The sequence below is a fragment of the Oncorhynchus masou genome, unplaced genomic scaffold (genome assembly GCF_036934945.1).
Source record: "Oncorhynchus masou masou isolate Uvic2021 unplaced genomic scaffold, UVic_Omas_1.1 unplaced_scaffold_908, whole genome shotgun sequence".
Lineage (NCBI taxonomy): Eukaryota > Metazoa > Chordata > Actinopteri > Salmoniformes > Salmonidae > Oncorhynchus > Oncorhynchus masou.
Genome location: NW_027015556.1, coordinates 85690 through 229868, shown reverse-complemented (window position 1 = coordinate 229868; position 144179 = coordinate 85690). Strand labels below are relative to the sequence as shown.

Here is a 144179-nt window from a genome sequence, read left to right as displayed (position 1 = left end):
ACAGTACTACATAGAGCCATGACTACATGGAACTCTATTCCACAGTACTACATAGAGCCATGACTACATGGAACTCTATTCCACATCAGGTAACTGACACAAGCAGTAAAATTAGATAGAAAAGAGCAGATAAAATGCACCTTATGGAACAGCGGGGACTGTGAAGCAACACAAACATAGGCACAGACACACACACACACACATAGATTTAGTACTGTAGATAAGTGGTAGCTGTAGAGTAGGGGCCACAGTGAGGGCACACAGTGTGTTGTGAAATCTGTGAATGTATTGTAATGTCTTTAAAATTGTATAAATTGGACCCCAGGAAGAGTAGCTGCGGCCTTGGCAGGAACTAATGGGGATCCGTAATGAATACAAATGCTTGGAGGCTCTGGGGCAGGGATGGGACCATAATAGACTGATAATAGAATTCTCTGGAGCCGGACGGGATGGCAGTTCTTAAGTGAAGGAAGGAGCCTTTTAGTCCAGTCCGAGTGCAGCAGAGTAGCAGCCCCTTCAGCACAGAGATGGACAGAGAAAGGAAAATCTTTCTCTCTCTCCAAACTAAGGCCGACCACCACAAAGGGTTATGAAAGAACAAACTGAAAGCACGTTCCCACAGGAACAAACTGAAAGCACCTTCACACAGGAACAAACCAACTGAAAGCACCTTCCCACAGGAACAAACCAACTGAAAGCACCTTCCCACAGGAACAAACTGAAAGCACCTTCCCACAGGAACAAACTGAAAGCACCTGAACAGGAACAAACTGAAAGCACCTTCACACAGGAACAAACAAACTGAAAGCACCTTCACACAGGAACAAACCAACTGAAAGCACCTTCACACAGGAACAAACAAACTGAAAGCACCTTCACAGGAACAAACTGAAAGCACCTTCAAAGGAACAAACAAACTGAAAGCACCTTCCCACAGGAACAAACTGAAAGCACCTTCACACAGGAACAAACAAACAGATGTCTTCTGGCAGCGAATTGACTACATTTTTAATGCAGTTAGTTTCATATGCGCTGAGTGATCTTTATTTTGTTTGACTGGGGTTCTCTTCAAGGGACAAAGCGTGCATTAAAGGGATATTTAAAAATAATTCCGCTTTATATTAATCTGCTCCAGCACCACCCCAACATCAACATATGTGAAAATGCCTAGTTTCTATGTTTTGTAGTAAAACAACCAATTAGTAGGAAATGGCTACTCCAAATTGGTTAAAATCACATGATGCACACTGATGATGTCATTGGAAACACTCCTCTTTCTCCATAGTTTTTAATACTAAAAGGCTCCTTCCTTCACTTAAGAACTGCGGATGATATGAAGTTTTAAAAAATGTGAATTGTCCCTTTAATGAATAAGCTAGCAGAGTGCTGGGAATAGGCAACGCGAGGGCCATTAGACGTGATGTGTGTGTCTGTGTGTGTGTGTGTCTGTGTCTGTGCGTGCGCGTGCCTGTGTGTCTGTGTGTGTGTGTGTGCGTGTGTCTGTGTGTGCGTGCGTGCGTGCGTGCCTGTGTGTGTGTGTGTGTGTGTGCGTGTGTGTCTGTGCGTGTCTGTGTCTGTGTGTGTGTCTGTGCGTGTGCCTGTGTGTGTGTGTGTGTGTGTCTTACGTCCTCTGCAGCTGCAGACAGTAATCTACCATGACAGGCACCATGTCCTACGGACAGAGAGAAAGAGAGGGATGGAGGGATGAAGGGAGGATGGAGAGAGAGAGAAAAGAGAGCGATTAGCGACTCAACCCAGGCAGCCGAAGCACAAGGACAAGCCTTAAAGGAGAATGAAAGACAGGTTTCAAGGTCCCGAGCGTTGTCAAACTGAACCGTGGGACGGATTAACGTGTTTATCGTGGGGGTGGTGTGTGTGTGTGTGTGTGTGAGTGTGTCGGGGGGGTGGGGGTGTGAGTGTAACATGGGGGTGTGAGTGTGAGTGTGTCGGGTGTCGGGGGGTGCGGGGTGTCTGTATCGGGGTTGTGTGTGTGTGTGTGTATGTGTGTGTGTGTGTGTGTGTGTCGTCTGTATCGGGGTTGTGTGTGTGTGTGTGTATATATCATGGGGTGTGTGTGTATCGTGGGGTGTGTGCGTGTGTATGTGTGTGTGTGTGTGTGTGTGGCGTCTGTATCGGGGGTTTGTGTGTGTGTGTGTATATCATGTGTGTGTGTATCGTGGGGTGTGTGGGGTGTGTGTGTGTGCGGTGTGTGTGGGGTGTGTGTGTGTGTGTACCTGGAAATGTTGTTCCATGAGCTGTATCTTGCCGTGTTCTGGACATTTCTTCACTGAGCGCTCCACATACTGGAACAGAATCTCAATCATCTGGAGAGGCAGTACAATCAATCAATCAATCAATCAAATTAGATAGATTTCTTTGTGGAAGGGGGGTGGAGGAGGGAAGGTATGAAAGGAAGGGAGGGAGGAGGGAAGGATGAAGGGTGGAAGAGGGATTCACCTTGTCTGCCACTACACCTTTCCTCTTTGCTGGGTCCCCAAACAGCCCTGGAAAAATAACAGACATACACAGTACATCAACACAATGACTCAAAGGGTTGTGTGTTTTCACTTTTACTCTGGTATTAAATGTATAATGGCCTCTGTGCCATCAGTGAAAAGGCCTCCGACAGGAAGCGCTCAGAATGTAAAGTACAGCAGAGTATAAAATATTCAAGGACAAAACAGTGAAAACACCTGTCCTTTATAGTACAGACGAGGCCAGGTGTTCCACACAGTAGATCTCAGGCCTTCTGGAGCTGGTTTTCAGTTGGTATGACAACTGTAGCAGTGACATCATAGTGACATTCTATTGGATGACCGATATCAAACTTGTCGTTGTGAAAAAGTACAAAAACGACAGGCTGCCTGCCTCCAATATAGCATAAAAGCTGTATTTTTAAACACCAATAAACCCATCCGTTTAATTTAGTAGATGTCAATCCAGAAAACCAGGAACTAAAAACAAATTTCTTAACAATGTTTTTGATTGGTTTCTAGATTGTTAGCTATCTTAGCTGGCTAGCCTGTTCAAATAATGACCATGTCATAGCTGACAAGCTAACTTATATTAATTAATACAGCAAAATAAACTCACAACAAGACCATTATTTAAACGTTAATGGCGAGCTAATTACAGAAAATAGTTTACGGTTGTTGAGTGTGTCGTTGCGGTCTCAGTCAGGTAACCATGACAACGGACGAGCGACGGGCTACAGACATTCCACCGGAGTATAAATTAAATGTTGTTCTGACCAGAGACACTCGCATTCTAATTGTCTATAGACATGTCAATAGACAAAGTATAATCCAGCCCTAAGAGAGGAGGGGGAGAGGAGAGGAGGGGATGGGGAGGGGAGAGGGAGAGGAGGGGGAAGGGAGGAAGGAGAGGGAGGGGAAAGGGAGAAGGAGAGGAGGGGGAAGGGAGAAGGAGAGGGAGGGGAAAGGGAGGGAGAGGAGAGGAGAGGAGGGGAAAGGGAGAAGGAGAGGGAGGGGAAAGGAGAAGAGGGAAAGGGAGAAGGAGAGGGAGGGGAAAGGGAGGGGGGAGAGGGAGGAGGGGAAAGGGAGAAGGAGAGGGAGGGGAAAGGAGAGGAGGGGAAAGGGAGAAGGGAGAGGGAGGGGGAAAGGGAGGGGAGAGGAGAGGAGGGGAAAGGGAGAAGGAGAGGGAGGGGAAAGGGGGAGGAGGGAGGAAGGGAGAAGGGAGAGGGAGAGGGAGGGGAAAGGGGAGGGAGAGAGGAGAGGAGGGGAAAGGGAGAAGGAGAGGGAGGAAAGGGAGGGGAGAGGAGAGGAGGGGAAAGGGAGAAGGAGAGGGAGGGGAAAGGGGGAGGAGGGAGGGGAAAGGGGGAGGAGGGAGGAAGGGAGAAGGAGAGGGAGGGGGAAAGGGGGGGAGGAGGGAGGAAGGGAGAAGGAGAGGGAGGGGAAAGGGGGGGGAGAGGGGAGAGGAAGGGAGAAGGAGAGGAGGGGAAAGGGAGGGGAAAGGGGGAGAGGGGGGAGGGAGAGGGGGAGGGGAGAGGAAGGGAGAAGGAGAGGGAGGGGGAAAGGGAGGGGAGAGGGGAGAGGAAGGGAGAAGGAGAGGAGGGGAAAGGGAGGGGAAAGGGGAGAGGAGGGAGGGGGAGGGAGGGGGAGGGAGGGGGAGGAGAGGGAGGGGAAAGGGAGAGGGAGGGAGAGGGAGGGGAAAGGGGGAGGAGGGAGGGAAAGGGGGGGAGGAGGGGGGGGAGGAGAGGAGGGGAAAGGGGGGAGGAAAGGAGGGAAAGGGGGAGGAGAGGAGGGGGAAGGGAGAGGGCGGGGAGAGGAAGGGAGAAGGAGAGGGAGGGGAAAGGGGGAGGAGGGAGGGGAAAGGGGGAGGAGGGAGGGGTGAGGAGAGGAGGGGAAAGGGAGAGGAGAGGAAGGGGAAGAGGAGGGGAAGAGGAGAAGAAGAGGGAGAGGAGGGGAGGGGGAGAGGAAGAGGAGGGGAAAGGGAGAAGAAGAGGGAGTAGAAGGGAGAGGAAGAGGGAGAGGAAGAGGAGACTATTCACCCAGTATAGCCTTGGCGGTGCCCTCATGGAAGGACCAGGCCAAGGACAGAGCCTCAACAAAACGTTCCTGTTTCAACAGACAGTCCACCCGCTGTGTGAGAGAGAGAAAGAGTTAGAGCACTGAATGTCTCCAGCAGCACAGGGCCATTAAACCCCCCTCAGAGAGAGACAGGTCCATTAAACCCCCCTCAGAGAGACAGGGCCATTAAATCCCCCTCAGAGAGAGACAGGTCCATTAAACCCCCCTCAGAGAGAGACAGGTCCATTAAACCCCCCTCAGAGAGACAGGTCCATTAAACCCCCCTCAGAGAGAGACAGGTCCATTAAATCCCCCTCAGAGAGACAGGGCCATTAAACCCCCTCAGAGAGAGACAGGGCCATTAAACCCCCTCAGAGAGACACAGGTCCATTAAATCCCCCTCAAGAGAGACAGGTCCATTAAATCCCCCTCAGAGAGAGACAGGTCCATTAAATCCCCTCAGAGAGACACAGGTCCATTAAATCCCCCTCAGAGAGACAGGTCCATTAAATCCCCTCAGAGAGAGACAGGTCCATTAAATCCCCCTCAGAGAGACAGGTCCATTAAATCCCCCTCAGAGAGAGACAGGTCCATTAAACCCCCTCAGAGACACAGGTCCATTAAACCCCCTCAGAGAGAGACAGGTCCATTAAATCCCCTCAGAGAGACAGGCCCATTAAACCCCCTCAGAGAGAGACAGGTCCATTAAATCCCCCTCAGAGACAGGTCCATTAAATCCCCCTCAGAGAGACAGGTCCATTAAACCCCCTCAGAGACACAGGTCCATTAAACCCCCTCAGAGAGAGACAGGTCCATTAAACCCCCTCAGAGAGACAGGTCCATTAAACCCCCTCAGAGAGAGACAGGTCCATTAAATCCCCCTCAGAGAGACAGGTCCATTAAACCCCCTCAGAGAGAGACAGGTCCATTAAATCCCCCTCAGAGAGACAGGTCCATTAAACCCCCCTCAGAGAGACACAGGGCCATTAAATCCCCCTCAGAGAGAGACAGGTCCATTAAATCCCCTCAGAGAGACACAGGTCCATTAAACCCCCTCAGAGAGAGACAGGTCCATTAAATCCCCCTCAGAGACACAGGTCCATTAAATCCCCCTCAGAGAGACACAGGTCCATTAAATCCCCCTCAGAGAGACAGGTCCATTAAATCCCCCTCAGAGAGACAGGTCCATTAAATCTCCCTCAGAGAGACAGGAACCATTAAATCCCCCTCAGAGAGACAGGAACCATTAAATCCCCTCAGAGAGAGACAGGTCCATTAAATCCCCCTCAGAGAGACAGGTCCATTAAGAGAGAGAGACAGGTCCATTAAATCCCCCTCAGAGAGACAGGTCCATTAAATCCCCCTCAGAGAGAGACAGGTCCATTAAATCCCCTCAGAGAGAGACAGGTCCATTAAACCCCCCTCAGAGAGACAGGTCCATTAAATCGCCCCTCAGAGACACAGGTCCATTAAATCCCCCTCAGAGAGAGACAGGTCCATTAAATCCCCCTCAGAGAGAGACAGGTCCATTAAATCCCCCTCAGAGAGACAGGTCCATTAAATCCCCCTCAGAGACACCCAGGTAAAATGATATAATAGATAACCTTTAGTTTTAGACTGGTATGGTGGCAAGTCAGAGACACACTTACCTCCCTCCAGTTCCTCAGAGTCAGGATGTGGGCTGACTGGAAGAGAGAAGAAGGACTGAATTAAGCTTGTGTTTCTACTTCAACTGTACACACAGACACACAGAGACACACCTACCTTGGTCCCCAGTAACACCATCTGTCCTGCGTAGCTGCAGATAGACTGATAGCAGGCCTTCTCTCCTACTAGGGCCTAAAACACAACACTGTTAGTCTGGAGAGCAGAGGTCAAAGGTCAGGACACTGTTATTCAGAGTGAAAATCAACCCGAGATCAACCATGACTGCTATTTCTCAATAATACTTTTAGATACAAATGTGGCAAATATATGCCAAGAATCCTGACGAAGACCTTCGGGACGGATTCAATGATTATTTCAGGAAGATCCAAAACATCATGGTTATGATTGGTTCATGTTGACTCTGAATGACTCCATGTAGAGGTATGGGAGACAGGTGGGAGGGAATCACTGGTGAACCCCCTGCTCCTTGATTGAACAGCTTCAGTCCCCCTGAAGAGACGCTCTCCTCTCTGGCTGCTTCTGCTCCAGTGACGGGACGTTGGTCCTGTGTGATTGGACAGAGCCAGCGGCTCTACAACAGGTTAGAACAGGTTAAAGGTTTCATTCCAGGTAATGGTTTGTAACCTTCCTGGCTGGTTTCAACAGTTTGGTGTTTAGTAGTTAAGGTAGCGGAGACTGATTCTTCAGGGGGAGAAATTATCTTGTGCAACCTTTTCCCACGAGCCAGCCTAGTCCTGTACTGTCTGACCCTGCTCCATAACCCTTAACCTTTGACCCATAAAACTTACCCGACACCCTCTACTACCACTGACCTCTAACCCCTCACCTGTGACCTTTGCCAGTGCCAGGTGATGCCTTCCCCTCTACAGCTACTGACCTATGACCCCTTTTCCATGCCCTTTCACCCCTACCACTTCCCTACCATTACTTCTCAACCCTCACTATCTATCCTACCCACCGCAACTTCTCTACCGTCACCTCTGACATCTGACCCTGACCCCTCACCCCTGACCCTCACCAGTGCCTGGCTGACGTTTCCCCCCGTTGCCAGCGATTTAAAATGGCTGCTGTTGTAGACCAGCTGCACCTCAGCCACGTCCAAGCTCTCCAGCTCCTCCTGGCTGGGTCGGTCCACTACACGCAGCTTCTCCCCACTGTCCATCACCACCAGGGTACGACTGTTGATCCACTGTGGAAGGGGAGGGGAAACACAATAGGTGAGTGGGTGTGAAAGAGCAAGAGAGACACAGAGAGAGACAAAGGGAGGCAGGGGGTGAAGGAGAGGATAATAACAGAGAGGCAGGGGGTGAAGGAGATGGATAATAACAGAGAGGCAGGGGGTGAAGGAGAGGGATAATAACAGAGAGGCAGGGGGTGAAGGAGAGGGATAATAACAGAGAGGCAGGGGGTGAAGGAGAGGGATAATAACAGAGAGGCAGGGGGTGAAGGAGAGGGATAATAACAGAGAGGCAGGGGGGTGAAGGGAGAGGGATAATAACAGAGAGGCAGGGGGTGAAGGAGAGGGATAATAACAGAGAGGCAGGGGGTGAAGGAGGGGAATAATAACAGAGAGGCAGGGGGTGAAGGGAGGGATAATAACAGAGGCAGTTGGTGAAGGAGAGGGATAATAACAGAGAGGCAGGGGGTGAAGGAGGGGAATAATAACAGAGAGGCAGGGGGTGAAGGAGGGGATAATAACAGAGAGGCAGGGGGTGAAGGAGGGGATAATAACAGAGAGGCAGGGGTGAAGGAGAGGATAATAACAGAGAGGCAGGGGGTGAAGGAGGGGATAATAACAGAGAGGCAGGGGGTGAAGGAGAGGGATAATAACAGAGAGGCAGGGGGTGAAGGAGGGGATAATAACAGAGAGGCAGGGGGTGAAGGAGAGGGATAATAACAGAGGCAGGGGGTGAAGGAGAGGGATAATAACAGAGAGGCAGGGGGTGAAGGAGGGGATAATAACAGAGAGGCAGGGGGTGAAGGAGAGGGATAATAACAGAGGCAGGGGTGAAGGAGGGGGATAATAACAGAGAGGCAGGGGGTGAAGGAGAGGGATAATAACAGAGAGGCAGGGGGGTGAAGGAGAGGGATAATAACAGAGAGGCAGGGGGTGAAGGAGAGGGATAATAACAGAGAGGCAGGGGTGAAGGAGGGGATAATAACAGAGAGGCAGGGGGTGAAGGAGGGGATAACAACAGAGAGGCAGGGGGTGAAGGAGAGGGATAATAACAGAGGCAGGAGGTGAAGGAGGGGATAATAACAGAGAGGCAGAGCCAGAACCAGAAAGCGCGACAGAACAATGGCGACAGAGAGACCTTGAGTAAATTGTGACTGTCTGACTGATCGACAAATAATATTGAGTAGTTATTTATAATGCAAGGTGCTTTGTAGATCAGTCAGTCTTGACTAAGAATGTCAAATCAGCTGCGACGTCAAACACGCCCATTCAGTGAGGATAAGAGGAGGGGACGGAGAAGGGCAGAGGGCTAAACAAGAAGAGATGTGGCCTGGAAAGATAGACAGATCCTGAAGTGACATCATGCGGAACTTACATTCAGACTGATGATGTCACAGGTCAGCTGCAGATGTCTTTGCTTGATGACATGGATGGTTCCGGTCTCATCCTTCTTCACCTGGACACAAACAGTCAGTCAGTCAACAGGACAGTCGATTTACAACAACAACAAAAAAATCTATTGTTATTGTTTGCTAAACAAGGAATAATGGTAACCAGGAAGTAAACCGGAAGTGAGGTGTTACCAGCAGGAAGTGTACGGTGTCTCCTCTGCAGAATGCCAGGACGGGGTTGACCACCTTCTGAACGGGGACAAACTGCCAGGCCAGCTGGGGAACACTGGTCGGGTCCGTCTGCAACAACAATAGACAGGTCTTAGTCATCAGTGTCCCAAATGGCACCCTATTCCCTTTATAGTGCACTACTTTAGACCAGGGCAAACCACACCCTATTCCCTATATAGTGCACTACTTTAGACCAGGGCAAATGACACCCTATTCCCTTTATAGTGCACTACTTTAGACCAGGGCAAATGACACCTATTCCCTATATAGTGCACTACTTTAGACCAGGGCAAATGGCACCCTATTCCCTATATAGTGCACTACTTTAGACCAGGGCAAATGGCACCCTATTCCCTATAGTGCACTACTTTAGACCAGGGCAAATGACACCCTATTCCCTTTATAGTGCACTACTTTAGACCAGGGCAAATGGCACCCTATTCCCTATATAGTGCACTACTTTAGACCAGGGCAAATGACACCCTATTCCCTATATAGTGCACTACTTTAGACCAGGGCAAATGGCACCCTATTCCCTATATAGTGCACTACTTTAGACCAGGGCAAATGACACCCTATTCCCTATATAGTGCACTACTTTAGACCAAGGCAAATGGCACCCTATTCCCTATATAGTGCACTACTTTAGACCAGGGCAAATGGCACCCTATTCCCTATATAGTGCACTACTTTAGACCAGGGCAAATGACACCCTATTCCCTTTATAGTGCACTACTTTAGACCAGGGCAAATGACACCCTATTCCCTTTATAGTGCATTACTTTAGACCAGGTTAAATGGCACCCTATTCCCTTTATAGTGCACTACGTTAGACCAGGTTAAATGACACCCTATTCCCTATATAGTGCACTACTGTAGACCAGGTTAAATGACACCCTACTCCCTTTATAGTGCACTACTTTAGACCAGGGCAAATGACACCCTATTCCCTTTATAGTGCACAGGTCTTAGTCATCAGTGTCCCAAATGGCACCCTATTCCCTATATAGTGCACTACTTTAGACCAGGGCAAATGGCACCCTATTCCCTATATAGTGCACTACTTTAGACCAGGTTAAATGTCACCCTATTCCCTTTATAGTGCGCAACTTTAGACCAGGGCAAATGGCACCCTATTCCCTTTATAGTGCACTACTTTAGACCAGGTTAAATGACACCCTATTCCCTTTATAGTGCACTACGTTAGACCAGGTTAAATGACACCCTATTCCCTATATAGTGCACTACTGTAGACCAGGTTAAATGACACCCTACTCCCTTTATAGTGCACTACTTTAGACCAGGGTGCCATTTCTAGCCGTTCCAATAGGACAGCCAATGCACGGTGAGCACTGTGGTGTATGAAACGGTTGCCAGGGTGTAGTGTGTATCAGCGAGGTGGGTGCTACAAACTGGTGGAGGATGAGGTAAATAACCCTCATACGAAGAACCTAAACCGAGGCCCAGGGGCACTGGGGCGACGGCTTAGGACCAAGGGTTTGTTGGAACAAAAGGATTCTCCAACAATGTCCTCCAGCCTTTACAAAATCAACGTCCTTTATATTCTGTCTGCCTGCTGTATGTGAACCAAACCTTATTACTGGCACAAGCACAGAGTATGATGAAGACTGATGGACTTTAATCAGTTCAGCAAATAGCTGAATCTTTATACAATGAATAGAAATTACAGGGCCTTTCTCCTGTCCTGTTCCTAGCCAGGCAGCGTCTATAGTTCCCCCCCCACCTCCAATCTCCTGTTCTGTTCCTAGCCAGGCAGCGTCTATAGTTCCCCCCCCAAGCCTCCAACCTCCTGTCCTGTCCCTAGCCAGGCAGCGTCTATAGTGCCCCCCACCTCCAATCTCCTGTCCTGTTCCTAGCCAGGCAGCGTCTATAGTGCCCCCCCCCCACCTCCAACCTCCTGTCCTGTCCCTAGCCAGGCAGCGTCTATAGTAACCCCCCACCTCCAACCTCCTGTCCTGTCCCTAGCCAGGCAGTGTCTATAGTAACCCCCCACCTCCAATAACCTGTCCTGTTCCTAGCCAGGCAGCGTCTATAGTGCCCCCCCCACCTCCAATCTCCTGTTCTGTTCCTAGCCAGGCAGCGTCTATAGTGCCCCCCCCACCTCCAATCTCCTGTCCTGTTCCTAGCCAGGCAGCGTCTATAGTGCCCCCCCCCACCTCCAATCTCCTGTCCTGTTCCTAGCCAGGCAGCGTCTATAGTTCCCCCCACCTCCAATCTCCTGTCCTGTTCCTAGCCAGGCAGCGTCTATAGTGCCCCCCACCTCCAATCTCCTGTCCTGTTCCTAGCCAGGCAGCGTCTAGTGCCCCCCACCTCCAATCTCCTGTTCTGTTCCTAGCCAGGCAGCGTCTATAGTAACCCCCACCTCCAATCTCCTGTCCTGTTCCTAGCCAGGCAGCGTCTAGTGCCCCCCACCTCCAATCTCCTGTTCTGTTCCTAGCCAGGCAGCGTCTATAGTGCCCCCCACCTCCAATCTCCTGTCCTGTTCCTAGCCAGGTAGCGTCTATAGTAACCCCCACCTCCAATCTCCTGTCCTGTTCCTAGCCAAGCAGCGTCTATAGTAACCCCCCCACCTCCAATCTCCTGTCCTGTTCCTAGCCAGGCAGCGTCTTTAGTGCCCCCCCCACCTCCAATCTCCTGTCCTGTTCCTAGCCAGGCAGTGTATATTGTGCCCCCCCCACCACCTCCAATCTCCTGTCCTGTTCCTAGCCAGGCAGTGTATATTGTGCCCCCCACCACCTCCAATCTCCTGTCCTGTTCCTAGCCAGGCAGCGTCTATAGTGCCCCCCCACCTCCAATCTCCTGTCCTGTTCCTAGCCAGGCAGCGTCTATAGTGCCCCCCCCCACCTCCAATCTCCTGTTCTGTTCCTTGCAGCAGGTAGACATGTTATGATTGTGACATCCAATAAAGGGTGAGAGATGAGTATAAAAACATGATGGGTCTTTAGCGGCGTTCTACAGTGAGGCAAGAGACCATTAGAGCAAGCAACAGGGAAGAGGTCACAGAGAGGGTGGGAAGGAGAGCGGGAGAGGGGAAGGGTTGTGAGGGAGAGGAGAGGTCAGAGAAGGATAACGAGAGAGGAAGGGTTGAGGGGGAAGAGAGGTCAGAGAAGGACAACGAGAGAGAGGAAGGGTTGTGAGGGAGAAGAGAGGTCAGAGAAGGACAACGAGAGAGAGGAAGGGTTGGGAGGGAGAAGAGAGGTCAGAGAAGGACAACGAGAGAGAGGAAGGGTTGTGAGGGAGAAGAGAGGTCAGAGAAGGACAACGAGAGAGAGGAAGGGTTGTGAGGGAGAGGAGAGGTCAGAGAAGGATAACGAGAGAGAGGAAGGGTTGAGGGAGAAGAGAGGTCAGAGAAGGATAATCGAGAGAGAGAGAGGAAGGGTTGAGGGAGAAGAGAGGTCAGAGAAGGACAACGAGAGAGAGGAAGGGTTGTGAGGGAGAAGAGAGGTCAGAGAAGGATAACGAGAGAGAGGAAGGGTTGAGGGAGAAGAGGGGTCAGAGAAGGACAACGAGAGAGAGGAAGGGTTGAGGGAGAAGAGAGGTCAGAGAAGGACAACGAGAGAGGAAGGGTTGAGGGAGAAGAGAGGTCAGAGAAGGACAACGAGAGAGAGGAAGGGTTGAGGGAGAAGAGAGGTCAGAGAAGGACAACGAGAGAGAGGAAGGGTTGTGAGGGAGAAAGAGGTCAGAGAAGGATAACGAGAGAGAGGAAGGGTTGTGGGGGAGAGGAGAGGTCAGAGAAGGATAACGAGAGAGAGGAAGGGTTGAGGGAGAAGAGAGGTCAGAGAAGGACAACGAGAGAGGAAGGGTTGTGAGGGAGAAGAGAGGTCAGAGAAGGACAACGAGAGAGAGGAAGGGTTGAGGGAGAAGAGAGGTCAGAGAAGGACAACGAGAGAGAGGAAGGGTTGTGAGGGAGAAGAGAGGTCAGAGAAGGACAACGAGAGAGAGGAAGGGTTGTGAGGGAGAAGACCTAGATGAGAGAAGAGGTACCTTGCCATAGGGAAATGTCATCCACACTTTGAGAGAAGGCTTCAGTCCGATCACTAGAATCTGAAAGGAACAAGTTCGTGTTGGATTGAAAACAGACAAATATTCTCAGTGGAATTGAAGAGCAAGACAAAAATAACAATGACATAGTTTACTGTTAACTGTAGGGTGTCAATGTCATGTGTCCCCTAGTATAGAACAGACTGTATGGTGTCAATGTCATGTGTCCTCTAGTATAGAACAGACTGTAGGGTGTCAATGTCATGTGTCCACTAGTATAGAACAGACTGTAGGGTGTCAATGTCATGTGTCCCCTAGTATAGAACAGACTGTAGGGTGTCAATGTCATGTGTCAATGTCATGTGTCCCCTAGTATAGAACAGACTGTAGGGTGTCAATGTCATGTGTCCACTAGTATAGAACAGACTGTATGGTGTCAATGTCATGTGTCCTCTAGTATAGAACAGACTGTAGGGTGTCAATGTCATATGTCCCCTAGTATAGAACAGACTGTGGGTGTCAATGTCATGTGTCCCCTAGTATAGAACAGACTGTAGGGTGTCAATGTCATGTGTCCCCTAGTATAGAACAGACTGTAGGGTGTCAATGTCATGTGTCCCCTAGTATAGAACAGACTGTATGGTGTCAATGTCATGTGTCCCCTAGCATAGAACAGACTGTAGGGTGTCAATGTCATGTGTCCCCTAGCATAGAACAGACTGTAGGGTGAACTGTAGGTTGTGAAAGACACAACACAAACTGTAGTCTTGTAGAACACACTGAAGATGGAGTGTGTGGTGTTTGGTGAGGGATGTCATAGACAGTAGGGAGCACTGTGTGACAGGGTGTAGTGTGTAGGGTATAGTGTATAGTGTATAATGTGTAGGGTATAGTGTGTAGTGTATAGTGTATAATGTAGAGTATAGTGTGTAGTGTATAATGTGTAGTGTGTAGGGTATAGTGTGTAGTGTATAGTGTTTAGGGTATAGTGTATAATGTGTAGTGTGTAGGGTATAGTGTGTAGGGTATAGTGTGTAGGGTATAGTGTGTAGGGTATAGTGTGTAGGGTATAGTGTGTAGGGTGTAGTGTGTAGGGTGTAGTGTGTAGGGTGTAGTGGGTAGGGTGTAGTGTGTAGGTTTTGTGTGTAGGGTGTAGTGTATAGTGTGTAGTGTATAGGGTAGTGTGTAGGGTGTAGTGTATAGGGTATAGTGTGTGTTGCGTATAGGGTATAGTGTGTAGCGTATAGGGTGTAGTGTGTAGTGTATAGGGTGTAGTGTGTAGGGTGTAGTGTGTAGGGTGTAGTGTGTAGTGTGTAGGGTGTAGTGTATAGTGTGTAGTGTATAGGGTGTAGTGTGTAGTGTATAGGGTGTAGTGTGTAGTGTATAGGGTATAGGGTGTAGTGTGTAGTGTATAGGGTGTAGTGTGTAGTGTGTAGGACAGGGTCATCAACCAGATTCAGCTGCGGGGCTGTTTATTCTTTAGCAGATGGTCAGGGGTCCAGAACATAATGACAAATCATTTGTAGACTGCGAATTGCCCTAAGAAGCCCAAACAGATGTAACATCTGACTTAAACATAAACATTTCAAACCTTGCTTACATTTTGTATACGATCACGTCCACTCTGTGGCCAGTTGATTAGGTAACCCATCTAGTACTGGGTCAGACCCCCCTTTGCCACCAGAACACCCTGAATTTTCCAGGACATGGAAACGTTGCTCAATTGGTATCAAGGGACGATAACGCATGGCAGGAACGGGACCCTTACGCGCGGCAGGGACCCTTACGCGGCAGGGACCCTTACGCGCGGCAGGGACCCTTACGCGCGGCAGGGACCCTAACGCGCGGCAGGGACCCTAACGCGCGGCAGGGACCCTAACGCGGCAGGGACCCTAACGCGCGGCAGGAACAGGGACCCTAACGCGCGGCAGGAACAGGGACCCTAACGCGCGGCAGGAACAGGGACCCTAACGCGCGGCAGGAACAGGGACCCTAACGCGCGGCAGGAACAGGGACCCTAACGCGCGGCAGGAACAGGGACCCTAACGCGCGGCAGGAACAGGGACCCTAACGCGCGGCAGGAACAGGGACCCTAACGCGCGGCAGGAACAGGGACCCTAACGCGCGGCAGGAACAGGGACCCTAACGCGCGGCAGGAACAGGGACCCTAACGCGGCAGGAACAGGGACCCTAACGCGCGGCAGGAACAGGGACCCTAACGCGCGGCAGGAACAGGGACCCTAACGCGCGGCAGGAACAGGGACCCTAACGCGCGGCAGGAACAGGGACCCTAACGCGTGGCAGGAACAGGGACCCTAACGCGCGGCAGGAACAGGGACTCTAACGCGTGGCAGGAACATGGACCCTAACGCGTGGCAGGGACCCTAACGCGTGGCAGGAACAGGGACCCTAACGCGTGGCAGGAATACACCACCAGCCTTTACCTTTGACCCCAGGCAGAGGTCATGACTGCTTACACCACATCCTGACTGCCATCGCCATGACGAAACATTCATCAGACCAGGCAGTGTTTTTCCTCTCCTTAGCTGTCCAGTGTTGGTGATGGCCTGCCCACTGCAGCCGTTTCTCCTTGTTTGTAGCTGATAGGAAGTCGGTGTGGCCGTCTGCTGGGATCCGTGGAGCGATGAGTTGTGTGTTCTGAGAGGCCGTTCAGATGCCATTATTTGCTTGTTTGTGGCCAGCCTAGTGGGTAGCCTAGTGGTTAGAGTGTAGAGGCGACAGGTAGCCTAGTGGTTAGAGTGTAGAGGCGACAGGGTAGCCTAGTGGTTAGAGTGTAGAGGCGACAGGGTAGCCTAGTGGTTAGAGTGTAGAGGCAACAGGGTAGCCTAGTGGTTAGAGTGTAGAGGCGGCAGGGTAGCCTAGTGGTTAGAGTGTAGAGGCGGCAGGGTAGCCTAGTGGTTAGAGTGTAGAGGCGGCAGGGTAGCCTAGTGGTTAGAGTGTGAGGCGGCAGGGTAGCCTAGTGGTTAGAGTGTAGAGGCGACAGGGTAGCCTAGTGGTTAGAGTGTAGAGGCGACAGGGTAGCCTAGTGGTTAGAGTGTAGAGGCGACAGGGTAGCCTAGTGGTTAGAGTGTAGAGGCGACAGGGTAGCCTAGTGGTTAGAGTGTAGAGGCGACAGGGTAGCCTAGTGGTTAGAGTGTAGAGGCGACAGGGTAGCCTAGTGGTTAGAGTGTAGAGGCGACAGGGTAGCCTAGTGGTTAGAGTGTAGAGGCGACAGGGTAGCCTAGTGGTTAGAGTGTAGAGGCGACAGGGTAGCCTAATGGTTAGAGTGTAGAGGCGACAGGGTAGCCTAGTGGTTAGAGTGTAGAGGCGACAGGGTAGCCTAGTGGTTAGAGTGTAGAGGCGACAGGGTAGCCTAGTGGTTAGAGTGTAGAGGCGACAGGGTAGCCTAGTGGTTAGAGTGTAGAGGCGACAGGGTAGCCTAGTGGTTAGAGTGTAGAGGCGACAGGGTAGCCTAGTGGTTAGAGTGTAGAGGCGACAGGGTAGCCTAGTGGTTAGAGTGTAGAGGCGACAGGGTAGCCTAGTGGTTAGAGTGTAGAGGCGACAGGGTAGCCTAGTGGTTAGAGTGTAGAGGCGACAGGGTAGCCTAGTGGTTAGAGTGTAGAGGCGGCAGGGTAGCCAAGTGGTTAGAGTGTAGAGGCGACAGGGTAGCCTAGTGGTTAGAGTGTAGAGGCGACAGGGTAGCCTAGTGGTTAGAGTGTTGTACTAGTAACCGAAAGGTTGTAAATTCAAATCCCCGAGCTGACAAGGTACAAATCCGTCGTTCTGCCCCTGAACAGGCAGTTAACCCACTGTTCCCGAGGCCGTCATTGAAAATAAGAATTTGTTCTTAACTGACTTGCCTAGTTAAATAAAGGTAAAATAAAAACACTAGAGATGATCGTGCGTGAAAAGCCAAGGAGGCTGTCAGTTTCTGAGACCCTGGAACCGATGATCTTACCACGTCGCTTAGGTCGTTCTAACGTTCAATCAAGTAACTGAACGCCTTGATGCCTGCTTTATATAGCAAGTCACATGACTCACTGTCTGTAGGAGCAAACCATTTTGGTGAACAGGGAGGGGGGTGTACCTAATAAACTGGCCACTCAGTGTATCCCTCTCTCTATTATGGGAATACTAGGGAACATATTTCCAGAATGAAAAGTCATTTGGAGCTGATTTGCTGGTGATTTTACAGTTTTTTTTGTCCAACAATAAAATATTTTAATAAAAATAAGTTGTATTTTTTGGCTCAGAAAACAAGGGGGGTCAAATAATTGTCGCCAGTTGGGGAAACCTGGTACAGGGTTTACCTTAGTAAGAGAGGCCATGGCCAGGAGAGAGTACTGTGTGATGGGGTGATCCTTCAGGTCCGGGCGGTAAGGAGAGGCTCCACATTACACACCTCTCCCTTAGAGCCACTGAACAGACAACGAGACTCACATGTACGCATCCCCATCAACCTCCTACACGCAGAGAGAGAGAGACAGAGACAGAGACAGAGAGAGAGAGAGAGAGAGAGAGAGAGAGAGAGAGAGAGAGAGAGAGAGAGAGAGAGAGAGGGAGAAGAGAGGAGGAGGGGGAGAAGAGGGAGGAGAGAGAGAAGAGGGAGGAGGGAAAGGAGAGTGAGAGAGAACAAAACAACTAAAGATATTTTTTTTAAAACAAGCTCCTCACAGACTAACAAAATAAACATAACTCCAGTCCCAAAGTGGGACTGTGGTTCATTAGAACAATATTGAATATCCTATTTCCCCTAAAGCCCTCACATTCTGACATACACACACGCAGTACAGAACAGAGTGCATGAGTCCCAAATGGAACCCTATGGGCCCTGGTCAGATGTAGTGCACTTTATAGGGAGCCATTTGGGACACAGAGAAGCCAGAAAACCAAAACAGTACTTCTCCCCCCATTTCCATTAATCTGACCTGAATAAGAGAGACAGCTTTGTATAATAATGTCAAACAGAGCAGGGGTCATTCTGTCTCACTGTAATTCCTCATTACACACACACACACACACACACCCTCCCTGTCTCACCTCATTACACTCCCTCCCTCCCTGTCTCGCTGTAATACCTCATTAAAATAATGTACTGTTAGACTGTGGCTACAGACAGTGACAGGGGTGCTTGAATGTGTAGGAAGACCATGTGAGGGTCCAAAACAAACCAACTCCAGGACCTTCGGGAAGTATTCACACCCCTCGACATCCTCCACATTCTGTTGTGTTACAGCCTGAATTTAAAATGGATTACATTTAGATGTTTTTGTCACAATATACCCCATAATGTCAAAGTGGATTATTATGTTTTATTATTATTTTTACTAATTAAATTTAACATGAAAAGCTGAAATGTTTTGAGTCAATAAGTAATCAACCCCTTTGTTGTTGCAAGCCGAAATAAGTACTGGAGTAAAAATGTGCTTAACAAGTTGCAATAGTAGTGTGTACCTCATCTCTGTACCCAACTCATACAATTATCTGTAAGGTCCCTTCAGTAGAGCAAAGAATTTCAAACACAGATTCAACCACAAAGACCAGGGAGGTTTTCCAATGCCTCACTAAGAAGGGCACCTATTGGTAGATGGGTAAAACAAATAAGACATTAAATATTCCTTTCAGCATGGTGAAGTTATTTATTACAATATGGATGGTGTCACTACAAAGATACAGGCGTCCTTCCTAACTCAGTTGCTGGAGAGGAAGGAAACTGCTCAGGGATTTCACCATGAGGCCAATGGTTACTTTAAAAAACAGTTACAGAGTTTAATGGCCGTGTTAGGAGAAAACTGAGGATGGGTCAACAACATCGTAGTTACTCCACAATAATAACCTAATTGAGTGAAAAGGAAGCCTGTACAGAATACAAATATTACAAAACATACATCCCGTTTGCAACAAGGCACTAAAGTAATACTGCTAAAGAAAGACACATTACTGAGGACCACTCTCCATATTTTAAAGCATAGTGGTGGCTGCATCATGTCATGAGTATGCTTGTCATCTTTCAGGATAAACCCATAAATGTAATATAACTAAGCACAGGCAAAATCCAAGAGGAAAACCTGGTTCAGTCTGCTTTCCACCAGACACTGGGAGATGAATTCCGTCCACAACCGCCCACACCAGACGTTAACCATAACCTCACCCGACCCTAACCTGACCCTAAACCTAACCACAACCCACCCGACCCTAACCTAATTAAAAAATGTTATTTTCTGGATTTTTTTCTCATTTTGTCTGTCATAGTTGAAGTGTACCTATGATGAAAATTACAGGCCTCTCATCTTTTTAAGTGGGAGAACTTGCACAATTGGTGGCTGACTAAATACTTTTTGCCCCACTGTATACCGGGCCTGTTATATACCAGGCCTGTTATAGACCGTTATAGTCTGGGCCTGTTATGGTCTGGGCCTGTTATGGTCTGGGCCTGTTATAGTCTGGGCCTGTTATGGTCTGTTATAGTCTGAGCCTGTTATAGTCTGTAATAGACTGGGCCTGTTATATTCCGGGCCTGTTACAGACCGGGCCTGTTAAAATGTTATAGTCTGGGCCTGTTATAGTCTGTTATAGACTGTTATAGTCTGGGCCTGTTATAGTCTGTTATAGACTGTTATAGTCTGGGCCTGTTATAGTCTGTTATAGACTGTTATAGTCTGGGCCTGTTATAGTCTGTTATAGTCTGGGCCTGTTATAGTCTTGATGTGTTTGTATTTGGTAGACTTTTGGTTGCTACTGCCTACTATTGTTCTTTATTTTGATGTTTTGTCCTGTTTGTGGACGGAAACAGGCTACAGAATGTCCTGTTTGTGTGCTGCAACAGGCTACAGAACGTCCTGTTTGTCTTTTGTGGGCTGCAACAGGCTACAGAACGTCCTGTTTGTCTTTTGTGTGCTGCAACAGGCTACAGAACGTCCTGTTTGTCTTTTGTGGGCTGCAACAGGCTACAGAACGTCCTGTTTGTCTTTTGTGGGCTGCAACAGGCTACAGAACGTCCTGTTTGTCTTTTGTGGGCTGCAACAGGCTACAGAACGTCCTGTCTGCCTCTGTTTCCACCCATTGGTTTAAATATCCACCTACACTATGTTCACCAGAGTGCAGCTGTCAATAAAACCTTCATGTTGTTGTACTGTATTTGGCCCTAAAAGTGATGCTTACACACTAATGCCAGATAAACACAAGGAGAGATAAAACTCAATGTAGCCGATAGATATGCAAACTAATTATACATTTATGGATTTTTTTGATGCATCGTTTTCCCTTTATTCAACCCGCACACGCCACCCACCCGCCCTTCATCCACACAGTATTACATGGCCCTAAACCCACCCGCCCACAGTGTCCGCGGGGACTGCATGTTGAGTCAACCAGCACATCAATCCTAGTGTCTGCAGAGCAATACTGCCCCCTGTCAGTCACTGCAGGTAACTTCACACACACACACAATCTGAGGGGACAAATGAGTATTACCTGAAAGCCAGCTCAAACACAGAGCCACCGCTGTCGTTGCACACTGCCAGCGTAGGGTCATCGGTGAACTGAGAGAGAGGGACAACCGAGGAGTTCAACAGAGACGATCTGAGCAGAAGACACGTTTCAATTCAACTTGACTTGTACAGACAGACAGACTACCTTCACATGTAAGATGGCGGTGCCGGGTGGGTGGGCGTCGGTAATGGTTCGCAGAAGCTTCCCATTGGCCAGATCCCACATGGTGATATGTCCCTTGGCGAAGCCACAGAGCAGCCGGGTGCAGTCGTGGTTGATGCTGAGGGCGGAGACGGCTCCGAACTCCGCCCCTGTCGCCGTGCTTCCCAAGCACAAACGGAGAGCCTGGTTCAGATCTGAAGAAAGAAAAAAAAACATTACCCATCAGGCAACGCTGTGGAGCCAAGCACTCTGGGAAAGGCCGCTCTTAACTCTTATACTGTCGTAGAACAACAACAGACACGGGGACAGTCCGTCTTTATAAACATATGGAGATCAGTCAAAACACATGTTCTGCTGACAGCATCAACCAAAAACATGCTGCAACACAGTAGTGAATGACAACCACACGACATACAACAACACATGTCTGGACCAGCCGGATGAACAACATAGACAAACGACCTTATTCAAAAACCACCCGGAGGAATGAAATAGCACGTGCAGACAATATGATAACATGCCGATGTTGAGCCCAATGTCTACAATATGACTGTACTGAGAGACAGAGACAGAGAGACAGAAGTCGAGACAGAAAGAGAGAGACAGAGAGCTACTGGAGGCATGTACCTTTTCCTGTCCATTCAGAGTTTGCCCAGACAGACAGAGAGAAAACAACCAACTAAATATATAACAATCTTCAGTTGAATTCAGAGTTCACACAACCTCAACTTAGTTAGTTAGTTACTACCTTGTCCTTAACCATGCATTGCACTGGCTCATGTCAATGATTATATGACTGCAGTACTAATCACTGATATGTTAAGGACTTACCAAACACTAGAGCCAGGCCATGAGACGTTCCCACTACGATCACACCAGACACAGTCTAGAAACAGAAGACTTTTAACTAGAGGAGTACCAGTCTAGAAACAGAGAGAAGAGGACCAGTCTAGAAACAGAGAGAAGAGGACCAGTCTAGAAACAGAGAGAAGAGGACCAGTCTAGAAACAGAGAGAAGAGGACCAGTCTAGAAACAGAGAAGAGGACCAGTCTAGAAACAGAGAGAAGAGGACCAGTCTAGAAACAGAGAGAAGAGGACCAGTCTAGAAACAGAGAGAAGAGGACCAGTCTAGAAACAGAGAAGAGGACCAGTCAAGAAACAGAGAGAAGACATTTAACTAGAGAAGACAACCAGTCTAGAAACAGAGAGAAGACATTTAACTAGAGAAGACAACCCGTCTAGAAACAGAGAGAAGGGGACCCGTCTAGAAACAGAGAGAAGGGGACCAGTCTAGAAACAGAGAGAAGACATTTAACAAGAGAAGAAGACCAATGTAGAAACGAAGAGAAGACCGTGTAGAAACAGAGAGAAGGGGACCAGTCTAGAAACAGAGAGAAGAGGACCAGTCTAGAAACAGAGAAGAGGACCAGTCTAGAAACAGAGAGAAGAGGACCAGTCTAGAAACAGAGAGAAGACATTTAACTAGAGAAGAAGACCAATGTAGAAACGAAGAGAAGGGACCAGTCTAGAAACAGAGAAGGGGACCAGTCTAGAAACAGAGAGAAGGGGACCAGTCTAGAAACAGAGAGAAGGGGACCAGTCAAGAAACAGAGAAGACATTTAACTAGAGAAGAAGACCAATGTAGAACGAAGAGAAGACCGTGTAGAAACAGAGAGAAGGGGACCAGTCTAGAAACAGAGAGAAGGGGACCAGTCTAGAAACAGAGAGAAGGGGACCAGTCTAGAAACAGAGAGAAGACATTTAACTAGAGAAGAAGACCAATGTAGAAACAGAAGAGAAGACCGTGTAGAAACAGAGAGAAGGGGACCAGTGTAGAAACAGAGAGAAGAGGACCAGTCTAGAAACAGAGAGAAGAGGACCAGTCTAGAAACAGAAAGAAGAGGACCAGTCTAGAAACAGAGAGAAGAGGACCAGTCTAGGAACAGAGAGAAGAGGACCAGTCAAGAAACAGAGAGAAGAGGACCAGTCAAGAAACCGAGAGAAGACATTTAACTAGAGAAGACGACCAGTCTAGAAACAGAGAGAAGACATTTAACTAGAGAAGAGGACCAGTCTAGAAAAAGAGAGAAGAGATTTAACTAGAGAAGAGGACCAGTCAAGAAACAGAGAGAAGAGGACCAGTCTAGAAACAGAGAGAAGAGGACCAGTCTAGAAACAGAGAGAAGTGGACCCGTCTAGAAACAGAGAAGGGGACCCGTCTAGAAACAGAGAAGGGGACCAGTCTAGAAACAGAGAGAAGGGGACCAGTCTAGAAACAGAGAGAAGACATTTAACTAGAGAAGAAGACCAATGTAGAAACGAAGAAGACAGTCTAGAAACAGAGAGAAGGGAACCAGTCTCGAAACAGAGAGAAGGGGACCAGTCTAGAAACAGAGAGAAGACATTTAACTAGAAGAAGACCAATGTAGAAACGAAGAAGACCGTCTAGAAACAGAGAGAAGGAACCAGTCTCGAAACAGAGAGAAGAGGACCAGTCTAGAAACAGAGAGAAGAGGACCAGTCTAGAAACAGAGAGAAGGGGACCAGTCTAGAAACAGAGAGAAGGGGACCCGTCTAGAAACAGAGAGAAGGGGACCAGTCTAGAAACAGAGAGAAGGGGACCAGTCTAGAAACAGAGAGAAGACATTTAACTAGAGAAGAAGACCAATGTAGAAACGAAGAGAAGACCGTCTAGAAACAGAGAGAAGGGAACCAGTCTCGAAACAGAGAGAAGGGGACCAGTCTAGAAACAGAGAGAAGACATTTAACTAGAGAAGAAGACCAATGTAGAAACGAAGAGAAGACCGTCTAGAAACAGAAAGAAGGGGACCAGTCTAGAAACAGAGAAGAGGACCAGTCTAGAAACAGAGAGAAGAGGACCAGTCAAGAAACAGAGAGAAGAGGACCAGTCAAGAAACAGAGAGAAGACATTTAACTAGAGAAGACGACCAGTCTAGAAACAGAGAGAAGACATTTAACTAGAGAAGAGGACCAGTCTAGAAAAAGAGAGAAGAGATTTAACTAGAGAAGAGGACCAGTCAAGAAACAGAGAGAAGAGGACCAGTCTAGAAACAGAGAAGAGGACCAGTCTAGAAACAGAGAGAAGAGGACCAGTCTAGAAACAGAGAGAAGGGGACCAGTCTAGAAACAGAGAGAAGACATTTAACTAGAGAAGAAGACCAATGTAGAAACGAAGAGGACCAGTCTAGAAACAGAGAGAAAGAGGACCAGTCTAGAAACAGAGAGAAAGAGGACCAGTCTAGAAACAGAGAGAAAGAGGACCAGTCTAGAAACAGAGAGAAAGAGGACCAGTCTAGAAACAGAGAGAAAGAGGACCAGTCTAGAAACAGAGAGAAAGAGGACCAGTCTAGAAACAGAGAGAAAGAGGACCAGTCTAGAAACAGAGAGAAAGAGGACCAGTCTAGAAACAGAGAGAAAGAGGACCAGTCTAGAAACAGAGAGAAAGAGGACCAGTCTAGAAACAGAGAGAAAGAGGACCAGTCTAGAAACAGAGAGAAAGAGGACCAGTCTAGAAACAGAGAGAAAGAGGACCAGTCTAGAAACAGAGAGAAAGAGGACCAGTCTAGAAACAGAGAGAAAGAGGACCAGTCTAGAAACAGAGAGAAAGAGGACCAGTCTAGAAACAGAGAGAAAGAGGACCAGTCTAGAAACAGAGAGAAAGAGGACCAGTCTAGAAACAGAGAAAGAGGACCAGTCTAGAAACAGAGAGAAGGGGACCAGTCTAGAAACAGAGAGAAGGGGACCAGTCTAGAAACAGAGAGAAGGGGACCAGTCTAGAAACAGAGAGAAGGGGACCAGTCTAGAAACAGAGAGAAGGGGACCAGTCTAGAAACAGAGAGAAGGGGACCAGTCTAGAAACAGAGAGAAGGGGACCAGTCTAGAAACAGAGAGAAGGGGACCAGTCTAGAAACAGAGAGAAGAGGACCAGTCTAGAAACAGAGAGAAGACATTAAACTAGAGAAGAGGACCAGTCTAGAAACAGTAAGAAAGGACCATTTCTAGAAACAGAGAGAAGGCGACCAATCTAGAAACAGAGAGAAGGGCACCAATCTAGAAACACAGAGAAGGGGACCAGTATAGAAACAGAGAGAAGACATTTAACTAGAGAAGAGGACCAGTCTAGAAACAGAGAGAAGGGCACCAGTCTAGAAACAGAGAGAAGGGCACCAATCTAGAAACAGAGAGAAGGGGATCAGTCTAGAAACAGAGAGAAGACAGTGTCGAAACAGAGAGAAGACAGTGTCGAAACAGAGAGAAGAGTGTAGAAACAGAGAAGACAGTGTAGAAAGGGTGAAAGCAGCACTACACTATAGTATGTGATGACTGTACTTACTACTGCAGTTGGCAGTCCAGCATCTACTTTGTCCTGAAGAACAAGGAAGGAAAAAGTACATTTCAGTGATGCATGACAAATGTACAAATTGAAAGCTGTGTGTGTGGTGTTGGTGGTGTGTGTGTGTGGTGTTGGTGGTGTTGGTGGTGTGTGTGTGTGGTGGTGTTGGTGGTGTGTGTGTGTGGTGGTGTTGGTGGTGTGTGTGTGTGGTGGTGTTGGTGGTGTTGGTGGTGTGTGTGTGTGGTGGTGTTGGTGGTGTGTGTGTGTGGTGGTGTTGGTGGTGTGTGTGTGTGGTGGTGTTGGTGGTGTGTGTGTGTGGTGTTGTGGTGGTGGTGTGTGGTGTTGGTGGTGGTGTGTGGTGTTGGTGGTGTGTGTGTGGTGTTGGTGGTGTGTGTGTGTGGTGTTGTGGTGTGTGTGTGGTGGTGGTGGTGTGTGTGTGTGGTGTTGTGGTGTGTGTGTGGTGGTGGTGGGTGTGTGTGGTGGTGGTGGTGTGTGTGGTGTTGGTGTGTGTGGTGTTGGTGGTGTGTGTGGTGGTGTGTGTGGTGTTGTGTGTGTGGTGTTGGTGTGTGTGTGTGTGTGTGTGGTGTTGGTGTGTGTGGTGTTGGTGTGTGTGGTGTTGGTGTGTGTGGTGGTGGTGGTGGGTGTGGTGTGTGGTGGGTGTGTGGTGTGTGTGGTGGGTGTGGTGTGTGTGGTGGTGGTGGTGGGTGTGGTGTGTGGTGGGTGTGTGGTGTGTGTGGTGGGTGTGTGCCTCACAGCGGCTGAGACTATCTGAGCAGAGATGCCTTTCAGGATGCTGTGTCGGAGCACAGAGCCATGGACTGTAGTGCTGAGCTCCACTGTCTTCCTCTTCCTACACACACACACCACACGGATAGACTGTTAAAAACCTGCCCATGAGGAGGTTAAGGGTTTAGGTTACATTTAGTGTTCGGGAAAATAGGATGTTGGATTGGGAATCAATTCTTTGGTCCCCACAAGGATAGCGATACAAAACTGTGTGTGTACACATTTTACCATACTTGCGAGTACCAGAAGTCCTCACTAGAATAGCAAACCAACTAAAATTCAGGGAAGTGAGGATATTTTGCCAGTCCTCACTTGTAAAAAGGTTATTTTAGACTTAGGGGTATAAGGTTAGGATTAGAATTAAGGGTTCGGTTTAGGGAAAACATCATTTTCAATGGGAATCAATTGATGGTCCCCATAAAGCTCTCACAAGTATAGTAAGACATAGCTGAGAGTGTGTGTGTGTGTGTGTGTGTGTGTGTGTGTGTGTTACCGTTTGAGGTGGGTGCGGTCTCCGCTGTCAGAGCTGGCCAGTGAGGAGGTCTCACAGGAGTGGGCGTCGATGTTCTCTGTGTTCAGCAGACACGTGTCCTCCAGGATGAAGGGCTCCTCCTCATCCTCAGGCTAAAACAGGAGACGGAAGTATCACAACTGTTAGCCCAGATGTGGATGTAGGGCTGGTTACCAGAATGTGTTGACTTCCTTACACAACATTGTATTGTTCTGTAAGAAGTCCGGGAGCTAGAAGATGTCAGATTCCTGCAGCATTTGAAATGGAATATGTAGAGTTATTGAAAGATGAGAGCCAGTTACCTCATTCAGGATGCTCTCCAGGGTAGGCGGGGTGTCAACTTGGGGAATGTCAAACTCTTTATCGTCGATCTGAGGAGAATAGATAAGGTATGCAATATGTGTTCAGCACAATGAAGTCTATCGATCTCCGTGGTCGCTCTAGTCAGACATCTCATTATATTACTATTCTACCTAATTATATGGATCTAGCGATCTTTAATCGGATTTTAGCAGAGTATAGCAGAGACATGGCTGTGCTAAGCCAAAGAAAAGACAACAAAGTAGCCCACTAGCAAGCTACACAGTTGACAACCAGCAAAATAAGACTAATGCTAGCTACAGCTTTAATTGCACAAACAAACTCTCATATTTAGCGAATCTATCCCCCCAAAAATGCTAGGTTTAGCTATCTATCAAGAAAACCAAAAACTGTTGAGAAGCATCCATATGCGCGACAGTCCCACTCACCGTATCTATTTCCATTAAATTGAGCTGGGATGACGCAGAAACCAAACTGCGTGTATCTGGCGATTCTGACATTGTAAAAGGCCAAATATATTAATATAGATACACAACGAAACAATAGCTACATTATTAGCAAGTTAGCGGTATCACATCTCTCCGATTCCACTCTTCCTTGTTGTACCGGAAGAATTGTGTGTCACGTGATACGTCACGGCTCGAGGGGTGTGTTCAGTGTTCGGAACGTTGGGAAAGGTTCTGAAACATTTTGTCTTGAGCGAATAATACCAACAAAAAAGTGTGGATTTTGTAAAATACTTCACACTTTTTTTATAGTGAAATGAATTAGTTCAGTATTGCCAGCTCGCTTCCCATCTCTATTTCCCAGATATGTTATACTCTCTCTGGTATTCCAGGAGTCCTCGGCCCGTATTTATAATCTCAAATCTAGGATTAGGTCAAAACTGATCCTCGATCAGCACTCCGAATCTGAAACCATTTAGGAATATGGGCTCTTTGGAAGAGGTTTATGTGCGGTGGAGGGATGAAGAATCTGTGAAATGCAATTGCAGCTTTTAACCAGCAGGGGGAGTCCGAAACACAGCCTACATTGGCCTATTAACTACAACATGGTGTTGAAATGATCAAGAGTAGCTAAATGCTGCCTCGTTGTGTCCTATTTCAGTAATACAGGCGAAAGTGATGAGTGTGACCAATCTTTTGAGTGTGATCCCAAATAAAAGTCTGTGGTTTGAATAAGATTTTCTTTGACAAAAAAAAATATCTTATCATCTTCAAATGTTTTAGAAGTAGACAGCAAAATAATGACATTCTCATTGTTGTTGACAGAGTTGGGGAGTAACTGATTACAAAAAACTGCAACTGTCATCAGTTCCGTAACCAGATAAAATATTGTAATGAGATTACAGATACTTTAGATACAGCTTTCTGTTTTCTCAAGGTCATTCAATTCAGCATCGAAAAAAGGAGCAAGTTTAAGTTCGTTCCACCTGAGTGAGTCTGATGACAAGTCAGAGACCACTATGATGACACACCAAATGATGACCACCAATCAGAGACTACTATGATGACACACCAAATGACCACCAATCAGAGACCACTATGATGATACACCAAATGATGACCTCCAATCAGAGACCACTATGATGACCACCAATCAGAGACCACTATGATGACACACCAAATGATGACCACCAATCAGAGACCACTATGATGACACACCAAATGATGACCACCAATCAGAGACCACTCTGATGACACACCAAATGCGTTTGATGGCTCTTTTTAGTCTTCTTCTAATGGGGAAATTAATCCAAAAGTATCTGAAAGTAATCAGATTACATGACTGAGTTTTGGTAATCCAAAAGTTGCATTACTAATTACAGTGTTGGACAGGTGACTAGTAACTGTGATAGATTACGTTTAGAAAGTAACCTACACAACCCTGGTTGTTGATGCCTGTGTCTTGTGCACTGATGAAGGTCTGACGACCCGAATGCTCAGCCTAAATAAATAGAAAGTTGTGCATTGATCCTGAGTGTGCAGAGACTCCTTTTCATTTAAATGTGTCTTTTGCACAAATCAATGACAGGCCCCTGCAAATAATGTCATGTTTGACTCTAAATGTCTACAACAACTACATATAAGCCTAACCTTACGTGTTTCCAAAACACTGAAGCAAAAATACAAGCAAGCGTTTCATTGGACAGTGTATACCATGTGTATCCTGCACAGATGACTAATACAACTTGAAATTGAAAGGCTTTACTTGAAACATCTAATGAGGCTGTCACAGAGGTCCGTCAGACACATAGGTAGAAAAGCAGATTTGGTCTGGTAGCCCGAAGCTATACTGGTACATCTCTGTTCCTCACAATCCTGGATGCAGGTTGGATTTTACTCTTTACTTTCACAGATCCAGCTTTAAACTTCTTGTTCTTGCTGCTTTTCTCAGTCTTTTGCACATCGGGCACAGACTTAGGATTCCAAACAGACTCTATGGGATGCTTTGGATCCATCACAGACCTCGAGGTGTATATCTGTCTGGACAGGCTCTGTTTCAATAAACTGGGTGTCTGTGGCTGCATAGACTTCTGTCTGGACAGGCTCTGTTTCGATAAACTGGGTGTCTGTGGCTGCATAGACTTCTGTCTGGACAGGCTCTGTTTCGATAAACTGGGTGTCTGTGGCTGCATAGACTTCTGTCTGGACAGGCTCTGTTTCGATAAACTGGGTGTCTGTGGCTGCATAGACTTCTGTCTGGACAGGCTCTGTTTCGATAAACTGGGTGTCTGTGGTTGCATAGACTTCTGTCTGGACAGGCTCTGTTTCGATAAACTGGGTGCCTGTGTCTGCATAGACTTCTGTCTGGACAGTTCTGGTGGCGAGAGCAGCACGCTGATCTTGCTGGACCCCAGGATCGGCTGTTCGAAGCACCAGCCACAGCACCAGCTGAATATGACAGCTAGAGTCAGGGTGATGACGATGGTGCAGAAAATGAATACGACGAGGAAGCCACCAATGCTCCACATGTCGTGGAAGCCCTCATCGGACAGCTTGGAGAAGAGCCTCTCATAGAGGTAGGTCCAGTCCTTGGAGATGTTTCTTGCCATGGCTGCCATCTTGGCTCTGGCTCCAGTGTCTTCATTCACCTGTACGGTCATTGAGGTCAATGTCAATTCTCTAATAACCATAGCAATGTGGAAGATACCATTCTGTAAAACATAAATGACACTTACCTCTTGATCACCAGCTATTCCTCTGATAGAGAAGAACACAGTTCTATACTATGTGTGAAGCTTCTGGACGACTACATCATTGATGTCCATTGCAGATCCACTTTATCTGTATTCATTCAGAAATAAGAAGAAGATATTGTTGCACGGACATGTAATCTTCGAATGAACAGTAATTCTTTATCATTTCCATCCAGAAAACGAATAATAGCTTCCATCATAACGAAGTCAAGTGCCACTGTCAGTACCAATGAACAAACTGGACAGAGGACCTCAGCTAGCTTTAGCTAGCTTGTTAGCTACTACTGTCAAGTTGCAATAATTGAGCCATGACGAAGTGTGTTAACTTAGGCAACTTTCATTATCATAAAATTCCTTCGTGAGAGCGTTACTTCAACTTACCAAAATTGTTAGTAGGACGTTGGCAAACTATATGGCTTTTATTTGAACCCGAGGATCAGCGGTCACATCGGAAATTCTTGGTAACCATGGTAACGTCGTCATCAACGTTCGCCACGTGTTACATTAAATTGCTCCAAGCCAAGCGCCTAGGAATTCTATGTAGAGAGCATGTATCTTCTTCCTAATGTTAGCTAGCCTACTTTATAACTATTCGTTGAGTTACTTTTAAATATGCATGAGGAAATTCGAGATGGTAGACCTACAGGCTTGTGGTAGAAATGTTGTGTTGAGCAAGTGAAATATATATTTTTTTTAACTAACTGAAAAGTTATCCAATATTTAATTGCTCTAGCCTAAGCTCATACTCAGTTGCCCCAAGGAAAAGGAATACAGGAAAAGTTAGTACTGTAATTATGGTTACTACATAAACAATTATAATGCTTTTCACAAGTAAAGAGGCCTGATCACTGTATCATTCATGTGCTCTTTTTATACCAGCACTGGTCATTAGGCTCTGGCTGCAAGCTAGTGTTTCATGCTTGACTCTACGATACCAGCAACACTAATTGGCAGAGATGGAATTCCTCAGGGGCCTGCTTCATCTCCTAGTTCCCAGTACAGAGAGGGGCTTATGTAGGGGTCATACCGACGGCTGCTGTGTGCACACACGCACAGAGGCAGGCACACAGACACGCACTCACACACACACAGGCAAAATGCTACTGTACTACTGTTGTCTTATACTGCATCAATTTTCTTTGCATAGGCCTCTAAGTACAGTACAGTACAGTACAATATAGTATAGTACAGTACAGTATAGTACAGTATAGTACAGTATAGTTTGGGTAATCTAGGATATTGTGCCTGCCAGCCTGTCACTTCTCTAGACTTAAGCCCCACTGTAAGACAAGACATCAGACAGAAAACAGTAGTCCCTCTAGCAGTGTAAGCTTTACTGAGAGGATGTACCGTGTGTGTGTGTGTGTGTGTGTGTTTTAGCAGAGGATCTGTGTGGATCTGCAGGAAATATGGGGTAATCCCCTTTTTAAGATAACTTTCCTTGAGAATAATGTGTTTCTTTCTCTAAAGCCCCAATTGTTACCACAGAATCCTCGGAAATATATACATAAACCACGCATCAGTGGGGAGAGAGAGATTCAGCATTCAGCACCACAGACAGCTCAGAGAGAAAAGGAGATGGCACATTAGTCTGACATTGATTGAAATTACATTGTTTACAAACAATGGAGTAAAACAAGCTTGTATTTTGGGTTCTGATGGGGTACGACAGTTGAACTAAGCTCAATTAAAAGTTAAATTCTTCAAGAATCAATGGGTATATAATATGTCATTAATTTAGAAGTCTAAAAATATATGTAGGAATCACAGATTTCCCCTTTAAAAGTCCTTGTTTTTGTTATCAGAAAGATAGAGATACTGACAGGCTACATTACAGTAGGTGAGGGACACTCATATTCCATCACAGAGCAGGAAGTCACACTGACAGTAGCCTACACCCCGAGGTCAGATTGTGTGATGTAACAATGACTTATGTCATATGACAGATAGGATGACCCTCACACTGCACTGGCCATTGCAAGCAGTGTCAAACATACAGTATTGATAAAGAATCATAATTGTTCTGCATTGTCGAGAGAGAGAGAGAGAGAGAGAGAGAGAGAGAGAGAGAGAGAGAGAGAGAGAGACAGAGAGAGAGAGAGACAGAGAGAGAGACAGAGAGAGAGAGAGACTGAGACAGAGAGAGAGACAGAGAGAGAGAGAGAGAGAGACAGAGACAGAGAGAGAACACGGGCGATTAAGAGAAGTTTCTTGAACAGTGTAAATTGTTTGGGGTTAATGCTAGTGGTGGTGGGAAGTCCTACAACAGTGTGACATATTTCCCTGGTCCTGGGGGAAACTGCAGCAGCGAGTGGGCCACTCCTCTGATTGCATCCCAAATGGCACCTTTTCCTTGTATAGCTCATAGGGCTCTGGTCAAAAGTAGTGCACTATGTAGGGAATAGAGTGTCATTTGGGCCACGCTCACTCAGACTTGCTCACTTGTCTCTTCGGACACATGTTGAAGAGAAAGGAGATGGAGAGAATTCAACTCTACTGGTGTGTGTGTGTGTGTGTGTGTGTGTGTGTGTGTGTGTGTGTGTGTGTGTGTGTGTGTGTGTGTGTGTGTGTGTGTGTGTGTGTACTGTCGCTTACTGCCAGGGTTCAGCAGGTTCAGGGAAGGCTGTAGTGTGGCACTAAGCACACTAGGCAGACCAGAATATATAAATACCTAGTGTATAGGGGATAGCCTGCTGTGCATTATTCAACAGCCACAGCCCATATAGCATGATAAGACACCTCCAATTGAGACCTATACATAAATATGTTGTATTTGTTTAAGCAACTTGTTTGCTAAATGTGAACAGCCTACCTTCCCCAATAGATTTATGTTTTGTTTTTTTGATATATCATTTTCGTTGTTGGACATAAAAGACTGTAAAATCACCAGAAAATCATCAATAAAATAAAGTATTTATTAAATCTGTTCCCATGTCTTCCCACACTGGGATGTGTGATCTTATCCCAATGTAATCAAGGTTTGACATTATTCTGTTATTGTCAAATACTATATCTGTTTGGGATTCTTGTTTAATCTATTATTTCATCTCATTCATCCCAAATGTTATATTGTTGCTATCCGAGATGAGACGAGCCAGCCCATGCTCGCCCCCTTTCTTGCATCACGCTGGTGTTCCAGACGGGCCCGCGCCTGGGAGCTGTCCCATCCTTAATGGTGCTGAACCCGCGGCGAGAAAAGAACCATCGAGTCGAATGGATTTCAAAAGCAGAGAGACAACGGCCACATCAAACACTTCTCTCCGGTTTCGCTGCTCCTGTCGACCCAAAGGCATGACAACAACCGTTCTGGGGTGAATTAAAGCACTGTTATGTTGTTAAAATATGTGGATTACCCGCTTGTAAAGAGGATGCTCCGTGTGAGAGAAAATGACGGTAGGAGGCTAGGCTCTGTGGAAGCGAAGCCCAGGGCATGTTCGTGACATCCCTAAATGATCTTGTAGGCTTTTGTTGTGGGAATAGCCTCAACCTCCTCAGACAGACCGTTGAATTGACAGGCGACGAACGCAAACTACCGTGGAAACTATATTAGACTGCAGCCGAGGACATAACCGTTAAAGCATCCATCAGGATAGAGTATAGAGAAAGGATGATTTAAACAGGGCTCGACTGGTCAACGGGGTGGCGGTTATATCAAGCACCACTGGCCACATAGCGACTGTTATTATTACAACATGTAATGGGACATTGTTGGTAGAAGGGCCGTAAAGAAACAAAGCTGTTGGATTCATGGAACCAGATTGATAAAGGGCAACGGGAGAGTAGGCTAGATAATAAGAATGAAAAGATCGCAATAGTATAGTCTTGTTCCCAAGATTCGGTTTGTGATGCCATTGGAATGAAATGGGAAGATGCTCAGCTATGTGCCTGCCCGTTTTCTCTAAGGTATATGAGACATGTAAGTCTATTTGTTTGATATGTAGTCAGGGTTTTCCTGTAACCTGAGCAATTACTTAGTTACAGGCATAAGCGAGCTCCAAGGCTAGTGCACGATAGGGTTATCTGACAAGGCTGAGAAATGATGTGTGGTGGTGCGCGCACACCAACTCATTCGATTTTTTCCGGCTGATTCGAGTTTAGAATTCAGAGCTAAATTGAAAATAGCTGTTGAGAGAAAGAATGTCATTCAACCCAACTGGAAAATACACAACAGAGGAGACTCCTCTTTCCGATCATCCTCAACGAAATAACAGTAAGCTTTTCCTTTTCTCTTCGTGTGCTCTGCACGTTTCTGAATAGAAATCTACACCTGTATCCTCCTATAGAAACAGACACATGTTGTTGTCTCTCGGGGTGGTTGTATGGTGCTGGGGATTGTTGAGCCGGAGACCGATGCTGCTCCGCCGCCAGGGCATGTCCAAAGGCCGCTGTTGCGTTTTGTTCAGTGACCTGAAGGTTTTCTTACTCAGACCGCCGGTCCCGGCTCCGCCACCGGTGATCATCCCCATGAACGGACAATACACGGACAGCAATGGGTCCGGCATCGGCATTGATGTTGCCATCGACAACAGCAACTCTGCAGCGAGTGCACCTTCACCAGAGGCGGAAGGTTATGCTACACCTGGCCAGCCGACAGGAGAGCCTCCTTCTGCCGGGACAAACGAGCCTAAAGCGACAGAGGAATGGCAGCATGCTACGGGACAGACTGGACCCCTGGACTATGGCAGCTCCGAGGAGGACTGCTCCAAAGAGAAGTGTGAGGAGAGATTCTCCCAGAACAGTCGCACAGACAGTGGTGTTAGGACTCCCCAGTGCAGGATATGTTTCCAAGGTCCAGAACAGGTGAGTGGCCTTACAGGTAGACAATAGACGATAGACATATAGGTAGACCTATGGTCAGACATTGACTGTATATGACTAATTGTTGCTAACAAGGATGTTTTTCAAAGTGTTAAAAAAACAATGGAGCTGTCCATGGAGCTGAAGGGCTGAAACATTATCTCTCTCTGTCTCTCGCTCTCTCTTTCTTTCTCCTTCCCTCTCAACACTGTGCATGTTGTCTCAGTCTCTCTCTCTCTGTCTCTCGCTCTCTCTTTCTTTCTCCTTCCCTCTCAACACTGTGCATGTTGTCTCAGTCTCTCTCTCTGTCTCTCGCTCTCTCTTTCTTTCTCCTTCCCTTTCAACACTGTGCATGTTGTCTCAGTCTCTCTCTCTCTGTCTCTCGCTCTCTCTTTCTTTCTCCTTCCCTCTCAACACTGTGCATGTTGTCTCAGTCTCTCTCTCTGTCTCTCGCTCTCTCTTTCTTTCTCCTTCCCTCTCAACACTGTGCATGTTGTCTCAGTCTCTCTCTCTCTGTCTCTCGCTCTCTCTTTCTTTCTCCTTCCCTCTCAACACTGTGCATGTTGTCTCAGTCTCTCTCTCTGTCTCTCGCTCTCTCTTTCTTTCTCCTTCCCTCTCAACACTGTGCATGTTGTCTCAGTCTCTCTCTCTCTGTCTCTCGCTCTCTCTTTCTTTCTCCTTCCCTCTCAACACTGTGCATGTTGTCTCAGTCTCTCTCTCTGTCTCTCGCTCTCTCTTTCTTTCTCCTTCCCTCTCAACACTGTGCATGTTGTCTCAGTCTCTCTCTCTGTCTCTCGCTCTCTCTTTCTTTCTCCTTCCCTCTCAACACTGTGCATGTTGTCTCAGTCTCTCTCTCTCTGTCTCTCGCTCTCTCTTTCTTTCTCCTTCCCTCTCAACACTGTGCATGTTGTCTCAGTCTCTCTCTCTGTCTCTCGCTCTCTCTTTCTTTCTCCTTCCCTCTCAACACTGTGCATGTTGTCTCAGTCTCTCTCTCTCTGTCTCTCGCTCTCTCTTTCTTTCTCCTTCCCTCTCAACACTGTGCATGTTGTCTCAGTCTCTCTCTCTGTCTCTCGCTCTCTCTTTCTTTCTCCTTCCCTCTCAACACTGTGCATGTTGTCTCAGTCTCTCTCTCTGTCTCTCGCTCTCTCTTTCTTTCTCCTTCCCTCTCAACACTGTGCATGTTGTCTCAGTCTCTCTCTCTGTCTCTCGCTCTCTCTCTCTGCATGTTGTCTTTCTCCTTCCCTCTCAACACTGTGCATGTTGTCTCAGTCTCTCTCTCTGTCTCTCGCTCTCTCTTTCTTTCTCCTTCCCTCTCAACACTGTGCATGTTGTCTCAGTCTCTCTCTCTGTCTCTCGCTCTCTCTTTCTTTCTCCTTCCCTCTCAACACTGTGCATGTTGTCTCAGTCTCTCTCTCTCTGTCTCTCGCTCTCTCTTTCTTTCTCCTTCCCTCTCAACACTGTGCATGTTGTCTCAGTCTCTCTCTCTGTCTCTCGCTCTCTCTTTCTTTCTCCTTCCCTCTCAACACTGTGCATGTTGTCTCATGTCTTGCTCTCTCTTTTCTTTCTCCTTCCCTCTCTCATGTTGTCTCTCTCTCTCTGTCTCTCGCTCTCTCTTTCTTTCTCCTTCCCTCTCAACACTGTGCATGTTGTCTCAGTCTCTCTCTCTGTCTCTCGCTCTCTCTTTCTTTCTCCTTCCCTCTCAACACTGTGCATGTTGTCTCAGTCTCTCTCTCTGTCTCTCGCTCTCTCTTTCTTTCTCCTTCCCTCTCAACACTGTGCATGTTGTCTCAGTCTCTCTCTCTCTGTCTCTCGCTCTCTCTTTCTTTCTCCTTCCCTCTCAACACTGTGCATGTTGTCTCAGTCTCTCTCTCTCTGTCTCTCGCTCTCTCTTTCTTTCTCCTTCCCTCTCAACACTGTGCATGTTGTCTCAGTCTTTCTCTTCTCTCAACACTGTGCATGTTGTCTCAGTCTCTCTCTCTGCTCTCGCTCTTTCTTTCTTTCTCCTTCCCCTCTCAACACTGTGCATGTTGTCTCAGTCTCTCTCTCTCTGTCTCTCGCTCTCTCTTTCTTTCTCCTTCCCTCTCAACACTGTGCATGTTGTCTCAGTCTCTCTCTCTCTGTCTCTCGCTCTCTCTTTCTTTCTCCTTCCCTCTCAACACTGTGCATGTTGTCTCAGTCTCTCTCTCTCTGTCTCTCGCTCTCTCTTTCTTTCTCCTTCCCTCTCAACACTGTGCATGTTGTCTCAGTCTCTCTCTCTCTGTCTCTCGCTCTCTCTTTCTTTCTCCTTCCCTCTCAACACTGTGCATGTTGTCTCAGCTCTCTCTTTCTTTCTCCTTCCCTCTCAACACTGCATGTTGTCTCAGTCTCTCTCTCTCTGTCTCTCTTTCTTTCTCCTTCCCTCTCAACACTGTGCATGTTGTCTCAGTCTCTCTCTCTGTCTCTCGCTCTCTCTTTCTTTCTCCTTCCCTCTCAACACTGTGCATGTTGTCTCAGTCTCTCTCTCTCTGTCTCTCGCTCTCTCTTTCTTTCTCCTTCCCTCTCAACACTGTGCATGTTGTCTCAGTCTCTCTCTCTCTGTCTCTCGCTCTCTCTTTCTTTCTCCTTCCCTCTCAACACTGTGCATGTTGTCTCAGTCTCTCTCTCTCTGTCTCTCGCTCTCTCTTTCTTTCTCCTTCCCTCTCAACACTGTGCATGTTGTCTCAGTCTCTCTCTCTCTGTCTCTCGCTCTCTCTTTCTTTCTCCTTCCCTCTCAACACTGTGCATGTTGTCTCAGTCTCTCTCTCTCTGTCTCTCGCTCTCTCTTTCTTTCTCCTTCCCTCTCAACACTGTGCATGTTGTCTCAGTCTCTCTCTCTCTGTCTCTCGCTCTCTCTTTCTTTCTCCTTCCCTCTCAACACTGTGCATGTTGTCTCAGTCTCTCTCTCTGTCTCTCGCTCTCTCTTTCTTTCTCCTTCCCCTCTCAACACTGTGCATGTTGTCTCAGTCTCTCTCTCTGTCTCTCGCTCTCTCTTTCTTTCTCCTTCCCTCTCAACACTGTGCATGTTGTCTCAGTCTCTCTCTCTCTGTCTCTCGCTCTCTCTTTCTTTCTCCTTCCCTCTCAACACTGTGCATGTTGTCTCAGTCTCTCTCTCTCTGTCTCTCGCTCTCTCTTTCTTTCTCCTTCCCTCTCAACACTGTGCATGTTGTCTCAGTCTCTCTCTCTCTGTCTCTCGCTCTCTCTTTCTTTCTCCTTCCCTCTCAACACTGTGCATGTTGTCTCAGTCTCTCTCTCTCTGTCTCTCGCTCTCTCTTTCTTTCTCCTTCCCTCTCAACACTGTGCATGTTGTCTCAGTCTCTCTCTCTCTCTCTCACTGTGCACGCAGGAGCAATTATATGCTTGAGAACAGAAATAATGATTTTCTAACTTACTCACTTCCCATGGCCATGTAAAAGGTAGGAGTACTAGAATTCACAGAGAAAGCCCTGTCTTAGAAGAGATAGGAACATAACATAACAGAGGAAGCCCTGTCTTAGACAGAAGAGATAGGAACAGAACATGACAGAGAAAGCCCTGTCTTAGACAGAAGAGACAGGAACAGAACATGACAGAGGAAGCCCTGTCTTAGAAGAGATAGGAACAGAACATGACAGAGGAAGCCCTGTCTTAGAAGAGATAGGAACAGAACATGACAGAGGAAGCCCTGTCTTAGACAGAAGAGACAGGAACAGAACATGACAGAGGAAGCCCTGTCTTAGACAGAAGAGACAGGAACAGAACATGACCGAGGAAGCCCTGTCTTAGACAGAAGAGACAGGAACAGAACATGACCGAGGAAGCCCTGTCTTAGACAGAAGAGACAGGAACAGAACATGACAGAGGAAGCCCTGTCTTCGACAGAAGAGACAGGAACAGAACATGACCGAGGAAGCCCTGTCTTAGACAGAAGAGACAGGAACAGAACATGACCGAGGAAGCTCTGTCTTAGACAGAAGAGACAGGAACAGAACATGACCGAGGAAGCCCTGTCTCAGACAGAAGAGATAGGGACAGAACATGACAGAGTAAGCCCTGTCTTAGAAGAGATAGGAACAGAACATGACAGAGGAAGCCCTGTCTTAGAAGAGATAGGAACAGAACATGACAGAGGAAGCCCTGTCTTAGACAGAAGAGACGGGAACAGAACATGACCGAGGAAGCCCTGTCTTAGACAGAAGAGACAGGAACAGAACATGACAGAGGAAGACCTGGGGAAGTAGTGGATTCAAGTAACACAGGGTACATCTCAATAGTCTAAAGGGGATTCCTCTCCTAAAATCTCCAGTTCCAGGTGTTTGCTTTCCACCTGTCCTGGTCTTTGATATCATCAGATGGAGCCAATGAGAGGGAAAGGAAAGGACACCACTTTAGAATATTGAGATCCGGCCAGGGAGTGTATCTGTGGCCACATGGCCTTGGATTACCTGACTCAGAAGAACTCCCATTTGCAAAGTATCCGACCCACATAGACAATTCAGTGTGAAGGTGGGTTGATGATTGAATAGGTGCTGGTGCATCAGGGCCAACATGGTGAATGTGCTGCACATACCTTTCACATCCTGATCCTCTCACCTCTAAGGAAGTCAATGGGGTTGCTCCTCCTCCTCCTGCTCCTCCTCTTCCTCCTGCTCCTCCTCCTGCTCCTCCCCCTCCTGCTCTTCCTCCTCCTGCTCCTCCTCCTCCCCCTCCTGCTCTTCCTCCTGCTCCTCCTCCTGCTCCTCCTCCTCCCCCTCCTGCTCCTCCTCCTCCCCCTCCTGCTCCTCCTCCTCCTCCTCCTCCTGCTCCTCCTTTAATTTGTGGTCAAGTCCTGTGCATCAACTAGCCCAGGGGTATTCAACCCAGGGTCCATGGTTTTGCAGGGAGTCCATGAAAATATATATATTTTTAAAAGGGGATTTACATTTTTAGCTATTTAATAGTTGTTATGAATATCGCGAACAACAAGATAAACACCTTTTGAATTACATACCTACAGTAGAAAAGATGAGAATATAATATAATGATGTCAAATTTATTTCTCAACTCGTAATATTGAGCAAATGACATTCACTGAAGTATCAACCAATGGTCGCGCTCCACTGCTCAGACTCTGCATGCATCAACCAATGGTCGCGCTCCACTGCTCAGACTCTGCATGCATCAACCAATGGTCGCGCTCCACTGCTCAGACTCTGCATGCATCAACCAATGGTCGTGCTCCACTGCTCAGACTCTGCATGCATCAACCAATGGTCGCTCTCCCCTGCTCAGACTCTGCATGCATCAACCAATGGTCGCTCTCCCCTGCTCAGACTCTGCATGCATCAACCAATGGTCGCGCTCCACTGCTCAGACTCTGCATGCATCAACCAATGGTCGCGCTCCCCTGCTCAGACTCTGCATGCATCAACCAATGGTCGCGCTCCACTGCTCAGACTCTGCATGCATCAACCAATGGTCGCGCTCCCCTGCTCAGACTCTGCATGCATCAACCAATGGCTGCGTGCCACGTCATCGACAGTGTTGTAGGGCACATGTTGCTGTAACATAGGACAGTGCTGTAGGGCACATGTTGCTGTAACATCTGACAGTGCTGTAGGGCACATGTTGCTGTAACATATGACAGTGTTGTAGGGCACATGTTGCTGTAACATAGGACAGTGCTGTAGGGCACATGTTGCTGTAACATGTGACAGTGTTGTAGGGCACATGTTGCTGTAACATATGACAGTGTTGTAGGGCACATGTTGCTGTAACATGTGACAGTGCTGTAGGGCACATGTTGCTGTAACATAGGACAGTGCTGTAGGGCACATGTTGCTGTAACATGTGACAGTGTTGTAGGGCACATGTTGCTGTAACATATGACAGTGTTGTAGGGCACATGTTGCTGTAACATATGACAGTGTTGTAGGGCACATGTTGCTGTAACATATGACAGTGTTGTAGGGCACATGTTGCTGTAACATATGACAGTGTTGTAGGGCACATGTTGCTGTAACATAGGACAGTGCTGTAGGGCACATGTTGCTGTAACATGTGACAGTGTTGTAGGGCACATGTTGCTGTAACACGTGACAGTGTTGTAGGGCACATGTTGCTGTAACATACGACAGTGCTGTAGGGCACATGTTGCTGTAACATGTGACAGTGCTGTAGGGCACATGTTGCTGTAACATACGACAGTGCTGTAGGGCACATGTTGCTGTAACATGTGACAGTGCTGTAGGGCACATGTTGCTGTAACATATGACAGTGCTGTAGGGCACATGTTGCTGTAACATATGACAGTGCTGTAGGGCACATGTTGCTGTAACATATGACAGTGCTGTAGGGCACATGTTGCTGTAACATATGACAGTGTTGTAGGGCACATGTTGCTGTAACATACGACAGTGCTGTAGGGCACATGTTGCTGTAACATATGACAGTGCTGTAGGGCACATGTTGCTGTAACATACGACAGTGCTGTAGGGCACATGTTGCTGTAACATATGACAGTGTTGTAGGGCACATGTTGCTGTAACATACGACAGTGTTGTAGGGCACATGTTGCTGTAACATATGACAGTGTTGTAGGGCACATGTTGCTGTAACATACGACAGTGCTGTAGGGCACATGTTGCTGTAACATCTGATGCGATTAGCTGATAGTTGAATATCTATCCAGGCGTTGTAAGAGCCGACATGCGTCAGCAACGCCTGGGCAGAGCATCACCTGGGCAGAGCATCACCTGGGCAGAGCAGCGCCTGGGCAGAGCAGCGCCTGGGCAGAGCATCACCTGGGCAGAGCAGCGCCTGGGCAGAGCAGCGCCTGGGCAGAGCAGCGCCTGGGCAGAGCATCACCTGGGCAGAGCAGCGCCTGGGCAGAGCAGCGCCTGGGCAGAGCAGCGCCTGGGCAGAGCATCACCTGGGCAGAGCAGCGCCTGGGCAGAGCAGCGCCTGGGCAGAGCATCACCTGGGCAGAGCATCACCTGGGCAGAGCAGCGCCTGGGCAGAGCAGCGCCTGGGCAGAGCAGCGCCTGGGCAGAGCATCACCTGGGCAGAGCAGCGCCTGGGCAGAGCAGCGCCTGGGCAGAGCAGCGCCTGGGCAGAGCATCACCTGGGCAGAGCATCACCTGGGCAGAGCATCACCTGGGCAGAGCATCACCTGGGCAGAGCAGCGCCTGGGCAGAGCATCACCTGGGCAGAGCATCACCTGGGCAGAGCATCACCTGGGCAGAGCAGCGCCTGGGCAGAGCATCACCTGGGCAGAGCATCACCTGGGCAGAGCATCACCTGGGCAGAGCATCACCTGGGCAGAGCATCACCTGGGCAGAGCATCACCTGGGCAGAGCATCACCTGGGCAGAGCAGCGCCTGGGCAGAGCATCACCTGGGCAGAGCATCACCTGGGCAGAGCAGCGGCCATAAGCTCTGAAAAGCACCGCGGGTGCCTCTGGCTGCTGGGAAGCTTTCTTGACAGATTTTGGCCAACACATGGCTCACCTTTGTTTAACCAGCGAAACAGCTGCTATTAGCTATTCGTGTTTGGAGTGACCTGCCTAGCTAATAGGTAGAGTTACACTTCCTCTTCCTGTTATAATGTGAAAACCATCGACCAAATCTATTCATTTCAAAATGTTGATGACTGAACCTTGTCATTCACCTGACGATAAGACAAGTCGTGAACATATATATCTTTTGCTAACATATGATGGGGGTGCTGGTTCACCGGTTTGTCTGGGCGGAGGTCTATGGGTCACCGGTTTGTCTGGGCGGAGGTCTATGGGTCACCGGTTTGTCTGGACGGAGGTCCCTGGTTCGCCGGTTTGTCTGGTCGGAGGTCCATGGTTCACCGGTTTGCTTGGGCGGAGGTCCCTGGGTCACCTGTTTGCCTGGGCGGAGGTCCATGGTTCACCGGTTTGTCTGGGCGGAGGTCCATGGTTCACCTGTTTGTCTGGGCGGAGGTCCATGGTTCACCTGTTTGTCTGGGCGGAGGTCCATGGTTCACCTCTTTGTCTGGGCGGAGGTCCATGGTTCACCTGTTTGTCTGGGCGGAGGTCCATGGTTCACCTGTTTGTCTGGGCGGAGGTCCATGGTTCACCTGTTTGTCTGGGCGGAGGTCTATGGTTCACCGGTTTGTCTGGGCGGAGGTCTATGGGTCACCGGTTTGTCTGGACGGAGGTCCCTGGTTCGCCGGTTTGTCTGGGCGGAGGTCCATGGTTCACCGGTTTGCTTGGGCGGAGGTCCCTGGGTCACCTGTTTGCCTGGGCGGAGGTCCATGGTTCACCGGTTTGTCTGGGCGGAGGTCCATGGTTCACCTGTTTGTCTGGGCGGAGGTCCATGGTTCACCCGGTTTGCTTGGGCGGAGATCCCTGGGTCACCTGTTTGCCTGGGCGGAGGTCCCTGGGTCACCGGTTTGCTTGGGTGGAGGTCCCTGGGTCACCGGTTTGCCTGGGCGGGGGGGTTTCTGGGTCGCCAGTTTACCTGGGTGGGGGTCTCTGGGTCTGTATGCCTGGGCGGGGTCCTTGCGTAACAAAAAGTTGAAGACCCCTGAATTTGCCCCATCTTCACCCAGTCTCTCTCAGTGATGAAGACATCCTCATGGTCTGTCCCTGTGTTGACATTTAGGGAGACACTAGTCTAGTGTCTGATGATGCCCGTTGGAGAACACTAGAGAGCATCTCTCTCTCTCTCTGCTCTAAATGACATCACATTATAGAACACTAGAGAGCATCTCTCTCTCTCTCTGCTCTAAATGACATCACATTATAGAACACTAGAGAGCATCTCTCTCTCTCTCTGCTCTAAATGACATCACATTATAGAACACTACTGCCTGGAGTGGGAGTTGCAGTCAGCCTGTCTCTGGGTAGCAGGCTGCTGAAAGCTTTTGGCGCTGAGGATAAATTCATGTGTCCCAAATGGCACCCTAGTTGCTATCTAATGCACTACTTTAGACCAGGGCCCATAAGGTGGCCCCTAGGGTGCCATTTGAGCTGCATACTCAGTATAAAGAGTGTGTTAAAGCTTTGGCTCAGTCTGGGAGCTGGAGGAGGAAATAAAACACATTCAGGAGAACCAGGGATGCTGTCTGTCAATCTGAAAGGTCCCTATTCATTCATACTCTCTCCCTCCCTCCTCTCCCTCCCCCCGTCTCTCTCTCCTCCCTCCTCTCCCTCCCCCCCCATCTCTCTCTCCTCCCTCCTCTCCCTCATCTCTCTCTCCTCCCTCCTCTCTCTCATCCCCCCTCTCTCTCCTCTCCCCCTCTCTCGCTCTCCTCCCTCCCTCTCGCTCCTCCACCCCCTTCTCTCTCTCCTCCCTCCTCTCTCTCCTCCCCCTCTCTCCCCTCTCTCCTCAATCCCTCTCTCTCTCCCCCTCATCCTCTCTCTCTCTCTCATCCCCCTCTCTCCCCCCCTCTCTCTATCCCCCCCTCTCTCTATCCCCCTCTCTCTCTCCTCCTCCCCCCTCTCTCACTCAGCCTAGTCTAATATGTTATTGAATGTAAACCCTGTTTCAGACACTTGTTGAACCTACTCTGCTTGTCTGATTCCTGTCACAGACAGTACAGGACAGTTGGTTCCCGGGCGGTTTAGGTTGAATTAGGTTGGATAACCAACATACCAGTTCAGACCTCTTTTCAACTCACGTTGTTGAACCTAACGACCAAACAGCAGGCTGCACTGGGTACACATACACATTTATCTGCCAGCCAGGGCCAGCTTTTCTATGTCTTTATTGTGTAGTATTCACCTGTTTGTATTACATAGATAGTGTGAAATTGAGTCTAGATAATTGCCTGTCTTTCTCTGAAGAAAGGAACAGGAGAGATGTCATTATAGATGTTTGGTTTTAGAAAAGTGCTCTTCTGGGTGTTTGTGTTAACAACTGAAACATGAAAGCAAGAGAATGACCTTCTTGAAAGGCTGTTTCCGCCCTCTCTGTGTGTCTCTGTGTGTCTCTGTCTCGCTCTGTGTCTCTCTGTTTGTCAAACTCTCTGTGTCTCTCTCTGTGTCTCTCTCTGTGTCTCTCTGTGTGTCTCTCTCTGTGTCTCGCTCTCTGTCTCGCTCTCTTCGTATCTCTCTCTGTGTGTCTCTGTGTGTCTCTCTCTGTGTATCTCTCTCTGCGTATCTCTCTCTGCGTATCTCTCTGCGTGTGTCTCTCTGCGTGTGTCTCTCTGCGTGTGTCTCTCTGCGTGTGTCTCTGTCTCGCTCTCTGTGTCTCGCTCTCTGTGTCTCGCTCTCTGTGTCTCGCTCTCTGTGTCTCGCTCTCTGTATCTCGCTCTCTCTATGTCTCTCTCTCTCTCTATGTCTCTCTCTCTGTGTATGTATCTCTCTCTAATAAAAGAGATTGCATGGTCCTTAAGAAAAACAACATTTGAGCCTGGATATGGTATGCCTGGCAGATTCAAGGCTACCCAACATCACTGCTGACCCTTTAAATAGTTGATCCTGCTTCTTATTAGAGAAGATCCTGGTAAAGGATTCATCTGACCAGAGAGGATTTGGCCTGGTCATGATAACCATGGTAGCTGTGAGATGTCTGGAACCAGAGAGGATTTGGCCTGGTCATGATAACCATGGTAGCTGTGAGATGTCTGGAACCAGAGAGGATGTGGCCTGGTCATGATAACCATGGTAGCTGTGAGATGTCTGGAACCAGAGAGGATGTGGCCTGGTCATGATAACCATGGTAGCTGTGAGATGTCTGGAACCAGAGAGGATGTGGCCTGGTCATGATAACCATGGTAGCTGTGAGATGTCTGGAACCAGAGAGGATGTGGCCTGGTCATGATAACCATGGTAGCTGTGAGATGTCTGGAACCAGAGAGGATGTGGCCTGGTCATGATAACCATGGTAGCTGTGAGATGTCTGGAACCAGAGAGGATGTGGCCTGGTCATGATAACCATGGTAGCTGTGAGATGTCTGGAACCAGAATAAATACATTATATTGGTAACACTGATGATAAAAATACGCTTTTTAATGAGTGTCACACACCAATGTGTCATCTCACTCTCTCTCACTTTCTCTCACTGAGCTGATAAATCTCTATCACTCTCTCTGAGAGGATTATAAATGACAAGTTCACGGTAGAACACACTGATGTGAGAATCACACACACGCACTACACACACACAAACTTTCACACATAACAAGATAAGAGCGTTAAGGATTCATCTCTGAGGAGGTCTCTGTTCAAAGAGATTACATGAGCTTTGGGAGGTAAGAAAGCAGAAACCACAGCCCTGTCTATCTGTCTGGAGGAAACACGCTGTAGAATCCACACTGTGACAGATACAGAGTCAGTGGGGACATGTAGGTGCAGAACCGAAGGGCACGTTACTGGTAACTCTAGAGACAAGGCTCCAGATCGACCGTTCTCCAGAGCAGTGGGTGCACAGGACATGTAGGTGCAGAACCGAAGGGCACGTTACTGGTAACTCTAGAGACAAGGCTCCAGATCGACCGTTCTCCAGAGCAGTGGGTGCACAGGACATGTAGGTGCAGAACCGAAGGGCACGTTACTGGTAACTCTAGAGACAAGGCTCCAGATTGACCGTTCTCCAGAGCAGTGGGTGCACAGGACATGTAGGTGCAGAACCGAAGGGCACGTTACTGGTAACTCTAGAGACAAGGCTCCAGATCGACCGTTCTCCAGAGCTGTGGGTGCACCGGACATGTAGGTGCAGAACCGAAGGGCACGTTACTGGTAACTCTAGAGACAAGGCTCCAGATCGACCGTTCTCCAGTGCTGTGGGTGCACAGGACATGTGGAGAGAACGTGGCTCGGTCCAAAATGGCTCCCCATTCCCTACATTTTGCACTACTCCTGCTCTGGCTAAAAGTGATGCACTATATTTATTTATTTATTTTTATTTCACCTTTATTTAACCAGGTAGGCTAGTTGAGAACAAGTTCTCATTTGCAACTGCGACCTGGCCAAGATAAAGCATAGCAGTGTGAACAGACAACACAGAGTTACACATGGAGTAAACAATTAACAAGTCAATAACACAGTAGAAAGAAAGGGGAGTCTATATACAATGTGTGCAAAAGGCATGAGGAGGTAGGCGAATAATTACAATATTGCAGATTAACACTGGAGTGATAAATGATCAGATGATCATGTACAGGTAGAGATATTGGTGTGCAAAAGAGCAGAAAAGTAAATAAATAAAAACTGTGGGGATGAGGTAGGTGAAAATGGGTGGGCTATTTACCAATAGATTATGTACAGCTGCAGCGATCGGTTAGCTGCTCAGATAGCTGATGTTTGAAGTTGGTGAGGGAGATAAAGGTCTCCAACTTCAGCGATTTTTGCAATTCATTCCAGTCACAGGCAGCAGAGTACTGGAACGAAAGGCGGCCGAATGAGGTGTTGGCTTTAGGGATGATCAGTGAGATACACCTGCTGGAGCGCGTGCTACGGATGGGTGTTGCCATCGTGACCAGTGAACTGAGATAAGGCAGAGCTTTACCTAGCATGGCCTTGTAGATGACCTGGAGCCAGTGGGTCTTGCGACGAATATGTAGCGAGGGCCAGCCAACTAGAGCATACAAGTCGCAGTGGTGGGTAGTATAAGGTGCTTTAGTGACAAAACGGATGGCACTGTGATAAACTGCATCCAGTTTGCTGAGAAGAGTGTTGGAAGCAATTTTGTAGATGACATCGCCGAAGTCGAGGATCGGTAGGATAGTCAGTTTTACTAGGGTAAGCTTGGCAGCGTGAGTGAAGGAGGCTTTGTTACGGAATAGAAAGCCGACTCTTGATTTGATTTTCGATTAGAGATGTTTGATATGGGTCTGGAAGGAGAGTTTGCAGTCTAGCCAGACACCAAGGTACTTATAGGTGTCCACATATTCAAGGTCGGAACCATCCAGTGTGGTGATGCTAGTCGGGCATGCGGGTGCAGGCAGCGATCGGTTGAAAAGCATGCATTTGGTTTTACTAGCGTTTAAGAGCAGTTGGAGGCCACGGAAGGAGTGTTGTATGGCATTGAAGCTCGTTTGGAGGTTAGATAGCACAGTGTCCAATGACGGGCCGAAAGTATATAGAATGGTGTCGTCTGCGTAGAGGTGGATCAGGGAATCGCCCGCAGCAAGAGCAATATCATTGATATATACAGAGAAAAGAGTCGGCCCGAGAATTGAACGCTGTGGCACCCCCATAGAGACTACCAGAGGACCGGACAACATGCCCTCCGATTTGACACACTGAACTCTGTCTGCAAAGTAGTTGGAGAACCAGGCAAGGCAGTCATTAGAAAAACTGAGGCTACTGAGTCTGCTGATAAGAACATGGTGATTGACAGAGTCGAAAGCCTTGGCCAGGTCGATGAAGACGGCTGCACAGTACTGTCTTTTATCGATGGCAGTTATGATATCGTTTAGTACCTTGAGTGTGGCTGAGGTGCACCCGTGACCGGCTCGGAAACCAGATTGCATAGCGGAGAAGGTACGGTGGGATTCGAGATGGTCAGTGACCTGTTTGTTGACTTGGCTTTCGAAGACCTTAGATAGGCAAGGCAGAATGGATATAGGTCTGTAACAGTTTGGGTCCAGGGTGTCTACCCCTTTGAAGAGGGGATGACTGCGGCAGCTTTCCAATCCTTGGGGATCTCAGACGATATGAAAGAAAGGTTGAACAGGCTGGTAATAGGGGTTGCGACAATGGCGGCGGATAGTTTCAGAAATAGAGGGTCCAGATTGTCAAGCCCAGCTGATTTATACGGGTCCAGGTTTTGCAGCTCTTTCAGAACATCTGCTATCTGGATTTGGGTAAAGGAGAACCTGGATAGGCTTGGGCGAGGAGCTGCGGGGGGGCCGGAGCTGTTGGCCGAGGTAGGAGTAGCCAGGCGGAAGGCATGGCCAGCCATTGAGAAATGCTTGTTGAAGTTTTCAATAATCATGGATTTGTCGGTGGTGACCGTGTTCCCTAGCCTCAGTGCAGTGGGCAGCTGGGAGGAGGTGCTCTTGTTCTCCATGGACTTCACAGTGTCCCAGAACTTTTTGGAGTTGGAGCTACAGGATGCAAACTTCTGGCTGAAGAAGCTGGCCTTAGCTTTCCTGACTGACTGCGTGTATTGGTTCCTGACTTCCCTGAACAGTTGCATATCGCGGGGACTGTTCGATGCTATTGCAGTCCGCCACAGGATGTTTTTGTGCTGGTCGAGGGCAGTCAGGTCTGGAGTGAACCAAGGGCTGTATCTGTTCTTAGTTCTGCATTTTTGAACGGAGCATGCTTATCTAAAATGGTGAGGAAGTTACTCTTAAAGAATGACCAGGCATCCTCAACTGACGGGATGAGGTCAATGTCCTTCCAGGATACCCGGGCCAGGTCGATTAGAAATGCCTGCTCACAGAAGTGTTTTAGGGAGCGTTTGACAGTGATGAGGGGTGGTCGTTTGACTGCGGCACCGTAGCGGATACAGGCAATGAGGCAGTGGTCGCTGAGATCCTGGTTGAAGACAGCGGAGGTGTATTTGGAGGGCCAGTTGGTCAGGATGACGTCTATGAGGGTGCCCTTGCTTACAGAGTTAGGGTTGTACCTGGTGGGTTCCTTGATGATTTGTGTGAGATTGAGGGCATCTAGCTTAGATTGTAGGACTGGTAACTATATAGAGAATATGGTGCCAGATTAACCCTGTGGCAGCACCAATTATGTATATAAACCCTGGATTGCTGATGCTATGTATTGGCCAATGAGAGGCTTTGAAGCCATGTGTCGGCCATATTGGTGCTCCCCAGTAGGAACAGTCCATAAGAATGAATGGAATTCTACAGTATTTCAATGAAATGTTTCAAGGACAAAATTACATGTATACAAGTATTTTTTGTTTTAGTGTGGACAGTAACATTAGTAATGTAACAAATATATACTTTAAGGACAATGTTTTTACATATGTTTATCTCACATAATAGCATTTAAAAGTCTGCATTAAGGCTGTAGTAGAATAAACATGGCTAAAACTAATGTAGACATTAATACATGCATTTCTTTAGCTTCCAAAATATTTTTGACACCGGTGTCGGAGTGTCAAGATGGAGGGGCGATGGCTTCAATACAGCGCCCCCTGTTGTTCATCTAGTGTATATGTAAATCATTGGTCAGCACCCTGGCCGACACTCAGCTGGCTCACTGTAAGACAAACCAATAGCAGCATTTTCCTTTGTGTCCCACAGGGGGAGCTGCTGAGCCCGTGTCGCTGCAGTGGTTCTGTCCGCTGCACCCATGAGCCCTGCCTCATCAAGTGGATCAGTGAGAGGGGCTCCTGGAGCTGTGAGCTCTGCTACTACAAGTACCACGTGGTAGCCATCAGCACCAATAACCCGCTCCAGGTAGGGACAGCTGTGATGGGACTCGCCAGCTCTTGGACTTGAGTCTGGGGGAGGGTTTTAGGGGATGAAGAGGAGAGCTCTAATTGGGTGTATATCACACAGCACTGCAGAGAGAGAGAGGGTTAATACTAGTGTATAGTGTGTATGAATAGTATGGGATGATGATGTACTCTCCCTCCCTCCCTCCTTCTCTCCCCCTCCCTCCTCTCCCTCCCCCTCCTGCCTTCTCTTTCCCCCCTCCTTCCCTCCCCCTCCTTCCCTTTCCCCCCCCCTCCTTCCCTTTCCCCCCTCCCCCTCCCTCCCTCTCTCTCCCTCCTCTCTCCTTCTCTCCCCCTCACTCCTTCTCTTCCCCTCCCCCTCTCTCTCCCCCCAGTGGCAGGCCATCTCTCTGACAGTGATAGAGAAGGTCCAGATAGCAGCGGCCGTGCTGGGCAGCCTGTTCCTCATGTCCTCCATCTCCTGGCTGGTGTGGTCGTCCCTCAGCCCCTCGGCCAAGTGGCAGCGCCAGGACCTGCTCTTCCAGATCTGCTACGCCATGTACGGATTCATGGACCTCGTCTGCATCGGTGAGGCCGGCACACAGAGGAACTCCTCCTCTTCTTCTTCCTTGGTTGATTAATTGGGGGGAAAAGATACACAACCCAGGGGATTCTACTTGTTTGCAACGTGGTCCCCTATGGAATACACCTCCCTCCTCCTCCTCCTCCTCCTCCTCCCTCCTCCTCCCCCTCCCTCCTCCTCCTCCTCCTCCTCCTCCTCCCTCCTCCTCCTACACCTCCCTCCTCCTCCTCCTCCTCCTCCTCCTCCTCCCCTCCTCCTCCTCCTCCTCCCTCCTCCTCCTCCTCCCCCTCCCTCCTCCTCCTCCCCCCTCCTCCTTCCTCCCTCCTCCTCCTCCTCCTCCTCCTCCTCCTCCTCCTCCTCCTCCTCCTCCTCCTCCTCCTCCTCCTCCAATCAGGACACTTGAGGTGGGACATATATGACTCCCCAGACAGAGCTCTGGAGGACTCACTGTGTGATGAACGAACACTGCCAACATGTTGGATTCAGGATGTATTCATGTGTAACTGACAACCTCCCCCTCTTCTTCTCTCTCGTTCAAGCGCTGATCGTCCATGAAGGCCCCTCAGTGTTCAGGATCTTTAACCGCTGGCAGGCAGTGAACCAGCAGTGGAAGGTGCTCAACTACGACAAGATCAGAGACACTGAGGACCACCAGAGATCCAGGCTCACGCCCAGGCACCTGGCCCTGCCCAACCCCAGGACGAGTGCTCCTCCCGGGGCAGAGCCGGGGATGACATGGTCTCCCCCTCCACCTCCTCCCTCATGGCCGCGGTGGCCGCCACCGCGCCTGGCTACACCGTGACCACAGCCGCAACCGCCAGCCTGACGACGGTGACGACGCAGGACTCAATGTCGGAGCAGGGGCCACCATCCCTGCCAGACCACCACTGTGCGTACAACATCCTCCACCTGCTCACCCAGCACCTCTGGACAACGCAGCAGGAGCCCCGCCCCACTCAAGTCCATCCTCAGCCTCCGCAGCCCAGCAACAGCAGCCGGGAGCTGGTCATGAGAGTCACTACGGTCTGAGGCTTCAACTGAGGCCTAACTTTGTTATGTTACAACAACGAGAGAGACCCACATAAGAGAGAGAGGGGTGTGTGGCCTCGTTTTGGGAGTTTGAATGAAGGACTGGGAGACGTTGCTGCTGCTTCACAAAGATTTACATGACGTTACTCAATGCTGCCTGGGACAGAAATATGAAGGAGTGAGGGTTAGAGTGTGGGTGAGGGTTAGAGTGTGGGTGAGGGTTAGAGTGTGGGTGAGGGTTAGAGTGTGGGTGAGGGTTAGAGTGTGGGTGAGGGTTAGAGTGTGGGTGAGGGTTAGAGTGTGGGTGAGGGGATAGAGTGTGGGTGAGGGTTAGAGTGTGGGTGAGGGTTAGAGTGTGGGTGAGGAGTAGAGTGTGGGTGAGGAGTAGAGTGTGGATGAGGAGTAGAGTGTGGGTGAGGGGATAGAGTGTGGGTGAGGGGTAGAGTGTGGGTGAGGGGATAGAGTGTGGGTGAGGGGTAGAGTGTGGGTGAGGAGTAGAGTGTGGGTGAGGAGTAGAGTGTGGGTGAGGGGAAGAGTGTGGGTGAGGGGTAGAGTGTGGGTGAGGGTAGAGTGTGGGTGAGGGGTAGAGTGTGGGTGAGGGGTAGAGTGTGGGTGAGGGGTAGAGTGTGGGTGAGGGGTAGAGTGTGGGTGAGGGGAGAGTGGGTGAGGGGAAGAGTGTGGGTGAGGGGTAGAGTGTGGGTGAGGGGTAGAGTGTGGGTGAGGGGTAGAGTGTGGGTGAGGGGTAGAGTGTGGGTGAGGGGGAGAGTGTGGGTGAGGGGTAGAGTGTGGGTGAGGGGGAGAGTGTGGGTGAGGGGTAGAGTGTGGGTGAGGGGGAGACAATGGACAGGAGACGCGGAGGGCAAGAGAGAGAGAGAGAGAGAGTTGCCAGTTTCCTGTGTTTTGACAGCCTTGATGTAATAAAACGAGATTTCCAGATCTGTGTGTGGTAGTCTGATGTAGCAGGAAGGATGTGTGAGGCAGAGCCATTTCTCTCTCTATATGGGACTCTGCTTAGAGGGAGCTGTGATAGAGGGCACTGATCTGATGTGATCTACTATGTAGCCTGGAGCAACACTCCTGTCAGGAAGCTGCAGTCTTCACAGTCTGGACAAATAGACCTTTCTAATTACCATGACGACAGACAGGAGCACAGTTCAGTACAGTGACAGTCCTTAACACTAATACCTTCTTACATTAGCTATTCACAATGACAATTCAGTCTGAATCCCAAACGGCAGGCTATTCCGTACATAGTGCACTACCTTTGACCAGAACCTGAACCAGAAACTAGTGGACTGCACAGGAAACAGGTTTCTATTTGGGATGCAGGACTGAGATCAAGTTTCAATACAAAACACAAGCCGTCTCCTTCTGAAGAGCTTGAATAGTACGCCACTGACCCGAGGTTAGTTTGGAGTGGCCTGAAGTATGTGGCAACGCATTAACAGTTGAATTATTCATATTGGAATAGGATTCCTTCCTGTCAACTCTGAGACATGGCAGAGGCATTAGAGACAGCTTCACGTCTTCCCAGAGTCATTTATAAACAGCTTCACGTCTTCCCAGAGTCATTTATAAACAGCTTTACGTCTTCCCAGAGTCATTTATAAACAGCTTTACGTCTTCCCAGAGTCATTTATAAACAGCTTTACGTCTTCCCAGAGTCATTTACAAACAGCTTCACGTCTTCCCAGAGTCATTTACAAACAGCTTCACGTCTTCCCAGAGTCATTTATAAACAGCTTCACGTCTTCCCAGAGTCATTTATAAACAGCTTCACGTCTTCCCAGAGTCATTTATAAACAGCTTCACGTCTTCCCAGAGTCATTTATAAACAGCTTCACGTCTTCCCAGAGTCATTTATAAACAGCTTTACGTCTTCCCAGAGTCATTTATAAACAGCTTCACGTCTTCCCAGAGTCATTTATAAACAGCTTCACGTCTTCCCAGAGTCATTTATAAACAGCTTCACGTCTTCCCAGAGTCATTTATAAACAGCTTCACGTCTTCCCAGAGTCATTTATAAACAGCTTCACGTCTTCCCAGAGTCATTTATAAACAGCTTCACGTCTTCCCAGAGTCATTTATAAACAGCTTCACGTCTTCCCAGAGTCATTTACAAACAGCTTTACGTCTTCCCAGAGTCATTTACAAACAGCTTCACGTCTTCCCAGAGTCATTTACAAACAGCTTTACGTCTTCCCAGAGTCATTTATAAACAGCTTCACGTCTTCCCAGAGTCATTTACAAACAGCTTTACGTCTTCCCAGAGTCATTTACAAACAGCTTCACGTCTTCCCAGAGTCATTTATAAACAGCTTCACGTCTTCCCAGAGTCATTTATAAACAGCTTCACGTCTTCCCAGAGTCATTTATAAACAGCTTCACGTCTTCCCAGAGTCATTTACAAACAGCTTTACGTCTTCCCAGAGTCATTTATAAACAGCTTCACGTCTTCCCAGAGTCATTTATAAACAGCTTTACGTCTTCCCAGAGTCATTTATAAACAGCTTCACGTCTTCCCAGAGTCATTTACAAACAGCTTCACGTCTTCCCAGAGTCATTTATAAACAGCTTCACGTCTTCCCAGAGTCATTTATAAACAGCTTCACGTCTTCCCAGAGTCATTTATAAACAGCTTCACGTCTTCCCAGAGTCATTTATAAACAGCTTCACGTCTTCCCAGAGTCATTTATAAACAGCTTTACGTCTTCCCAGAGTCATTTACAAACAGCTTCACGTCTTCCCAGAGTCATTTATAAACAGCTTCACGTCTTCCCAGAGTCATTTACAAACAGCTTCACGTCTTCCCAGAGTAATTTATAAACAGCTTCACGTCTTCCCAGAGTCATTTATAAACAGCTTTACGTCTTCCCAGAGTCATTTACAAACAGCTTCACGTCTTCCCAGAGTCATTTACAAACAGCTTCACGTCTTCCCAGAGTCATTTATAAACAGCTTCACGTCTTCCCAGAGTCATTTATAAACAGCTTCACGTCTTCCCAGAGTCATTTATAAACAGCTTCACGTCTTCCCAGAGTCATTTATAAACAGCTTCACGTCTTCCCAGAGTCATTTACAAACAGCTTCACGTCTTCCCAGAGTCATTTACAAACAGCTTCACGTCTTCCCAGAGTCATTTATAAAGCTTCACGTCTTCCCAGCTTCACGTCTTCCCAGAGTCATTTATAAACAGCTTCTTCCCGTCTTCCCAGAGTCATTTATAAACAGCTTCACGTCTTCCCAGAGTCATTTATTAACAGCTTCACGTCTTCCCAGAGTCATTTACAAACAGCTTCACGTCTTCCCAGAGTCATTTACAAACAGCTTTACGTCTTCCCAGAGTCATTTATAAACAGCTTCACGTCTTCCCAGAGTCATTTACAAACAGCTTCACGTCTTCCCAGAGTCATTTACAAACAGCTTTACGTCTTCCCAGAGTCATTTATAAACAGCTTCACGTCTTGCCAGAGTCATTTATAAACAGCTTCACGTCTTCCCAGAGTCATTTACAAACAGCTTCACGTCTTCCCAGAGTCATTTACAAACAGCTTCACGTCTTCCCAGAGTCATTTACAAACAGCTTTACGTCTTCCCAGAGTCATTTACAAACAGCTTTACGTCTTCCCAGAGTCATTTATAAACAGCTTCACGTCTTCCCAGAGTCATTTATAAACAGCTTCACGTCTTCCCAGAGTCATTTATAAACAGCTTTACGTCTTCCCAGAGTCATTTACAAACAGCTTCAAGTCTTCCCAGAGTCATTTATAAACAGCTTTACGTCTTCCCAGAGTCATTTATAAACAGCTTCACGTCTTCCCAGAGTCATTTATAAACAGCTTTACGTCTTCCCAGAGTCATTTATAAACAGCTTTACATCTTCCCAGAGTCATTTATATACAGCTTTACGTCTTCCCAGAAACACAAAGGTTAAATCATGATGTGTCTCTAGTAGAACACAGTGAGCAGGTTGAAATGGATTTGACTCAAAACCCGTCTCTTCTGTCAGGTCCATCCATTTTAGTACAGGTTGGCATCTCTATGAGAAGTGAATCCATTTAATCTTCAATAACACCACCGATGGCAGTAAAAGGGTTTCATGTGTGACAGCAAGTAGCCTGAGTGAAAACTGAAGAGCAGCAAGTAGCCTGAGTGAAAACTGAAGAGCAGCAAGTAGCCGGAGTGAAATCTAAAGAGCAGCAAGTAGCCTGAGTGAAAACTGAAGAGCAGCAAGTAGCCGGAGTGAAAACTGAAGAGCAGCAAGTAGCCTGAGTGAAAACTGAAGAGCAGCAAGCAGCCTGAGTGAAAACTGAAGAGCAGCAAGTAGCCTGAGTGAAAACTGAAGAGCAGCAAGTAGCCTGAGTGAAAACTGAAGAGCAGCAAGTAGCCTGAGTGAAAACTGAAGAGCAGCAAGTAGCCTGAGTGAAAACTGAAGAGCAGCAAGTAGCCTGAGTGAAAACTGAAGAGCAGCAAGTAGCCTGAGTGAAAACTGAAGAGCAGCAAGTAGCCTGAGTGAAAACTGAAGAGCAGCAAGCAGCCGGAGTGAAAACTGAAGAGTAGCAGAGGGTGTTGTTGGAGTGAACACTGAAGAGCAGCAAAGGGTTTTGTTGGAGTGAAAACTGAAGAGCAGCAGAGGGTGTTGTTGGAGTGAAAACTGAAGAGCAGCAGAGGGTGTTGTTGGAGTGAACACTGAAGAGCAGCAGAGGGTGTTGTTGGAGTGAACACTGAAGAGCAGCAGAGGGTGTTGTTGGAGTGAACACTGAAGAGCAGCAGAGGGTGTTGTTGGAGTGAAAACTGAAGAGCAGCAGAGGGTGTTGTTGGAGTGAAAACTGAAGAGCAGCAGAGGGTGTTGTTGGAGTGAAAACTGAAGAGCAGCGGAGGGTGTTGTTGGAGTGAACACTGAAGAGCAGCAGAGGGTGAGGTTTGAATGGAACATAACGAGCGAAGAGACTGCTTTTCAGATGCTTCCTGATGTTTTTGGTTCTGAGTAAAGTACCTCCATTCAAAACAGTGCGCATCTGGTAACCATGACAATGACCCCTCCAGCACCTACCTGACCCCTGAGTTAAGCCAACCACAGTGCTCTGTGAAAAGGACACCACATTTTTATTTATTTTTTACCTTTATTTAACCAGGCAAGTCAGTTAAGAACAAATTCTTATTTTCAATGACGGCCTAGGAACAGTGGGTTAACTGCCTGTTCAGGGGCAGAACGACAGATTTGTACCTTGTCAGCTCGGGGGTTCGAACTTGCAACCTTCCAGTTACTAGTCCAACGCTCTAACCACTAGGCTACCCTGCCGCCCCTCCACTCTAACCACTAGGCTACCATGCCTTCAGTCACTGAATACATTGTTCCACGGGGACATATTTTGTTTATGATTAGTATAAATATGTTAAAGAACACTGTTGATATGTAAAAACAAGGACTTTTATTCTGTGGTTCAGCTTGGGTACATCTGAGTCAGACCGTGTCGTTCAACATCGTTCCAATCATCTCTTTTATTACAAAATGAGCTCCGAACAACAAGTAGAAACATATGATGATTTACAGGTGGAGTTCTACATTCCTTGAAGCCTGGCGTCTCATTCAGAGCTCTGCTGTACTGCGAGTCCTGATCTTTGAACTTTGACACCAAGCAGCCAATCTACTCCTTATATAGTGGACTACCAGTCCCTACAGTACGTCAAGCCCCTCTACCAGTCCATACAGTACGTCCAACCCCTCTACCAGTCCCTACAGTACATCCAGCCCCTCTACCAGTCCCCACAGTACGTCCAACCCCTCTACCAGTCCCTACAGTACATCCAACCCCTCTACCAGTCCCTACAGTAAATATAATAACATAATATATCCCATTTAGCAGACGCTTTTGTCCAAAGCGACTCACAAGTCGGCTGGGGCCACTACTTTTACATATGGGTGGCCCTAGCGGGAATCGAACCCACGACGCTTGGTGTTGCAAGCGCCATGCTCTACCGACTGAGCCACACAGGACCCTGTCCAGTCCCTCTACCAGTCCCTACAGTACCTCCCTCTACCTTCCCTACAGTACGTCCAGCCCCTCTACCAATCCCCACAGTACGTCCAGCCCCTCTACCAGTCCCTACAGTACGTCCCTCTACCTTCCCTACAGTACGTCAAGCCCCTCTACCAGTCCCTACAGTACCTCCCTCTACCTTCCCTACAGTACGTCAAGCCCCTCTACCAGTCCCTACAGTACGTCCAGCCCCTCTACCAGTCCCTACAGTACGTCCAGCCCCTCTACCAGTCCCTACAGTACGTCCAGCCCCTCTACTAGTCCCTACAGTACGTCCAGTCCCTCTACCAGTCCCCACAGTTCGTCCCTCTACCAGTCCCCACAGTACATCCAACCCCTCTACCAGTCCCCACAGTTCGTCCCTCTACCAGTCCCTACAGTACGCCCCTCTACCAGTCCCCACAGTTCGTCCCTCTACCAGTCCCTACAGTACGCCCCTCTACCAGTCCTCACAGTACGTCCCTCTACCAGTCCCTACAGTACGTCCAGTCCCTCTACCAGTCCCCACAGTACGTCCCTCTACCAGTCCCTACAGTACGTCCCTCTACCAGTCCCTACAGTACGTCCCTCTACCAGTCCCTACAGTACGTCCCTCTACCAGTCCCTACAGTACGTCCCTCTACCAGTCCTCACAGTACGTCCCTCTACCAGTCCCTACAGTACGTCCCTCTACCAGTCCCTACAGTACGTCCCTCTACCAGTCCCTACAGTACGTCCAACCCATCTACCAGTCCCCACAGTACGTCCCTCTACCAGTCCCCACAGTACGTCCCTCTACCAGTCCCTACAGTACGTCCCTCTACCAGTCCCTACAGTACGTCCCTCTACCAGTCCCTACAGTACGTCCCTCTACCAGTCCCTACAGTACGTCCCTCTACCAGTCCCTACAGTACGTCCCTCTACCAGTCCCTACAGTACGTCTAACCCATCTACCAGTCCCCACAGTACGTCCCTCTACCAGTCCCCACAGTACGTCCCTCTACCAGTCCCCACAGTACGTCCCTCTACCAGTCCCTACAGTACGTCCCTCTACCAGTCCCTACAGTACGTCCCTCTACCAGTCCCTACAGTACGTCCCTCTACCAGTCCCTACAGTACGTCCCTCTACCAGTCCCTACAGTACGTCCAACCCATCTACCAGTCCCCACAGTACGTCCCTCTACCAGTCCCCACAGTACGTCTCTCTACCAGTCCCGACAGTACGTCCAACCCCTCTACCAGTCCCCACAGTACGTCCAGTCCCTCTACCAGTCCCTACAGTACCTTCCTCTACCTTCCCTACAGTACGTCAAGCCCCTCTACCAGTCCATACAGTACGTCCAGCCCCTCTACCAGTCCCTACAGTACATCCAGCCCCTCTACCAGTCCCTACAGTACGTCTCCCTACAGTACGTCCAGTCCCTCTACCAGTCCCCACAGTACGTCCCTCTACCAGTCCCCACAGTACGTCCCTCTACCAGTCCCTACAGTGCGTCCCTCTACCTTCCCTACAGTACGTCCAGCCCCTCTACCAGTCCCTACAGTACATCCAGCCCCTCTACCAGTCCCTACAGTACGTCTCCCTACAGTACGTCCATTCCCTCTACCAGTCCCCACAGTACGTCCCTCTACCAGTCCCCACAGAGCGTCTCTCTACCAGTCCCTACAGTGCGTCCCTCTTCCTTCCCTACAGTACGTCCAGCCCCTCTACCAGTCCCGACAGTACGGCCAACCCCTCTACCAGTCCCTACAGTACGTCCAGCCCCTCTACCAGTCCCCACAGTACGTCGCTCTACCAGTCCCCACAGTACGTCCCTCTACCAGTCCCCACAGTATGTCCCTCTACCAGTCCCCACAGTATGTCCCTCTACCAGTCCCCACAGTACGTCCCTCTACCAGTCCCCACAGTACGTCCCTCTACCAGTCCCCACAGTACGTCCCTCTACCAGTCCCCACAGTACGTCCCTCTACCAGTCCCTACAGTACGTCCCTCTACCAGTCTCTACAGTACGTCCCTCTACCAGTCTCTACAGTACGCCCCTCTACCAGTCCCTACAGTACGCCCCTCTACCAGTCCCTACAGTACGTCCAGTCCCTCTACCAGTCCATACAGTACGTCCAGTCCCTCTACCAGTCCCTACAGTACGTCCAGTCCCTCTACCAGTCCCTACAGTACGTCCAGTCACTCTACCAGTCCCCACAGTACGCCCCTCTACCAGTCCCCACAGTACATCCAACCCCTCTACCAGTCCCCACAGTTCGTCCCTCTACCAGTCCCTACCGTACGTCCCTCTACCAGTCCCTACAGTAAGTCCAACCCCTCTACCAGTCCCTACAGTACGTCCCTCTACCAGTCCCTACAGTACGTCCCTCTACCAGTCCCTACAGTACGTCCAGTCCCTCTACCAGTCCCTACAGTACGTCCAGTCCCTCTACCAGTCCCTACAGTACGTCCCTCTACCAGTCCCCACAGTACGTCCCTCTACCAGTCCCCACAGTACGTCCCTCTACCAGTCCTCACAGTACGTCCCTCTACCAGTCCTCACAGTACGTCCCTCTACCAGTCCCTACAGTACGTCCCTCTACCAGTCCCTACAGTACGTCCAGTCCCTCTACCAGTCCCTACAGTACGTCCCTCTACCAGTCCCCACAGTACGTCCCTCTACCAGTCCCCACAGTACGTCCCTCTACCAGTCCCCACAGTACGTCCCTCTACCAGTCCCCACAGTACGTCCCTCTACCAGTCCTCACAGTACGTCCCTCTACCAGTCCTCACAGTACGTCCCTCTACCAGTCCCTACAGTACGTCCCTCTACCAGTCCCTACAGTACGTCCAGCCCCTACAGTACGTCCTGCCCCTCTACCAGTCCCCACAGTACGTCCCTCTACCAGTCCCCACAGTACGTCCCTCTACCAGTCCCTACAGTACGTCCCTCTACCAGTCCCTACAGTACGTCCAGCCCCTCTACCAGTCCCGACAGTACGGCCAACCCCTCTACCAGTCCCTACCGTACGTCCCTCTACCAGTCCCTACAGTAAGTCCAACCCCTCTACCAGTCCCTACAGTACGTCCCTCTACCAGTCCCTACAGTACGTCCCTCTACCAGTCCCTACAGTACGTCCAGTCCCTCTACCAGTCCCTACAGTACGTCCAGTCCCTCTACCAGTCCCCACAGTACGTCCAGTCCCTCTACCAGTCCCCACAGTACGTCCAGTCCCTCTACCAGTCCCCACAGTACATCCAGTCCCTCTACCAGTCCCCACAGTACGTCCCTCTACCAGTCCCCACAGTACGTCCCTCAACCAGTCCCTACAGTACGTCCCTCTACCAGTCCCTACAGTACGTCCAGTCCCTCTACCAGTCCCTACAGTACGTCCAGTCCCTCTACCAGTCCCTACAGTACGTCCCTCTACCAGTCCCCACAGTACGTCCCTCTACCAGTCCCCACAGTACGTCCCTCTACCAGTCCTCACAGTACGTCCCTCTACCAGTCCTCACAGTACGTCCCTCTACCAGTCCCTACAGTACGTCCCTCTACCAGTCCCTACAGTACGTCCCCTCTACCAGTCCCTACAGTACGTCCCTCTACCAGTCCCCACAGTACGTCCCTCTACCAGTCCCCACAGTACGTCCCTCTACCAGTCCCCACAGTACGTCCCTCTACCAGTCCCCACAGTACGTCCCTCTACCAGTCCTCACAGTACGTCCCTCTACCAGTCCTCACAGTACGTCCCTCTACCAGTCCCTACAGTACGTCCCTCTACCAGTCCCTACAGTACGTCCAGCCCCTACAGTACGTCCTGCCCCTCTACCAGTCCCCACAGTACGTCCCTCTACCAGTCCCCACAGTACGTCCCTCTACCAGTCCCTACAGTACGTCCCTCTACCAGTCCCTACAGTACGTCCAGCCCCTCTACCAGTCCCGACAGTACGGCCAACCCCTCTACCAGTCCCTACCGTACGTCCCTCTACCAGTCCCTACAGTAAGTCCAACCCCTCTACCAGTCCCTACAGTACGTCCCTCTACCAGTCCCTACAGTACGTCCAGTCCCTCTACCAGTCCCTACAGTACGTCCAGTCCCTCTACCAGTCCCCACAGTACGTCCAGTCCCTCTACCAGTCCCCACAGTACGTCCAGTCCCTCTACCAGTCCCCACAGTACGTCCAGTCCCTCTACCAGTCCCCACAGTACATCCAGTCCCTCTACCAGTCCCCACAGTACGTCCAGTCCCTCTACCAGTCCCCACAGTACGTCCCTCAACCATTCCCTACAGTACGTCCCTCTACCAGTCCCTACAGTACGTCCCTCTACCAGTCCCTACAGTACGTCCCTCTACCAGTCCCTGCAGTACGTCCAGCCCCTCTACCAGTCCCTACAGTACGTCCCTCTACCAGTCCCCACAGTACGTCCCTCTACCAGTCCCCACAGTACGTCCCTCTACCAGTCCCCACAGTACGTCCCTCTACCAGTCCCCACAGTACGTCCCTCTACCAGTCCCCACAGTACGTCCCTCTACCAGTCCCCACAGTACGTCCCTCTACCAGTCCCCACAGTACGTCCCTCTACCAGTCCCCACAGTACGTCCCTCTACCAGTCCCTACAGTACGTCCCTCTACCAGTCTCTACAGTACGCCCCTCTACCAGTCCCTACAGTACGTCCCTCTACCAGTCCCTACAGTACGTCCAGTCCCTCTACCAGTCCCTACAGTACGTCCAGTCCCTCTACCAGTCCCCACAGTACGTCCAGTCCCTCTACCAGTCCCCACAGTACGTCCAGTCCCTCTACCAGTCCCCACAGTACGTCCCTCTACCAGTCCCCACAGTACGTCCCTCTACCAGTCCTCACAGTACGTCCCTCTACCTGTCCTCACAGTACGTCCCTCTACCAGTCCCTACAGTACGTCCCTCTACCAGTCCCTACAGTACGTCCAGCCCCTCTACCAGTCCCGACAGTACGGCCAACCCCTCTACCAGTCCCTACCGTACGTCCCTCTACCAGTCCCTACAGTAAGTCCAACCCCTCTACCAGTCCCTACAGTACGTCCCTCTACCAGTCCCTACAGTACGTCCAGTCCCTCTACCAGTCCCTACAGTACGTCCAGTCCCTCTACCAGTCCCTACAGTACGTCCAGTCCCTCTACCAGTCCCTACAGTACGTCCAGTCCCTCTACCAGTCCCCACAGTACGTCCCTCTACCAGTCCCCACAGTACGTCCCTCTACCAGTCCCTACAGTACGTCCAGTCCCTCTACCAGTCCCTACAGTACGTCCAGTCCCTCTACCAGTCCCTACAGTACGTCCAGTCCCTCTACCAGTCCCTACAGTACGTCCAGTCCCTCTACCAGTCCCTACAGTACGTCCAGTCCCTCTACCAGTCCCTACAGTACGTCCAGTCCCTCTACCAGTCCCTACAGTACGTCCAGTCCCTCTACCAGTCCCTACAGTACGTCCAGTCCCTCTACCAGTCCCCACAGTACGTCCCTCTACCAGTCCTCACAGTACGTCCCTCTACCAGTCCTCACAGTACGTCCCTCTACCAGTCCCTACAGTACGTCCCTCTACCAGTCCCTACAGTACTCCCCTCTACCAGTCCCTACAGTACGTCCAGCCCCTACAGTACGTCCTGCCCCTCTACCAGTCCCCACAGTACGTCCCTCTACCAGTCCCCACAGTACGTCCCTCTACCAGTCCCTACAGTACGTCCCTCTACCAGTCCCTACAGTACGTCCAGCCCCTCTACCAGTCCCGACAGTACGGCCAACCCCTCTACCAGTCCCTACCGTACGTCCCTCTACCAGTCCCTACAGTAAGTCCAACCCCTCTACCAGTCCCTACAGTACGTCCCTCTACCAGTCCCTACAGTACGTCCAGTCCCTCTACCAGTCCCTACAGTACGTCCAGTCCCTCTACCAGTCCCTACAGTACGTCCAGTCCCTCTACCAGTCCCCACAGTACGTCCAGTCCCTCTACCAGTCCCCACAGTACGTCCAGTCCCTCTACCAGTCCCCACAGTACGTCCAGTCCCTCTACCAGTCCCCACAGTACGTCCAGTCCCTCTACCAGTCCCCACAGTACGTCCCTCAACCATTCCCTACAGTACGTCCCTCTACCAGTCCCTACAGTACGTCCCTCTACCAGTCCCTACAGTACGTCCCTCTACCAGTCCCTACAGTACGTCCCTCTACCAGTCCCTACAGTACGTCCCTCTACCAGTCCCTGCAGTACGTCCAGCCCCTCTACCAGTCCCTACAGTACGTCTCTCTACCAGTCCCTACAGTACATCCCTCTACCAGTCCCTACAGTACGTCCAGCCCCTCTACCAGTCCCCACAGTACGGCCAACCCCTCTACCAGTCCCTACAGTAAGTCCAACCCCTCTACCAGTCCCCACAGTACCCCCAACCCCTCTACCAGTCCCACAGCCCCTCTACCAGTCCCCACAGTATGGCCAACCCCTCTACCATTCCCCACAGTATTTAAAGAGTAACTTTCAAGACAAAAAACAGGATGTTTTAGGCTGAGTTATAGTGAACCACGGCAATCCTGGTCTTCATTTTGACAGTTTGTTGCAAAAGTGATATATTCAGGTCTTTTTGTATTAAATCTAGCTCCTTGTCCCAAGTGGTTCAACTCTACCATTGACATGGTGATGTAGCGGCGCCCCCTACAGCATCAAAGGGAGGGGTTCAGTATGAAATCCACTCCCTTCTAGATGCAGGTTGTGGAGTGGGCCAATATATTTAGCATGATGCTTCCTTCCTTACTGACGCGACACAACATACAAAAGGCAGTGAAGGCACATACCCGCCCATGACCAAATTCAACGTTTTAGCTTACCGTTTCATACACATCAATCTGGTATACCAAGAAAAAATACAAATGACACGTATATACAGTTGAAGTCGGAAGTTTACATACAATTAGGTTGGAGTCATTAAAACTCGTTTTTCAACCACTCCACACATTTTGTGTTAACAAACTATAGTTTTGGCAAGTCGGTTAGGACATCTACTTTGTGCAGGACACAAGTCATTTTTCCAACAATTGTTTACAGACAGATTATTTCACTTATAATTCACTGTATTACAATTCCAGTAGGTCAGACGTTTACGACACTAAGTTGACTGTGCCTTTAAACAGCTTGGAAAATTCCAGAAAATGGTGTCATGGCTTTAGAAGCTTTTGATAGGCTAATTGACATCATTTGAGTCAATTGGAGGTGTACCTGTGGATATATTTCAAGGCCTACCTTCAAACTCAGTGCCTCTTTGCTTGACATCATGGGGAAATCAAAAGAAATTGTAGACCTCCACAAGTCTGGTTCATCCTTGGGAGCAATTTCCAAACGCCTGAAGGTACCACATTCATCTGTACAAACAATAGTACGCAAGTATAAACACCATGGGACAGTGTAGTCATCATACCGCTCAGGAAGGAGACATGTTCTGTCTCCTAGAGATGAACGTACTTTAGTGCGAAAAGTGCAAATCAATCAATCAAAACGAGTCCTGTATCGACACAACCTGAAAGGCCACTCAGCAAGGAAGAATCCACTGCTCCAAAACCACCATAAAAAAGGCAGACTAAGGTTTGCAACTGCACATGGGGACAAAGATCGTACTTTCTGGAGAAATGTCCTCTGGTCTGATGAAACAACAATACAAACTGTTTGGACATAATGACCATCGTTATGTTTGGAGGAAAAAGGGGGAGGCTTGCAAGCCGAAGAACACTACCACAACCATGAAGCACGGGGGTGGCAGCATCATGTTGTGGGGGTGCTTTGCTGCGGGACGGACTGTTGCACTTCACAAAATAGATGGCATCATGAGGGAGGAAAGTTATGTGGATATATTGAAGCAACATCTCAAGACATCAGTCAGGAAGTTGCAAATGGACAATGACCCCAAGCATATTCCCAAAGTTGTGGGAAAATGGCTTAAGGACAACAAAGTCAAGGTATTGGAGTGGACATCACAAAGCCCTGACCTCAATTCAAAAGAAAATGTGTGGGCAGAACTGAAAAGGCTTGTGCAAGCAATGAGGCCTGCAAACCTGACTCAGTTACACCAGCTCTGTCAGGAGGAATGGGACAAAATTCACCCAACTTGTGGAAGGCTACCTGACGAGTTTGACCCAAGTTAAACAATTTAAAGGCAATGCTACCAAATACTAATTGAGTGTATGTAAACTTCTGACCCACTGAGAATGTGATGAAAGAAATAAAAGCTGAAATAAATCACTCTACTATTATTCTGACATTTCATATTCTTAAAATAAAGTGGTGATCCTAACTGACCAAAAACAGGGAATTTTTACTAGGATTAAATGTCAAGAATTGTAAAAAACTGAGTTATAATGTATTTGTCGAAGGTGTGTGTAAACTTCCGACTTCAACTGTATTCGCAGCTACATCCATTGTAACAAGAAAGAGATGACAGTGGTCATGTTAACTTGACTGATTGGTGGAGCAGTCTGCTACAGTTGGCTCATAGTTCAATGGTTGTGAGTTCTAATCCCAACTGGGGAAGATAGATGTTTTCTTCAAATCCTTTATTTCCTATATTCATCCCGTGAACACACACACTTCTAATTCTGAAAAGTGAAAGCATACCTGTGAGAGGGGTCGCCCTGGTAGTTGTTGGTTTTCATACAGTACCCCTTTTTCTCCCCAATTTCATGGTATCCAATTGTTGTAGTAGCTACTATCTTGTCTTATCGCTACACCTCCGGTACGGGCTCAGGAAAGACGAAGGTTGAAAGTCATGCGTCCTCCGATACACACAGTGTTTCCTCCGACACATTGGTGCGGCTGGTATCCAACCCGGAAGCCAGCCGCACCAATGTTTCGGAGGAAACACCGTGCCCCTGGCAACCTTGGTTAGCGCGCACTGCGCCCGGCCCGCCACAGGAGTCGCTGGTGCGCGATGAGACAAGGACATCCCTACCGACCAAGCCCGCCCTAAACCGGACGACACTAGGCCAATTGTGCGTCGCTCCACGGACCTCCTGGCGAACCCAGAGTATCTGATGGCACAGCTTAACCACTGCGCCACCCGGGAGGCCCTCAGTCTGTGTTCATTTGACCATTGGAAAAAAGAGATACTGCGTAAATACTGCAATGCGGTTTGGTTGAGTTGAGCCCCTTCATTTACTAGGTGATGATCGCACTTTCCTCCCAACACAATACCGCAGTAAATATGAGTCCACATTTCAACTATCCCCCCGCCCATAAGGGATTTGAACTTACACTGCAAGTGGCAATAGATGTCAGGAAGTCAGCACATAACAACTGTGAGCTAACTTTCCAGAAACGTATTTGCTCGCGATGCACATCATTTTATTATCAGAGCGTGTCAGTGGACTACTGGTAAGTATACTCCAGTGAGAGAGTGTTGGGATCAGGTACAACTACATTTACCCGCCCCCAAAATGAATATTTATGAGCAAGTCCCCCCCAGTGAGAGAGTGTTGGGATCAGGTACAACTACATTTACCCGCCCCCAAAATGAATATTTATGAGCAAGTCCCCCCCAGTGAGAGAGTGTTGGGATCAGGTACAACTACATTTATCCGCCCCCAAAATGAATATTTATGAGCAAGTCCCCCCCCAGTGAGAGAGTGTTGGGATCAGGTACAACTACATTTACCCACCCCCAAAATGAATATTTATGAGCAAGTCCCCCCCAGTGAGAGAGTGTTGGGATCAGGTACAACTACATTTACCTGCCCCCAAAATTAATATTTATGAGCAAGTCCCCCCAGTGAGAGTGTGTTGGGATCAGGTACAACTACATTTACCCACCCCCAAAATGAATATTTATGAGCAAGTCCCCCCAGTGAGAGAGTGTTGGGATCAGGTACAACTACATTTACCCGCCCCCAAAATGAATATTTATGAGCAAGTCCCCCAGTGAGAGAGTGTTGGGATCAGGTACAACTACATTTACCTGCCCCCAAAATTAATATTTATGAGCAAGTCCCCCCCAGTGAGAGTGTGTTGGGATCAGGTACAACTACATTTACCCGCCCCAAAAATGAATATTTATGAGCAAGTCCCCCCCCCCCAGTGAGAGAGTGTTGGGATCAGGTACAACTACATTTACCCACCCCCAAAATGAATATTTATGTGCAAGTCCCCCCCCATCCACAACTTCTCACCTGAATGCATTTTTTTCTTTACAATGTCAAGGGGTTGGACAAAGGCTGAAATTGGGGTTGAGACACACCCTTTAAAAAGTCAAACGTAACTCCACCTAAGAGAGTAGCGGTTTACTATAACCAGGTTTCTAAACTCTGATACACAAGTATTTCATTACATTGAAATGAGAGGCGATAGCCTGGTCCCAGACGTCCTGGCAAAAAGGCACAAACAGATCTGAGACCCGGCTAGTGAGGAAGTACATTACACATGATTAGTGTAGCTGAGTGATATATACAGTATTCGTCATATTTAAAAGGACAATGCTCCTTTCAGAGGTTGAAGGCACTAAAACAGGTCCACAGCGTCCATCTTGTTTTTCAGTTTTTTTCAGTGGAAAATTCCTAGAACGAGCGAATCCCAGAAGCCAATACTGGAGAGTGTAGCCTACTAGTACCACAGGAAGACCAAAACATCAGAACAAAACAACAAGGACAGACTGGGGAACGGTCCATCTAGTCTACTAGTATCCTGTTCATTCCTTTGTCCCAGAATTCCTTCAACCGGACTTCGAAGCCATTCCCTGGCGAGCGAGGTCAGAAGTGGGAGGACAGAGGTTAGAGGTCGTAGGTTAGATCCTACTCCAGTTGGACCAGAAGGTCTCCCTCTCCAACCGTCTCTCCTGCTTTACAGTGGACACTCTTCACCTGGGAGGGAAGAACAGAAAGGTCTGTTGTCATAGAAACTAGCCGTCTGACTGTGGTGATGTGTAGAGGAAAGTCATTTAGTGTGTGGTAATGCAGTAGTGTGTGTGTGTGTGTGTGTGGTAATGCAGTAGTGTGGGTGTGTGTGTGTGTGTGTGGTAATGCAGTAGTGTGTGTGGTAATGCAGTAGTGTGTGTGTGTGTGGTAATGCAGTAGTGTGTGTGGTAATGCAGTAGTGTGTGTGTGTGTGGTAATGCAGTAGTGTGTGTGTGTGTGTGTGTGTGTGTGTGTGTGTGTGTGTGTGTGTGTGTGTGTGTGTGTGTGGTAATGCAGTAGTGTGTGTGTGTGTGTGTGTGGTAATGCAGCAGTGCGTGGCAATGCAGTAGTGTGGTAATGCAGTAGTGTGTGTGGTAATGCAGTAGTGTGTGTGTGGGGGGGGCAATGCAGCAGGGTGTGGTAATGCAGCAGTGTGCGGTAATGCGGTAGAGTGTGGTAATGTAGTGGAGTGTGAGTGTTATGGTAGTAGAGTGTGTGTGGTAATGTAGTAGAGTGTGTGTGGTCATGTAGTAGAGTGTGTGTGGTCATGTAGTAATGTGTAGTGTGTGCGGTAATGTACTAGTGTGTGTAGCAATGTAGAAGTGTGTGTTAGTGTAATGGGGGGGTAATGTGTTGTAGTGTAGGTTAGGGTAATGGGGGGGTGGTAATGTGTTGTAGTGTAGGTTAGTATAATGGGGGGTGGTAATGTGTTGTAGTGTAGGTTAGGGTAATGGGGGGTGGTAATGTGTTGTAGTGTAGGTTAGGGTAATGGGGGGTAATGTGTTGTAGTGTAGGTTAGGGTAATGGGGGGTGGTAATGTGTTGTAGTGTAGGTTAGTGTAATGGGGGTGGTAATGTGTTGTAGTGTAGGTTAGTGTAATGGGGGGTGGTAATGTGTTGTAGTGTAGGTTAGGGTAATGGGGGGGTGGTGGTAATGTGTTGTAGTGTAGGTTAGGGTAATGAGGGGTGGTAATGTGTTGTAGTGTAGGTTAGTGTAATGGGGGGTGGTAATGTGTTGTAGTGTAGGTTAGGGTAATGGGGGGTGGTAATGCGTTGTAGTGTAGGTTAGTGTAATGGGGGGTGGTAATGTGTTGTAGTGTAGGTTAGGGTAATGGGGGGGTGGTAATGTGTTGTAGTGTAGGTTAGTGTAATGGGGGGGGAATGTGTTGTAGTGTAGGTTAGTGTAATGGGGGGTAATGTGTTGTAGTGTAGGTTAGTGTAATGGGGGTGGTAATGTGTTGTAGTGTAGGTTAGGGTAATGGGGGGTGGTAATGCGTTGTAGTGTAGGTTAGGGTAATGGGGAGGTGGTAATGTGTTGTGTAGGTTAGTGTAATGGGGGGGTGGTAACGTGTTGTAGTGTAGGTTTGTGTAATGGGGGGGGTGGTAACGTGTTGTAGTGTAGGTTAGGGTAATGGGGGGTGGTAATGTGTTGTGTAGGTTAGTGTAATGGGGGGTGGTAATGTGTTGTAGTGTAGGTTAGTGTAATGGGGGGGTGGTAATGTGTTGTAGTGTAGGTTAGTGTAATGGGGGGTAATGTGTTGTAGTGTAGGTTAGTGTAATGGGGGTGTGGTAATGTGTTGTAGTGTAGGTTAGTGTAATGGGGGGTAATGTGTTGTAGTGTAGGTTAGTGTAATGGGGGGTGGTAATGTGTTGTAGTGTAGGGTAGTGTAATGGGGGGTAATGTGTTGTAGTGTAGGTTAGTGTAATGGGGGGGTAATGTGTTGTAGTGTAGGGTAGTGTAATGGGGGGGTAATGTGTTGTAGTGTAGGGTAGTGTAATGGGGGGTAATGTATTGTAGTGTAGGTTAGTGTAATGGGGGAGGTGGTAATGTGTTGTAGTGTAGGTTAGTGTAATGGGGGGTAATGTGTTGTAGTGTAGGTTAGTGTAATGGGGGGTGGTAATGTGTTGTAGTCTAGGTTAGTGTAATGGGGGGGTAATGTGTTGTAGTGTAGGTTAGTGTAATGGGGGGTGGTAATGTGTTGTAGTCTAGGTTAGTGTAATGGGGGGGTAATGTGTTGTAGTGTAGGTTAGTGTAATGGGGGGGTAATGTGTTGTAGTGTAGGTTAGGGTAATGGGGGGGGGGGGTAATGTGTTGTAGTGTAGGGTAGTGTAATGGGGGGGTCCATTGGCCTTACCTTGGCAGCTTTAGCAGCAATCAAGCTGTTCTGCATCTTCATGGCCTCGATCACACAGATCTCCTGGCCTTCAGCCACCTGGGGAACAACAACAATACATCATTACGACATACAACGATGTAGCGTCTATAGCATGACTCACTCCACACAGACAGACAGACGCATTGACTCACTCCACACAGACAGACAGACAGACGCATTGACTCACTCCACACAGACAGACAGACAGACAGATGCATTGACTCACTCCACACAGACAGACAGACAGACGCATTGACTCACTCCACACAGACAGACAGACAGATGCATTGACTCACTCCACACAGACAGACAGACAGACGCATTGACTCACTCCACACAGACAGACAGACAGATGCATTGACTCACTCCACACAGACAGACAGACAGACGCATTGACTCACTCCACACAGACAGACAGACAGATGCATTGACTCACTCCACACAGACAGACAGACGCATTGACTCACTCCACACAGACAGACAGACAGATGCATTGACTCACTCCACACAGACAGACAGACAGATGCATTGACTCACTCCACACAGACAGACAGACAGACAGACAGACAGACAGACAGATGCATTGACTCTCCACACAGACAGACAGACAGACAGACAGACAGACAGACAGACAGACAGACAGACAGACAGACAGATGCATTAACTGGCGCCAGACGCCACATGCAATATTGATAAACCAGCATTCCATCTCCATCATTGAGTGCTGATTTACAAGGTTAAATCATTGATGGATGAGGCGGCGAAACTAATATCCAGCAACAACATGGATGTAACAACTAATATCCAGCAGCAACATGTATGTAACATGTAACAACTAATATCCAGCAACAACATGGATGTAACATGTAACAACTAATATCCAGCAACAACATGGATGTAACATGTAATAACTAATATCCAGCAACAACATGGATGTAACATGTAACAACTAATATCCAGCAACAACATGGATGTAACATGTAACAACTAATATCCAGCAACAACATGGATGTAACATGTAACAACTAATATCCAGCAACATGTGTGTAACATGTAACAACTAATATCCAGCAGCAACATGTATGTGTTTAACATGTAACATGTCCTTACCACATCATCTCCAGGCTTGACAGACAAAGCCATGCTACCGCTCTGTTCAGGATGCTCTACGTACCAGGCATGATGCTACCGCTCTGTTCAGGATGCTCTACGTACCAGGCATGATGCTACCGCTCTGTTCAGGATGCTCTACGTACCAGGCATGATGCTACCGCTCTGTTCAGGATGCTCTACGTACCAGGCATGATGCTACCGCTCTGTTCAGGATGCTCTACGTACCAGGCATGATGCTACCGCTCTGTTCAGGGTGCTCTACGTAGCAGGCATGACGCTACCGCTCTGTTCAGGATGCTCTACGTACCAGGCATGATGCTACCGCTCTGTTCAGGATGCTCTACGTACCAGGCATGATGCTACCACTCTGTTCAGGGTGCTCTACGTACCAGGCATGATGCTACCGCTCTGTTCAGGATTCTCTACGTACCAGGCATGATGCTACCGCTCTGTTCAGGGTGCTCTACGTACCAGGCATGACGCTACCGCTCTGTTCAGGGTGCTCTACGTACCAGGCATGACGCTACCGCTCTGTTCAGGGTGCTCTACGTACCAGGCATGATGCTACCGCTCTGTTCAGGATGCTCTACGTACCAGGCATGATGCTACCTCTCTGTTCAGGGTGCTCTACGTACCAGGCATGATGCTACCGCTCTGTTCAGGATGCTCTACGTACCAGGCATGATGCTACCGCTCTGTTCAGGATGCTCTACGCACCAGGCATGATGCTACCTCTCTGTTCAGGGTGCTCTACGTACCAGGCATGATGCTACCACTCTGTTCAGGATGCTCTACGTACCAGGCATGACGCTACCACTCTGTTCAGGGTGCTCTACGTACCAGGCATGATGCTACCGCTCTGTTCAGGATTCTCTACGTACCAGGCATGATGCTACCGCTCTGTTCAGGGTGCTCTACGTACCAGGCATGATGCTGCCTCTCTGTTCAGGATGCTCTACGTACCAGGCATGACGCTACCGCTCTGTTCGGGATGCTCTACGTACCAGGCATGATGCTACCGCTCTGTTCAGGGTGCTCTACGTACCAGGCATGATGCTACCGCTCTGTTCAGGGTGCTCTACGTACCAGGCATGATGCTGCCTCTCTGTTCAGGATGCTCTACGTACCAGGCATGATGCTGCCTCTCTGTTCAGGATGCTCTACGTACCAGGCATGACGCTACCGCTCTGTTCGGGATGCTCTACGTACCAGGCATGACGCTACCGCTCTGTTCAGGGTGCTCTACGTACCAGGCATGATGCTACCACTCTGTTCAGGATGCTCTACGTACCAGGCATGATGCTACCGCTCTGTTCTGGATGCTCTACGTACCAGGCATGATGCTACCGTTCTGTTCAGGATGCTCTACGTACCAGGCATGATGCTACCACTCTGTTCATGATGCTCTACGTACCAGGCATGACGCTACCGCTCTGTTCAGGATGCTCTACGTACCAGGCATGATGCTACCTCTCTGTTCAGGGTGCTCTACGTACCAGGCATGATGCTACCACTCTGTTCAGGATGCTCTACGTACCAGACATGATGCTACCACTATGTTCTGGATGCTCTACGTACCAGGCATGATGCTACCGCTCTGTTCAGGATGCTCTACGTACCAGGCATGACGCTACCACTCTGTTCAGGGTGCTCTACGTACCAGGCATGATGCTACCGCTCTGTTCAGGGTGCTCTACGTACCAGGCATGATGCTACCGCTCTGTTCAGGATGCTCTACGTACCAGGCATGACGCTACCGCTCTGTTCAGGATGCTCTACGTACCAGGCATGATGCTACCACTCTGTTCCGGATGCTCTACGTACCAGGCATGATGCTACCGCTCTGTTCAGGGTGCTCTACGTACCAGGCATGATGCTACCACTCTGTTCAGGATGCTCTACGTACCAGGCATGACGCTACCGCTCTGTTCAGGATGCTCTACGTACCAGGCATGATGCTACCGCTCTGTTCCGGATGCTCTACGTACCAGGCATGATGCTACCGCTCTGTTCAGGATGCTCTACGTACCAGGCATGATGCTACCACTCTGTTCAGGATGCTCTACGTACCAGGCATGATGCTACCGCTCTGTTCCGGATGCTCTACGTACCAGGCATGACGCTACCGCTCTGTTTAGGATGCTCTACGTACCAGGCATGATGCTACCGCTCTGTTCAGGATGCTCTACGTACCAGGCATGATGCTACCACTCTGTTCAGGATGCTCTACGTACCAGGCATGATGCTACCTCTCTGTTCGGGATGCTCTACGTACCAGGCATGATGCTACCGTTCTGTTCAGGGTGCTCTACGTACCAGGCATGACGCTACCGCTCTGTTCAGGGTGCTCTACGTACCAGGCATGATGCTACCTCTCTGTTCAGGATGCTCTACGTACCAGGCATGATGCTACCACTCTGTTCAGGATGCTCTACGTACCAGGCATGACGCTACCGCTCTGTTCAGGGTGCTCTACGTACCAGGCATGATGCTACCGCTCTGTTTAGGATGCTCTACGTACCAGGCATGACGCTACCGCTCTGTTCAGGGTGCTCTACGTACCAGGCATGATGCTACCTCTCTGTTCAGGATGCTCTACGTACCAGGCATGATGCTACCTCTCTGTTCGGGATGCTCTACGTACCAGGCATGATGCTACCGCTCTGTTCAGGATGCTCTACGTACCAGGCATGACGCTACCTCTCTGTTCAGGGTGCTCTACGTACCAGGCATGATGCTACCGCTCTGTTCAGGGTACTCTACATACCAGGCATGATGCTACCGCTCTGTTCAGAATGCTCTACGTACCAGGCATGATGCTACCTCTCTGTTCAGGGTACTCTACGTACCAGGCATGATGCTACCGCTCTGTTCAGGATGCTCTACGTACCAGGCATGATGCTACCGCTCTGTTCAGGGTGCTCTACGTACCAGTGTCTCGGATCCATGTGGATTCTAAGTAACATGCACGTTCTTACCACGTCTCCAGGTTTGACAGACACGGCGACCACGGAGCCAGGCATCGGAGAACGCAGGATGCTGCTGGTGTCTTCTGGAACCTTCTCAGGCATGTGAGCGCTCAGCGTGGATACCAGCTGACTGAGAACACGCACCTTAAACTGAACACACAAGAGACAGAGGTCGGGGGTCAATTCACAGTTATCAATTCATTACATATACAAGTCCACAAAGTAGGCCCATGTTGTAAAACTAATGAAAGAAAAATAAAGACGAACAACACTCCACATTGATTATTCTGAAACTCCTATTCTGTTGATGCTGTTCTCCTTGGGTCCACCGGGTGGCAGCACCCAACATTATTTGTGTCGGTCGATGTCCCTGGCTAAGTGAATCAATACTACTGCTACTACTGCATTACTGCTACTACTGCATTACAGCCAGTGGGTTCATTCATCAGGCTATTTCTGTAACCAATGTAACTATGCCAATCCTTTAATTAGCTCATTAGGCTAATTTATGTCTTATACATAGCTAGCACTGAGTGGCTGGTTTCTCCCTCGTTAAGAGTTGAAACTTCACGAAGCAGCAGGCCTAATAAATATAACAGCCAACGGTCTGGGGGCATTGTCCTGGCTTAACACTGGTCTAGACTGGGGGGAGCATTGTCCTGGCTTAACACTGGTCTAGACAAGGGGGGGCATTGTCCTGTCTTAACACTGGTCTAGACCAGGGGGGCATTGTCCTGGCTTAACACTGGTCTAGACCAGGGGGGTGGGGTGCATTGTCCTGGCTTAACACTGGTATAGACGGGGGGGGACATTGTCCTGGATTAACACTGGTCTAGACTAGGTGGGGCATTGTCCTGGCTTAACACTGGTCTAGACTAGGTGGGGCATTGTCCTGGCTTAACACTGGTCTAGATTAGGGGCGGCATTGTCCTGGCTTAACACTGGTCTAGACTAGGTGGGGCATTGTCCTGGTAAACACTGGTCTAGACTAGGTGGGGCATTGTCCTGGCTTAACACTGGTCTAGACTAGGGGGACATTGTCCTGGTTGACTTGGTAGGTCCCAGTCACACTGCTAGTAGCTGGTCCCAGTCACACTGCTAGTAGCGGGTCCCAGTCACACTGCTAGTAGCCGGTCCCAGTCACACTGCTAGTAGCCGGTCCCAGTCACACTGCCAGTAGCCGGTCCCAGTCACACTGCCAGTAGCCGGTCCCAGTCACACTGCCAGTAGCCGGTCCCAGTCACACTGCCAGTAGCCGGTCCCAGTCACACTGCCAGTAGCCGGTCCCAGTCACACTGCCAGTAGCCGGTCCCAGTCACACTGCTAGTAGCCGGTCCCAGTCACACTGCCAGTAGCCGGTCCCAGTCACACTGCCAGTAGCCGGTCCCAGTCACACTGCCAGTAGCCGGTCCCAGTCACACTGCCAGTAGCCGGTCCCAGTCACACTGCCAGTAGCAGGTCCCAGTCACACTGCTAGTAGCAGGTCCCAGTCACACTGCTAGTAGCCGGTCCCAGTCACACTGCTAGTAGCGGGTCCCAGTCACACTGCTAGTAGCGGGTCCCAGTCACACTGCTAGTAGCGGGTCCCAGTCACACTACCAGTAGCGGGTCCCAGTCACACTACCAGTAGAGGGTCCCAGTCACTGACCTGTATATGAAGGTCACAGTACAATAACATTAGGAAGCCACCCACCATGTTAATGACCTCATACATCCTTGTCTGTTTACCTTCCTCACCCCTGGAACCCTGCCCTCATAAGACTGTATTTAGCGGGCGCACACACACACACACACACACACACACACACACACACGACAGGTCATCCTCTTCACAAACACCATCAAAGTGACTAAAATACCCCCTGGCCGGGGTACCCCCAAAGGACACCCCCGAACAAACAGCCATTGCTTCCCAAGGCCGACAATCCCTTGTTGGAAAACCAAGCTGGACTCATAAATCAGGGCTGTAATCCGGAGCTTCAGGAGTGTGGGGAATGGGAGCGTTGGGATGGCCTGGGGAAATGCAGGCTTCGACAGGATTTCTTCCCAGGAAACAACAGTACCTAACAGCCCTCATATGGCCCCCGTTGACTGTCACCTCAGTTCAGATACAGGTCAACCAACCAGGTTAACTAGGTGTTGTTCTGTAACCAGCCTGGTAACTAGGTGTTGTTCTGTAACCAGCCTGGTAACTAGGTGTTGGTCTGTAACCAGCCTGGTAACTAGGTGTTGGTCTGTAACCAGCCTGGTAACTAGGTGTTGTTCTGTAACCAGCCTGGTAACTAGGTGTTGGTCTGTAACCAGCCTGGTAACTAGGTGTTGGTCTGTAACCAGCCTGGTAACTAGGTGTTGTTCTGTAACCAGCCTGGTAACTAGGTGTTGTTCTGTAACCAGCCTGGTAACTAGGTGTTGTTCTGTAACCAGCCTGGTAACTAGGTGTTGGTCTGTAACCAGCCTGGTAACTAGGTGTTGTTCTGTAACCAGCCTGGTAACTAGGTGTTGGTCTGTAACCAGCCTGGTAACTAGGTGTTGGTCTGTAACCAGCCTGGTAACTAGGTGTTGTTCTGTAACCAGCCTGGTAACTAGGTGTTGGTCTGTAACCATCCTGGTAACTAGGTGTTGTTCTGTAACCAGCCTGGTAACTAGGTGTTGTTCTGTAACCAGCCTGGTAACTAGGTGTTGGTCTGTAACCAGCCTGGTAACTAGGTGTTGGTCTGTAACCAGCCTGGTAACTAGGTGTTGGTCTGTAACCAGCCTGGTAACTAGGTGTTGGTCTGTAACCAGCCTGGTAACTAGGTGTTGTTCTGTAACCAGCCTGGTAACTACGTGTTGTTCTGTAACCAGCCTGGTAACTAGGTGTTGTTCTGAAACCAGCCTGGTAACTAGGTGTTGTTCTGTAACCAGCCTGGTAACTAGGTGTTGTTCTGTAACCAGCCTGGTAACTAGGTGTTGTTCTGTAACCAGCCTGGTAACTAGGTGTTGTTCTGTAACCAGCCTGGTAACTAGGTGTTGTTCTGTAACCAGCCTGGTAACTAGGTGTTGTTCTGTAACCAGCCTGGTAACTAGGTGTTGTTCTGTAACCAGCCTGGTAACTAGGTGTTGTTCTGTAACCAGCCTGGTAACTAGGTGTTGTTCTGTAACCAGCCTGGTAACTAGGTGTTGGTCTGTAACCAGCCTGGTAACTAGGTGTTGGTCTGTAACCAGCCTGGTAACTAGGTGTTGTTCTGTAACCAGCCTGGTAACTAGGTGTTGTTCTGTAACCATCCTGGTAACTAGGTGTTGTTCTGAAACCAGCCTGGTAACTAGGTGTTGTTCTGTAACCAGCCTGGTAACTAGGTGTTGTTCTGTAACCAGCCTGGTAACTAGGTGTTGGTCTGTAACCAGCCTGGTAACTAGGTGTTGTTCTGAAACCAGCCTGGTAACTAGGTGTTGTTCTGTAACCAGCCGTACTAAAGGTCTATTCAACTCCAGGCCTGGAGGACAACAGGAGACCGACGTCTGGCTTCTTTTCCAGATGGTTATTGATGTTATTGAACCCTGTACTACTGAGGGACTCCATGTCCCCAGATAGACTAGAACATACCCAGGATGAGCTAGACTAGAACATACCCAAGATGAGCTAGACTAGAACATACACAGGATGAGCTAGACTAGAACATACCCAGGATGAGCTAGACAAGAACATACACAGGATGAGCTAGACTAGAACATACCCAGGATGAGCTAGACTAGAACATACCCAGGATGAGCTAGACTAGAACATACCCAGGATGAGCTAGACTAGAACATACCCAGGATGAGCTAAACTAGAACATACCCAGGATGAGCTAGACTAGAACATACCCAGGATGAGCTAGACTAGAACATACCCAGGATGAGCTAGACTAGAACATACCCAGGATGAGCTAGACTAGAACATACCCAGGATGAGCTCGACAAGAACATACACAGGATGAGCTAGACTAGAACATACACAGGATGAGCTAGACTAGAACATACACAGGATGAGCTAGACTAGAACATACCCAGGATGAGCTAGACTAGAACATACCCAGGATGAGCTAGACTAGAACATACCCAGGATGAGCTAGACTAGAACATACACAGGATGAGCTAGACGAGAACATACACAGGATGAGCTAGACTAGAACATACCCAGGATGAGCTAGACGAGAACATACCCAGGATGAGCTCGACGAGAACATACACAGGATGAGCTAAACTAGAACATACCCAGGATGAGCTAGACTAGAACATACCCAGGATGAGCTAGACTAGAACATACCCAGGATGAGCTAGACTAGAACATACCCAGGATGAGCTAGACTAGAACATACCCAGGATGAGCTCGACAAGAACATACACAGGATGAGCTAGACTAGAACATACACAGGATGAGCTAGACTAGAACATACACAGGATGAGCTAGACTAGAACATACACAGGATGAGCTAGACTAGAACATACCCAGTATCCACTAGATGAGCTAGACTAGAACATACCCAGGATGAGCTAGACTAGAACATACCCAGGATGAGCTAGACTAGAACATACACAGGATGAGCTAGACTAGAACATACCCAGGATGAGCTCGACAAGAACATACACAGGATGAGCTAGACTAGAACATACCCAGGATGAGCTAGACTAGAACATACACAGGATGAGCTAGACTAGAACATACCCAGGATGAGCTCGACAAGAACATACACAGGATGAGCTAGACTAGAACATACCCAGGATGAGCTAGACTAGAACATACACAGGATGAGCTAGACTAGAACATACACAGGATGAGCTAGACGAGAACATACCCAGGATGAGCTAGACTAGAACATACACAGGATGAGCTCGACGAGAACATACCCAGGATGAGCTAGACTAGAACATACACAGGATGAGCTAGACTAGAACATACCCAGGATGAGCTCGACAAGAACATACACAGGATGAGCTAGACTAGAACATACCCAGGATGAGCTAGACTAGAACATACACAGGATGAGCTAGACTAGAACATACCCAGGATGAGCTAGACTAGAACATACACAGGATGAGCTAGACTAGAACATACACAGGATGAGCTAGACTAGAACATACACAGGATGAGCTAGACTAGAACATACACAGGATGAGCTAGACTAGAACATACCCAGGATGAGCTAGACTAGAACATACACAGGATGAGCTAGACTAGAACATACACAGGATGAGCTAGACTAGAACATACACAGGATGAGCTAGACGAGAACATACACAGGATGAGGTGGACTAGAACATACCCAGGATGCGCTAGACTAGAGCATACCCAGGAGGAGTGCGAGCTAAGGGATACAGGGGGACACAGTGGTCTTCCATGTCCTCAGGAGAGGAAGCCTGGAAGCAGCTCAGCAGGGGTGTCTCCTCCTCTCCAACACAAAGACAGAATCCTCCAGCTGACGCAGTAGGGGACAGGACAGAGGTACTTACTGAGCCACTCATCAACCTCCTCCCAACCCCCATGCCCGATCAGACCCCCACGGCCCAGCCCCAGGTCCCTAAAGGAGGAAAGGGAAGTGATGTCGCCCCGTGACAAGTTCCTGTGGAGCCTGCGTTCAAAGCCAGCCTGCGTTCAAAGCCACCCCCCCCCCCCTCCCAGGGTGTGAGCAGCACAGAGCTGTTTATAGCTGGCTCCTTTCAAAGCCTCTGATACATAACGGATGGTCTTCTCTTCCTGACATTATGTGTAGTGTGGGGGTCTGGGGGGGTATTGGGGGTCAGGGGGGTATTGGGGGTCTGGGGGGGTATTGGGGGTCAGGGGGGTATGGGGGTACTAGGGGTATTGGGGGTCTGGGGGGGTATTAGAGGGGGGTCAGGGGGGTATTGTGGGTCTGGGGGGGGTATTGGGGGTCTGGGGGTATTGGGGGTCTGGGGGGTATTGGGGTCTGGGGGTATTGGGGGTCTGGGGGGTATTGGGGGTCTGGGACTAGGCTGGATGGGGATGTATCCACTACGGCGGGGACCAGGGAGAACACCTGACGATGACTTGGATCGACAGACAGAGGGAACGTTACTAAATGTGTACCTACATGAAAAACATACACACGACCACTAAGACACAAGATTCATACCTCTCCTTCCTTCTGGTGAATGTGACTCACCTGTGTGCCCAGGTACTGTAGAGTGATGTCTCCTCCTGCATCTCTAGACAGACACTGTAGAACCCTGGGGGTTCTGTTGATGGTGACAGGCAGCAGGGCTGAGGCCAGGTTCCACTCTCCACTAACCTCCACCGAAACTCCATCCACCTCCACCTGCCAGGGGGGCCAGAGAGTCATTCCATTACTACACTCTACTTATTATTCTGATACAAGACGTTTGCTTCCCATGTGGAGAGACTGCAGTTTGATATGCTGGAAGAGACAGTCTGCAGCCTGACAGAAGGAGGAGAACCACTTGGGAAAATAACAGCATCAGATAGTACTGTTGGGCAGAGGAGACACCCAGTATCCACTACTAGAGGACCAGGGAGACACCCAGTATCCACTACTAGAGGACCAGGGAGACACCCAGTATCCACTACTAGAGGACCAGGGAGAGACCCAGTATCCACTACTAGAGGACCAGGGAGAGACCCAGTATCCACTACTAGAGGACCAGGGAGAGACCCAGTATCCACTACTAGAGGACCAGGGAGAGACCCAGTATCCACTACTAGAGGACCAGGGAGAGACCCAGTATCCACTACTAGAGGACCAGGGAGAGACCCAGTATCCACTACTAGAGGACCAGGGAGAGACCCAGTATCCACTACTAGAGGAGAGGACCAGGGAGAGACCCAGTATCCACTACTAGAGGAGAGGACCAGGGAGAGACCCAGTATCCACTACTAGAGGACCAGGGAGAGACCCAGTATCCACTACTAGAGGACCAGGGAGAGACCCAGTATCCACTACTAGAGGACCAGGGAGAGACCCAGTATCCACTACTAGAGGACCAGGGAGAGACCCAGTATCCACTACTAGAGGACCAGGGAGAGACCCAGTATCCACTACTAGAGAGGACCAGGGAGAGACCCAGTATCCACTACTAGAGGACCAGGGAGAGACCCAGTATCCACTACTAGAGGACCAGGGAGAGACCCAGTATCCACTACTAGAGGACCAGGGAGAGACCCAGTATCCACTACTAGAGGAGAGGACCAGGGAGAGACCCAGTATCCACTACTAGAGGACCAGGGAGAGACCCAGTATCCACTACTAGAGGAGAGGACCAGGGAGAGACCCAGTATCCACTACTAGAGGAGAGGACCAGGGAAAGGAGACAGTACCCAGCACCGGTCGTTCCTCTCCTGGGGGGTACTGGCCCCTAGTTTGATGTGTGGTTCAGTGGTTCTGGGTGACCAGGAGAGGCTGATTAGGAGCACATGTTATCATGGTTCAAGGAAAACAACCCACCAGACCAGGGACTGCAGGTGTCTAAACACCCAGCCACCGAGTGATGTCTGTCGGCCAGGACAACCCCTCCCCCCCCTCACCACCTGGACCTCAGCTCCATTCAAGCCCCCTCACAGGGAGAAGGGCCGACTGCCTTAATTCTCTCTAACAAACCACAGGGATATATCGTGGGGTCCCAAATGATTGACACCATGATAAATGATCAGCAAAAAGTGACTATATAAAACATATAACTCAAATACTGAGCTATATTGTTTGCTCAAATAAATGGGAAAAGTATGTCATTTTATACTAATACAATAGTTTTTTTAAATTAACAAGTATTTTTTTAATCTCTAAAAGGTAGGGGTCAAGATGATTGACACCTCTGTTTTCAAGACTTCACCTTGCGAGGATAAGAGTAACGAGCCTTTCTCTAAAATGTTTCAGGAGAACACATTAGGAGGGATCTTGGACCGTTCCTCCATACACAATCCTTCCAGATCATTGATATCCTTCGTCTGGGCTTATCAACTGCCCTCTTCAATTCAAAACCACAGGGGTTTCAATGGGGTTCAGGTCCGGAGACTAAAGGTTATTTTCTGATTCTGAATTGTCATTTCGACACAAACCCACCAGTGGTGGGCGTGGCCAAAGAGCTTTATGTTCATGTCATCTGACCAAAGCGCCGTTTCCAATCCCAGTGTCAATGTAGTTCAGGAAAATCCAGGAGTTTACATACATGTTGGATGACATGAAGACAGAGCTCTTGGTCCAGGTGCACCAGTGGTGGGTTTGGAGTCTAAATGATCAGAGAGAACCCCCTCCCTACAGTACAACATGGTGGTGGGTTTGGAGTCTAAATGACCAGAAAGAACCCCCCTCCCTACAGTACAACATGGTGGTGGGTTTGGAGTCTAAATGACCAGAAAGAACCCCCTCCCTACAGTACAACATGGTGGTGGGTTTGGAGTCTAAATGACCAGAAAGAACCCCCTCCCTACAGTACAACATGGTGGTGGGTTTGGAGTCTAAAGGATCAGAAAGAACCCCCCTCCCTACAGTACAACATGGTGGTGGGTTTGGAGTCTAAATGACCAGAAAGAACCCCCCTCCCTACAGTACAACATGGTGGTGGGTTTGGAGTCTAAATGACCAGAAAGAACCCCCCTCCCTACAGTACAACATGGTGGTGGGTTTGGAGTCTAAATGACCAGAAAGAACCCCCCCCTACAGTACAACCTAAATGACAGTACAACATGGTGGTGGGTTTGGAGTCTAAAGGACCAGAAAGAACCCCCTCCCTACAGTACAACATGGTGGTGGGTTTGGAGTCTAAATGACCAGAAAGAACCCCCTCCCTACAGTACAACATGGTGGTGGGTTTGGAGTCTAAATGACCAGAAAGAACCCCCCTCCCTACAGTACAACATGGTGGTGGGTTTGGAGTCTAAATGACCAGAAAGAACCCCCTCCCTACAGTACAACATGGTGGTGGGTTTGGAGACTAAATGACCAGAAAGAACCCCCCTCCCTACAGTACAACATGGTGGTGGGTTTGGAGTCTAAATGACCAGAAAGAACCCCCTCCCTACAGTACAACATGGTGGTGGGTTTGGAGTCTAAATGACCAGAAATAACCCCCTCCCTACAGTACAACATGGTGGTGGGTTTGGAGACTAAATGAGAAGAACCCCTCCCTACAGTATGACCAGAAAGAACCCCCTCCCTACAGTACAACATGGTGGTGGGTCGTTGATGTTATGGGGCTATTTTACTTCCACTGGTCCTGAGGCCCTTGTTCATAAGGTCAACGGCATCATGAACTCGACCCAGTAGCAGGACCTTTCAGCTAAAGACCTGGTTGTCTCTGCCAGGAGGCTGACACTTAGTCACCAGCAAAGACAATAACCCCAAGCACACATCAAAAAACACACAGAAATTGTTAATTGGCAACAAGAATCAACATTCTGAAATGGCAATGTCAGTCTCCGGACCTGAACCCCATTGAAACCCCTGTGGTTTTGAATTGAAGAGGGCAGTTGATAAGCCCAGACGAAGGATAACAATGATCTGGAAGGATTGTGTATGAAGGAACGGTCCAAGATCCCTCCTAATGTGTTCTCCTGAAACATTTTAGAGAAAGGCTCGTTACTGTTATCCTCGCAAGGTGAAGTATTGGGGGGGGGGGGGGTCAATAATGTTGATCCCCACCTTTGAGAGAAACAAAAATAACTTGTTAAACAAAATGTCTTTCTTTGAGTAATTATATTAGTATAAAATAATAGAAATTCCCCTTTTGTTGCATAAAATAGATCTCAGTATTTAAATGATTTACCTTATACAGTTTTTTGCTCATCTTTATCAAGGGTGTCAATAATTTCGGGCCCCACTGTGTGTGTGTGTGTGTGTGTGTGTGTGTGTGTGTGTGTGTGTGTGTGTGTGTGTGTGTGTGTGTGTGTGTGTGTGTGTCGCTCACAGTGAACGTAGATCCAGAGCGTGACACAGCAACCTTGTGGCTTCCCTTCTCCAACTCCACACACAGCTCCCACTGCCTCTGCTCCTGGGGGGTGGTGGACACCCTGAAACACACACACACACACACACACACACCTTTCCCATTAGTATCAGTCTCAGAGAGCTATTCTCTGAGGGTCAGAGGAAGCTGTATAAACAGAGTCAGCTCCTCCACTGACTGACAGCTGCCTCCTCTCTCTCCCGACACCAGAGACCAGTCTGCTGCTCTGTTACTGAACCAAGGAGATCACAGCCAGCTGACCTCTCAGTCAACCTTCCTAATACAACTTTTATGAACAAAGACACTTGAAATGAGCAGAAGGGTATAAATTATGACTTAAATGTAAATGTAATGTAAAAATTAACATAATCAACAGCTCCAAAACATACAAGTTTAGCTTTTGAACCAGAAATTCAAAAGATATAAATGTTTATAAGATGTTGATGGCTAACTATAGTGTTGAGGCTTTACTGGTCATGCTCTTTGGAACACTCCACTGTAGAAGGATCTGTCTGGTGTATCCCTGCTCTGAGAGAGAGGGAGGAGACAGGAGGGGTGAGGGAGGAGGAGGAGAAGAGAGAGAGAGAAAGAGAGAAGAGAAAGAGAAAGAGAAGAGGGATAGAGAGGGAGGGAGGGAGGGAGAGAGGGAGGGGAGAGGGAGGGAGGAGACAGGAGGGGTGAGGGAGGGAGGAGGAGAAGAGAGAAAGGAGAGAGATAGAGAGAGAGGGAGAGGGAGGGAGGGAGGGAGGGAGGGGGAGAGAGGGAGGGAGGAGACAGGGGAGAGGGAGGAGGAGGAGAGAGAGGAGGGAGGGAGGGAGAAAGAGAGCAAGAGAGCAAGAGAGATAGAAAGAGAGAGGAGAGAGATAGAGAGGGAGGGAGGGAGGGAGGGAGGGAGGGAGGGAGGGAGGGAGGGAGGGAGGGAGGGAGGGAGGGGGAGGGAGGGAGGGAGGGAGGGAGGGAGGGAGGGAGGGAGGGAGGGAGGGGGAGGGAGGGAGGGAGGGAGGGAGGGAGGGGTCCTCTACCACTGACTGCAACTACAAAGACCGACCCCCGGCGGTTCATGAACAACGAAAGGAAACGATCCGAAAAAGAAAGAAGAAAATGTGGCCAGATGTTTAGACAGATGGCAGGGCTGACAGAGAGAATCAAGTCTAACAGTTTGACCAGCAGACTGCTACACCACGCTAGGATACAGCTCTGTTAACTGGTGACATATTGCAGGACTGAGCCGGTGCTACAAAACAATGGAACATGTAAAACACTGGTTTAAACACACAACACAATAATAACCTCTGTAAAAACAGACAATGGACATTCAGACACAGTGAAACAGCACAATAATTAACACATGAGGAACAACGAGAGCTTTAGCTCTTTCTGATGTCAACTAGAACCTCTTGGTGTTTTTACCTCCTCTCTGTTTTTAATTTTACCTTTATTTAACCAGGCAAGTCAGTTAAGAACAAATTCTTAATTTCAATGACGGCCTGGGAACAGTGGGTTAACTGCCTGTTCAGGGGCAGAACGACAGATTTGTACCTTGTCAGCTCGGGGATTTGAATTTACAACCTTTCGGTTACTTGTCCAATGCTCTAACCACTAGGCTACCCTGCCGCCCCGGGTTAAATCTTTTAAAGATCTTTTACAGCATCAACCTGACCAAGATGGTGCTTCATCTATGTGCTGTTCCAGCACCAATTCTTACAAGAAGTTCCCACAGTTATTTGAATGGGTTTAATGTACCTGAGATTACCCAGGAACCTCTGGGAGCGGAGCTGTGCGGAGACGTAGAGAGCGGCTGCGGCGGCGACGAGCTCCCTGCGACCCTCGGAGGTCAGCTGGTGACCTTTGAACCCCTCTGGGTATTCCTCTGGCAGGAAGTTAGTGGTGATGTCACCAGAGATGAAGCGAGGGTGGGTGATGATCTCTCTGAGCAGGGGGATGTTGTGGGTCACACCTGGACAGTCACACACACAGGAACAACAGAGAGACAGGTAGAGATCAGATCCCTGGACAGTCACACACACACAGGAACAACAGAGAGACAGGTAGAGATCAGAACCTGGACAGTCACACACACACAGGAACACAGAGAGACAGGTAGAGATCAGATCCCTGGACAGTCACACACACAGGAACAACAGAGAGACAGGTAGAGATCAGACCCCTGGACAGTCACACACACAGGAACAACAGAGAGACAGGTAGAGATCAGACACCTGGACAGTCACACACAGGAACACAGAGAGACACAGAAGGAACACACAGAACAACAGACAGGTAGAGATCAGATCCCTGGACAGTCACACACACAGGAACAACAGACAGAGTGGTAGAGATCAGATCCCTGGACAGTCACACACACAGGAACAACAGAGAGACAGGTGAGATCAGACCCCTGGACAGTCACACACACAGGAACAACAGAGAGACAGGTAGAGATCAGATCCCTGGACAGTCACACACACACAGGAACAACAGAGAGACAGGTAGAGATTAGAACCTCTACATGTGTGTAGCTATACAGAAAATGTCAGAGTCTTGAGGTACTGAAGATGCTTCCAGAAAGCTCTAACACCCAACACAGAGTGAGTGAGTGAGTGAGTGAGTGAGTGAGTGAGTGAGTGAGTGAGTGTGTGTGAGTGAGAGAGTGTGTGAGTGAGAGTGAGTGAGTGAGTGTAGTGAGTGTAGTGAGTGTAGTGAGTGTAGTGAGTGTAGTGAGTGTAGTGAGTGAGTGAGTGAGTGAGTGAGTGTGAGTGAGAGAGTGTGTGAGTGAGAGAGTGTAGTGAGTGTAGTGAGTGGAGTGAGTGAGTGAGTGAGTGAGTGAGTGAGTGAGAGAGTGTGAGTGAGAGTGTGTGAGTGAGAGTGAGAGAGTGTGTGAGAGAGAGTGTGTGAGTGAGAGAGTGTGTGAGTGAGAGAGTGTGTGAGTGAGAGAGTGTGTGAGTGAGAGAGTGTGTGAGTGAGAGAGTGTGTGAGTGAGAGAGTGTGAGAGTGAGAGAGTGTGTGAGTGAGAGAGTGTAGTGAGTGAGAGAGTGGAGTGAGTGGAATGAGTGGAGTGAGTGGAGTGAAGTGAGTGAGTGAGTCTTACCTCTGATGACGTAGTTATCGAGAGCCGCCTCCATCCTCTGCAGGGCTTCAGCGCGCGTATCGCCATAGGTCACCAGCTACGGCGAGCACAGAGGGACATTCACATTATAGATCAGTAAAACATATTGGAAAGGGCAATGTGATTGTGTTGGGCAGTTTGACACACACAGTAGCTGACCTTGGAGATCATTGGGTCATAGTAGATACTGATGTCACTTCCTTCTTGGATGCCACTGTCCACACGCACCTGATAGAGAGGAGACAACATGTCAATAAGACTACATGTCAATAAGACTACATGTCAATATGACTACATGTCAGTATGACTACCTGTCAGTATATGACTACATGTCAATAAGACTACATGTCAGTATGACTACATGTCAGTATATGACTACATGGCAGTATGACTACATGTCAGTAAGACAACATGTCAATAAGACTACATGTCAGTATATGACTACATGTCAGTATATGACTACATGTCAATAAGACTACATGTCAATAAGACTACATGTCAGCATGACTACATGTCAGTATATGACTACATGTCAGTATATGACTACATGTCAGTATAAGACTACATGTCAGTGTGACTACATGTCATGTACATGTATGACTACATGTCAAGTAAGACTACATGTCAATGACTACATGTCAGTATATGACTACATGTCAATATGACTACATGTCAGTATGACTACATGTATATGACTACATGTCAATATGACTACATGTCAATAGACTACATGTCAGTATAAGACTACATGTCAGTATGTACATGTCACTACATGTCAGTGTGACTACATGTCAATATGACTACATGTCAATATGACTACATGTCAATATGACTACATGTCAGTATATGACTACATGTCAGACTACATGTAGTGTGACTACATGTCAGTGTGACTACATGTCAGTATATGACTACATGTCAGTATAAGACTACATGTCAGTGTGACTACATGTCAATATGACTACATGTCAGTATATGACTACATGTCAATAAGACTACATGTCAATATGACTACATGTCAGTATAAGACTACATGTCAGTATAAGACTACATGTCAGTGTGACTACATGTCAGTGTGACTACATGTCAATATGACTACATGTCAATATGACTACATGTCAGTATATGACTACATGTCAGTATATGACTACATGTCAGTGTGACTACATGTCAGTGTGACTACATGTCAGTGTGACTACATGTCAGTATATGACTTCATGTCAATATAAGACTACATGTCAGTGTGACTACATGTCAGTGTATGACTACATGTCAATGTGACTACATGTCAATGTGACTACATGTCAATGTGACTACATGTCAGTATATGACTATATGTCAGTGTGACTACATGTCAATGTGACTACATGTCAGTGTGACTACATGTCAGTATATGACTACATGTCAATATATGACTACATGTCAGTATATGACTACATGTCAATATATGACTACATGTCAGTATGACTACATGTCAGTATTTGACTACATGTCAGCATGACTACATGTCAGTATATGACTACATGTCAGTATATGACTACATGTCAGCATATGACTACATGTCAGCATATGACTACATGTCAGTATATGACTACATGTCAGTATATGACTACATGTCAATATGACTACATGTCAGTATGACTACGTGTCAATATATGACTACATGTCAGTATAAGACTACATGTCAGTATAAGACTACATGTCAGTATGACTACATGTCAATATGACTACATGTCAATATATGACTACATGTCAACATGACTACATGTCAGTATATGACTACATGTCAGTATATGACTACATGTCAGTATATGACTACATGTCAGTATATGACTACATGTCAGTATAAGACTACATGTCAATATATGACTACATGTCAACATGACTACATGTCAATATGACTACATGTCAGTATATGACTACATGTCAGTATATGACTACATGTCAGTATGACTACATGTCAGTATATGACTACATGTCAGTATATGACTACATGTCAGTATTTGACTACATGTCAGTATTTGACTACATGTCAGTATATGACTACATGTCAGTATTTGACTACATGTCAGTATTTGACTACATGTCAGTATTTGACTACATGTCAGTATATGACTACATGTCAATATATGACTACATGTCAGTATATGACTACATGTCAGTATATGACTACATGTCAGTATTTGACTACATGTCAGTATTTGACTACATGTCAGTATTTGACTACATGTCAGTATATGACTACATGTCAATATATGACTACATGTCAATATATGACTACATGTCAATGTGACTACATGTCAGTGTGACTACATGTCAATGTGACTACATGTCAGTATATGACTACATGTCAATATGACTACATGTCAATGTGACTACATGTCAGTGTGACTACATGTCAATATGACTACATGTCAGTATATGACTACATGTCAGTATATGACTACATGTCAGTATAGGACTACATGTCAGTATAGGACTACATGTCAGTATTTGACTACATGTCAGTATATGACTACATGTCAATATATGACTACATGTCAATATATGACTACATGTCAATATGACTACATGTCAGTGTGACTACATGTCAATGTGACTACATGTCAGTATATGACTACATGTCAATATGACTACATGTCAATGTGACTACATGTCAGTGTGACTACATGTCAATATGACTACATGTCAGAATTTGACTACATGTCAGTATTTGACTACATGTCAGTATATGACTACATGTCAATATATGACTACATGTCAGTATATGACTACATGTCAGTATATGACTACATGTCAGTATATGACTACATGTCAGTATTTGACTACATGTCAGTATTTGACTACATGTCAGTATATGACTACATGTCAATATGACTACATGTCAATATATGACTACATGTCAATATATGACTACATGTCAGTGTGACTACATGTCAATGTGACTACATGTCAGTATATGACTACATGTCAATATGACTACATGTCAGTGTGACTACATGTCAGTGTGACTACATGTCAATATGACTACATGTCAGTATGACTACATGTCAGTATTTGACTACATGTCAGTATTTGACTACATGTCAGTATTTGACTACATGTCAGGATTTGACTACATGTCAATATGACTACATGTCAATATGACTACATGTCAATATGACTACATGTCAGTATTTGACTACATGTCAGTATTTGACTACATGTCAGTATTTGACTACATGTCAGTATTTGACTACATGTCAGTATTTGACTACATGTCAGTATTTGACTACATGTCAACATGACTACATGTCAGTATATGACTACATGTCAGTATATGACTACATGTCAGTATTTGACTACATGTCAGTATTTGACTACATGTCAGTATTTGACTACATGTCAGTATTTGACTACATGTCAGTATTTGACTACATGTCAGTGTGACTACATGTCAATATGACTACATGTCAGTATTTGACTACATGTCAGTATGACTACATGTCAATATGACTACATGTCAATGTGACTACATGTCAATGTGACTACATGTCAGTGTGACTACATGTCAATATGACTACATGTCAGTATATGACTACATGTCAGTATTTGACTACATGTCAGTATTTGACTACATGTCAGTATTTGACTACATGTCAGTATTTGACTACATGTCAGTGTGACTACATGTCAATATGACTACATGTCAATATGACTACATGTCAGTGTGACTACATGTCAATATGACTACATGTCAGTATGACTACATGTCAGTATTTGACTACATGTCAGTATTTGACTACATGTCAGTGTGACTACATGTCAGTATTTGACTACATGTCAATATGACTACATGTCAATATGACTACATGTCAATATGACTACATGTCAGTATTTGACTACATGTCAGTGTGACTACATGTCAGTATATGACTACATGTCAATATGACTACATGTCAATGACTACATGTCAATATATGACTACATGTCAATGTGACTACATGTCAGTGTGACTACATGTCAATATGACTACATGTCAGTATTTGACTACATGTCAGTATTTGACTACATGTCAGTATATGACTACATGTCAATATATGACTACATGTCAGTATATGACTACATGTCAGTATATGACTACATGTCAGTATATGACTACATGTCAGTATTTGACTACATGTCAGTATTTGACTACATGTCAGTATATGACTACATGTCAATATATGACTACATGTCAATATATGACTACATGTCAATATATGACTACATGTCAGTGTGACTACATGTCAATGTGACTACATGTCAGTATATGACTACATGTCAATATGACTACATGTCAGTGTGACTACATGTCAGTGTGACTACATGTCAATATGACTACATGTCAGTATTGACTACATGTCAGTATTTGACTACATGTCAGTATTTGACTACATGTCAGGATTTGACTACATGTCAATATGACTACATGTCAATATGACTACATGTCAATATGACTACATGTCAATATGACTACATGTCAATATGACTACATGTCAGTATTTGACTACATGTCAGTATTTGACTACATGTCAGTATTTGACTACATGTCAGTATTTGACTACATGTCAACATGACTACATGTCAGTATATGACTACATGTCAGTATATGACTACATGTCAGTATTTGACTACATGTCAGTATTTGACTACATGTCAGTATTTGACTACATGTCAGTATTTGACTACATGTCAGTGTGACTACATGTCAATATGACTACATGTCAGTATTTGACTACATGTCAGTATGACTACATGTCAGTATGACTACATGTCAATATGACTACATGTCAATGTGACTACATGTCAATGTGACTACATGTCAGTGTGACTACATGTCAATATGACTACATGTCAGTATATGACTACATGTCAGTATTTGACTACATGTCAGTATTTGACTACATGTCAGTATTTGACTACATGTCAGTATTTGACTACATGTCAGTGTGACTACATGTCAATATGACTACATGTCAATATGACTACATGTCAGTGTGACTACATGTCAATATGACTACATGTCAGTATGACTACATGTCAGTATTTGACTACATGTCAGTATTTGACTACATGTCAGTGTGACTACATGTCAGTATTTGACTACATGTCAATATGACTACATGTCAATATGACTACATGTCAATATGACTACATGTCAGTATTTGACTACATGTCAGTGTGACTACATGTCAGTATATGACTACATGTCAATATGACTACATGTCAATGACTACATGTCAGTATATGACTACATGTCAGTATTTGACTACATGTCAATATGACTACATGTCAATATGACTACATGTCAATATGACTACATGTCAATATGACTACATGTCAATATGACTACATGTCAGTATATGACTACATGTCAGTATGACTACATGTCAATATGACTACATGTCAATATAAGACTACATGTCAGTATGACTACATGTCAGTATATGACTACATGTCAATATGAGACTACATGTCAGTATGACTCAAGTCTTCCAGGAAGATAGAAATAGGACATGTAGTATGTATTTCCATGTTGTTTACTTATGATGAAAAAATAACCTATCAATAACAATTAAAACCATTTCAAAAGCAAATAGATTTGGGGAGGACAGGAAGATGCAAATATGACACTTATTAGTAGTCATAACAACAAGCATTGTGATGCTGTACATCTGAGGCCTGACGAGAAAGCAGCAGTGTTCCGTGGAAATATCCTGTCAGGTTCAGAGAGGTCAACACACATCACGTCTTCAGCAGAAATAACAGAGGTCAACACACATCACGTTTTCAGCAGAAATAACAGAGAGGTCAACACACGTCTTCAGCAGAAATAACAGAGACGTCAACACACATCACGTCTTCAGCAGAAATAACAGAGGTCAACACACATCACGTCTTCAGCAGAAATAACAGAGAGGTCAACACACATCACGTCTTCAGCAGAAATAACAGAGAGGTCAACACACATCACGTCTTCAGCAGAAATAACAGAGAGGTCAACACACATCACATCTTCAGCAGAAATAACAGAGAGGTCAACACACATCACGTTTTCAGCAGAAATAACAGAGAGGTCAACACACGTCTTCAGCAGAAATAACAGAGACGTCAACACACATCACGTCTTCAGCAGAAATAACAGAGAGGTCAACACACATCACGTCTTCAGCAGAAATAACAGAGAGGTCAACACACATCACGTCTTCAGCAGAAATAACAGAGAGGTCAACACACATCACGTCATCAGCAGAAATAACAGAGAGGTCAACACACATCACGTCTTCAGCAGAAATAACAGAGAGGTCAACACACGTCTTCAGCAGAAATAACAGAGAGGTCAACTCAGAGCATATGCACACAAGCAAAAAGTGTACATGCATGTGACTCACCTTTGGGAGGTTGATGGGCTCCTGGTACTGTGACAGGCGTCCAATGGAGGGCAGACCAAAGGACTTGTAGGGGTCCTGGAGAAGGAGAAATATCACCTATGCTTTATAACGGGTTATAACTGCCTAATTAGAACTCTCGATAACCTCTATAACACACGGGAAGTGTCCAGCAGACAGTGGGGACCCAGAAAGCGCTTGGTAGAGAGAAGTGACACATTCACAAGGCAGCAGAAGGGTTGACCTTCACTCTGCGGTACAGAGCAGAACAAGTGTTCAGTGAAGCCCACCTCAGCGTAGACTCTGCTCTCTATAGCCCAGCCGTTGATAGGGATGTCTTCCTGTTTGTGTAGCAGAGGGAAACCCTTGGCCACACGGATCATCTGCTGCACCAGGTCCAGACCAGTGATGCACTCTGTGATTGGGTGCTCCACCTGAAGGGGGCAAAGGTCAGCGGTCGGGTCAACCACTCAGAGGATGAGGACTGGGTTGGTTACAGGAAGTCACTTGGCTCAAGTGTCTGACTTGTCAAGTCACAGAAAAACACACACACACAGACTAAACTACGGCTTTCTTCCCATCGCCCCACCTGAAGGCGAGTGTTCATCTCCAGGAAGTAGAAGTTCTTGTTGGAGTCCACCAAGAACTCTACGGTCCCGGCGGAGGAGTACTGGACTGCTTTAGCCAGCTGTACCGCTTGTTCCCCCATCGCACGACGTGTCTCTGGATCCAGGAACGTACTACAGAGAGGAGCACAGAAATCACATCACTTACAAGTCAATCACCACCTTCCGGAGACACCTGAAACCCCACCTCTTCAAGGAATACCTAGGATAGGATAAAGCAATCCTTCTCACCCCCCCCCCCTAAATGATTTAGATGCACTATTGTAAAGTGGCTGTTCCACTGATGTCAGAAGGTGAATTCACCAATTTGTAAGTCGCTCTGGATAAGAGCGTCTGCTAAATGACTTAAATGTAATGTAAATGTAACCCAAGACATTTCTTTAATGTAACCTTTATTTAACTAGGCATGTCAGTTGAGAACAAATTCTTATTTACAATGACCACCTATACCGGCCAAAGCCAGACGACGCTGGGCCAATTGTGCGCCACCTTATGGGACTCCCAATCACGACCGGATGTGATGCAACCTGGATTCGAACCAGGGACTGCAGTGACACTTCATGCACTGAGATGCAGTGCCGCTGCGCCACTCGGGAGCCCCACTGGGACATACACCAATGAATAAGTTAAAGGTGAAAACATTGACCCCTGACCTTGGAGCCTCCTCCACCACCTTCTGGTTCCTCCTCTGGATAGAACACTCCCTCTCGTTCAGCCACAGAGCATTACCATGCTTATCAGCCAGGACCTGGATCTCAATGTGTCTGGGGTTGTCGACAAACTTCTCTATCAGCAGACGGTCGTCTCCGAAACTAGATGCGGCCTCCTGTGAGGACAAACGAAAACCTTCCCTGGGAAAGACAGAATGGAAACGGTTTATTCAAGTCTCACTAAATGTCTTAATAAAGTCTAGAAATATCTTATTGCCATTTACTACACCGTGTGGAGACGTATAAATGATTGTATGATTTAAATGCTTTTATTATATTTTAATTGCATTTATTACAGTAATAACGAATCTCACCTGGTCTCATCATCGTTCCAGGCGATCCTCATGCCTTTCCCCCCTCCTCCTGCTGAGGCCTTGATCATCACCGGGTAGCCTGATCAACAACACAATATGACCCGGGTAGCCTGATCAACACCACAATATGACCCGGGTAGCCTGATCAACAACACAATATGACCCGGATAGCCTGATCAACACCACAATATGACCCGGGTAGCCTGATCAACACCACAATATGACCCGGGTAGCCTGATCAACACCACAATATGACCGGGTAGCCTGATCAACACCACAATATGACCCGGGTAGCCTGATCAACACCACAATATGACCCAGGTAGCCTGATCAACAACACAATATGACCCGGGTAGCTTGATCAACAACACAATATGACCCGGGTAGCCTGATCAACAACACAATATGACCCGGGTAGCCTGATCAACAACACAATATGACCCGGGTAGCCTGATCAACACCACAATATGACCCGGGTAGCCTGATCAACACCACAATATGACCCGGGTAGCCTGATCAACACCACAATATGACCCGGGTAGCCTGATCAACAACACAATATGACGCGGGTAGCCTGATCAACAACCCAATATGACCTGGGTAGCCTGATCAACACCACAATATGACGCGGGTAGCCTGATCAACAACACAATATGACCCGGGTAGCCTGATCAACACCACAATATGACCCGGGTAGCCTGATCAACAACACAATATGACCCGGGTAGCCTGATCAACAACACAATATGACCCGGGTAGCCTGATCAACAACACAATATGAAAATTCTGCATGGAGGCCAGGCAAAAAAATAATTTATGAATGAATTGAATTTTGATTCACTTACCAATCTCTCCTGCAATCTTCACAGCGTCCTCCACGTTCTGAGACAGGAGACAGAGTTGTAAGTTCCACCAACCACCAGCAGAGGGCTCACCCTCATCTCCTCAACCATCCCTTTGTTCCTCTGCGTCTCCCTGCCTGCGTCTCCCTGCCTGCCTGCGTCTGCCTGCGTCTCCCTGCCTGCCTGCCTGCGTCTCCCTGCCTGCCTGCGTCTGCCTGTGTCTCCCTGCCTGCCTGCGTCTCCCTGCCTGCCTGCCTGCGTCTCCCTGCCTGCCTGCGTCTGCCTGTGTCTCCCTGCCTGCCTGCGTCTCCCTGCCTGCCTGCGTCTCCCTGCCTGCCTGCGTCTCCCTGCCTGCCTGCGTCTCCCTGCCTGCCTGGGCGTCTCCCTGCCTGCCTGCGTCTCCCTGCCTGCCTGCGTCTCCCTGCCTGCCTGCCTGCGTCTCCCTGCCTGCGTCTCCCTGCGTGCCTGCCTGTGTCTCCCTGCCTGCCTGCGTCTGCCTGTGTCTCCCTGCCTGCCTGCCTGCGTCTCCCTGCCTGCCTGCCTGCGTCTCCCAGCCTGCCTGCCTGCGTCTCCCTGCCAGCCTGCCTGCGTCTCCCTGTCTGCCTGCCTGCCTGCCTGCCTCTCCCCGTCTGCCTGCGTCTCCCCGTCTGCCTGCGTCTCTCTGCCTGCGTCTCCCCGCCTGCCTGCCTGCGTGTCTCACTGCCTACCTGCCTGCCTGTCTGTGTCTGCCTGCCTGCTTGTGTCTCCCCGCCTGCCTGCCTGCGTGCCTGTCTGTCTCCCCGCCTGCCTGCCTGCCTGTCCCTGTCTGTCTCCCCGCCTGCCTGCCTGTCTGTCTGTCTGTCTCCCCCCGTCTGTCCTCCTGTCTGTCTGTCTCCCTACATCTGTCTGTCTGTCCTGCTACCTGTCTGTCTCTGTCTGTCCCTGTCTGTCCCCTCTGTCTGTCTCCCTGTCTGTCTGTCTCCCTGTCTGTCTGTCTCCCTGTCTGTCTGTCTCCCTGTCTGTCTGTCTCCCTGTCTGTCTGTCTCCCTGCCGGACTGTCTGTCTACCCCATCAATCATGCACTGGGGGCAGCATAGGTAGAAGAGATCACCCCATCAGAGCTGTTGTTGCCCCCCTGGCCTGTGACAGCTACGTGACAACAACCATCTTTATCTATTTATCTACTAGCCATCAGCAGGCCAAGTGTTAAACATGGCCCACACAGCTCTATTAGGACCATCACTGTATACAGAGGAGGGGGGAAGGGCAGGAGAGGAGAGGGGGGAGGCAGGGGGAGGAGCAGGAGATACCAACCTACATAATGAAGGAGAGGAGAGGGGAAGCGCAGGAGAGGAGATGGAAGACCTGCAGGAGAGGAGAGGGGAAGAGCAGGAGAGGAGAGGGAAGCTCATGAGAGGAGAGGGGAAGCGCAGGAGAGGAGAGGGGAAGAGCAGGAGAGGAGAGGGGAAGACCAGGAGAGCTGAGAGGGAAGCTACAGGAGAGGAGAGGGGAAGCGCAGGAGAGGAGAGGGAAGCAACCAGGAGAGGAGGGGAAGAGCAGGAGAGGAGAGTGGAAGCGCAGGAGAGGAGAGGGAAGAGCAGGAGAGGAGAGGGGAAGCGCAGGAGAGGGGGAAGAGGGGAAGAGGGGCAGGAGAGGAGAGGGGAAGAGCAGGAGAGGAGAGGGGAAGAGCAGGAGAGGAGAGGGGAAGCGCAGGAGGGGAAGCGCAGGAGAGGAGAGGGGACAGCGCAGGAGAGGAGAGGGGAAGCGCAGGAGAGGAGAGGGGAAGAGCAGGAGAGGAGAGGGGAAGAGCAGGAGAGGAGAGGGGAAGCGCAGGAGAGGAGAGGGGAAGCGCAGGAGAGGAGAGGGAAGCGCAGGAGAGGAGAGGGGAAGAGCAGGAGAGGAGGGGAAGCGCAGGAGAGGAGAGGGGAAGAGCAGGAGAGGAGAGGGGAAGCGCAGGAGAGAGAGGGGAAGAGCAGGAGAGGAGAGGGGAGCGCAGGAGAGGAGAGGGGAAGCGCAGGAGAGGAGAGGGGAAGCGCAGGAGAGGAGAGGGGAAGCGCAGGAGAGGAGAGACTAGGGGGAAGCGCAGGAGAGGGAGGGGAAGAGCAGGAGAGGAGAGGGGAAGCGCAGGAGAGGAGAGGGGAAGCGCAGGAGAGGAGAGGGAAGAGCAGGAGAGGAGAAGCGCAGGAGAGAGAGAGGGGAAGCGCAGGAGAGGAGAGGGAAGCGCAGGAGAGGAGAGGGGAAGCGCAGGGAGGAGAGGGGAAGAGCAGGAGAGGAGAGGGGAAGCGCAGGAGAGGAGAGGGGAAGAGCAGGAGAGGAGAGGGGAAGAGCAGGAGAGGAGAGAGGGAAGCGCAGGAGAGGAGAGGGGAAGCGCAGGAGAGGAGAGGGGAAGCGCAGGAGAGGAGAGGGGAAGCGCAGGAGAGGGAGGGGGAGAAAGAAGGGAAGATTGAGAGAGAGGTGGGAGAGGAGAATGGCAGAGCAGGAGGAGAGGAGAGAGGGGGAGAGGAGAATGGAAGAGCAGGACGAGAGGAGGGGGAGAGAATGGAAGAGCAGGGGGAGAAAGGAGAGAAAGAAGGGAAGATTGAGAGAGAGAGAGAGAGAGAGACAGAGAAAGGCAAATGGCTGAGGAAAGAGAGATGAGGAGAATAGAGATGGAGGGAAACAAATGCCTGTGTGTAGAATGAGGGATAATGAAGACCAGATCTGAGCGGTACTATTAAATGTAGATTTGTTGCCAGGACGATCATGTTGACAGTATAGCTCACCTCGACTAGACCCCGTCGAACCCAGGGATGACGTTGACATTGGCTGCCTTGGCAAGGAGCTTGCTCTCGATCTTGTCGCCCATGGCATGGATGGCGTGGGTGTCCGGTCCTATGAACACCACGTCTTCGGCAGCCTGCAGGAGACCAACAACAACATCACCACATCAGAGAACAACCATACACTAGAACCACTGAGACAGACAATCACACCTGGGACAGTAGAGATGATACCTATACCAACCTACATAATGACTAGACCTGGGTGAGTATAGAGCTGCTACCTATACCAACCTACATAATGAATAGACCTGGGTCAGTATAGAGCTGCTACCTATACCAACCTACATAATGAATAGAGCTGGGTCAGTACAGATCTGCTACCTATACCAACCTACATAATGACTAGACCTGGGTCAGTATAGAGCTGCTACCTATACCAACCTACATAATGAATAGACCTGGGTCAGTATAGAGCTGCTACCTATACCAACCTACATAATGAATAGACCTGGGTCAGTATAGAGCTGCTACCTATACCAACCTACATAATGACTAGACCTGGGTCAGTACAGATCTGCTACCTATACCAACCTACATAATGAATAGACCTGGGTCAGTATAGAGCTGCTACCTATACCAACCTACATAATGAACACACCTGGGTCAGTATAGAGCTGCTACCTATACCAACCTACATAATGAATAGACCTGGGTCAGTATAGAGCCGCTACCTATACCAACCTACATAATGACTAGACCTGGGTCAGTATAGAGCCGCTACCTATACCAACCTACATAATGAATAGACCTGGGTCAGTATAGAGCTGCTACCTATACCAACCTACATAATGACTAGACCTGGGTCAGTATAGAGCAGCTACCTATACCAACCTACATAATGACTAGACCTGGGTCAGTATAGAGCTGCTACCTATACCAACCTACATAATGACTAGACCTGGGTCAGTATAGAGCTGCTACCTATACCAACCTACATAATGAATAGACCTGGGTCAGTATAGAGCTGCTACCTATACCAACCTACATAATGAATAGACCTGGGTCAGTATAGAGCTGCTACCTATACCAACCTACAAAATGAATAGACCTGGGTCAGTATAGAGCAGCTACCTATACCAACCTACATAATGACTAGACCTGGGTCAGTATAGAGCTGCTACCTATACCAACCTACATAATGAATAGACCTGGGTCAGTATAGAGCTGCTACCTATACCAACCTACATAATGAATAGACCTGGGTCAGTATAGAGCTGCTACCTATACCAACCTACATAATGAATAGACCTGGGTCAGTATAGAGCTGCTACCTATACCAACCTACATAATGAATAGACCTGGGTCAGTATAGAGCTGCTACCTATACCAACCTACAAAATGACTAGACCTGGGTCAGTACAGATCTGCTACTTATACCAACCTACATAATGAATAGACCTGGGTGAGTATAGAGCTGCTACCTATACCAACCTACAAAATGACTAGACCTGGGTCAGTATAGATCTGCTACCTATACCAACCTACATAATGACTAGACCTGGGTCAGTATAGAGCTGCTACCTATACCAACCTACATAATGAATAGACCTGGGTCAGTATAGAGCTGCTACCTATACCAACCTACATAATGAATAGACCTGGGTCAGTATAGAGCTGTAACCTGAACAGAGCTGGGTCAGTATAGATCTGCAACCTATACCAACCTACATAATGACTAGACCTGGGTCAGTATAGAGCTGCTACCTATACCAACCTACATAATGACTAGACCTGGGTCAGTATAGAGCTGCTACCTATACCAACCTACATAATGACTAGACCTGGGTCAGTATAGAGCTGCTACCTATACCAACCTACATAATGAATAGACCTGGGTCAGTATAGAGCTGCTACCTATACCAACCTACATAATGACTAGACCTGGGTCAGTATAGAGCTGACAACCACATCTCTCAGTCATAGCGAGGTGGGACAACCACATCTCAGTCATAGCGAGGTGGGACTACCTATACCAACCTACATAATGACTAGACCTGGGTCAGTATAGAGCTGCTACCTATACCAACCTACATAATGACTAGACCTGGGTCAGTATAGAGCTGCTACCTATACCAACCTACATAATGACTAGACCTGGGTCAGTATAGAGCTGCTACCTATACCAACCTACATAATGAATAGACCTGGGTCAGTATAGAGCTGCTACCTATAGCAACCTACATAATGAATAGACCTGGTCAGTCCACAGTATAGAGCTGTAACCTGAATAGACCTGGGTCAGTATAGAGCTGCTACCTATACCAACCTACATAATGACTAGACCTGGGTCAGTATAGAGCTGCTACCTATACCAACCTACATAATGACTAGACATGGGTCAGTATAGAGCTGCTACCTATACCAACCTACATAATGAATAGACCTGGGTCAGTATAGAGCTGCTACCTATACCAACCTACATAATGACTAGACCTGGGTCAGTATAGAGCTGCTACCTATACCAACCTACATAATGACCAGACCTGGGTAAGAATAGATCTGCTACCTATACCAACCTACATGATTATAGTGGTTGAATTGGTTCCATTGTACCAGGCATAGCTCATGAATTTAAATGTGTTCGACATTTTTCACCAATTTCAGTTTTTATCACAAATGTACATTTACATTTGAGTCATTTAGCAGATAAACTGTAAGTCGCTCTGAATAAGAGTGACTTACAGTTTATCTCCCCTTAACATAGCGAGGTGGGACAACCACATCTCAGTCATAGCGAGGTGAGACAACCACATCTCAGTCATAGCGAGGTGGGACAACCACATCTCAGTCATAGCGAGGTGGGACAACCACATCTCAGTCATAGCGAGGTGGGACAACCACATCTCTCAGGTCATAGCGAGGTGGGACAACCACATCATCTCAGGTCATAGCGAGGTGAGACAACCACATCTCAGTCATAGCGAGGTGGGACAACCACATCATCTCAGTCATAGCGAGGTGGGACAACCACATCTCATCTCAGAGTCATAGCGAGGTGGGACAACCACATCTCAGTCATAGCGAGGTGGGACAACCACATCTCAGTCATAGCGAGGTGGGACAACCACATCTCAGTCATAGCGAGGTGGGACAACCACATCTCAGTCATAGCGAGGTGGGACAACCACATCTCAGTCATAGCGAGGTGGGACAACCACATCTCAGTCATAGTGAGGTGGGACAACCACATCTCAGTCATAGCGAGGTGGGACAACCACATCATCTCAGTCATAGCGAGGTGGGACAACCACATCTCAGTCATAGCGAGGTGGGACAACCACATCTCAGTCAGTCATCAGTCATAGCGAGGTGGGACAACCACATCTCAGTCATAGCGAGGTGGGACAACCACATCTCAGTCATAGCGAGGTGGGACAACCACATCTCAGTCATAGCGAGGTGGGACAACCACATCTCAGTCATAGCGAGGTGGGACAACCACATCTCAGTCATAGCGAGGTGGGACAACCACATCTCAGTCATAGCGAGGTGGGACAACCACATCTCAGTCATAGCGAGGTGGGACAACCACATCTCAGTCATAGCGAGGTGGGACAACCACATCTCTCAGTCATAGCGAGTACATTTTTCTTCAATAAAGCAGCTATAAGCAAAGTCAAAGCTGGCGAGGACAAAAATAAGTAAAATGTGAAATCGGTCAAAGATACAGGAAGAGACTCCATCACAGACATTTCTTGTCAGTCAAAACAGTGCCGTCTTGGGAACTCAACACAAACCCCTTCAGGCTGGAATAGTTGAGGCCTCGTCTCCTGATGTCACATCTACCCCTCCTCCATTACCCACGAGCCCTGGAAACATGACAGTACTTAAGGCTTATAAACAGGGAGAGAAAGAGGGACGGGAAGAGGGGAGCTTGTTCTCTCTCTCTCTCCCGTTGTCTTTGTGTTGGATAGAGCCCGTTGGATATTGCTTCCTGCCTCACACACAGTGGCAGAGCCTCAGGGCCCATCGTCAGGCCTACCAGCTGGGCAGTAATGCTGTAGCCCAAATGCAAACCTATTCCCTATGAAGTGCATCACCTTTGACTGGGCTCTGGTCAAACATAGTGCACTATATAGGGAATTGGGTTCCATTTGGGTCGTCGCCTAAGGGCCTGTTATTAGTATGGAGATTCACCCTCAATGACTCCCAATTCAGCACCATTAAAGTGAATGGGCCCTGGTTCCCATAGCATGACACACAGGACAAAGGCAGAGAAGGAGAAGAGGGGGATTCGGCCCAGAGATAATTCTGCTGTTTGTAAATAATAAGCTTAGCTGAGAGGGACAAAGAGAAGAGTGGTGAAGAGAGAAAACAGATGAACAAAACCCCTACTTTAGTGAAATTATTTAAGTTTTACACAAAAAAGGTACCTTCGTTCTCATTTCATCAGTAGGCTTCCTTGTTAGACTTTGACTTGGTTGTAGAGATCACTGTTTGAACAATATATACAACTCCTCCATCTTGGCTCCAGATCACTGTTTGAACAATATATACAAGTCCTCCATCTTGGCTCCAGATCACTTTTGTTTGAACATAAAGATATAAAACTGTATTTTGGCTCCAGAAGAACAACAACAAGTGGGACACAATCATTAGGAAAGTATTTCAAATAACAAATCAAAAACCCTCTGCATTTTGTTGTGTTACAGCCTGAATTCAAAATTAATTAACACATCTACACACATTATCCTGTTATGACAAAGTGAAAACATGTTTTTCATATGTTTTGCTAATTTATTGAAATACAAAAAAACCACAAGTATTGACTCACACCCCTGAGTCAATACTTTGTAGAAGCACCTTTGGCAGTGATTACAGCGGTGAGTCTTTCTGGGTAAGTCTATACGAGCTCTAAATTCTTCAAGCTCTGCCAAGTTGGTTGTTGATCATTGCTAGGCAGCCATTTTCAAGTCTAGCCATAGATTTTCAAGCTGACTGAAGGGGTGTGAGTCAGGAACATTCGATGACGTCTTGGTATGCAACTCCAGTGTAGATTTGGCCTTGTGTTTTGGGTTATTGTCCTGCTGAAAGGTGAATTTGTCTCCCAGTGTCTGTTGGAAAGCAGACTGAACCAGGTTTTCCTCTAGTACTGTGACTGTGCTTAGCTGTATGCTGTTTATTTTTACCCCCCCCCCCCAAAAAAAAACTCTATAGTCCTTGCCGATGACAAGCTTACCCATTAATGATGCAACCACCACCATGCTTGAAAATATGAAGAGAGGCACTCAGTAATGTATTGGATTTGTCCCAAACATCACACTTTGTATTCATGTTTTGCCGTTTTACTTTAGTGCAAACAGGATACAGGTTTCAGAATATGTATTTTGTACAGGTTCTCTTCTCACTCTGTCATTTAGGTTAATAATGTAGAGTATACAATGTTGATCTATCCTCAGTTCTCCTATCACAAACATTAAACTCTGTTTTTAAAGTAACCATTGGCCTCATGGTGAAATCCCTGAGCAGTTTCCTTCCTCTCCAGCAACTGAGTTAGGAAGGATGTCTGTATCTTTGAAGGGACACCATCTAAGGTGTAACTAACAACTTCACCATGCTCAAAGGAATATGTAATGTCTAATTGTATTTTTTTTTACCCATCTACCAATAGGTGCCCTTCTTTGTGAGGCATTGGAAAACCTCCCTGGTCTTTGTGGTTGAATCTGTGTTTGAAATGTTTTTCTCGACTGAAGGGACCTTACAGATAATTGTATGAGTTGGATACAGAGATGAGGTACACACTATTACTGAACACAGAGTCCAAGCAATTTATGTGACTTGTTAAGCACATTTTTACTCCAGTACTTATTTAGGCTTGCCATAACACAGGGGTAGATTAAGATTACATCTTGACTCAATAAGTAATCTTTAATGAATGAAATGAATAACCTACTTTGACATTATGGGGAATTGTGTGAAGGCCAGTGACACACTTTCAATGTAAAAATCCATTTTAAATTCAGGCTGGAACAACAAAACATGGAAAAAGTCAAGGGGTGTGAATAATTTCCGAAGGCACTAAGTATTCACAGCTGAGTCAATACTTTGTAGAAGCACCTTTGGTTGGGATTACAGCTTTAAGTCGTCTTGGGGATGTCTGGATCAGCTTTGAGTCGTCTTGGGGATGTCTGGATCAGCTTTGCCTTGCAGATTTGGATCAGCTTCTTCCTTGCAGATTTTCTCAAGCTTTGTTAAGTTAAATGGGGAGTGCCGGGGAACAGCAATCTTCAAGTCTTTCCACAGATTTTCAATGGGATTCAAGTCTGGGCTCCTGCTGGGCCACTCAAGGACTTTCATATTCTAGTTCTGAAGCCATTCCAGCGTTGCTTTGGCTGTATGCTTGGGGTCATTGTCCTGTTGGAACATAAATCTTCACCCCAGTCTAAGGTTGTTTGCACTCTGAAGCAGATTCTCATCAAGGATTTTCCTGTATTTGGCTCCATTCATTGTTTTCTCTATCCTTACCAATCTCCCAGTCCCTGCAGCTGAAAAGCATCCCCATAGTATGATGCTGCCACCACCATGCTTCACCGTAGGGATGAAGTTAGATGGGTGATGAGCTGTGCCTGGTTCTCTCCAGACATAGCGCATTGCATTCAGACCAAAGAGTTACATTTTAGCCTGATCAGACCACCGATCCTTTTGCCCCGTGCTCTGTCTTTCACAGGCCTTTATGCAAACTCCAGGCGTGCTGTCAAGAGCCTTTTTCTCAAAAGTGGCTTCGGTCTGACCACTCTCCCATAAAGCCCAGATCGGTGAAGTTCTGGAAAGACGATTGTCCTTCTGGCAGTTTCTCCCATCTCGGCCAAGGAACACCCACTCTGAAACTAACTGCAGCTCTTTGCTAAGTGTTGCAGTCATTTCAGTCGCTGTAGTAGCTGACGTGTATAGTGTCGAGTCATCCACATATATAGAAACTCTGGCTTTACTCAAAATAAGTGGCATGTCGTTAGAAAAAAAATTGAAAAGCAAGCTGCCTAAACAGCTTCCCTGGGGAATTCCTGATTCCATTTGGATTATGTTTGAGAGGCTTCCATTAAAGAACACGCTCTCTGTTCTGTTAGACAGGTAACTCTTTATCCACAATATAGCAGGGGGTGTAAAGCCCTAACACATATGTTTTATCAGCAGCAGACTATGATCCATAATGTCAAAAGCTGCAGTGAAGTCAAACAAGCCCCACAATCATTTTATCACAAATTTATCTCAGTCAGTTGTATAAGTGCTGTGCTTGTTTAGTGTCCTTCCCTATAAGCGTGCTGAAAGTCTGTTGTCTATTTGTTTACCGTGAAATATAATTATATCTGGTCAAACAATTTTCCCCAGAAGTTTACTAAAGGTTGGTAACAGACTGATTGTTCAGCTTTTTGAGCCTGTAAAGGGGGCTTTTACTATTCTTGGGTAGCGGAATGACTTTAGCTTCCCTCCAGGCCTGAGGGCACACACTTTCTAGTAGGCTTAAATTGGAGATGTGACAAATAAGAGAGGCAAAATCGTCTGCAATTAACCTCAGTAATTTTCCAACCAGATTGTCAGACCCCACAATAATTTTCACCTCCTCCACACCGACTTTACGGAATTCAAAAGTACATTTCTTGTCTTTCATCATTTGGTCACATATACTAAGATGTGGTGTCAGCCAGTGTTGCTGGCATGTCATCCCTAATGTTGCTTATCTTGTCAATAAAAACATCCTTAAAGTAGTTTGCAATATCAGTGGGCTTTGTGATGAGTGAGCCATCTGGTTCAATGAATGATGGAGCCGAGTTGGCTTTTCCCCCCAAATTGTAATTTAATGTGCCCCAAAACTTTTTACGATCATTCATCTTTGTTTCATAGTGTAGTTTCTTTTAATTTAGTTTAGTCACATGATTGCTTAACTTGCAGTACGTTTTCCTGTCAGTTGGGCTGACAGATTTATTCGCCATTCCTTTCTCCTCATCCCTCTCAACAATACAATTGTTCAATTCCTCATCAATCCAAGGAGATTTAACAGTTTTTACAGTCATTTCTTAATGGGCGCGTTGCTTACTAGTAACTGGAATAAGTAGTTTCAGAAATGTGTGAAGTGCAGCATCTGGTTGCTCCTCATTACACACCAGACCAGCAGCGTCTGTTTGCTCCTCATTACACACTAGACCAGCAGCATCTGGTTGCTCCTCATTACACACCAGACCAGCAGCATCTGGTTGCTCCTCATTACACACCAGACCAGCAGCATCGGGTTGCTCCTCATTACACACCAGACCAGCAGCATCTGGTTGCTCCTCATTACACACCAGACCAGCAGCATCTGGTTGCTCCTCATTACACACCAGACCAGCAGCATCTGGTTGCTCCTCATTACACACCAGACCAGCAGCATCTGGTTGCTCCTCATCACTACAAGACCAGCAGCATCTGTATGCTCCTCATTACACACCTGTACCAGGACCAGCCTTTAGACCATCTGGTTTTCCTCAGACATGGACCAGCAGCATCTGGTTGCTCACTACATCCCATGGATTGGATACCACACAAGACCAGCAGCATCTGGTTGCTTAGTAAAGACCAGCAGCCTGGTTAGCCCATTACACACCAGACCATGCATCTGTTTGCTCCTCATTACACACCAGACCAGCAGCATCTGGTTGCTCCTCATTACACACCAGACCAGCAGCATCTGGTTGCTCCTCATTACACACCAGACCAGCAGCATCTGGTTGCTCCTCATTACACACCAGACCAGCTGCATCTGGTTGCTCCTCATTAGAACAGTCAGACCAGCAGCATCTGTTATGTCCTCATTACACACCAGACCAGCAAATATTATTTACATCACCAACATAGGAATCACTGTCCTGTTGTATGAACAGGCTGTATCAGGACCCTGTTATGACCTGTGGTTTTAGACATGGCAGTTACATTGTGATCACTACATCCCTGGATTTGGATGTCCTGTGGTAGTAAACATGTCTGAAGCAGCCCTGTTATGTCCTGTGGTAGAACAGTCTGAAGCAGCCTTGTTATGTCCTCCCGGCATCTGTGGTAGAACAGTCTGAAGCAGCCCTGTTATGTCCTGTGGTAGAACAGTCTGAAGCAGCCTTGTTATGTCCTGTGGTAGAACAGTCTGAAGCAGCCTTGTTATGTCCTGTGGTAGAACAGTCTGAAGCAGCCTTGTTATGTCCTGTGGTAGAACAGTCTGAAGCAGCCTTGTTATGTCCTGTGGTAGAACAGTCTGAAGCAGCCCTGTTATGTCCTGTGGTAGAACAGTCTGAAGCAGCCCTGTTATGTCCTGTACTCGTGCTCCTGGGTAACACAGGGTTTTTGCCTTGGGGACTGAGATGTTTCTCACCATAGCGCTGCCTATGATGACAGCTGGTGATGTTGAATGGACCGGTTTCTCAGGCAGCCTCACGGTCTGTTGAGGGTGGGAGCTCCGAGGATCTGAACCTGAGATAGGAGCCACCGGTGAGGTAGGCGGGACCGAGGACGAAGACGCAGGTACCTCCGGATCCGATCTCGAATGGGAAGCCCCCAAGGAAGAAGGCGCCGGAACCTCTGGATCCAGTGCGGCAAAGCTGTTCCTGGTCTGTGTCAGTTCTGGGCTCAACATCTCCATGGAGACCCCCGTTGCCAGAGGACGCCTCCTTCGACTTACACGACGAGTGACGTACCTCCGTGGCTGGTTGGTTGGGTCGAGAACAACTCCGTTCTCCAGGGAAGGGGGAGACCCTTCAGAGAAGGAACCCTGCGGAGCACCGGCCTGTCGGCTGTGGAGAGCCGAAGCGGCGGAGAAAACTTCCACCTGAACAAAGAGGCGTCCGGCTAATGGGGTGGAAGAAAAAAGTAGGTGGGCGTGGCTTCCCCAGGAGCTCGTGTTGGTTTGCTACTTGATAAAACTAGGTGGGCGTGGCTTCCCCAGTAGCTCGTGTTGGTTTGCTACTTGATAAAAGTAGGTGGGCGTGGCTTCCCCATTAGCTCGTGTTGGTTTGCTACTTGATAAAAGTAGGTGGGCGTGGCTTCCCCATTAGCTTGTGTAGGTTTTCTACTTGATTAAAAGTAATTTGGTGGTCTTCCACAAGCAGTTAATCTATTGAAAGTCACCCTGGTCCACATTACATTTACATTTACATTTTAGCTCTTATCCAGAGTTACAAATTGGTTTTCACCTTATGACATCCAGTGAACAGCCAACAATAGTGAGAAGCTTTATCCTATCCTAGGTATTTAAAGAGGTGCTGTGTCTCCGGAAGGTGGTAGTCTTCCACAAGCAGTTTGTTCCACCATTGCCAAGCAGCCAGTTTTGTGGGCTGAGCGGGAACATTGTCCTCAGTGGAACAAGCAGCCAGAGGTGGAAACAGTAAACACCCTGCAGCGCTGGAAACTTTCAATAGCGGCCGCCATTAGAGACCCAAGACAGCCAAGACAGACTGGGCTAGCTGGGTTTTGGTGTCTTGAGACCGCCAAGACAGGTGGGCAGTCTTGAGAGGCAGCTGGGCTGGGCTCTGGTGTCTTGAGACCATTGGTGTCCAAGACAGCGAGGCAAGCTGGGCATTGGTGTCTTGAGACCGCCAAGACAGCTGGGCATTGGTGTCTGGGCATTGGTGTCTTGAGACCGCCAAGACAGCTGGGCATTGGTGTCTTGAGACCGAAGACAGCTGGGCTTTGGTGTCTTGAGACCACAGCCAGCCATTTAGCCCAACAGAGTCGCAGGATCCAAAATAAAATAAATGGATATAAAAAAAAATAAACTGTCAGATTTTAAACGAAGGTTTTTAGTTCAACAACAACAGACATCTGTCCTTTAGACGAGGACGCAATGAAAAAAAGGACAGAGTTGAAGAAACCCTGCTCTAAATGAAGACACAATGACAAACGTCTATCCTTCCTCCCTCTGGTGCCATGTTGTGACATCTCACTATTTACATCACAGTAACCCTGGCTGAGCCTTTTCAGACCGGACTCATCCTCGCACGTCCAAAAGGCTGTTCTCAACACACTGGAGCTCCACACGCCACTCTGCCAGGCGCAAACAACTGAGTCTCCAACAGTAAGACGAGGTGTAATCGGACCCCTGAGTTAAGTGGGTGCACGTGTCCTAGAGTGCTCAACACAAGTGTGAAATGCTTGTGTTCGTCTGCAAAAGTCCCCAAAAATAATTACACATTTATTTTGAAAGGGGGGGGGGGGTCCACCGACACATTGAGGGACAATACATTCTACTATACTCCATCCATCCCCCGTATCCCTCCAGCTCTATTCAGCCTGAGGTTCTTTCTCATGCTAACAGGACCCTTACCCTAATCCCCCCTGGCTTTACCCCGAGCCATACGGACATTGCCCCCCCCCCCCCCTCACCCCCAGAGGGTTTTGCAATGCGTAACTCTGGCACTAACTATTCACCCAGTGTTACAGGAGGGGGAGGTCCTTTGAGTTGCTAATGTAATGACATCTCCATTTCCACAGCAGGCTCCCATAAGGCAGCGGACGGCCCGCTCACATACCGGGCAAGAGCCTTGTTCCGGGGCAACACAATAGGAGTCGGGGATCGTTCTGCCCCTGAACAGGCAGTTAACCCACTGTTCCCCGGTAGGCCGTCATTGAAAATAAGAATTTGTTCTTCACTGACTTGCCTAGTAAAATAAAGGTAAAATAAAATAACAACTTTTTTTTTAGTTCTAATGTAAGGAAAATAGGCCATTTACCTGTGGGATGAGCTTCAATGTACTACGGCCCACCTTCGGGTGCCTTGCATGATATGCCACAGCAGAGAGGGAAAAGGGGAACCTAGTAAGTTGTACAACTGAATGCATTCAATGGGAGGGAGAGATGTCAGGGTTGTTTTAGGACATTGAATGATGGTGGGAGAGCTACTTAGTTAACCATGAGGTAAATATGCATGTTGTTATTTACCTGTGGAACGAGGTGAGTTTTAGATTTGCCGTGCCAACACAGCCTTGCATAACGGCATGGTTCGGTGTGTGTCATCGGCTAAACGTTGGACGGGTTTTTATTTTTTGATATTTAACCTTTTATTTAAGTTGTCAAGTCTTGTGTCTGTCTGCAGGACATTGGGGCCATGTATTGTGGAGGTATAACTGAGAAAACATTTTCCTTTAGAGTAAATTACTTAAAATAATTTGAAAGATGATGTTACATTTTCTTATCATGAGTCTGTTGGCATCTGTGTGTTAAGTTTTCATATCAGGTTTTCACCCGGAGAATCACACCCTTAATAAAATTAACTTCCGGGGGTTTCCGAAGCCTGTTGATAAGGGAAACAGAGGGCATATACAGAGAGGTGTGTGTGTGTGTGTGTGTGTGTTCCCAACAGTTGTAAATCACAGCACGACTCACCAGTCTCTTGGCAAACTCTTTATTTTCAGACAGAAAGCCGTAGCCTGGATGCACCTTCAGAGACAGAAGAGAAAAGGTCTCAAAACACATCAGCAAACACAACTGTGTGTGTGTGTGTGTGTGTGTGTGTGTGTGTGTGTCGTAAATCTCACGGCCTGGGATCCAGTCTTCCTGATAGCGTCCATGATGGCGTCCATGTTGAGGTAGCTCTTGTTGGTGGGGGCGGGGCCTACACACACTGCCTCGTCAGCCATCTTCACATGGACCTGAGGCGGCACAGAGAAAAACAAGTATTTATTCAGATGTGGCCAAAGCGTCAAGCCTCAATCATATGTTACGCAGCTACTACCACTACCGCAGCTACTACCGCTACTACCACTACCACAGCTACTACCACTACCACAGCTACTACCACTACCACAGCTACCACAGCTACTACCACTACCACAGCTACTACCGCTACTACCACTACCACAGCTACTACCACAGCTACTACGCTACCACAGCTACCACCGCTACTACCACAGCTACTACCACTACCACAGCTACTACCGCTACTACAGCTACCACAGCTACTACCACAGCTACTACCACTACCACAGCTACTACCACAGCTACTACCACTACCACAGCTACTACCACTACCACAGCTACTACCACAGCACAGCCACAGCTACTACCACAGCCACCACAGCTACTACCACAGCTACCACACTACCACAGCCACCACCACAGCTACTACCGCTACCACAGCTACTACCGCTACCACAGCTACTACCGCTACCACAGGCACTACGGCACGACAGCACTACCACAGCTACTACCACAGCTACTACCACTACCACAGCTACTACAGACTGGCACTACCGCAGACACTGGCACTACCGCTACCACACTGGCACTACCACAGGCACTGGCACTACCGCTACCACAGCACTGGCACTACCACAGGCACTGGCACCACAGCTACCACTGGCACTACCACAGGCACCTGGCTACCACAGCACTACCGCACAGCACCTGGCACTACCGCAGGCACTGGCACTACCGCTACCACTGGCACTACCGCACCACACTGGCACTACGCAGGCACTGGCACTACCACAGCAGGCACTGGCACCACAGCACCGCACCACAGCATTACCGCAGGCACAGCCACTACCACAGCCACTGGCACTACCACAGCTACCACTGGCACTACCACCGCAGGCACTACAGCACCACCACAGCTACTACTGGCACTACCGCAGACACTGGCACTACCGCACCGCAGACACTGGCACTACCGCACCACAGCACTGGCACTACCGCAGGCAGGCTACTGGCACTACCGCAGGCACTGGCACTACCACAGCACTACCACAGCAGGCACTACCACAGCACTGGCACTGGCACTACCGCACCGCTACCACAGCACTACCCACAGCACTGGCACTACCACAGCCACTACCACAGCACTACCGCACCACAGCACTACCGCTACCACAGGCACTATCACAGCTGGCTACAGCCACAATCACTGGCACTACAGCCACTACCACTGGCACTACCGCAGACACTGGCACTACCACAGCTACTACCGCACACACTGGCACTACCGCACCACTGCCACTATCACAGCTACTACAGGCACTGGCAGCTACACAGCTACTACCACAGCTACCACTGGCACTACCACAGCACCACAGCACTACCACAGCTACCACCACAGCTACTACCGCTACCACAGCACTGGCACTACCACAGACACTGGCACTACCACAGCACTGGCACTACAGCTACTACCAGACACCACAGCACTACCACGACAGCTACTACCACAGCTACTACCACAGCTACTGGCTACCACAGCTACTACCACAGCTACTACGCAGGCACTGGCTACTACCGCTACCACAGCTACTACGACTACTACCACAGCACTGGCACTACTACCGACACTGGCACTACCGCTACCACAGCTACTACGGCACGACACTACACTACACACCACACTGGCACTACCACACTACTGGCACTACCACAGCTACTACCACAGCACTACCGCTACACAGCTACTACCGCTACACAGCACTACCGCAGGCAGACAGCACTGGCACTACCACAGCACTGGCACTACCACAGCACTACCACAGCACTACCGCACCACACTGCTACCACAGCTACTACAGACTGGCTACTACCACAGCTACACTGGCACTACCACAGCAGGCACTGGCACTACCACAGCTACTACCACTACCACAGCTACTACCACTACCACAGCTACCACAGCTACTACCACAGCACCACCGCACCACACCAGAGGCACCACAGACACCACAGCACTACCGCTACCACAGCACACAACTACCGCTAGTATCACAGCTACTGGATGACACAGCTACTACCGCTACCACAGCTACTACCGCTACCACACTGGCTGACCATTATTACCGCAACCACAGCCACTACCACAGCCACTACCACTACCACAGCTACCACCACAGCTACCACCACAGGCACTACAGCAACCACCACAGCTACTACCGCTACCGCAGACACACCGCAGACCACTACCGCTACCACAGCCACTACCGCAACCACAGCCACTACCGCACCACAGCTAATTATACAGCTACTACCGAGACCACAGAAAACAACCGCTACCACAGCCACTACCACAGCTACTACCGCTACCACAGCTACTACCGCTACCACTACCGCTACCACAGCTACTACCACAGCTACTACCGCTACCACAGCCACTACCACAGCTACTACCGCACCACAGCTACACCGCTACCACAGCCACTATCACAGCTACTACAGCCACAATCACAGCTACTACAGCACATCTGGACCACAGCTACTACCGCTACCACAGCCACTACCGCTACCACAGCCGCTACCGCTACCACAGCCGCTACCACAGCCGCTACCGCTACCACAGCCGCTACCACAGCCGCTACCACAGCCGCTACCACAGCCGCTACCACAGCCACTACCGCTACCACAGCCGCACCGTACCACAGCCGCTACCACAGCCACTACCGCTACCACCACTACCGCAGACGCAGGCACTACCGCAGACGCAGGCACTACCACTGGCACTACCGCAGGCACTGGCACTACCGCAGGCACTGGCACTACCGCAGACACTGGCACTACCGCAGGCACTGGCACTACCGCAGGCACTGGCACTACCGCAGGCACTGGCACTACCGCAGACACTGGCACTACCGCAGGCACTGGCACTACCGCAGACACTGGCACTACCGCAGACACTGGCACTACCGCAGACACTGGCACTACCGCAGACACTGGCACTACCGCAGACACTACCAGAGGCACCACAGACACCAGAGGCCCCACAGACACCAGGGGCACCAGAGGCACCACAGACACCAGAGGCACCACAGACACCAGAGACCCCACAGACACCAGGGGCACCAGAGGCACCACAGACACCAGAGGCACCATAGACAGAACGGGATCTTAAGCACTTTGGTTTTTTTGCAGGACCCAACATGTCACACAAAATGGATGACGTTCTTGCTCGAGCGCTACGTTCAACTACTGGCTGAAATTATACAAAATCTCTGCAGCATCATTTTAAATAACTAAATATTCAAGAGGACAAACTAGCCAAAGCATCAACTATGGTCCATTCATCTGACAGACTTTTTCTGTTCAATTAAACAGGTTGTAAAAACAAGAAATAAATTATCCATTGGGTGAGAGTGGTATTTTGAAAACAACATCAAGGCCAGGCAGCCATATCATCTTCTAAATCTCACATCACCAGCCCCCGTCCTCGGCCCCCCCACGGAGCCAGACCCTCAGCAGATTGGGTGACAGACACTGTCACCACCAGGACACATTCCACGGGATTAACATCAACATCTGGATCAACAAGGTGGCAGAAGGAGTGCGTGTGTGTAGGTGTGTGTAGGAGTGTGTGTGTGTGTGTGTAGGAGTGTGTAGGTGTGTGTGTAGGAGTGTGTGTAAGTGTGTAGGAGTGTGTGTGTGTCAGTGTGTGTGTGTGTGTAGGTGTGTGTGTGTGTGTGTGTAGGTGTGTGTGTGTGTGTGTGTGTGTACCCCCTGTGTGTGTGTGTCAACGTTTTGGTGGGGATTACAGGCCAGTTGGTTCCCTGCGTCTCTTAACAAAGAAGTGCTAAGGGAGGCATCATGTCTGCTCCACAGCTAAACACCACTTCAAAACCTGCCCAACACATCCCCAGGTCAATGGGACCTCACTATTACCTGGTCCATCTGACGGGCCGCACTTGGTCCATCTGGTCCATTGACATACAACAATATTAACATCAACCGGAGAGCCTCCGGAGCACGTTTTGGTGGGTACTCAACAGTCCCCCCATCTACCCCCTGTGTCCTGGTCAACGTTTTGGTGGGTACTCAACAGTCCCCCATCTACCCCCTGTGTCCTGGTCAACGTTTTGGTGGGTACTCAACAGTCCCCCATCTACCCCCTGTGTCTTGGTCAACGTTAACGTTTTGGTGGGTACTCAACAGTCCCCCATCTACCCCCTGTGTCCTGGTCAACGTTTTGGTGGGTACTCAACAGTCCCCCATCTACCCCCGGTGTCCTGGTTAACGTTTTGGTGGGTACTCAACAGTCCCCCATCTAAACCCCCTGTGTCCTTGTCAACGTTTTGGTGGATACTCAACAGTCCCCCATCTACCCCCTGTGTCCTGGTCAACCTCTTTGGTGGGTACTCAACAGTCCCCCATCTACCCCCGGTGTCCTGGTCAACCTCAATTTGGGTATGGGTACTCAACAGTCCCCCATCTACCCCCTGTGTCCTGGTCAACGTTTTGGTGGGTACTCAACAGTCCCCCATCTACCCCTGTGTCCTGGTCAACGTTAACATTTCTGGTGGATACTCAACAGTCCCCCATCTACCCCCTGTGTCCTGTCAACGTTTCGGGGGTACTAACACAGTCCCCCATCTACCCCCGGTGTCCTGGTCAATGTTTTGGTGGATACTCAACAGTCCCCCATCTACCCCCTGTGTCCTGGTCAACGTTTTGGTGGGTACTCAACAGTCCCCCATCTACCCCCGTGTCCTGGTCAACGTTTTGGTGGATACTCAACAGTCCCCCATCTACCCCCTGTGTCCTGGTCAACAATTAACACAATTCTGGTGGGTACTCAACAGTCCCCCATCTACCCCCTGTGTCATGGTCAACGTCAACGCTTTTGGAATGTTAGTCACCTTGGCAACTAGAGGAGCCCAATAAACAACCGTGTCTACCCACCCGTCTGACCAATAGAGGAGCTCAGTGCTGGAAAGTCAATTTCACACCCAGTTAAAGGCCTCTATGTCATTAAACCAGCCTGAAAATACAACTAACCTTCTCATGTAGCGGTTATTATAACACAACCCCTCTGGCTGTATGGGGTCATTATAACACACCTCAATCCCTCTGGCTGTATGGGGTCATTATAACACACCTCAATCCCTCTGGCTGTATGGGGTCATTATAACACACCTCAATCCCTCTGGCTGTATGGGGTCATTATAACACAATCCCTCTGGCTGTATGGGGTCATTATAACACAATCCCTCTGGCTGTATGGGGTCATTATAACACAATACCTCTGGGCTGTATGGGGTCAATATAACACAATACCTCTGGCTGTATGGGGTCATTATAACACAATCCCTCTGGCTGTATGGGGTCATTATAACACAATACCTCTGGGCTGTATGGGGTCAATATAACACCACCACCTCAAAACCTCTGGCTGTATGGGGTCAATATAACACAATCCCTCTGGCTGTATGGGGTCAATATAACACAATCCCTCTGGCTGTATGGGGTCAATATAACACACCACCTCAATCCCTCTGGCTGTATGGGGTCAATATAACACAATCCCTCTGGCTGTATGGGGTCAATATAACACACCACCTCAATCCCTCTGGGCTGTATGGGGTCAATATAACACAATACCTCTGGCTGTATGGGGTCAATATAACACAATACCTCTGGCTGTATGTGGTCAATATAACACAATACCTCTGGCTGTATGGGGTCAATATAACACAATACCTCTGGCTGTATGGGGTCAATAAAACACACCACCTCAATACCTCTGGCTGTATGGGGTCAATATAACACAATCAACCTCTGGCTGTATGGGGTCAATATAACACACCACCTCAATCCCTCTGGCTGTATGGGGTCAAAATAACACAATACCTCTGGCTGTATGGGGTCAATATAACACAATACCTCTGGCTGTATGGGGTCAATATAACACACCACCTCAATACCTCTGGCTGTATGGGGTCAATAGAACACAATACCTCTAGCTGTATGGGGTCAATATAATGCCTCAAACCTCTGGCTGTGTGGGGTTACTATAATACCTCAATACCTCTGGCTGTATGGGGTCATTATAACACAATACCTCTGGCTGTATGGGGTCATTATAACACACCACCACAATACCTCTGGCTGTATGGGGTCAATATAACACACCACCACAATACCTCTGGCAATACCCTACAGACCAGACAGACTTACCGCGCCGGCGTCGACATCACTGTGCACCGCCACTGTTTTGATACCCATCTTCTTACATGTTTTCATCACCTGCCAGAGGCAATGAAGAAGACGTGTTATCAGCTTCTATTCAATACATCAGTAATAATAATAATGTTCAGGAGGGGCTATAGACCTGCTATAGGCGCAGTAGAGAGATGAGACATGGTGTAGCTAGGGGGGCTTTCATCCGGTCTCGGTCTTTTAACCTGAGAACCAGTGATGCTGAGTTAACACACAGTCTTACCCTGCAGGCGATCTCTCCTCTGTTTGCAATGAGGATCTTATCAAAGGTCTAGTAGGGTGAAAGGGAAGAAAGAGATTAGTGTGGGAACTCATTGTCACAACAAATTATTTGCTCCTGTGTGTGTGTGTGTGTGTGTACCAGTAAACACGTAGAAACACAGTAAGTGAAAGCGTCTGGTTCTGTCAGTCTTTCCGTTCCTCTGGTCTGAACACCTTATTAAATGAAACGTCTTTCCTCTGTCCCCCCCTCCCCTCCCCTCCACACTCACAGCTCAACCCCCTGCCTGTCCTACTGCTAAACACTATGGCCAGAGGCAAGGTTGGCGGTTTGAAGATGAAAGAACAAAGCGAGGAGGATGTGACATGTTGTTTATATTGGGGAGGGAAATGAAGGTTTCCCCTTGTAACATTTAGAGAGAAAAGATACTCTGCAAGCAGCAAATAAAATACATTCTGTGTGACTCAGGTTGACAAACCTCCACAAGTCATGACCAAGTACTGTTTTTAAATCAGAGGTCTGCCAACACAAAGTACTGTTTTTAAATCAGAGGTCTGTCAACACAAAGTACTGTTTTTAAATCAGAGGTCTGTCAACACAAAGTACTGTTTTTAAATCAGAGGTCTGTCAACACAAAGTACTGTTTTTAAATCAGAGGTCTGTCAACACAAAGTACTGTTTTTAAATCAGAGGTCTGTCAACACAAAGTACTGTTTTTAAATCAGAGGTCTGTCAACACAAAGTACTGCTTTTAAATCAGAGGTCTGTCAACACAAAGTACTGTTTTTAATCAGAGGTCTGTCAACACAAAGTACTGCTTTTAAATCAGAGGTCTGTCAACACAAAGTACTGTTTTAAATCAGAGGTCTGTCAACACAAAGTACTGTATTTAATTTCAATACAGAACTACTCTTATCCTTCCTTGCATCATGTGACAACCCTGCACCCAGTGAGCCATACTACTCCTATCCTTCCTTGCATCATGTGACAACCCTGCACCCAGTGAGCCATACTACTCCTATCCTTCCTTGCATCATGTGACATGCACCCAGTGAGACAACCCTGCATCATGTGACAACCCCACCCAGTGAGCCATACTACTCCTATCCTTCCTTGCATCATGTGACAACCCTGCACCCAGTGAGCCATACTACTCCTATCCTTCCATGCATCATGTGACAACCCTGCACCCAGTGAGCCATACTACTCCTATCCTTCCTTGCATCATGTGACAACCCTGCACCCAGTGAGCCATACTACTCCTATCCTTCCTTGCATCATGTGACAACCCTGCACCCAGTGAGCCATACTACTCCTATCCTTCCTTGCATCATGTGACAACCCTGCACCCAGTGAGCCATACTACTCACATCCTTCCTTGCATCATGTGACAACCCTGCACCCAGTGAGCCATACTACTCCCATCCTTCCTTGCATCATGTGACAACCCTGCACCCAGTGAGCCATACTACTCCCATCCTTCCTTACATCATGTGACAACCCTGCACCCAGTGAGCCATACTACTCCTATCCAATGTTCCCTCTACACTGCACCTCCTCCAGACGCTGACGCAAGAGACTGAACGTCACTGAGTTCACCCCATTAGTTTGCTCGACAGGGCCTACAGTATTCAGACCCCTTGAATTTTTCCACATTTTGTTACGTTACAGCCTCATTCTAGAATGGATTAAATAAGATGTTTAAAATCCTCAGCATCTACACGCATTGCCCCATAGTGAAACAGCGATAAAGGGTTTTTTGAAATGTTTTCAAATGTATATAAAAAAAATAAAAATAGCTTAGTAGTATTCAGATCCTTCGTTATGAGACTCGAAATTGAGCTCAGGTGCATCCTGTTATCATTGATCATCCTTGAGATGTTTCTACAACTTGATTGGAGTCCACCTGTGGTAAATTCAATTGGTTAGACATGATTTGGAAAGGCACACACCTGTCTAGACAAGGGCCCACAGTTGACAGTGCATGTCAGAGCAAAAACCAAGCCATGAGGACGAAGGAATTGTCCGTAGAGCTCAGAGACAGGATTGTGTCGAGGCACAGATCTGGGGAAGGGTACCAAAACATGTCTGCAGCATTAAAGGTCCCCAAGAACACAGTGGCCTCCATCATTCTTCAATGGAAGATGTTTGGACCCTCCTTCCTAGAGCCTCCCGGCCAAACTGATCCATCAGGAGAGAAGGGCCTTGGTCAGGAAGGGAACCAAGAACCAAATGGTCACTCTGACAGAGCTCCAGAGGTCCTCTGTGGAGATGGGAGAACCTTCGGGAAGGACAAGCATCTTTGCATCACTCCACCAATCAGGCCTTTATGGTAGAGTGGCCAGACAGAAGCCACTCCTCAGTAAAAGGCACATGGCAGCCTCCCCAGTAAAAGGCACATGGCAGCCTCCTCAGTAAAAGGCACATGGCAGCCTCCTCAGTAAAAGGCACATGGCAGCCTCCTCAGTAAAAGGCACATGGCAGCCTCCTCAGTAAAAGGCACATGGCAGCCTCCTCAGTAAAAGGCACATGGCAGCCTCCTCAGTAAAAGGCACATGGCAGCCTCCTCAGTAAAAGGCACATGGCAGCCTCCTCAGTAAAAGGCACATGGCAGCCTGCTTGGAGTTTGGCAATAGGTACCTAAAGACTTTCAGACCACGAGAAACAAGATTCTCTGGTCTGATGAAACCAAGATTGAACTCTTTCGCCTGAATGTCAAGCATCACTTCTGGAGGAAGCCTGGCACCATCCCTACGGTGAAGCATGGAGGTGGCAGCATCATGCTTTGGGGATGTTTTTCAGTGGCAGGGACTGAGAGATTATTCAAATAGCCACTTTTTGCCTCAATGACAATACCACCCATACCTTGTCACAACACAACTGACTGGCTCAAACGCATTAAGGAAAGAAATAACACAAATTAACTTTTAAGAAGGCAAACCTGTTCATTGAAATGCATTCCAGGTGACTACCTCGTGAATCTGGTTGAGAGAATGCCAAGAGTGTACAAAGCTGTCATCAAGTTAAAGGGTGGCTACTTTGAAGAATATAAAATATATTTGGATTTGTTTAACACTTTTTTTGGTTACTACATGATTCCATATGTGTTATTTCATAGTTTTGATGTCTTCAATATTATTCTACAATGTAGAAAATTGTCAAAAATAAAGAAAATCCCTTGAATGATGCGGTGTTGTACAACTTTTGACCAGTAGTGTATGAAAATGTGATTTCAGTTTTTTTATATAATTTTTAAAAATTAGCAAAACAAATTCTACTGTTTTTGCTTTGTCATTATGGGGTGGGGGGGTGATGATTTAATCCATTTAGAAAATGGCTGTAATGTAACAAAATGTGGAAAAAGTCAAGGGGTCTCAATACTTTCCGAAGGAAAAAGTTTTTTTCTGTGATCAAATCAACATTATATCAGCCCCTTTTCAATGCAACAAGCCAAAACAAATCAAGCTTTGCAAGATTGAGTCTGTGATGTTGTAGGCAGAGCTGGAGCACAACGGAGTAGAATTCTATTGGCCCATGAGCTGTCTTTCAATCCCCTGTGGGATATATATCAAAAGCTATTTGCATGTTTAAATGTTATGAGATGTGCTCCATTGGTTTTGTCGGCAGGCCTACATTATGCTCCAATAGCCCCCCCCCAAACAAAAAAAAATTGAGGGAACATTGGTCCTAGCCTTCCATGCATCCTTGTGAATCATATGTTACCTTCTCATTGGAATCATAGACAGTGGAGTACTGGACTCGACTGGACGCCACACAGCATCTGGACTGGAAAGAGGCATGCTGCAGGGAAACATTTCAGAAACATGAACGTTACAGTACCACACGCAAACATCAGAAACACCACTCTTCGCTATTCTTTATAATGGACACATGCCGAACATCACAAAGAGGTGAAGGTTAAATGTGATGGCAGCTGTGTTGTTTCTATTACACCAACAGCGCCCAGGATTGCTGAGCTGGAACGAAGGCATATCCCGATATACGATTGTTGTTCAGGTCACAACGTTACATTCAAGGACAGTTTTTCATTCAAAGACAGTTACATTTAGTCATGTGGTGAAGGTTCGACCAGTTCAGGATTGTATTATATAGTGTAACAACTTATTAGCAAGATGCTAACGGGTTGGACGCTTTGACATTGACAGAGGAGGAACGGACGAAGCTGTACATTCTCTAATACGAATAACTTAAACATTTATACCGCGAAATTAAACGTTTAAATGTCAGATAGAGTAGAGAATGCTTACATCTTACAAACTTCAAAAGAAGAGAGGCGGCTTGAGAGAAGGTTTGTGAGTGACAGACAGACTTGCTAGCTTGGCAGGCTAGCGAACAGATGTCCGATTGTGTGGTGCTAGAAACTTGCATTAAAAGGCATTTCGGTTTTGCAAGAGCTCTTCATGAATTTCAAATAACTAGCGACAAGATTAAGGTTGCAATAACTGACAGCTCACCTTAGCAACAAGCAAAACTCTTTGCAGGGTTGAAGTGATCATGTACGCCGCCATGTCTGTCCGGGTGAAGGGAGCGTAGTAATGACGTATGACAGGGGAGTGTGCTCCGTCTTCCAATCAAATCGAGTAACCGGACGTAGAAGGACTTACGTAGAAGGACGTCAGTAGAGCTTGAGGGGTTTCAATGTATTTAGATTGAATGGACCATACAGTAACCTACTTTTATAATGCAAAGTCTCGTTTTACTTCTTTGTCCATCTGTTTTCTCACCTTCTCGCCTGTTTTCCTACCTTTTCAAATGATATGAACAACAATGATGTTGAATATTATCAACATAGTAGGCATTTCGAGTGACATTTGGAATTTGTGGACTTTTACGGAGATAAACCTAGAAGAAATCCATTATTCCTATATTTTCAAAATGTAATGTTAGTGTCATACAGTAGAATACAGTCATGTACAATATCAATGTATCTTCATTATTCTCTGGAAATGGGGAAAAAATCTATAAAAACTGAAATGATGGAATTAGGTCTATATCTGGGTTTATTTGGGTTGGCCTGTAGACTTTTTCCCCCAACTCTTTCACCGTTATTTCCTGTTGTATCGTCTCTCGTTATTGTCCACTGCAATGACGAATAAAATCAGAACACAGCAGGCCGTGTAAACTCCAACCTGTAAGAAATGACTGGCGCGGTGTTAAAATACTATTTGCGATGTAAATTGAGTGTCAGGTCCACGGTATGTTAGCATGGGTATTCGAACACCGCTCCAGACTTGTTATCCTCGCTGATTTCACTCGTGTAAAATACAGTCATGTACAATATGTTTTGTTTTTAAAATGGTCGAATTAATAAACTAAAGGGGTCTCATTTCAATGACCTTTTTTTTTTAAACGAACAAACATGAAATAACAAAACATGTTGTATTTCTCATAAACAATCGTTTGGTGGCGATCAATCCAAATTGTCCAGCCATATTAAGGATTAAGTAATCCCTTCTCCACATAAATAACGAATCATTGAATTGATGAACAATAGACGCATGATAATTTATGCATAAAAGTAATTTATTATCTTACATATCAGTAGGGTAAATATACAATTGAGACTTGTATACATTCCATATCATACTTGTTGGTGCAGGGAGCGTTCAAACTGAACTTTCTATTAATGCAAAACATTTACAGAGACACGAATTTAAAAAGGAATTAAAACAGGCATTTTAAACATCAGATTCATTTTACTAACGTTTGTTAACATAATAAACTTACAGAAAAACAATACAGCAACTTTCGTTTGATATAAATGATGTCTCAACTGCGCAAGAGGTCGTTCATGGAGGACAACGCATATTCAACTTCAACAAAAACATGTTTCCAATTTTTTTTAAATGTGCACAATTAAACTAAGGTTAACTTTGGCACTTATTTAAAATACTTTAAAATATTTCATGTTCAGCCTCAAACTCCCAAACAACTATAAAAATAACCGATCTCGAAATGACAACGAAAGACTGATAATTAAACAACCATCGAAAGAAAAATAACGTTTGTTTTTTACATAAGACATTTTCTTCTTTGGCTTCCAATGTTTTAGTGCAACGTTCTTGATTCATATTTCAATCGCGCGTAAAGCGTCCATTTAGGCCAGTCAGATGCTCATTGTATCTTTTGCCTGTTTTTCCTTCTTTTCTTGCCGTCGTTTTCCCGTTAGTCTTGAGTGTGGTCCTCAGACATACCACTCACTGAAGTTGGACGAGAGGTTGCTGTGTCCGCTACCGAGGACCGCAGAGTCCGGGGACATGGTGCTCTGGGTCTCCGAGGCAGGGGACACTAAACTCGGGGGCGTCGAGGACTCATACCCGCTGCTGGCTCCGGGCGAAGTGTCTGCTACTGACAAAGAATCATGCACCTAAAATAAATAAAAACAAATCTGTCAAAAAACACTCCCTCAAAGATGACCACAATTTTGTCACAGAACAAAGTTGTCCAGGAGAAGTATATTTTGGCAAAGAGAGAAAACTGACCTTCATATGTTTTCTCAGAGAGCTGGGGTGTGTGTAGGACTTGACACACTTCTTGCACAGATAGGGCTTGTCAGACGTGTGAACGTGCAGGTGTTTCTTGCGGTCACTGCTGTTGGCGAAGCGTCTGTCGCAGCCGAAGAAATCACACATGAACGGTTTCTCCCCTGGAGGAGACAGAATGAGGGGATTAGTCTAAATGAGTTTGTTGGTTTAAATACAGTCACAGTTGTTTTCAAATATCTGATAGGATTTAGTTATAGGCCCCGCCGATAAAACCCAAAGCACATCAACAAATAAAAACAGGGGAGTTATGAATCATTTTGAGGACACAGGCAGAGTACACCAGCCTGGGGACACGTACCTATACACCTTCTAAACAACCTCACTTCATACAACACTCTAAGCAGATATCTGAAACTGACGTTTATATCCATGATATATTCAACCTGCAGACATCAAATCAAAATTAAATCTAACTTTATTTGTCACATACAACAAGTGTAGACTTTACCGTGAAATGCTTACTTACAAGTCCTTAATAACCAACAGTGCAGTTCAAGAAGAGGTAAGAAAATATTTAGCAAATAAACTAAAGTAAAAAAATATATAAAAAGTAACACAACATAACAATAATGAGGTTATATTTCGTTTTAAATTACCTGTGTGAGTTCTCTTGTGTATCTTCAAGTTCTCAGAGCGCGCAAAGACCTTGCTGCACGCGGGGAACGGACACGCGAAAGGCTTCTCTCCAGTGTGCACCCGAATATGATTCACCAGCTTGTATTTGGCCTTGAACGATTTGTTCTCGCGTGGGCACTCTTCCCAGAAGCAGGTGTGGCTACTCTGCTCGGGCCCACCGACGTGCTCCACGGAGACGTGCGTAACCAGCTCGTGCATGGTGCCGTAGGTCTTGCCACAGCACCGACTCGCCCCGTCGGGCTGTTCCGGGTCTAGCCACTTGCAGATCAACTCTTGTTTGATGCACTGCTGTCGCATGAAGCGGAAGAACGCGGCTGGGTGATGATGGTGGTGAGCTGACATGCCCATGTTGTGACCCATGGCCCCATATTGGCCGTAAGGATCGCTCCTTGGACCGGAAACATGGTGATACTGGTCCGCTCTCCCGAATACCTCCCCTGGTAGTCCCAACCGGCCGCCCAGCACGTTAGCAGAGCCGTGGTGCTGGTCGTGCATCCCGGGAAAGAGGAGGTGTCCATGCCCCTGGCCCTCTACGTGTGAGTGATGGAGAGACCCAGCCATAGTCCTGAGGAGAGAGTGCTGATCGCTGGCAGGGGAAGAGTCTCCGTATCCCCGGTTACGCAGGATAAAGTCCCGTGTGGAGTTGGCGTAGGATGGGCCATACCCGGGTCCCTGGCTGGCGATGTGGACCGACTCCATAAAGCTGGGGTCTCTCTCCTGCATCTCGACTGGTGAATGCGCTGAGTGGTGCCTTTGGAACGCGCTCGCACTGACCCCTGAGCCTGATTGCTGGTGACCTCCCTCCAACAGCATCACAGCACGATCCTGGGCTCGATGAATGGAACGATGCGCAAAGTAAATATGTGAAGTGTCGGCGTGCGTAGAAAGCGGTTGAAGAAGTGTCCAAAAGCTCCAAATAAAAAATGTTTCTTTCTCAAATGAGGACTCAATATCTTGCCGCAAAACACATTCCAGATAATTCCTAAGCACCCCAAGGAGAAAAAAACTTCCCCAAACTGTGAATGAATAGTTTTGCAGAAGTCTCAACGGGAATGTGCCAGGTCATTTACCCGGGAATGAATAAAGGTCTTGTGGTAAATGTTCAGAATGCTGTTTGTAAGTATGACTGTTCACTACAAGGTGAAAATGCTTATCCCGGGGTCTTCAAAGGGCACTTCTTACCTCCCCTTTTTACAGAACCCCGGGTGTTCACCAAACGCACTCTAATTGGCCACTGCAGCTCATCCCGATCCTAGCCATTCCACCAATTACAGGCAAGCGTTTCATGACTAATCGATGCTTGCTCCGCCCATTTTTTATTACTCTGGAAAGTCTTAACGGGAAAATGACAAATGTTTGGCGAAATCCTGAATGTGAAACCAGTCACTTCCTTTACGTTGCTTGAATGCTGAATAGTGATGGGGGGGAAAATACATTCAGTTGTGTGGAAAGTATATATTTTCACTCACACAACACACACACAAGCGTTTAATAATACATTTTGCAAGCTTACCATATGTTATGTCAGATCAAAGCTAACATCTGTTTTAACTGATGCACCTCAGCCATACAATTTCATCAGGCCCAAATAAAACCCCCAAGGAGATTTATGTTTAAAGTGAATAAGATGGACTTACAGCAAAGAGAAGAATGACCCCCCCCCCCCAAAAAAAAGTTCCATTGCTCCATGGTTACAGTTACGCACGGCCCTACCTCTTTTGTCCCGCTGGAAACACCACAGGAGTGAGTCGAGTTCAAAGGCAGCCCTGCAGCTCTGGGTTGGAGGGAAAGACCAACCTTTCAGTCTGAGAGAATGAAGTGTCTCTGTGGAAACAGAAAACACAAACCCTGTCCTGTTGGAGGCGCAGAGGAAGATACAAGAAAACAGCTAGAGGACCAAAATACAATTGCAAATGTTGGAAATCCGATTCCAAATTATTAGCAGAATCTTCAAGACTTTTAATTTTGGAACATCCCATGTTCCTTACTGTCCACTGAATGTGTCAAACCATATATAGAATGACAAGTGGATATTCTGCAAACGAAATATTTCATATTCTATTGCCAATTCAATTATGTGACAAATGCCCAATGAAAAGTGTAATTTCTTACAATTCCACGTTTTACATTTAGTAAATATATGGTTGTGGCCACAACTATCAAATCATTTAGATAGAAAGGATATAGTTTATAACAAAATCAAACGTGGCAAAAAGAAAACAACGTTTATTTTTGCTAATCGGGGGAGGAAAAAACCCATCAACCAACATGGATTAAATTTGAAGTAAATCTGGCTTCTCACGATCGGCTGTAGAGGGCATTGACATTATGCATATGTGGGCCCGGCCTATAGATGCCACAGATGTTCACTTGGCGAGCGTCCTCGTGCTTACCACTGGGGGGCGCATCTCAATAATTCCGAGTATATTCTCATCTCCTTTCCTTCGAATCCACTGATCTGAAAAGACTGGAGTGAGGAAATAAATCACCTTCATCCGCCATATTGCTTTCTTCTGTTTTTCAAATCAGTGCCGCCTGAGCTGAGGAATAGGTGATGAAGAGAGGACACCATTTTACACCATTGGGATACGGTCATAGATCTGCCAGTTTTTCTTACAACTATGTGGGGACGGACCACCTGGTTCTAACCGGGTTTACGGCCAATTTACAGAATATGCCTCATGCTCCTCGGTAGTCCAAAACCTGGGCGGACCGCGTTAAGATCAACGTGGTTTCCCCAAATCAGCGCGGTTTCTATCTGCAGCCGCAGGAAGCATAACGGACAGAGAAAGGCAAGACAGCCAGCCCGAGGCCCGTCTTTACTACCATGCAGCGGCCGGGTGGTCGCCATCGCCACAATGGCCACTCTCTGCTCCGCAATAACAATTCCATGATCTCATACATCGCTTCTCCTTCACCGCGCGCTTCCACCACGGGCGCCTATGCGGAATACTCCACCAACAACAACAGGCCGATAAAGCCCGAGCTGGTCTGCAAATGGACGGACCACGAGCACCGTGACCGAACTTCAAAACAAAGGATATGCGACCAAACTTTCAGCTCCATGCACGAGCTGGTGGACCACGTAAGCACCGAGCACGTCGCTGGGCTCGAGCCCCTGAGCCATGTTTGTATGTGGGAAGAATGCCTGAGAGAAGGAAAGGCGTTTAAAGCCAAATATAAACTGATAAACCACATCAGGGTACACACTGGGGAGAAACCGTTCTCCTGCACTTTCCCAGACTGCGGGAAAGTGTTTGCTCGGTCGGAAAACCTCAAGATTCACACGCGCACGCACACAGGTATGTAGATTTTGTTCCATAAAGGACACTGGGAATGCCAACAAAGAACCTACCCTTTCGTCTCCTTCATTCCATAGTGAAAGGTTATGTTATTCTACTTGGCGTCATTGGGCCTATACTACAACTAAACAATGGGACAACATTTCAGATGTATATACAGTAGGTTAGCCACTGCTTGCCAGACAGGCAGAGCACGTCATCATGTTTACATGTTCCACACACAGTCCTATTCAGGAAGTAGCCTGTTTGTGGAGTAGTAGACTACACTGTGGTGGGGTTTGAAGGACCTTTTAAAGGGAAGGTCCAGGGAAGCCAGCTGTAGAAAAGGGACATTGTTCTCAGTCAGTGAAGTGACACTGTTTGACAGATTTCATGCAGCTACATCAACTCGAGGCTGACAGATGGAGCGCGGTACACATCAGTAGGGTGGAGCGCGGTACACATCAGTAGGGTGGAGCGCGGTACACATCAGTAGGGTGGAGCGCGGTACACATCAGTAGGGTGGAGCGCGGTACACATCAGTAGGGTGGAGCGCGGTACACATCAGTAGGGTGGAGCGCGGTACACATCAGTAGGGTGGAGCGCGGTACACACAGTAGGGTGGTCGCGGTACACATCAGTAGGGTGGTCGCGGTACACGCAGTAGGGTGGTCGCGGTACACACAGTAGGGTCAGCGGTACACGCAGTAGGGTGGAGCGGTACATCAGTAGGGTGGTCGCGGTACACGCAGTAGGGTGGCGCGGTACACAGTAGGGTGGTCGCGGTCAGTAGGGTGGAGCGCGGTACACATCAGTAGGGTGGCGCGGTACACATCAGTAGGGTGGAGCGCGGTACACACAGTAGGGTGGAGCGCGGTACACATCAGTAGGGTAGGTACACACAGTAGGGTGGTCGCGGTACACATCAGTAGGGTGGAGCGCGGTACACACAGTAGGGTGGAGCGCGGTACACATCAGTAGGGTGGGCGCGGTACACAACAGTAGGGTGGAGCGCGGTACACATCAGTAGGGTGGAGCGCGGTACACATCAGTAGGGTGGAGCGCGGTACACATCAGTAGGGTGGAGCGCGGTACACATCAGTAGGGTGGAGCGCGGTACACATCAGTAGGGTGGAGCGCGGTACACATCAGTAGGGTGGAGCGCGGTACACATCAGTAGGGTGGAGCGCGGTACACATCAGTAGGGTGGAGCGCGGTAACATCAGTAGGGTTACACATCAGTAGGGTGATCGCGGTACACGCAGTAGGGTGGTTTTTCAGTTTACACATCAAGGGTGGAGCGCGGTACACATCAGTAGGGTGGAGCGCGGTACACATCAGTAGGGTGAGCGCGGTACACATCAGTAGGTTGGAGCGCGGTACACATCAGTAGGGTGGAGCGCGGTACACATCAGTAGGGTGGAGCGCGGACATCAGTAGGGTGGGCGAACACATCAGTAGGGTTAACAGGTATGTTGTGTTTTTTTTTTTTTTTTAACCTCTATTTAAGTCAGTTAAGAACAAATTCTTATTTTGCCTACAGGGGCAGAACGACAGATTTGTACCTTGTCAGCTCGGGGGTTTGAACTTGCAACCTTCCGGTTACTAGTCCAACGCTCTAACCACTAGGCTACACTGCCGTGTTGAAGATGTTTGGTCCTGTGACTGACGTCATCATTGTATTTCCTCCCCATAACACCTGTCACCTCTCTCTCTAGGTGAGAAGCCATTTCAGTGTGAGTTCCCCGGCTGCCTGAGGAAATTTGCCAACAGTAGTGACCGTAAGAAGCACTCGCAGGTTCACACCAGCGCCAAACCGTACGACTGCAAGTCCCACGGCTGCTTCAAGTCCTACACGCACCCCAGCTCCCTCCGAAAACACATGAAGATCCACCTCAACGCACTCAAGTCCTCTCCTACCTCCGAACCCATAGACCTGTCGTTCACAGGGATTCTTGGGAAACGTAGTTCCCGGGATTACGTAGCTTCGCGGACTAACTGCTCGTCCTCCAGGCTCTCGCTGGCTCCGACGGTGTCCAACATGAAGGAGTGGTACGTGTGTACCAGGACCATAGGTCAGGGACAGAACTACCTCCAACTCACAGCAGACCAGATCAAGTCAGAACCGTGCGGTGCTGAGTATTACAGCACCACGTAGCAGCAGGAGGCTTTGCATCAGGGACTGTGTGGACCACAACGGATCCTAAATACAGGGATAGAAGCTGTAAGGACATCACGTCTCGTATCAATATGGCCGTGTGATTATTTAAAACACTTATTATTATTATTTTAACCTTTTATTTAACTAGGCGAGTCGGTTAAGGACAAATTCTTATTTACAATGACGGCCTACCCCCCGGTCAAACCCGGACGACACTGGGCCAATTGTGGGACTCCCAATCACGGGCGGATATGATACAGCCTGGATTCGAACCAGGGATTGTAGGGACACAACTCCATTGCACTGAGATGCAGTGCCTTAGACCGCTGCGCCACTCGGGAGCGATGAACACAACACACTTCCCCTGTCAATATGGAGAAGGACAGATGGAATGGAGACTTACTGTATGTGTGAATGTCTGGGCCAGTGTTCATAATGAAGCGCCATGTAAGAGTGCTGATCTGGGATCAGGTTAGCCTTTTAGATCATAATGAATGCTAGAGAGAGGACCAGATCCTAGTGCTGATCTGGGATCAGGTTAGCCTTTTAGATCATAATGAATACTAGAGGGGACCAGATCCTAGTGCTGATCTGGGATCAGGTTAGCCTTTTAGATCATAATGAATACTAGAGAGAGGACCAGATCCTAGTGCTGATCTGGGATCAGGTTAGCCTTTTAGCTCATAATGAATACTAGAGAGAGGACCAGATCCTAGTGCTGATCTGGGATCAGGTTAGCCTTTTAGATCATAATGAATACTAGAGAGAGGACCAGATCCTAGTGCTGATCTGGGATCAGGTTAGCCTTTTAGATCATAATGAATACTAGAGAGGACCAGATCCTAGTGCTGATCTGGGATCAGGTTAGTCTTTTAGATCATAATGAATACTGGGATCCTAGTGCTGATCTGGGATCAGGTTAGCCTTTTAGATCATAATGAATACTAGAGAGAGGACCAGATCCTAGTGCTGATCTGGGATCAGTTTAGCCTTATAAAAATCATATTGAAAAAGATAGCATTAGACTAGGAGGACCTGATCCTGGATCAGCACTCTGAGGCGCTTTATGAGTACAGGCCCTGATGTCAGTGTCTTATCTGATGAGAAGCCGTAGCCATGAAATGTATTGCCATAAGAGATTAAAGACAACACCCCTCTGTTAGACACCCGGGGGCCCGTATTCACGGAACGTCTCAGAGTAGGAAAGATGATCTAGGATTTAAAAGACAAAACCGCTTTGGGGCCTGATCCGAGTTCGATTCTTAAAGATATTTGAGCTGCGCTTGATTTACTATTTATGGAGTTGGCACTTGTCTGATTAGTCCATTGGTTCCTGTGTACCAGACAAACTAAATCAAGTGCAGCTCAAGTATTTGACAAATGTAATGTGCTCATGTCTGGTTGTAGAGCTACGCTACTGAAGCAGAGCGTCCGGTGTAGTAATGTAAACATAAAGGTACCTCTGAGACGGTTTGCTCCGTTCAATAACCGTCAGAATCTCTGAACGCTACTTCCAATGGAAGAAATCGTGTCCTTGACAGCAGCCCTATAGAAGCCATTATGATGGAGTTAATGACTTGGGTGTAGAACCGTGATGGGGTTTCGTTGAATTCTGAATGTGAGAAACGTTGCCAGAGTCTCACGATGAGTCACTCTGTTTACATGTGACTGTGCGGATCAATGTGGTGGTCGTTGCTGTGTTGACTTACGGCGACGAGGTTTATTATATTTTCTGAACATTTTATTATTGTGTTTTAAATCTATTTTCTCAGCCTTTCATAGTGCCTCATTAAACCCTATTCCCACATTGATAAGTCTATTGGTGAGCTGTTAATTACCACACAACAGATTCATCCTCTATCTATGCTCCATAACAGCTGATTTCAGTCAGACAAATATGTTTTCTATGTGGTCAAAGTGAATAGAAACTGTGTGTATAAATAATAATAAATACTCATCATTTCCCCCAGAAGTAACAAGTGGTCATTGCTTGTTTTTAAGCAGTATTGACAAGTGAATTATATTGAGTATATAAGGGGCCTCATCTTTTGTTCTGGGAAGCACCATGATTGGCCTTTCTCTGTTTCTATTCACTTTGAAAGTTGAAAATGCTACTTTCTTTCGTTTGCATTATATACAGGAAGTGCCTTTGTGAATGGTAGGAATCAACCAGATGAAGAGACTCGAGGAAAACAGTCAAACCTGACAGACAAACTCCAACTGGTTGCAAGGCGCCTGTGGACCACAAGGCAGCTGCCAGTGGATGAGTGAGACAGGGCTTTTAACGTGGAACCTACCAGGGGGAACACCGTTCTGTTGTCATAACAACACTGCTGAGATGAGTGAGAGAGGGCTTTTAACGTGGAACCTAGGGTTCTGTTGTCCTAACAACACTGCTGAGATGAGTGAGAGAGGGCTTTTAACGTGGAACCTACCAGGGGGAACACCGTTCTGTTGTCATAACAACACTGCTGAGATGAGTGAGAGAGGGCTTTTAACGTGGAACCTACCGGGGGAACAGCGTTCTGTTGTCCTAACAACACTGCTGAGATGAGTGAGAGAGGGCTTTTAACGTGGAACCTACCGGGGGAACAGCGTTCTGTTGTCATAACAACACTGCTGAGATGAGTGAGAGAGGGCTTTTAACGTGGAACCTACCGGGGAACAGCGTTCTGTTGTCATAACAACACTGCTGAGATGAGTGAGAGAGGGCTTTTAACGTGGAACCTACCGGGGGAACAGCGTTCTGTTGTCCTAACAACACTGCTGAGATGAGTAAGAGAGGGCTTTTAACGTGGAACCTACCGGGGGAACAGCGTTCTGTTGTCCTAACAACACTGCTGAGATGAGAGAGAGGGCTTTTAACTTGGAATCTACCAGGGGAACAGCGTTCTGTTGTCCTAACAACACTGCTGAGATGAGTGAGAGAGGGCTTTTAACGTGGAACCTACTCGGGGAACATGACGTTCTGTTGTCCTAACAACACTGCTGAGATGAGTGAAGAGCTTTTAATAGCATGGAACCTACCGGGGGAACAGACCGTTCTGTTGTCCTAACAACACTGCTGAGATGATCTTTTAATGTGGAATAGGGGAACCGTTCTGTTGTCCTAACAACACTGCTGAGATAGAGAGGGCTTTTAACGTGGAACCTACCGGGGAACAGCGTTCTGTTGTCCTATCCAACAATAGCACTGAACCTGAGATGAGTGAGATGAGAGAGGGCTTTTAACGTGGAATCTACCAGGGGAACAGCATTCTGTTGTCCTAACAACACTGCTGAGAAAGAGAGAGGGCTTTTAACGTGGAACCTACCGGGGAACAGACGTTCTGTTGTCCCAACAACACTGCTGAGATGAGTAAGCAGAGGGCTTTTAGCTTTCCCTATGGAACCTACCGGGGAACAGCGTTCTGTTGTCCCAACAACACTGCTGAGATGAGTAAGAGAGGGCTATTTTAACGTGGACCCTACCGGGGGAACATGACCGTTCTGTTGTCCATAACAACAACTGAGATGAGTAAGATGAGGGCTTTTAACATGGAACCTATTCTCCATCAAAACATGACCGTTCCGTTGTCCATCAACACTTCTTCCATCCATTGTCTTGTCCATTCCCATCAAATGTGGCATGATTGGGACACTGACTGTTCCTATATCCATTCTCCATCAAATAGCATGACCATAGTTCCCTATCCATTCTCCATCAGTGACCTATAGTTCCCATCTGTCTCATGACCTTTAGTTCCCTATCCATCCAGTCTAGCATCCTATGTTCCATCTATCCATTCTCCATCAAATAGCATGACCTTTAGTTCCCTATCCATTCTCCATCAAATAGCATGACCTATAGTTCCCTATCCATTCTCCATCAAATAGCATGACCTTTAGTTCCCTATCCATTCTCCATCAAATAGCATGACCTTTAGTTCCCTATCCATTCTCCATCAAATAGCATGACCTATAGTTCCCTATCCATTCTCCATCAAATAGCATGACCTTTAGTTCCCTATCCATTCTCCATCAAATAGCATGACCTATAGTTCCCTATCCATTCTCCATCAAATAGCATGACCTTTAGTTCCCTATCCATTCTCCATCAAATAGCATGACCTATAGTTCCCTATCCATTCTCCATCAAATAGCATGACCTATAGTTCCCTATCCATTCTCCATCAAATAGCATGACCTATAGTTCCCTATCCATTCTCCATCAAATAGCATGACCTTTAGTTCCCTATCCATTCTCCATCAAATAGCATGACCTATAGTTCCCTATCCATTCTCCATCAAATAGCATGACCTATAGTTCCCTATCCATTCTCCATCAAATAGCATGACCTATAGTTCCCTATCCATTCTCCATCAAATAGCATGACCTTTAGTTCCCTATCCATTCTCCATCAAATAGCATGACCTATAGTTCCCTATCCATTCTCCATCAAATAGCATGACCTATAGTTCCCTATCCATTCTCCATCAAATAGCATGACCTATAGTTCCCTATCCATTCTCCATCAAATAGCATGACCTATAGTTCCCTATCCATTCTCCATCAAATAGCATGACCTATAGTTCCCTATCCATTCTCCATCAAATAGCATGACCTATAGTTCCCTATCCATTCTCCATCAAATAGCATGACCTATAGTTCCCTATCCATTCTCCATCAAATAGCATGACCTATAGTTCCCTATCCATTCTCCATCAAATAGCATGACCTTTAGTTCCCTATCCATTCTCCATCAAATAGCATGACCTATAGTTCCCTATCCATTCTCCATCAAATAGCATGACCTATAGTTCCCTATCCATTCTCCATCAAATAGCATGACCTTTAGTTCCCTATCCATTCTCCATCAAATAGCATGACCTATAGTTCCCTATCCATTCTCCATCAAATAGCATGACCTATAGTTCCCTATCCATTCTCCATCAAATAGCATGACCTATAGTTCCCTATCCATTCTCCATCAAATAGCATGACCTATAGTTCCTATCCATTCTCCATCAAATAGCATGACCTATCCATTCTCCATCAAATAGCATGACCTTTAGTTCCCTATCCATTCATTCTCCATCAAATAGCATGACCTATAGTTCCCTATCCATTCTCCATCAAATAGCATGACCTATAGTTCCCTATCCATTCTCCATCAAATAGCATGACCTATAGTTCCCTATCCATTCTCCATCAAATAGCATGACCTATAGTTCCCTATCCATTCTCCATCAAATAGCATGACCTATAGTTCCATCCATTCTCCATCAAATAGCATGACCTTTAGTTCCCTATCCATTCTCCATCAAATAGCATGACCTATAGTTCCCTATCCATTCTCCATCAAATAGCATGACCTATAGTTCCCTATCCATTCTCCATCAAATAGCATGACCTTTAGTTCCCTATCCATTCTCCATCAAATAGCATGACCTATAGTTCCCTATCCATTCTCCATCAAATAGCATGACCTATAGTTCCCTATCCATTCTCCATCAAATAGCATGACCTATAGTTCCCTATCCATTCTCCATGACCAAATAGCATGACCTATAGTTCCCTATCCATTCTCCATCAAATAGCATGTTCCCTATCCATTCTCCATCAAATAGCATGACCTATAGTTCCCTATCCATTCTCCATCAAATAGCATGACCTATAGTTCCCTATCCATTCTCCATCAAATAGCATGTTCCCTATCCATTCTCCACCTGATAGTTCCCTATCCATTCTCCATCAAATAGCATGACCTATAGTTCCCTATCCATTCTCCATCAAATAGCATGACTAGCATACTCCCTATTACCATAGATACTCCAGTTATCCATTCTCCATCAAATAGCATGACCTATGTTTACCATTCTCCATCAAATAGCATGACCTAGTTCCCTATCCATTCTCCATCAAATAGCATGACCTATAGATACTATCCTGTTACCATCAAATACATGACCTGTTACCATAGGGTCTAAGATACTCCTGTTATTCTCCATCAAATAGCATGACCTGTTAGTTCCTATCCATTCTCCATCAAATAGCATGACCATAGATACTATCCAGTTACCATAGATACTCCAGTTCCATTCTCCATCAAATAGCATGACCTTTAGTCCCTATCCATTCTCCATCAAATAGCATGACCTAGTTCCCTATCCATTCTCCATCAAATAGCATGACCTAGTTCCCATAGATATCCAGTTACCATCCATCAAATAGCATGACCTCCTAGTTCCCTATCCATTCCATCAAATAGCATGACCTAGTTCCCATCCATTCTCCATCAAATAGCATGACCTAGTTACCATCCATTCTCCATCAAATAGCATGACCTATAGTTCCCTATCCATTCTCCATCAAATAGCATGACCTTTAGTTACCTATCCATTCTCCATCAGATGTTCCTGTTATCCATTCTCCATCAAATAGCATGACCTGTTACCTATCCATTCTCCATCAAATAGTTACCATAGGGCCTCAGCTACTCCTGTTACCATGGGGCCTATCCATTCTCCATCAAATAGCATGACCATGGGGCCTATCCATTCTCCATGTTACCATGGGGCCTCAGTTCCCTATCCATTCTCCATCAAATAGCATGACCTATAGTTCCCTATCCATTCTCCATCAAATACTCCTGTTACCATAGACCTAAGATAGTTCCCTATCCATGGGGCATCTCAGCCACTCCTGTTATCCATTCTCCATCAAATATATTCTTGTTACCATCCATTCTCCATCAAATAGCATGACCTATAGTTCCCTATCCATTCTCCATCAAATAGCATGACCTAGTTACCTATCCATTCTCCATCAAATAGCATGACCTTGTTCCCTATCCATTCTCATCAAATGTGACCATGGTTCCCTATCCATTCTCCATCAAATAGCATGACCTATATTTTATCCATTCTCCATCAAATAGCATGACCTGTTACCATATTCTCCATCAAATGTTGACCATAGAGCCTAAGATACTCCTGTTACATGATAGATACTCCTCTTAACATCTCCATCAAATAGCATGACCTGTTACCTATCCATTCTCCATCAAATAGCATGACCATAGTTCTCTATCCATTCTCCATCAAATAGCATGACCCTAGTTCCATATCCATTCTCCATCAAATAGCATGACCATAGGTTCTCATCCATTCTCCATTACCATAGATACTCCTGTTACCATATCCATTCTCCATCAAATAGCATGACCTCATAGTTCCCTATCCATTCTCCATGTTACAGTAGGGTCTCAGATCCATCAAATATCCTGTTACCATCAAATAGCTCCTGTTACCATAGGGTCTCAGATTCTCCTGTTACCATCAAATACTCATGTTACCATTCTATATACTCCTGTTACCATTCTCCATCAGATACTCCTGTTACCATCCATTCTCCATCAAATAGCATGACCTATAGTTCCCAGATATCCATTCTCCATCAAATAGCATGTTACCATAGATACTCCTGTTACATTCTCCATCAAATACATGACCTGTTACCTATCCATATACTCCATGTTACAGTAGGGTCTCATTCTCATCAAATAGCATGACCATTCTCCTGTTACCATGACCTATAGTTCCCTATCCTGTTACCATAGATAGCATGTTACCATAGGGTCTCAGATCTCCTTCTCCATCAAATACATCCTGTTACAGTAGGGTTTCAGATTCTCCATCAAATAGATACTCCTGTTACATCCAGGGTCATCAAATTCATCCTGTTACCATATCCATTCTCCATCAAATTACCATAGATACTCATGTTACCATTCTCCTCAGATACATTTACCATTTACTCCTGTTATCCATAGATACTCCTGTTACCATAGATACTCCTGTTACCATAGGGTCTCATCATACTCCTGTTACCCATAGTTACTCCTTTCCATAGATACCCTGTTACCAGTATCTCAGATTCTCCTGTTACCATAGATACTCCTGTTACCATAGATACTCATGTTACCATAGGGTCTCAGATACTCCCATTCTCCATTACCATAGATGACTCCTGTTACCATATTCTCCATCAAATACTCCTGTTACCATAGATACTCCTGTTACATAGCATGACTCAGTTCCATCAAGATATCCTGTTCCATCAAATACTCCTGTTACCATAGATACTCCATGTTACCATAGGACCTCAGATTCTATCCTGTTACCATAGATACTCCTGTTACAGTAGGGTCTCAGATTCTCCTGTTACCATAGATACTCCTGTTACCATCAGATACTCCTGTTACCTATAGATACTCCTGTTACCATCAGATACTCCTGTTACCATAGGGTCTCAGATACCATGTTACCATCAGATATCCTGTTACAGTAGGGTCTCAGATACTCCTGTTACATAGATACTCCTGTTACCATAGATACTCCTGTTACCATAGATACTCCTGTTACCATAGGGTCTCAGATACTCATGTTACCATAGATACTCCTGTTACAGTAGGGTCTCAGATACTCCTGTTACATAGATACTCCTGTTACCATAGAGCCTAAGATACTCCTGTTAACATGGGGCCTCAGCTACTCCTGTTAACCATGGGCCCTCAAATATTCTTGTTACCATAGGATCTAAGATACTCATGTTACCATAGATACTCCTGTTACCATAGATACTCCTGTTACCATAGGGTCTCAGATACTCTTGTTACCATAGATTCTCCTGTTACCATGGGGCCTCAGATATTCCTATTACAATATATACTCATTTTACCATGGGGTCTCAGATAGTCCTGTTAACATAGATACTCATGTTACCATAGAGCCTAAGATACTCCTGTTACAATAGATACTCCTCTTAACATAGGGACTAAGATACTCCTGTTACCATAGATACTCCTGTTACCATAGATACTCCTGTTACAGTAGGGTCTCAGATACTCCTGTTACCATAGATACTCCTGTTACCATAGGGTCTCAGATACTCCTGTTACCATAGATACTCCTGTTACCATAGGGTCTAAGATACTCCTGTTACCATAGATACTCCTGTTACCATAGGGCCTAAGATACTCCTGTTACCATAGATACTCCTGTTACCATAGATACTCCTGTTACCATAGATACTCCTGTTACCATAGGGTCTCAGATACTCCTGTTACCATAGATACTCCTGTTACCATATATACTCCTGTTACCATAGGGTCTCAGATACTCCTGTTACCATAGATACTCCTGTTACCATAGGGCCTCAGATACTCCTGTTACCATAGATACTCATGTTACCATAGATACTCCTGTTACAGTAGGGTCTCAGATACTCCTGTTACCATATATACTCCTGTTACAGTAGGGTCTCAGATTCTCCTGTTACCATATATACTCCTGTTACCATAGATACTCATGTTACCATAGGGTCTCAGATACTCCTGTTACCATAGATACTCCTGTTACAGTAGGGTTTCAGATTCTCCCGTTACCATAGATACTCCTGTTACAGTAGGGTCTCAGATTCTCCTGTTACCATAGATACTCCTGTTACCATAGATACTCCAGTTACCATGGGACGTCAGATACTCCTGTTACCATGGGGCCTCAGATACTCCTGTTACCATGGGGCCTCAGATACTCCTGTTACCATAGATACTCCTGTTACCATAGGGCCTCAGATACTCCTGTTACCATAGATACTCCTGTTACCATAGATACTCCAGTTACCATAGGGCTACAGATACTCCTGTTACCATGGGGCCTCAGATACTCCTGTTACCATAGATACTCCAGTTACCATAGGGTCTAAGATACTCCTGTTACCATAGATTCTCCAGTTACCATAGGGTCTAAGATACTCCTTTTACCATAGATACTCCTGTTACCATAGGGTCTCAGATACTCCTGTTACCATAGATACTCTGTTACCATAGATTCTCCTGTTAAAATACTCCTGTTACCATAGATACTCCTGTTAACATAGGGACTCAGATTCTCCTGTTACCATAGATACTCCTGTTACAGTAGGGTCTCAGATTCTCCTGTTACCATATATACTCCTGTTACCATAGATACTCATGTTACCATAGGGTCTCAGATTCTCCTGTTACCATAGATACTCCTGTTACAGTAGGGTCTCAGATTCTCCTGTTACCATAGATACTCCTGTTACAGTAGGGTCTCAGATTCTCCTGTTACCATAGATACTCCTGTTACCATAGATACTCCTGTTACCATAGATACTCCTGTTACCATAGATACTCCTGTTACCATAGGGTCTCAGATACTCCTGTTACCATAGATACTCCTGTTACCATAGGGTCTCAGATACTCCTGTTACCATAGATACTCCTGTTACAGTAGGGTCTCAGATTCTCCTGTTACCATATATACTCCTGTTACCATAGATACTCATGTTACCATAGGGTCTCAGATTCTCCTGTTACCATAGATACTCCTGTTACCATAGATACTCATACCATACCATAGGGTCTCAGATACTCCTGTTACCATATATACTCCTGTTACCATAGATACTCATGTTACCATAGGGTCTCAGATACTCCTGTTACCATAGATACTCCTGTTAGCATAGATACTCATGTTACCGTAGGGTCTCAGATTCTCCTGTTACCATATATACTCCTGTTACCGGATGGCCTCAGATTCTCCTGTTACCATAGATACCCCTGTTACCATAGATACTCCTGTTACCATAGGATCTCAGATACTCCTGTTACATAGATTCTCCTGTTACAGTAGGGTCTCAGATACTCCTGTTACCATAGGGTCTCAGATACTCCTCCTGTTACCATAGATTCTCCTGTTACCATAGATACTCCTGTTACCGGATGCCCTCAGATATTCCGGATCGGTGGAGTTAAATACCTTTCAATATGTGCTGCTGGGTACCTCTGATCTGACCTGGGATTCAATTACATCACAAAGGTTCATAAAAATATTATCAAGGAAGCACACAAATCAAAAATAAATCCACGTTGAGTTTATCTAACTTGCTAAGATCGTCTCAGAGAGAGACATGTTTCATGCTCTGTCACAGTATTTCTCAGAGGTGTGTGTGTGTGTGTGTGTGATTTGCTCAGCAAGAATTTGGAGAAGGAGGGGTGAGTTGGAGGTTGACTAATGCTTATTATCAGTCAATAAACACTTCAGTAAAACAAGACACAAAGAGAGACAGAGACACACAGAGAGAGAGACAGAGAGAGACACAGAGAGAGAGAGACACAGAGAGAGACACAGAGAGAGAGAGAGAGAGACAGGAGAATGAAAGACTTAGATTGAGGAGAACAGGAGAGCTCCTCCATTAGAGTCAAGCCAACCATGACACCCCTTTCCAGAGAGAGAGAGAGATGGAGAGAAGAGGAAAACAAAGAAAGAGGGGTTAACAATGGTGGGAACAATGGTGGGAACAGTCCCAGTTGACCCCTCAACCCTCTTATTCTTTAAAGGAGAACACTTGTAATTCACAGGTCAGTGTTCGTGTCTTCATTTGGGATTATCCAAAACCTTAAACACCCCAGAAACAAATAAACACCAGACATGACAACTGAAGTTGGTAGGAATCGGGCCGGACACGGACTGGCCACCGGGCCGGGCACCGACTGGCCACCGGGCAGGGCACGGACTGGCCACCGGGCAGGGCACGGACTGGCCACCGGGCAGGGCACGGACTGGCCACCGGGCCGGGCAGGGACTGGCCACCGGGCAGGGCAGGGACTGGCCACCGGGCCGGGCACGGACTGGCCACCGGGCCGGGCACGGACTGGCCACCGGGCAGGGCACGGACTGGCCACCGGGCAGGGCACGGACTGGCCACCGGGCAGGGCACGGACTTTCCACCGGGCCGGGCACGAATGACTAGGACCTGTGTATTATAAATATCTGGGCTGATTTCTGGTCCCAGTCAGACCCTGGATCGGGCGTCTCATTGAATCTGTCTCTGAGTGTGTAAGACAGAGACGTTGCCGCCTCTCTACCGGTAATGAATGTTGTTAAGAAATACCTCTCCCTAATGGCTTCCACGTTTCTCCTATAAAACACCAGCATCAGAAGGCTGTGGCAGACACACACACACACACACACACCTTCCTTCCTCCTTCCCCGTCACAAGGCTCCCAGTCAGACCCATACCTCCCAGAGGACTTTCCTTCCCCGTCACAAGGCTCCCAGTCAGACCCATACCTCCCAGAGGTGTTTGTTGTGTGTGTGTGTGTGTGTGTGTGTGTGTGTGTGTGTGCCCCAGAGGACTTTGTTGTGTGTGTGTCTCCCAGAGGACTTTGTTGTGTGTGTCTGTGTGTCTCCCAGAGGACTTTGTTGTGTGTGTGTGTGTGTGTGTGTCCCAGTGGACTTTGTTGTGTGTCTGTGTGTGTGTCTCCCAGAGGACGTGGTTGTGTGTGTGTGTCTCCCAGAGGACTTTGTTGTGTGTGTGTGTGTGCGTCTCCCAGAGGACTTTACTATTCCACATAAACAGCTATAAAACATCAGTGAAACAATAAGAGCCGTGCTACAGCAGCTTCCTGGGGCAGCAGCAGGCCTTGCTGAACTCCACTATAATCAGGGGAAACAGGCAGGCTGTGTGACGACTACACACTGATGTGAAACAGTCAGGGATCTGTTTAGGAAGGTAGTTAGTCAGGGCTCACAGGGATCTCTGTGTGTTCACAGAGGTAGGTAGTAAGTCAGGGCTCCGTGTGTTCACAGAGGTAGGTAGTTAGTCAGGGCTCACAGGGATCTCTGTGTGTTCACCGAGGTAGGTACTTAGTCAGGGCTCACAGGGATCTCTGTGTGTTCACAGAGGTAGGTAGTAAGTCAGGGCTCTGTGTGTTCACAGAGGTAGGTAGATAGTCAGGGCTCACAGGGATCTCTATGTGTTCACAGAGGACTCACAGGGATCTCTGTGTGTTAGTCAGGGCTCACAGGGACCTCTGTGTGTTCACAGAGGTAGGTACTTAGTCAGGGCTCACAGGGACCTCTGTGTGTTCACAGAGGTAGGTAGTTAGTCAGGGCTCACAGGGACCTCTGTGTGTTCAC

General features: G+C 47.7%; 5 protein-coding genes across 5 annotated transcripts in view; 2 read left to right on the top strand and 3 right to left on the bottom strand.

Annotated features, from left to right (window-relative positions):
* The window catches only part of LOC135538105 (vacuolar protein sorting-associated protein 8 homolog), a gene marked incomplete at its 3' end in the record, with an annotated part of 81839 nt that extends 54595 nt beyond the window's left edge, over positions 1–27244 (bottom strand). Inside the window, 20 exon segments of the mRNA XM_064964092.1 lie at positions 1626–1672; positions 2235–2324; positions 2458–2504; positions 4511–4601; positions 6179–6214; positions 6294–6368; positions 7216–7386; positions 8750–8830; positions 8958–9065; positions 13002–13061; positions 17309–17370; positions 17373–17461; positions 20472–20539; positions 20634–20845; positions 21483–21537; positions 25008–25040; positions 25761–25857; positions 26287–26417; positions 26607–26675; positions 27054–27244. Of these exon segments, the coding sequence (XP_064820164.1) occupies positions 1626–1672; positions 2235–2324; positions 2458–2504; positions 4511–4601; positions 6179–6214; positions 6294–6368; positions 7216–7386; positions 8750–8830; positions 8958–9065; positions 13002–13061; positions 17309–17370; positions 17373–17461; positions 20472–20539; positions 20634–20845; positions 21483–21537; positions 25008–25040; positions 25761–25857; positions 26287–26417; positions 26607–26675; positions 27054–27125 (1694 nt within the window).
* A 6599-nt stretch (positions 27245–33843) lies between these two features.
* LOC135538101 (E3 ubiquitin-protein ligase MARCHF4-like) lies at positions 33844–51736 on the top strand. Its single transcript, XM_064964086.1, is given in 5 exon segments — positions 33844–34624; positions 49782–49937; positions 50311–50503; positions 51038–51225; positions 51228–51736. Coding segments are annotated over 5 exon segments (1344 nt in total). The 5' UTR covers positions 33844–34117; the 3' UTR covers positions 51528–51736.
* Positions 51737–67798: 16062 nt separating this feature from the next.
* pcca (propionyl-CoA carboxylase subunit alpha) lies at positions 67799–123101 on the bottom strand. The gene is made up of 22 exons (XM_064964093.1): positions 123021–123101; positions 122269–122346; positions 118549–118596; positions 118284–118352; positions 111899–112012; positions 111747–111800; positions 99359–99481; positions 97744–97752; positions 96610–96646; positions 95765–95843; positions 95394–95591; positions 94704–94854; positions 94405–94548; positions 94118–94192; positions 87864–87932; positions 87687–87762; positions 86342–86555; positions 84560–84662; positions 80806–80958; positions 74675–74815; positions 70563–70640; positions 67799–68395 (listed from the first exon to the last, which is right to left on the bottom strand). The coding sequence occupies exons 1-22, from the start codon at positions 123072–123074 to the stop codon at positions 68327–68329; spliced, it is 2136 nt and encodes a 711-aa protein (XP_064820165.1). The 5' UTR covers positions 123075–123101; the 3' UTR covers positions 67799–68326.
* Positions 123102–124068: 967 nt separating this feature from the next.
* On the bottom strand, positions 124069–127424 carry LOC135538108 (zinc finger protein ZIC 2-like). Its single transcript, XM_064964094.1, has 3 exons — positions 125708–127424; positions 125049–125212; positions 124069–124933 (listed from the first exon to the last, which is right to left on the bottom strand). Exons 1-3 carry the CDS (start codon positions 126558–126560, stop codon positions 124751–124753), a joined length of 1200 nt encoding a protein of 399 aa, XP_064820166.1. The 5' UTR covers positions 126561–127424; the 3' UTR covers positions 124069–124750.
* An 807-nt stretch (positions 127425–128231) lies between these two features.
* LOC135538109 (zinc finger protein ZIC 5-like) lies at positions 128232–132067 on the top strand. The gene is made up of 2 exons (XM_064964095.1): positions 128232–129049; positions 130747–132067. The coding sequence occupies exons 1-2, from the start codon at positions 128575–128577 to the stop codon at positions 131184–131186; spliced, it is 915 nt and encodes a 304-aa protein (XP_064820167.1). The 5' UTR covers positions 128232–128574; the 3' UTR covers positions 131187–132067.
* Positions 132068–144179: the final 12112 nt, after the last annotated feature.

What these genes read in the sequence shown, in the direction of transcription:
- pcca (XM_064964093.1), bottom strand. Translation starts at nt 123,074, where the DNA reads ATGGCGGCGTACATGATCACTTCAACCCTGCAAAGAGTTTTGCTTGTT. An exon ending in GGAAGACTGGATCCCAGGCC is followed by an intron (nt 111,801 to 111,898) that starts GTGAGATTTACG and finishes CTGTCTCTGAAG; the next exon opens with GTGCATCCAGGCTACGGCTT. An exon ending in TTGCTGCTAAAGCTGCCAAG is followed by an intron (nt 68,396 to 70,562) that starts GTAAGGCCAATG and finishes CTTCCCTCCCAG; the next exon opens with GTGAAGAGTGTCCACTGTAA.
- LOC135538108 (XM_064964094.1), bottom strand. Translation starts at nt 126,560, where the DNA reads ATGCTGTTGGAGGGAGGTCACCAGCAATCAGGCTCAGGGGTCAGTGCG. An exon ending in ACACAAGAGAACTCACACAG is followed by an intron (nt 125,213 to 125,707) that starts GTAATTTAAAAC and finishes TGTCTCCTCCAG; the next exon opens with GGGAGAAACCGTTCATGTGT. An exon ending in CTCTGAGAAAACATATGAAG is followed by an intron (nt 124,934 to 125,048) that starts GTCAGTTTTCTC and finishes TATTTATTTTAG; the next exon opens with GTGCATGATTCTTTGTCAGT.
- LOC135538109 (XM_064964095.1), top strand. Translation starts at nt 128,575, where the DNA reads ATGCAGCGGCCGGGTGGTCGCCATCGCCACAATGGCCACTCTCTGCTC. An exon ending in TCACACGCGCACGCACACAG is followed by an intron (nt 129,050 to 130,746) that starts GTATGTAGATTT and finishes CTCTCTCTCTAG; the next exon opens with GTGAGAAGCCATTTCAGTGT.